General features: G+C 41.3%; 9 protein-coding genes and 1 pseudogene across 9 annotated transcripts; 8 read left to right on the forward strand and 2 right to left on the reverse strand.

Annotated features, from left to right (window-relative positions):
• The first annotated feature begins 4,430 nt into the window (after positions 1-4,430).
• On the forward strand, positions 4,431-9,293 carry LOC138607702 (diencephalon/mesencephalon homeobox protein 1-A-like). The gene is made up of 5 exons (XM_069680344.1): positions 4,431-4,621; positions 6,579-6,746; positions 6,928-7,106; positions 7,313-7,760; positions 7,926-9,293. The coding sequence occupies exons 2-5, from the start codon at positions 6,593-6,595 to the stop codon at positions 8,342-8,344; spliced, it is 1,200 nt and encodes a 399-aa protein (XP_069536445.1). The 5' UTR covers positions 4,431-4,621; positions 6,579-6,592; the 3' UTR covers positions 8,345-9,293.
• A 7,564-nt stretch (positions 9,294-16,857) lies between these two features.
• Positions 16,858-26,463, reverse strand: faah (fatty acid amide hydrolase). The gene is made up of 15 exons (XM_069680037.1): positions 26,099-26,463; positions 25,256-25,369; positions 24,947-25,087; positions 24,635-24,768; positions 24,285-24,491; positions 24,166-24,206; positions 23,957-24,081; positions 22,687-22,812; positions 22,477-22,574; positions 21,273-21,372; positions 21,069-21,112; positions 20,930-20,969; positions 20,005-20,113; positions 19,542-19,687; positions 16,858-17,712 (listed from the first exon to the last, which is right to left on the reverse strand). Exons 1-15 carry the CDS (start codon positions 26,309-26,311, stop codon positions 17,590-17,592), a joined length of 1,761 nt encoding a protein of 586 aa, XP_069536138.1. The 5' UTR covers positions 26,312-26,463; the 3' UTR covers positions 16,858-17,589.
• A 910-nt stretch (positions 26,464-27,373) lies between these two features.
• Positions 27,374-30,625, reverse strand: uqcrh (ubiquinol-cytochrome c reductase hinge protein). Its single transcript, XM_069679868.1, has 4 exons — positions 30,470-30,625; positions 30,127-30,168; positions 29,353-29,514; positions 27,374-27,620 (listed from the first exon to the last, which is right to left on the reverse strand). Exons 1-4 carry the CDS (start codon positions 30,512-30,514, stop codon positions 27,588-27,590), a joined length of 282 nt encoding a protein of 93 aa, XP_069535969.1. The 5' UTR covers positions 30,515-30,625; the 3' UTR covers positions 27,374-27,587.
• A 1,371-nt stretch (positions 30,626-31,996) lies between these two features.
• Positions 31,997-36,320, forward strand: LOC138606888 (cytochrome P450 2J6-like). Its single transcript, XM_069679369.1, has 9 exons — positions 31,997-32,200; positions 32,314-32,476; positions 32,650-32,799; positions 32,888-33,048; positions 34,227-34,403; positions 34,730-34,871; positions 35,192-35,379; positions 35,476-35,617; positions 36,145-36,320. The coding sequence occupies exons 1-9, from the start codon at positions 31,997-31,999 to the stop codon at positions 36,318-36,320; spliced, it is 1,503 nt and encodes a 500-aa protein (XP_069535470.1).
• Positions 36,321-42,970: 6,650 nt separating this feature from the next.
• LOC138606886 (cytochrome P450 2J2-like) lies at positions 42,971-47,802 on the forward strand (annotated as a pseudogene).
• An 11,867-nt stretch (positions 47,803-59,669) lies between these two features.
• LOC138606887 (cytochrome P450 2J2-like) lies at positions 59,670-63,619 on the forward strand. The gene is made up of 9 exons (XM_069679368.1): positions 59,670-59,873; positions 59,984-60,146; positions 60,322-60,471; positions 60,562-60,722; positions 60,888-61,064; positions 61,357-61,498; positions 61,847-62,034; positions 62,134-62,275; positions 63,444-63,619. Exons 1-9 carry the CDS (start codon positions 59,670-59,672, stop codon positions 63,617-63,619), a joined length of 1,503 nt encoding a protein of 500 aa, XP_069535469.1.
• Positions 63,620-66,006: 2,387 nt separating this feature from the next.
• On the forward strand, positions 66,007-83,630 carry LOC138606891 (cytochrome P450 2J2-like). Its single transcript, XM_069679371.1, has 9 exons — positions 66,007-66,210; positions 72,042-72,204; positions 72,449-72,598; positions 72,687-72,847; positions 73,096-73,272; positions 76,960-77,101; positions 77,394-77,581; positions 77,690-77,831; positions 83,455-83,630. The coding sequence occupies exons 1-9, from the start codon at positions 66,007-66,009 to the stop codon at positions 83,628-83,630; spliced, it is 1,503 nt and encodes a 500-aa protein (XP_069535472.1).
• Positions 83,631-89,364: 5,734 nt separating this feature from the next.
• LOC138606890 (cytochrome P450 2J2-like) lies at positions 89,365-102,579 on the forward strand. Its single transcript, XM_069679370.1, has 9 exons — positions 89,365-89,568; positions 91,000-91,162; positions 91,411-91,560; positions 91,649-91,809; positions 92,058-92,234; positions 95,909-96,050; positions 96,343-96,530; positions 96,639-96,780; positions 102,404-102,579. Exons 1-9 carry the CDS (start codon positions 89,365-89,367, stop codon positions 102,577-102,579), a joined length of 1,503 nt encoding a protein of 500 aa, XP_069535471.1.
• Positions 102,580-108,313: 5,734 nt separating this feature from the next.
• On the forward strand, positions 108,314-113,528 carry LOC138606892 (cytochrome P450 2J2-like). The gene is made up of 9 exons (XM_069679372.1): positions 108,314-108,517; positions 110,296-110,458; positions 110,596-110,745; positions 110,834-110,994; positions 111,552-111,728; positions 112,009-112,150; positions 112,464-112,651; positions 112,739-112,880; positions 113,353-113,528. Exons 1-9 carry the CDS (start codon positions 108,314-108,316, stop codon positions 113,526-113,528), a joined length of 1,503 nt encoding a protein of 500 aa, XP_069535473.1.
• Positions 113,529-119,087: 5,559 nt separating this feature from the next.
• On the forward strand, positions 119,088-122,822 carry LOC138606894 (cytochrome P450 2J6-like). Its single transcript, XM_069679374.1, has 9 exons — positions 119,088-119,294; positions 119,399-119,558; positions 120,142-120,291; positions 120,376-120,536; positions 120,705-120,881; positions 121,269-121,410; positions 121,736-121,923; positions 122,019-122,160; positions 122,647-122,822. The coding sequence occupies exons 1-9, from the start codon at positions 119,088-119,090 to the stop codon at positions 122,820-122,822; spliced, it is 1,503 nt and encodes a 500-aa protein (XP_069535475.1).
• The last annotated feature ends 703 nt before the right edge of the window (positions 122,823-123,525 follow it).

The raw sequence follows: 123,525 nt of genomic DNA on the forward strand, positions 1-123,525 counted from the left end.
TCTGAGGCTAGCGGCTCAAGGCTTGTTAGCCACACGGAGCATAACATACCTGAATCTCTAACCATACTGTAAGCAGAGATGGGCCTGCTGCATCGATTTTGATCTTTCTATCTCATGTTCAACATTGTTATAGGAGTTTATTACACGGCTGTGTTAAATACTTGATTCTGATTGGTTAAATACAGCATTCTGAGGTCTGCTATTTCTCGACACCAGACCGTTGTTATGAAGTACAGACCGTTGCTAGGGATGTGGCTCTAATCACACAATCCAGAGGACAAACTGTAATCATATCAATGCACCAAAAGAAGAAAAGTAAAGAAGTTAATTTGATTTCAGTCTGTTTACAGAGGGAAAAAAGAAAAGATTTTAATAAGGCTACAGAGTTAACTGTTGCTAAGGACGCAGCTCTCACTGCGAGTGTAACAGACTATTTCCCCCTAGCTTTACAGGGTGTCTTAGCATCTGTCAGCTAACTGTTTTGGTTATATGGTCAGCCACTTGGGCAACTTGTTTTGGTTTGTTCTCATTGTCGTTGTTTGGGGCTAAAAATCTCTGATACACCCTCTGTACACTGCCGGTTCAATATCTGCTAACAAACTGGAGCGTTAGGTGGCCAAAGAGATACTTACCTCAGGATTTGGAGGAGACCAAACCAGAGCAAACAGGAGAGCAAATATTGGACTTGTTTTGTCTTGTAGCCAGGGACACAACCTTTGCTGATGTTTCTCCCAAGAGGACCAAAAAGAATTACTAATAGTTACTCAAATGTACTATTTATTGTATATAATTGTGGTGATTTTAATAGATATAAAAAGATGTCAACATGGATGTGAGACTGAGAGCACAGTTGCAGTAGAAACTGTGTAATCTTGTCCTTTGACACAGTCGTAACTGATATGAAGCACAGGAAGTAGAATCTTCTGAAGGCAGAGATTTGACCATATAAATCAGGTCTCTAACACGTATAAGGAAAGCCTTAAAGGTGAGTGCCCGGCTAAAACACAGCCGCGGGATTGCTAATGGCAAGTTGCTTTGTTACTCCAGTCACACGAGTCCCAGGGAAGCAGTCAATTCTAAACCATACATCAAAATGATTAATTTCACCCAAATGAGCACAAGCTAACCTTGACTAAGAGCATGTGCAGGCCGGAGCAGCTGGATTGAAACCTAATATATTCATGAAGTTAAAGAAAACCTAATGATAAAAGTTAATGGGCTCTGAAGGCTGAAGGCATCAACTTTCTCCTCGACTTGATGTAAAATGCGACTTGGAAATACAGGGAGCCATTTGAGGGGTAAAATTACAAACGTTCATGCGTTATAAACCTGATTAAAAAGTGAACGTGATTTATAAATCGCTGCAGCTTCCTCGGCTGAGCTTTGATTCAAGCTGCCAAAGTCCTGATGCAGGGATAAAAGTTTTTGATATTCAGAAAGCAGGCGGGAGGATGATTGAGAGCAAAGACGATAACTCAGATCTGAGAGGAGGCTTTAACACGATAAAGCCTGAATGCAGCCGGAGCGCGGAGAACAATGAGTGCGTCGATGAAATCCACAGAAATCGGAGATGAATTCGGGGTTTAGAAAAGTTAGCCTGGAGCGAGCCATGCTGAGATCCTGAAGGTGATCGGGATGAGGGGCGGTGGGGAAATGCTAACTAAAGAGATGAGTAAAAAAATCATGATGACGCCTCAAATCCACCAGGACTGTTCTGCAATACAAAACAACTGAAAATTGAGCAAAGGAGCTTCATTAATTAGTCTCTTGGCTTATCAGAAATGTTTTATTAAATATTAAAGGTTTAAGACATTTTAACGCAAATTTACCAAAGATTTGTGGGTTGCATTTTCTTCAGGCTGATGATTTGCTGTGTTTTTATATCCTTGCATTGATTATATGTGGCCTGTTGGTCCAGGACATTTGCTGACATCACTGTGAGCTCTTGTTTTGGTGGATTTTTAAAATATTTTCTGGCAAATACAAGACAAAACAATTAATAATACGTTTTTTAAAAAGCCAAATAAGTCAAAAAAGTTGCTCGGCGCCATTATCAAAATCTTCAGCATAAAGTACCATCCTCTTAGGCCTCAACCAAACGTTTGTTAGGATACATTTTAAACATCACTTATTCTATTCAACCCTCTTTCCTTTATTCTGTAGGTCTAAACAAACAAAACATAGTTCAACTTTCAGAATAAAACACTTTAAATCGTCATTATTTTTTAAAATTACTTTGTTGACGACACTCTGGAGTTATTTGGAGAACATAAGAGAACATTAATCTGCAGGGTGCGAGATGACAAACTAATGGGCCTCCCAAACAATACGGACTACTTGTGTAATATGGTAAATGTTCACTTTACTATTGTTAGTCCTCAAAATTGTATACACAAGTTTAAGAATTCATGGAGAATTTGAGTGAAAATTTTAGTACAACTGTCTGAAAATGTGACCAGCTGCGTAGACTGTGTGTGACCCTGCATAGTCCGCAGAGGCTGCTGCTCCACTGGCCTAATATCTCTCTAATAGCAGCCCTCTGACACTTGCATTAAAGGCCTCGGCCATGCTGGACATCAGCCCGCATTAAGTTCCGTAAAAAAGCTGATTTGAGGAAGAGCGGCTGAGAGGAATTCCTTCTCGCTTTAATTGCTTTCGAAACGGTTCCCACAAAGAGACACTGGACAGATTTACCTCCAGTTTAAGTTCTTATTTCCATCGGTTCACAAGTTAATCCCATTTTTTCTCCCTCCTCTCTGCCCAAATGCTCTGCGGCGTTACTGTGGAAAAAGAAGAAAACAAAAGGTCAGAGTTATAAACAAACAATAGAAAATCATCATTATAATCATTATCCCATTAATCATCCATTTATTATGTATAACAACCACTTGTTGCTTGAAACATTAAACTTCTTTTTTTATATTGTTTCTTTTAACATTTTGGACTTTTTAATAAAATGAAAGTGAAAAAAGAGAGGCTGATATTTGAACACTACAAAGTGAACTTGTGGTGAACGTGCGGAGGTAAATATAAAGTCACATTTTCTTCCCATGCTTGTGCTGTTGTCAGGACTCTAAACTTCAGCGAATGAATGTGGCCAAAGATCAAATTGAGTTGAGGATTTTAACCCCCCCACCCCACCTCCCTTTTCTCTCTCACTCTCTCTGAGAAAATTCAACAAAATATGCAAGCTTTACATTAAAAGGCTACTTTCCGCTGCCCTTAATTCCAGCCTAAACGGTTTTTCTTCGGGAGAAGAAATCTTTTCTAAAAACCTTGAAGAAGAGAGGGGCATTATTGTTTTAATCCTCTTACCAGCAGTCATTTTAAGACATTTTTTTGGAGGGTGAAATGGCGTCTTGTCTACCCAATCCTAACCTAAATCCCTCGGGGCCGGGGAGCTGCTGGAGGCAGCAGAGGAGCCCAGCCTGCATCTCTCCATCTCAGCTGCATTCCCACCAAACACGCAGGCACAGCGAGGCAGGAGGAAAATAAAATTAAAGCACGGAATTAACCTGGGAGTCACTGTGCACGAGTCACTGCAGGAGAAGTAAAGGCCATTACTTTCCATTTGCATATCATTTAATTAAACCTGCGTTACACACCTTTTAAGGCTGAATTCAAGCATTTTGTGAGTTGGAGTTTACTTAGCCTAAAAGCTCACAGTTTTTTATTGATACTGGTGATCTGCTTAAATTTATGTTTTTATCTTTACTTTAGTTTTATGATATTATATAAACTTTATCAGTCCAAAAAATATTATCAAACATAAAAATGACCATTTTGGTGTTTATCTGCTATCTAATAGCAATTTTAACCTACGGCCATTAAAAGAAGGTAGGCTACACAGGTATCTATTAGTTAGTATTTTTTCTTACAAAGCAAGAAAGAAAAAAGAAAATACACATAAGTGCAGGGTGCTGTTTGAACTCAGCTTTAGCTCTTTTTTAGTAACACATTTTCAATTTAACCCTGAGATAAAAATAAGAAAAATATCATCATTAGTGTCACATAATGAAATATAAGCATACATCTATGCACAGTTTATGATATAAAGTATAAAAGCTTTTGCCATTCAGATTAAACTTCTTCAGCGTCAATCTACGTCCGCATTAAAAAGAAAAAATAGGCCCTATCAGTTCCAAAAATTCTAAAAGAAACAGAATAATAACTGTCAATTTTGGCCGGAAAAATATTATAAGGTAAAAAAGATACAAAAAAGGAGAGCAGTAAACTCGGCACCTCGGATGCAGAGAAACCCTGTATGAGGTGCAGAGTAATGTGGAGGAGGAGGGCAGAGGAGGAACGCGCCGTGATTGGCACAGAGAAGGAGCGTGTGCGCGGCCCGGTGACCCCACCCGGAGCGCTTTAAAGGCCGAGAGATGGCAGCTCAGCATCCTCCCACATCCACACACAGAGCGAGAGAGAGAGAGAGAGAGGAGAGCCGGAGGACGGAGCGGAGCACATCGGGATGTTTTCAGGATATCAAAATAAAAGAAAACAATTTAATTAAATGATAAAAATGAACATTCGCGTGGGGACTTTGGAGAAGAAGATTTAAAGGGACAATATTCGGCATTAAGTGGAGATATTGCGCTTCAGATACGCGGAGAGGAGAGAGGTAAGAAGTTTGGGAATACAAGTTGGACCACTTATGATAATCGCATTTCTGATATGTTGCCGCAAAAGTTGTCCTATTTAAAACTATAAAATTGCTTTACGGGTCTTTTTACGTGTTTTTTTTTGTGAGTTTTTTTATTATGGAATTTTGTTGTCTTTAAAACTCCTCGAAGTCTTGGAAAAAGTGTCAAGTGTTTCAAAAGCGTAGTCCGTCGAGCATCCGAGGACAAAACCAGAAAGCGAGCCTACAGAAAACAATGCGAACATTTTTTTGCTCAAGTTAATCGATTAAATGTTCAGCCCGAGTAATCAGTTTAAAGTAGACCTATCAGCTTTCACAGACTTTTACAAATAGCCTATTTTATTTTTTGTAGGCTGCATTTAAACACAATTTATTAACATGTTTAGGAAGTTCCTTTTTAGCTGTTTTTGTTTAACAAGACAGTTTTTAATTGACTAAAGGTTAATTATCCCAACATGTGACTGCTGCTGAACTGACGCCATGCATCCAGAGGCCCCGAGGCAGTCTTTAGTAACTGCTGTATAACTCATAAATTCACGGCAGTTAGCATAATGAGGCTTAAAGCAGAGCCCGAGGCTGCGGGACATTGTCCCAAACAGGAGCGTAATGTTGAATTTTTAAGCTGCAGATTTAAAAAAAGAACAGATTACATGAATGCAGCCAGAGGCTGATTTAGCGAAATAATGCAATGAAACAGACGCTTGAAAAAATAATGTTATTGCATTAGTCACACGATTTGAACACGCACAGTAATTCACACACTCTGGCCCATCTTTCACGTGTCAGGCCTGATGATAAATGAATAGCCTTGTAGCCTATAGTTGGAGCCTATTTGCACACACATTAGACAGGAGCCACGCGGGGATCCAGAGCATATTTCACCGGAGACCTGTCACACATCTCCGCGAGCCTGCAGGCGTCAGAATGTGACCTGCAGGGACCCGCAGAAGATTGAAATAAACGGCGAGTCAAACTCTGAGGGAGCAGAGTGAATGTGTTGTCGGACCTGCTGTCAGTCCAGCCTGCGGAGATTTAACAGCAAAATATATATAGGCTATATATTTTTCAATTAAAAACTCTACCAACTGTAAATGTTATTTGATTGTAAGTAGTGCACTGTTACTTTTAAAATGTTTCGACCTATTTTCTTACGTTTGAACGGCATATTTTCTGCTTTTTAATAGCCTGATCAATATATTATAATATTTTTATTAGGCATACATAGTATTATTATTTATTAATAGATTTACGGGCGGATTTATTTTCCCCTGATACGAGAATGTAAATGTTTTTACAACGAAGGGCCGCAAAATAACGTCATAATGGACAAAAAATAGACAGGAGAAAAATAAGTTTACTTTCAAGTGTTGTCGTAGACTGTTACATTTTATTTAAGTAAATAAATTGCTTGATATAGCCTACAGTTTATTTTACATAAATGAATAAGGCCTACTTGCAAATTATTTGAATCAGCTTACTTTCCTACAAATCTTTAATCACTAAAAATCATCTAAAAAAAAAACTCAACTAATTTCTAGAATAATTTACGTTTTTCTTAAAGTTTGAATTGATTGGCAACAACAAAAATTCCTTTTTTATACCAAGATATTTTATCTTTTCTTTAATATTGCTACAAGGAAAACCCTCCGTATGAAAAAAATAACAGATTATTAAAATGTTCACACTTGATCTAACAACACAGATTTTTTAAATGTAATTTCTTATCTGCTCGATTATTCTTCAATCAACGGAAGTAATTATTCACATTTGGGGCGCAGTCTTTGCCTGTGGGCTTTTTCACCTGTTGCCGTCCGGCTTAAACAAACACTGTAATAAAAAGCAGTAAAGTTTTTGCCCTTTTAAAAGCGATACAACAATAATCCAGACTTGTTTAGCGTTCAGGCCTTGAACTCACAGTATCTTCTCCTCTCTGCAGACAGCTCGACGGCCATGCAGCACTACGGGGTGAACGGCTACTCGCTGCACGCCATGAACTCACTGAGCGCCATGTACAACCTCCACCAGCAGGCGGCGCAGCAAGCCCAGCACGCGCCTGACTACAGGCCCTCAGTGCACGCGCTCACTCTAGCAGAGAGACTGGCTGGTAAGAATCTGTTGCCCATATTTTTGTTCAGTGCTTCACTTTCATCCCTCATCTTTGAAGACATTCATCTCTAATAAGCAACAACTATTTAAACTTTGTTTTCAACTCTGGGTGACCTTTGACCTGTTCTTTAATTAAACTGGTCCTGTTTTCTTGTTTCTCAACGGCTGTACATTTCAAGACATTATCCTTGAGGCCCGTTATGGCTCCCAGCACCGAAAGCAGCGGCGCAGTCGGACAGCCTTCACCGCCCAGCAGCTGGAGGCCCTGGAGAAAACTTTCCAGAAGACCCACTACCCCGATGTGGTGATGCGGGAACGTCTGGCCATGTGCACCAACCTGCCTGAAGCACGCGTTCAGGTAAATCACCTGTTGCACCCCAAGATGCTTCCTTTAAGGCCTCAAATGTTAACTTTAAGGCCATTGAGTGTCATTTAAAGTGACAAAGGACAGGCAAGGTGCTGAAAATTGTAGAGACAGGGTAGTCATACGCTGTAGCTTAAAGTTTTCCACCGTTAAATTACTCTGTACTGAAGCAATTATTCATCTATTTAACCATCAATCAGGTCTGGTTCAAGAACCGCCGGGCCAAGTTTCGTAAGAAGCAGCGCAGCCTGCAGAAGGAGCAGCTCCAGAAACAGAAAGAGGCATCCGGAGCTACAGAGGGCTCCACAGAGGAATCCAAGACTGACCTCACCTCTACCAACACCAACACCAACACCCAGGTTCCTGAGGTCCGCACTCCTCCCCCTCCCTCCTCCTCTTCCTCCTGTCACTCAGAGACAGAGAGGCTGGCAGCTGCACGTCCGCAGCCTGGAGAGATGAGCGTGGAAGTCAACGTCACCTCCCCTGAGCCATCGGACAGCGAGTCAGCAGCGGAGGATAACGCTGACAGGGAGGAGGACGAAATGAGAGGGGAGACGAGGGTGAAGATCAGAGAGGAGACGCAGGCGGAGGGGGGAGCGCAGCCGGGGAGCAGCTCCCCATCCTGCAAACGACTGAGCCCCACATCAGGTAAAAAATATCCCCGTCTTAAAAGGCTGCTACTTCTTTTATGTTTATGTTCCCACATTGAGTTTAATACTCAGGAATCTAATGACAGATAAACTTGATTGGTACCTAAATGCTAAAAAAAAGCAAACTATACTAAAGTCCACCTCCTCTCTTCCTGTCCCTCAGAATCTCCCCTGGGCTCGCCCACCTTGCCCTCCTCCAGCAGCGCGAGCAGTGGATTGGCCCAAAGCAACTCTTACGCTTCGTCCCCTCTCAGCCTCTTCCGCCTGCAGGAGCAGTTTCGGCAGCACATGGCCGCCACCAACAACCTGGTGCACTACCCGTCCTTTGAAATGAGCACGCCGCCCTCTCTGCCCTACCTGGGGATGAACGTCAACATGCCGTCCCCACTGAGCTCGCTGCCGTGTCAGTCGTACTACCAGACCCTGTCGCAGGCCCAGCAGGTGTGGAGCAGCCCGCTGCTGCAGACCGCGCCGGGCAGCCTCCCTGGAAGCCTCAACAGCAAGACCACCAGCATCGAGAACCTCCGTCTGAGGGCCAAACAGCATGCAGCCTCTCTGGGATTGGACACACTCCCCAACTGAAGCTCGGGCTGCTCTCTTCAAGTTCGTCCTCTTTTCAGGGCCGTATCATGACTTATGGGTCCTGTCGACAGGAGGTAGCTCTTGGGCCCCTCTCACTTTCCTCCTGTCCTCAATACTGTCAGCAAATATGTGTATCCAACCAAAGCTCTCTAAAAACTCCCAAACTATCCCAGATATAAATGTAAGCTTTGGTCTCCACCCAAGTGGCTGACAGGAAGATACTTCAGAAAGTCTCTAAGTCCTAAACTTTAAATCTAGAGCGACAAACAGAAGAAGTTTTTTGGCACACACGATGACCTCAAAATATGTTTTAGCTATAGGAACATTCCCTCAGTTTGGGTCGCTGGGTTCGCAACACCTTTCCTCGTTTTCCTTTCATTCATCATAAAAGCATGCTGCTCACCGTGAACATGAAGAACATCTCTGCTGGATGGACAAAAACAAAAAATACAACATCTTAAAAGGACTTGATGAAAAAAGTTACCACTGGACTGTAATTGTGGCTGAACAGTTTACCTTTTTGGCCGATGGATCTTCGTTTGTTCTCTCGCTATGATTTCAGCCTCCTGTGTGAAGTCCGGGCAGGAAGTCTTGAAAATCTGAGCTGGCAGTCATTCAAGCACAGATCCCATATTAAAACACTCTATATTAAACCCCTGAACGTGAACTATGCATGCAGGCACCCATCCGAAGCATGGCTTACAGCCGCACTACCAAGAGTAAAGTCGAGTCCGATCTGATTTAAGAAATAAAGCTCAGATGCCTCGTTATAATCCCTCGGCCAGATGTATTTCTTTGTAGATGACACATTACTCTATTTGTTTAAAGTAACGGCACTCAGCTCAGCTTTCAACAATCCATTGAGCGTTGTAAATACCCGTCAGTATTCACCTCCATCTGCCTGGCTAAAGAGTAACTCCATGTCTCCTTTTGTGTGAAGAAACTGAGAGGAAATTTATTTTGGAATTTCGGCTTTAAGCGAAAGGACCTACGGCAGAAGCGAGCCGCGGAGAAGGCACAGTGAAGAATACCATGAACCCAGGCGACACTTTGTTCAATCGGGTGCCGGACTGAACTCAGAGTCATCACTTTTTTTGAAGAAGAAGAAGAAAGACGCACAGGCCCATTCTCTATGTACTATATGACTGTAGATTGAAAAAGTGTATTTCTCAATTGTTTAAAATGTGAGTAATTTATCTGTTTAATGCAAAGGAATAAATTGCACATAAGAATGACTCGTGTTCTCAGTGTGGTCGGTTCAGAATACTCTCGTGCAGATTGCCTTATTTGGCCTTGAGCTCTGTTTTATGAACTTCACATTTCACACACATTTAGAACATTGGTGATGAAGGGTGAAGAAAGAAAGTCTTTTTCTAAATGGCAGTTTTGTTTTTCCAGTTTTTGGGGGGGGATTTTTGACTCTTTGGACCTTTGATAGCTAAAAGGTGAGCCCGAAGACCATACAAGCCATCAGTGTAGTAAATAGGGGTGGGAATGGCAGGGTAACTCACGATATGATACATGGCCCATGCTAACGATAACAGGGACTTTAAGCAGCGACGGTTGAAGGGACGGCTACAGCATAAAAGAAAAATAAAGTTCCACGTTGCGCACTTCCTGTCATTGTAGCCCAGCTGTCTACTACGGGAGAAAGACTGGTTTGCCGTAGTACAACGTCATAGTATTCTTTATCGTATTTGACACTGTCATTTCGTTTATATCCGAATTTACCTTTAGTTGTTGCATAGATTATTAAAGATACCTGCTAATTTGACCATTTTCCCTGTTTGTTATCCACGTCATCCATTGCCAGATCAAATTGTTGCTTAGTGACATTAGATTTCTACCACTATGGCAACAAGTTGGAATGCCGTCCCTCAACCGTCACTGCTTAAAGTCCCCAGTATCACGATACAGCGATTCTGCGATAATTGATACATTGCAAGACATTCATATAATGATACATCACGATGATTAGGGGCAATACAAAATGCCCCGAGATAGGCGAAGTGCAGAATTAATGTATTACTCACTGCAAGTGGGTGTCAGTTTCACAGATTTGGAAACAAATTGAGATAAACGATGCGTGAAAGTGGCAGGGACATCTGTTTAGAGTGCTTCATTTTTTTTAATTAAAATATCGACATTTGGCGGCAGCGATACGATAATTGTATCACACCCGTCGGGACGACAATATATTGCGATATCTATGTTTTTTCCCAACCTTACTAGTAAACTAGGAAAAATCAGAAGGCAGGATATCGAACACAAACAAACAACAAACTCCTAAGTTTCTCAAGTGAGATGAAGTTCGCAAGGAGACCGGGATTCTGTTCTGAATCTATCCTGCTCCTCTGTGGATCGCTATACTTCCCCGCAGAGTGACTGACAGACATCTGATCGTAATAAAACAGTTTTCACTTCCTTCAAATCTTTAGATTAAAAATCTAAGTTTGGTTAACATGCTCCACTGAAGACACCTTGATGAAGCGTACATAATGCAGACACAGGAGGTCTACCATCCTGGATGCTGAGGTTTACACGCCACATAGGGGAGAAGCTGCCACTTGTTCACCCAGTGCAGAATAACTAATCCTAAATGAAATGACTGAAGCACAGTGTCAGGCTCTAAAGAGCCTCCAATCCACATCCCACCCACCTACCCTTCACTCTCCCTCTGCACCCCCCCTCCCCCCACCCTGTCAGCCGAGGTTTGGCTGCACCGAAACAGAACGCTTTGCCATAAGAAGATTACCTTTGGTTGGGATATCGATGGATTAAGTAAGAATAGAATGAGATAAAATAGGACTGAAAGGGTTCCTGGAGTCAGCAAAGTTCAGACACCTGTTTTTTTCCTGGTCCGTTCCCACTTTCTCGCTCAATGACCGTAAAGATTATATCACTGTCGGACTGTAGAAAGGGAGGTGAGAGGGGTGGGTGGTTAAGGAGGGGGCAGGTTACAGTATATGGAAATAATTTAAGGGCAAATTCTTACGAACGCGCTTTTGCTTTTTTCAGGCCTGCTCTCTAAATTAGTGGTCAATTTGTCTGGGTTAAGTGTGTTCTTAAAGATCATGTTGGTATAAGTTAAAGGGAATGCTGTGTTTGTGTATGCGTGTGTGTGTGAGAGAGAGAGAGTGTGTGTGAGTGTGTCAATGGCAGCTAAGCCGCTGAAGGTTTCCAGGAGCTCTTTGATGTGTATCTGGGCAATGCGCTATTAGAGGGATTTTCCTAGTTGACAGCTCAGAGAATGTGTGGAGGAATTGCGATGCCAGCGGGCTAAAAGAATGCTGGAAACAGGATTAGGATCATATTCTGGCAGCTCCTGTCACTTCATCAATGGGCTAAGGTTTCCTCAGTGACAGCCCTCCTTCTCTGCCCAGCTAAAACCTTTAGTGGGACCATAAAAGGGGTGAGAGAGGGGAAAAAACAATGATTGAATGGTGTGCTATGATTTCTGTGCTGGGTTTGCACTGAGTGCTTTGTGTTGGGAGGTCTGAGGGGGGCGGCGTTGATTTGGAAGGAGGGGTAGGTCTTGGGGAAGAGAAAAAAGGGGGCTGTTTTTTTTGGAAGGGGGGGTGACTGTGGTCTTTCTTGGAAGTTTTACACCCAAATCCCCATGGCAGAGCATGTGGAGGGGTTTACACTGATGCTAGCGGACAGGGACAGCAGTTTGGTGTCCCTCAGGGGAGGACAGCAGCAGGTGGGGAGGGGAGGGAGAAAGCCACTTCCTACATCAGGATCCAGTTTGGTTCATATGAGCATCATCTAATTAGATATGCCTCGTTTGCCTGATACAATGTCGACTCTCTGTTGTCACAGATTTATTAAGTTGAATTATTCTCCTGTTAATCTATATATTGTCATTAATTGTCAACAAATCCCATTAAAAGAGCAAAAATCATAATTAATTGATCTTAAGTATTTGTTGCACAGCTAAAGCCTGGGTCAGTGTAGTTTTCTCTCTCACACACACACACACACACTGTAGTCCAATAACATATCAGCAAGCCTAACAGTAACAGAGATCCTACCATATAAACGGTCCTGCTGCCACATATACTCAGGACTTAAGATGTATTCGTCTGCTGTTGATAATAGTAAAAAACTTATTTAGCCTTTATTAAAAAATGAAATGTATCTCTTCTGTAGGAACAAGTGGTCCAGGACCTGATGGGGGGACGTAGGAAAGTGCTCAGAGAATGACAAAAATATAGAATATTGCTAGCATTATACTTTAAATATCTGGGTCCATGTAAAATAACTTTAATACTAAAAATAGATTCTTCATTCCACATATGGGAGCTAGCTATTTTCCATCTGCAGGCCATAGGCAGGTAATCCCAATGACAACCCAACAGTGTAATGTACATTAAAGGAGCAATTCGCCCCTGGAAAAAGCCACTGTCAGTCAAAGCTGGTGTTCTCTGTAATCGATAGAAGCAATAATATTTGAAATTGGCGCCACAGCTGTGGAGAAAGTTGTACAAACAGCTCGTGGTTTCGCCTATTCTACATTCCTACAACACCCAGCATGCATTGCGCCCCTCCCTCTGAAAGGAATGGCCCAGCGAGAGACGCTGGATTGAAATACTACCGTTTAGCTGCAGGAAATGGCTCAGAACGGTACAGAATCAGAAATAGTACATTTCAAACCTGACGATTTTGAACGAGACATGACATCGGAGGCGGGCGTCCTAGATTGAGGAAGTGTAGCGGATGCGGATAGCGTCCTCCAAAGGCACAGAGCGAAGTTGCATTTTTTCCTACCATAATGGCATTAGCTCCCCATAATCACATGATGGGACAGAGGTTGAAAATCGGCGAAGTGGCCCTTTAATGAATTACATGAATTCATGACATGTAAAAGATTTTCATTTTTTTCATTTCAAGGTTGAAGTTCAAATAAATATACAAATGATGGAAATGTTGTGTTAGTGAAACATTTCAGGTGATAAATTCACAAAATCAAATGTGAAGGAAAATTCTAAATGCAGTTAAAACTCATCTTTAATCAGCCGTCAAGCTGACCTGATCGTTGGGACTATATCTTTGTTCATACACGTACCGTCTTCTCCTGTAGCTCTTTGGATCAGCTTCTTTCAACATGTCACTCCATGTAGTCAGGTGAGTCATTTCTGCTCTAAGCCGAATACTTTGAGGGGATTTTGAGATGCACCTTCTGTAGCTGGGCCTGAGGTTGGTTTTCAGACTGGTTCTTGCCTGGGCTTATAGGGTGGTCTCTGCCATGCATCTTGGACCAGCTGTTTCCATGCTGCCACCAAAACCCCTTCCACAGAGAGTGTAACTCCACACTTTGCTCACCCATGTGAAACAATACTTTCACAATACCGCAGGAGTTTGATTGTTGGCGACAAGTTATATAATGCCAGGAATTACAGACTAGCATGCAAATGCTAAATCCTTCTCTCTTTCTCCTGAGAAGTGGATGAGACGGACTATATCTGCAGGCTTCACTCCGGCTCCCCAGCTTTGTGCAACAGAGACGCTCTCCTTTCTCCCCCTGACTTGGGTGATAATCCTGACACGCACTGTCTGCATTTTTTACTGTACGTGTTTAAGCGCATTTGCAGAGCATTTATCTCTCCAATGTAAACCAATTTGGCTATAAGGGCCTTGGGCCAAGCAAGGCGCTGGAGGGAAGAAAGGAAAACTCAAACCTAGCAGATGTGCAGAGAAGGGAGGATGGGAGAGCTGGCGAGGACGCGGGGGTTGATGAACAACTGAATGCAGCAAAAAGGGGGAAGCGGAACCGTACGGGAGAAAGAGTGTCCCTTGTCCGAAGGGTAAGCTTTTGAAACTTGGGATAGGGGCCTTTAAAGCCGATAGAACGTGGATCACTGAATTGTTGAGTCACAGAATCTGAGAAAATCATACGGAGCTCCCGGTTAATCCTGTCATAGTGAAATCGGTGGGCATATTTCGGGGATCCCAGCCCCTTCTGAAGAAATTTGGAGCCTGCTGTATTGACAGAGCTGCTGTTTGATACCGCCTATACACCTGTATCAGCTGTCTGTTAATCTGCCTTCCCCTCCTCCCTCTCGTCCTCCGCAGCACGTCGCCTCTGCTGGTAGTAACGGCTGATGAAATGGACCAAAGAACTAAAAGCTGCCAATCTTGCTGCTTCTTGATGTCTCCTGTAAGTGGCTCCGGCTGCAGTCTGAACTTGTCCCTTTGATCATCTGAAAGGCAGGAGCCCTGCTGTGTCAAACATTATTACCTGCAATACTGTGGAGCCATAAAGACTATGGGCTCCTTGGTCCCTGAAATGGGACATTAAGACAGAATCATCCGAGTTTAGTTGGGGCGATATCAAGGTGTTTTATTTGCTGGCACACAGGCAGGGTCTGAATGTGTTTGGATGGCTTTTAAAGTACCTGATCTTATAGCCTAAGGTTCCTGTAAATGAGGTGTTTGCTGCTCTTATCAATGAGACGTTACATGAGAAGCGCACCTTGGCCCGTCAGGGCTGTTGGACGCTTCGGTGGTTTGATTACAACGGGCTGAGCTTTGGCCTCGACATCAAACTTCTCAAACTCTTTCATTAAACTCACTTTTCATGAACTTCCTGATTTTTAATCCTGCATCAATATAATTTTTGGCATCATGACGACATTTAAAACATTTCCTTACAGATACTGATGACACTGGAAAGGCTTTAAATTGCTTTACAAAAGTCAGTGATGTTAATTATAGAGATCCACTAGCATACTTTCAAAAGAGGAAATCCATGTTGAATCCCAGATAGACATTCAATTCTTTAGTTAGCTTTAGCATTTTCGTAATTTAAGAAGATTTAATGTGGCTATAACAAATACGAAGAACATTCAACTGTGGTTAAATTGCTGCACCTTGCTAGACGTCCTTGCCACTGAAGCAGATGATGCAATGGGTTTAAAAAATCATTACCTATGCATGTTTATGCACAAATGCAACCAGCAAAAACACACAAAAATCTAAAAATCCAACTAGGAATTTAGACATTTTCGATATGGAAAATTGACACATTGTTTTCATTATCTTCTTAATGAGGTTTACTTAAAAGGCCTTGTTCTGAGGGAGATATAAAAAGCTCCTTAAAGTCCTACAAAAGGAGATTCTGGGTTCATTTTTTTACTGTACAACCATCAAGAAACTGTTTGAATAAGAAACTGTGTTAGCTTAAATTTCACAGAATGATTTTGCTTCCTGCAATTGGTTAATTATTCATATCTTGAGTAGCATTAGGATTTAAATATTTTTTATTAAATGGAAAACTCTTTGTGTTCCCATAGTGGACTTATCCTCATCTGCAGTCCTTTGCTGGAAAGCGGTCCAGAACTGCAGATTCTCACATTTCTTACAGTCTGACACATTCAATAATATTGGTTTAAAAAGTTTACGTCTATGTTGTTAATGATAGTTTTGACCTGATGAGATAATTTAGGGATTCAACTGCATTTGGAGTTGTTTTAAATCTGGGTATATTTTTACAGTTCTATATTTAGAAGAATAAACTTAAACACCATCATTTGTGCTTGAATCATCTTTGATTTTTGTGCCTCAATAAATGTTGAAATTGATTTTAATGTGTATTTTAAACACCACTGCCTAATAGTAATTGGTAAATGTATTTAAGTCCCACATTCAAAGGCTGACTTTGTGCGTGTGTATTTGTCATTGCTTCTGTTTCCGATCCTGAGGGATTTATGAACAATGTCAAGCTCCCTCTGAAGACCTGAGTCTCTTCACTGCCTCTTAAAGCTTAATGCTCCCTGACTGAGTGGCACAGCGAGACCCACACACTCTCTCTCTATGTGCCACAGATAATGCTAAGAACAACCTCTCAATTCAAGCTCTCCTCCTCGCCTAATGTGCCCTCCTTCCTCAACCGCACGCACGCGGCCATTTCCATTCAATGAGACCGCAGTGCAAACGTGGGAGATTGTAATGGAAAACGCTAACATTGTTCCTAATGGTTTCCCATCCCAGGAGAGTTTTAAAACATATGTAAATTTATGTAAACCCAACAGAAACACATATTTACAATAGCACAGGGTAATCACAATATGACGACATGGCGCGCTGGCCTTGTAGATGGAGGCGCCATGTGTCATTAGTCTCCTTTATCTCGTTTCGGTTTCCTGTTATGGCATCAGCGCAACAATCACTCACAATAGGAATAAAAAATGAACTGCGCTCATCTGAGGCCCCGTGATGGAGAGGGAGAGGTGGTGGATAACCAAGAAGGCAAAATTAGGTGGATGGCTTGAAGCTGCACCGCACGTTCCTAAACTTTACAAAGTCAGCTCATCAAATATTCAACAACAAGAAAGGCTGAACTGTACCGGGTGTAAAGCTGTAAATATTGAATTTAAAATTGTAAACCACGAAATGTATCACCATTATATTATATATACACAATATATATGACTCTTAACATTCGTAAAAAGTAATCATTTCAACTTTAAAAAGAAACACCAGCAGTTTGAGTTATCAGTTACTTTGTTTTATTCTTAGACAAGAAATCAGAGTAAGTTGTCGGATCTTTAAAGACACAAACGTGATCAAGGAAACAATATTCATTTTTAAAATTTTGGCAAGTCATAACTTTCAATATTTTTTGTACATGAGGTTATGGTGCCTCTTTGCCTGAGGAGTGAATTTAATTTCTTCTAGCCTTCCTGCCTTAGAAGAAACTGAAGAATTGAATTGATCATTAAAATTTTTCTCAGTGTCAGTTTGTTTGATGATCAATAAAAGCAGAAAATAATATTTAAGTGGAATACAAATAATTTAAATGTTTAAATCTTGGAGGTTTGTAAACTTACATGTTAAAATAAATACAAAAATGGAGTAAACCGTTTCAATCAGTAAATATGAAGATAACTGTTAAACACTAAATCTTTATTATGTCTTCAATATGGCTCTAAAAGGCCACTGCATTGCACAGAAAGTTCAAGTGTAAAATAATAAAACTCATATTAAATATTTTCAATTAATTACCTTTTCTAGAACAATATTCATCATATGATGTTAACTTCTCGTACCTCATGTAGTTATAATTTGATTTACAGTAGTTTTTTAATTTGCGCAGTAATATCACTGTATTAGAGCACTTTCATTATGTCAGGGGCTGGCTCAGTGTTTGTGCTTTTACATTCACTTTTGTTTTTTCTCGTTTAATCAAAGCAAATGAAACCTGAAACCCCTAACATAGCAGGCCCACCTGTGGCCTCCAGGCCTCACTGCCTGCTCTGTTTGACCAGCTGTTCCACCTCCTTCATGAAGCGCAGGCAGAGCTCATCCTGCCACGGCAGGGCGACACACTGCACCGCCACGGGCAGACCCTCGGCTCCAGACACAGCCTGCACAGAAACACAGCATCCAGTCACTCAACAGCTGTCAACCAGGACCACCACAGTCTTCTGCCTCCCCCTGCTGACCAACTGTGGAATTACTGTTTCATGAGAGAGTGTGGGTTGAATAAATGGAAGAAAAGTACAGGGGCAGCACACCCTACTAGAGTCAAGAAGGCGATAGGCTTGTTAGTACCAGGGATGGATTCCTGAACAGGCCTATTACTGTAAAACTCGGTGTATAAGACACACTTTAAATACTTCACTACATCACCGGTAACTAGCAGGATTGCAAACTTGACATGATGTAAACAAATGGTAGGCTGAAATTTGTGTGTGTTTTGAATGTGTCAAAATAAATTGTAATAGTGTTGAAATAACTTGTATACACATTTTTATCAATAAATAGCTACAGAAACCTTTTCCCCTCTGGGATAGCCCCAAAAAAAGACATCTAAGTCTTAAAATAAAAAGTCTTATATTCAGGTGCACCTTGAGCTGTTGTTGTAATTACAGGTTTAAAGCTCTGGACCAAAGCCTCTGTTTTAAGTGACTATAAAACTCTTGTTAGAAAGTCAATAATAAAAAATCTCAGGAGATGCTGAAGGACTTCAAAGTGACACAAAACAGCCACAAAGGCAAGTAAAGCGACCACACAGAGACACAGAGGGACTACAAAACAAGACAAAATGGTAAATGGATAACAAACTTTGATTCTTAAAACATTTTTACTCATTTAGCAAATGAGAATTCATAAGAATTCCCTTCCATGCATAAATGCACTCACTCGTCATACAGCTGACATGATTAATAATGAATGGTTTGTGTTGTGGGCGAGACAAAACAGGCTAAGTGAAGATGCCAGATGGACCAAAGAAGATTGTGATTTGCAGTTTTTGTTTTTACAATGTTAATTAAATAAATTAATCAAGAAATGAATCAGCTGATCAATTTAAATGATTATAAGCAGCAGCACTAAGCCAAAGAAAAGGGTGAATATAAATAAGTTGTTAGAAAAATTGCCTTCAATATGCAGTATAAGAATCAAACAGCAATGGCCAGTGGAGATGTGGAGATGCTTCATGCCCTTTGCTGCCCTCTTGTGGTCAACAAATGCTCTATACAAGTAGTTGTGTTTTATAATAATAAATTAAAAGTGAGTTTTATTTTGTACAGAAGCGTAAAATGCACTATGCTTTACGAGTCAGTCCAGTCCTCTGAATGTAGTGTGGTGTCCACTGACTGTACAGTCTATTGTTGTGTCTCAGTGATCAGCTCTTTGATCAGTACTGCACCAGAGGCATTCTGGTTCTACTTCCATCATCATGGAAAAAACCACGTGTTCAATTTTTTAAAACACTTAACGTGTTGTGGATGCAGTCTGATGAGTCCCCTACGCTAAATAAATCTGATGCATGAAAATATAATAAAGCTGTGTTCAATTATCAGTGAAATACCTAATGCAATAATTAAACGGTGCAATATTCTGGCATTTTTACTGCATCTATTCAAGACATTCAACTGGTATTTATACTATTCTTGCATTTTAATACATTTCTCAGTGTTGCTCTTATTTAAACCGTTATATATCGCAGTTTGATGCTAATATTTTTAATGATGATTGAGGCAGCCTAAGTGAGACACTACGCTTCCTTACATACATGCTTTGTTTCTTTTTTACTGGGTGGCAGCAATATGCTTCCCTTATTTTGCTCCCTGTAAATACAAATTAAAGGGAATTATGGACACAACCAATGGACACATATGAACCATTAGTCTTTATTTGGGCGGTATAGTTTAACATCTTTGGATTCACCTCTCTGTGACATGTTTCCTACCTCTTTGAAGCTCTTGTCCCAGTGGTCCTGATAAATGCCCTTGAAGTGCTTCAGTTCCTCCTCATCCTCAGCTGTCACCGTGGAAACGGGAACAGTCCCGGCAGGAAAGTTGAGGAGATTGAAGAGTATTGTGTAACTGCAAACGTCTGGAAGGACAGAAAACAGGGACAGGCTTTTTACTGTGTACATCAGTAATATCAGTGCTGTGCAGTAATACTCAATATGATGATGATGCTCTGATCAAACATAGATAAAAGGGTTTTTTTGGTAAGGAACAAAGTTGGACAATATATATAATATTAAGGCCAAAGTGCCATACTTTTAGCAACTATTTAGGGAGTCTGCAACAACTTCACAGGAGTAAGACATATGCCACATTCTGAACAGATGGCTATTATATCTCATTCCTCTCCATCATCCACTTTCAGACATTACATACACATAAGTGTTAAGGGTACCGTACGGGTATTCCGGCAGCAGTATAAGAAGTTGAAGGCTGGTCCAATCACAGGATACAGCAGCACGTCTATGTCGTATCGTCTCCAATCTTCTATGGCTTCACTCATGTAGTCCTAATGGGAAACACAAGAGAATTCACTGCACCCTGTGGCATTCATTCAAACATAAGCATCATTAGCTGACAGCTAAAGGCCAGTTCAGACCAAAGATTCCAAATGAGATGAGCTGGATCTTGCAAATACTTTCAAAGCGACTGTCTACATGCTCTAAAACCAGCCTGTTTACACCAATGCCTTGTTGCGACAGTGTCTGCTTCTGTATGTACCCTGGAATAAGCATATGTCATAGAGCTGCAGGTCTGCTCGTCTGTTTGACAAAATGGAAAGGCTGAGCAAGACAAATATCGGTACCTTTCCCCAGGCTTGTGTGGAGGTGTTTACATGTTTATCTTTGCTTTAGGATGTAACAGCTGTGAACAATCATAATCTAATTTTGGTGGGAAAGGGGTCTCGCTGCCTTCTACATTTAGTCCCCTGATTGCTTGACCATGGCTGCTCTCCATGGAGATAAGGGGCCAACTTTGATAGGTGCATTTACAAACACCAACAGACAATTCCAAATCATTTTACCTTAAAAAGGTTTGAGTCATGCAGTCACAGCTGTTACTAAAACAAACTGATGAGATGATCCTCTCTTTCCTTCATCCAAAACACTTCAATTTCAAAGGCAAAAGTCTCTTATTTGATGTTTCAACAGTTTGTACCTGACTTGACCATCTTTTGTTACAAGTTGTACCTTACATTCTACAACCACAAACTGGTGAATTGACAAGCTAATTCGCAGGCTAAGCTATCGGTCTGAGCGTTGAAACTCATCCCTGCAAGTTTCAGAAACATATTTGTTTGTTGAATCTTGGGCCTCGACAGTACCTCAACAGCTACATGCTGCTTCCACAGATTTTGAACAGATCTAAAAATAAGGCAGAGAAAGAGTCAAGTTAGTTTTGGCGATTGCATTCAATGTATGAGAAATTACATTGCAAGCTGTAAACTTGAAAATTACTCTCACCCAACGCCACAGAGACTATTGAGCATGGCAGAACTACGAGGAGACTGCAAAAGATAAGCAAGACATGAAACACACTTAAAGTATCAAATCACACACAGTAACAGTAATGTTAAATAAAGGTCATTTTCAAACCGATATGAGAGGACGATAACAATGTCATGAGTCTATCTTTATGCTTGTGTGTTATAGACAGACAGAACTCACCAGTGGCTTGAGGAGGAATGACAAGACTTTCCTCAACCACACAGGGGTATATATAGGGAAAGCCTGTGCTCTGATAGTAGGGTCCACAGGGCTCCCATCCCTACAACACAAACAATGAGGGATCATTGAAACACAACAGAACAATCTGTTTAAAGAAACTGCTTAATGATTTTTTTGTAATAGTTAGGGATAATTACGTTTCAGTGGGGCTGTGCTAAATGCTAAAGTCACCATGCATACATATCAGTGACTGTATATACAGATGGACGACACGTCTCCATCTGCTCTCATTGGGCCTCATTCACTAATATCTGCGCAGAAATGTTCTTACTCTCCGCAAAAAATAAGTACTTGCGCAAAATCACCGTCGGATTTATGAAACGTGCGTACCGGCCAATTTTGTTCTCACCACCGTGCGTATGTTAGTAAATCAGAACCATTCTAAATTGACAGGCGCGTGTCCGCGATCTGCAATCAGCATACTGCCACGCCTCTATTTCTCTATATAAGGACATCTGTTTGGTGCCACATGAAGAGAGCGGTGTTACGGAGAAGCTGAAAGAACGTGAAAGATGGCCTCAAAAGGAAAAAGGAAAATTTCACATCAGCAGAAATAGAAACAATTGTAACAAAAGTGTTACATTTCAATATGAACATTTTCATATGGTCTACTCTATTGTAAACTTAATAAACTAACTCAACTGCTATAATTGAAGATTTTAATTATATGACAATAAATTATGAGGATGACACGGCATTTACGTTTGGTCCATACATAAATAAAGTAAATTCAATTATTGTTGTCTATTAAAGATTTTTTTTTCAATTAATGAAGTTTTAATATAGAATGCATTTAGTTAAAAGGGTGTGTTAACATTTCCTAGGACATTTCTTTCATCATTTGTGCGTACGCATGGTCTGAGGGAGTTCTACATTTGTTCGCAGAGTACAAAGAAATTTAGTTAAGAACAAATTGATGAATCCCAGATTTGTGCGTCAAACGTGCGTACGCACAGTTCGAGCACAGATTCGTGCGTACGCACTGTTCGTAAATGAGGCCCATTGTATGTAACTGATGCCAAAATAGCCCCCGTGACGGGCGCTGCCATCTTGTTTAAATACACATTTGTTCAGATAAATTGGGTTATTGAGAATGACTACACTGATTGAATGATTGGCATCTTAAAAGGGAACTTCAACTCACAGTTTTTGCCTCATGCTGATAGTTCCGTCTGCTGCAACACCCTTCACAATCAGTTCATAGAAAATGTGGCTGATCTTCAGAGGACTGTAGGGCACCAACTGCAATGAGAGGGGGGAAAAAAGTATGGTCATTGAAAACATACAGCTCGTGTCACATATTAAGTGTATTACATAGTTTGTGTAAGTGTGCCTGTGAGTGGTGTGGTCTTACAGTGTGCCCTGCTTGCTCTAACAAGGCTTTGATCTCTCTGACACCACGGGCCATGCTTGGAGACGGTTGTGAAAAGCCATCGTTCTCTAGGTACCCAATCCTCAGTGGTTTGGAGCTCTGGTATATCTGAGGACAAGACAAATAGATTAGTTCGGTAAATTGTCCTGGTTACGGACAGTGTGTCCAAAACAATAGTGCTTACTTATCAGAGGGCCAGCTCCAGGATTCTTTAGAACCATCACAATAAATCCATACAAATATATTTATCATGGTCCCTTGCCTCACTCTTCTGGGATGGCTTTCTACAGCAACCTGTCATCAGGGATTTGTTCCCATTACCAACATAAGCATAAGTCAGAGTGTTTAATGAAGTTGGTTGATGATGTTACAGTATGTCTCAAAGTGTTTAAGAATTACTGAGACCAGCAAATGTTCCTTTACTCAAACTTGAATCATTTCTGCATGCACCTAGCTTTGTGCATACGGGCATGGTAATATTCTTCTATGCTGTAACAATACCCTCTGACAAAAGGGACATGCACTTATTTGCATGGGTACATGGGAAGATTGTGTTTTGTACAGAGGGTTAATATATACCTCGGGCTAACAGTCTGTTAGCTTAGCTTAGTAGACTTAAAGCATTTAGGCCTGCTCTATCCATAGGTAACAAAATCCACCTACCAGCAATCTAAAGCTTAGATGTTAAAAATTAACCGGTTTGTCTTGTTTGTGCAAAATCTGAATCTGAAACCCTTCACCCTTGAATGGCGTTAGGAAAGTAGTTTCAGCCACCTGCAAATGGTGGTAGAATTGAAAAGTGGCTGGTAGGTTTCACAATCAAAATAAAGATTCGCTTTTAAGAGGCAGATGAATTTGAATTTTTTCTGACACTGACAGGCGGTAGACAGTAGTAGTAGGGACTTGGCTTGGGAACCAGAGGGTGGCCGGTTCAAGTCCAGGTACAGTCCAAGCATGGACATTGGGGATGGTAGCTGGAGAGGTGCCGTGTCATTTCCTGGGTACTGTTGAGGTGCCCACTGCTCGGGGCGCATGTCCATGTGCAGCCACCTCACTCTAACATTATTTGTTACATGTTTGCAATAATACCCTCAGGATTAATAAAGAATATCTTCTTCTGCAAAGGCCCTTCCAGGCTATGAGCACAGACTCCAGGAACTGACAGCAATGTAATAGAGTGAAACATAAACCCAATCCCTATCCCCTTAAACTGTTGAATGTCACACTTCTTTTGGGGAGGGGGGGGGCACACCTGATCATTAAAAGGTACGGGTGGAACAGTGGGATCCAAGTGAAACATGTGGTCGCTCAGCAGTGCTTGCATACACAGAGCCAGACTGTCCACATCCCTGGCCATAGGTCCAGAAGTTGCCAGCACTTTAATAAGAAACATTGAAAAAGTTAGCAAATTTTTCATATGACACGTCACAAATCGGTGGTCATAAAACAAATGTAACTTACCTGATTTTTGCCCTCCATAAATGGGAGTTACACCCTGTGTACTAAGACACAACACACAAAGCAAAGAGTCATAACTGAACAATGATCATTCAAAACCTGAGCCAAGTGGAAACACTCACCTAAGCCGACCTGCTGTTGGCTTAAAGCCACAGATTCCACAGAACGAAGCAGGAACACGGATACTTCCCCCTATATCACTGCCTATACCAAGCACGGAGCCTCCTCCCCCGATGAGAGCCCCCTCCCCACCAGATGAACCTCCAGAGGTCTTCTGGAGGTTGTGGGGGTTCAAGGTCTGCCCATAGATGGGGTTACAGCAGTCATAACTGATGAGGCAATAAAAGAAAACGCAGATAAACAACGAGCTTGTGCTTTGTGTTGGACAAATACAATTACATGAGTGCACACAGTATTGTGCATTGTGTGACAACCGTGTTAAAGTTCAACTTTGTGATTGAGAATAATTTACTTTAACAAGCCTTGGGGCAAATTGGTTTTCACAAAGGGAATAGCTCCTTGTCTCTTCAGAACTTCAACAAGCACACTGTCCTTTGTGGCAGGCTGGTCCAAGTTAGAGACCACCCCACAGGAGGAGTCATAATTCTTGTGTTGTAAAATGAAAAAAGGCAAAGAGATCAGTGTTAGATAAAGCACATCAAAGACATAAACTGCTGTATTGAATGCCAGAATAGTTTTACAGGGTAATACAATATTGGAAACCGATTGTGTGCGATTGCCATCCTGTAATTATGATGTGGTAATACATAACTAAAAGACATACCTTGCAATCAATGTTTTCTTTGATGCTGACGGGAACGCCATACAAAAGACCTGTCTTGTTGGAGGCAACAGTTTTCAGCTGGTCAAAACTCTCCAATAAGACCCCAGTGCAGCAGTTCAGCTTTTTGTTTACATCCAGAGTCTGTGGGTAAAGAAAAAACAAGATAAACAGGTTCATATTTAAGCAAAGTCTTCTAAGACTTAGATGTAGATAAAAATGTTCTTGGTATTACACTGCTATGATGGACCGTGCTTATTTTCCTCTATTGGTATGTAATGTAAATGAGCTGTGTAGTATTGGGAATTTGACCTTTTCCATGTAAGAGTAAAACACGTCCTCAGGAGTCAGGGAGCCTTCCTGCAGTTGCTTTGTCAACTCAGACAGGGAGAGCGTCAAGATAAGTTCAGAGTCGGTCATGGGATGCTAGAAGACACACCCAAACACACACACTTAACATAATGTTGTTCATATAGGAGTTCAAACACTTATCAATCATCATCACTTTTCAAATGTAGCAAGACATTCTTTACAGATGACAAACAGAATCACTCTTGTGACAAACTATTATTTTGATTCTAAACTGATCTGCTGATTTCTCTACACTAATTAATTAATCATCTTGTCCATAAAAGGTCCAAAATAGTCTATAAATAACATGAACAATGAAAAAGTATTTTCATTTCAGTACTTCAGTAAGTATTTTTTCACACAATTGGTGTGTCAACATCTGATTGGTTTGGTCAGCAATTGTACCATAAGCTACTACCTAAGCCTTCATCCATTACTTTTAGTTACCCTAACTATTACAGATGTTTATAAATGACTCTCAGCTGACGTTAGTTATTTCAACCGTTTGTCCACTACTTATCCATGACTTTTAGCTAACTATTTCCACCATTTATCCATGACTTTTAGCTAACTACTTCAGCCATTTATCCATTACTTTAGCTAACCATTTCAAACATTAATCATCATTAGCTTTTAGCTAATCAAATAAACTGTAAACGTACGTCGTTAATATGGTTACTACGTAGCTAACATAAATCATTTAAGCCGCTTGATCCATCGGTTTGAGCCATAACACTAACTATTAGCTAACAACTGACTTTCTCTCCAAACAGCCAAGCCCTGCCCTCAGATCTCATCTCTCACCGACTCCTTGTACTGGAGCACAGCCTGTTCTGCCCGCTGCAGGCTCTCTTCCCTCCGTGCTCTTGCTCTCCGAATCTTTTCCTTCGTCTTCAAGTGGCTGCTGAACTTCCGCACCAGCACCACCAGAGCTCCCACACCACAGGCAGCACCGGTTACAAGTGCAGCTGTGCGGTATTGAGGCTCCACTTGCTGAAGTATCTGTTTAAAATCCATTGCTCCTCCGGTTGTCCTCTTGCTCACACAAGCACAAACGTGATAGGCTAAATCGGCAAACACAAGCAGACTGTTGTTAAAACTCCTTTGGCAATCCTTAAGTAGATTAGTGGGCGCGGTTAATTACATAAATGCAGATCAGCCGAGTAGCTCCTCCACAATGACACAGCCGGCTAGCATGCTTTTGCTGAGCAGTGCGATTTGCCAGCTAGAGGGCGCCACTGCTGCATCAGTTATTTTTCCCCGAATGATCAATTTTTTGACAAAAAAAATCAAACGAATATACTCCACTCTCCTCAGTTGCCTGACCAGTAAACGCAGGATGTTTATTTGTTTCATAAGTCACTTCTAAACATTTACGCCTAAGAACTTAAGTATATTATTTTTTCAATTGGTGGCTGTGTCAGTAAAGTGTCACATGCTGTTCGAGATAAGGTCACGTCATGTCAAGCGCACAACAGTGCTTGAGCTTGATGACTCAGTTAAATGTGAGTAACCGATGTTTCGGCTCTAGGACCGCCCAGCAAGAAGGAATGCGGGAGGTGTGTCCATACAAAGACAAAATAACATTTCACTTTCTTCAAAAAGCATGGACAGACTTTTTACATAGGCCAAATACATGGCAGAAAAACAAAATTACCCTACAGACAGAGTCAGTATATAAATAGGGGGTTACAACTGTCCATTAAATAGAATAAATTGGAAACATTTTTTATATATATACCACAGCGCGTATAATAATCTGTATTAACAAGTACAAGTAGCAAATGCTATATGCTCACTTATCTCACCTGGACATATAAATCATTTCCTTTGTTCTCCTCAGTATACTGAAGATGGCATAGTGCCGAAACGCGTTCGTTACCCAAATTAAACTGAGTCATCCATGATTCTGTGAGTGCCGGAGCTTTTGTTTTTCTTCAATCCTTCATTAAAGGCTTTAAAGAACAAAATGTTTTTGAGATGTACTCAATCAATTCAACTTTTCATGAATCATTTACCAACTTTCAGTTTTATTATTACGGTCATATAAAAAAAAAAAACTTGACACATGGCACATGATAAGGTTTTCAAGCCAATCACTTTAATGGAATTTTGACTCCGACTACCTTGTTAAATACTTAAGTTTCTTCACATGAGCAAATATAGCATAGTATACATTTAAAGTTACAACATACAGCAGATCCACATATGGATGTATTTAAAAGCATGTTTTCATCGCCATATAATGATTGTAGAATGCCATCAGCCAGCGGAGCAACAATCAGCTGGGAGTTCATTTGACTGAATGGAACAGTTTGTGTGCCACCTAGGAAGAAATAAGAGGATATGCATTAATGCAACCACACTACATACAGTGCAAGGAAAGGTTTCAAAAGGGCCATAAATTATAATCATATATTAAAATACAATCAAAGCAACAACAATTGAATATTACTTATAAGCTACACCACAGTCACCTCTTTCACTGTGTGGATGTACTGTCGTATTATAGGTACAGTGAACAGTAAGGAAGATGCTTGTAATCCAATAGAAGAAATAAGAGGACTTAGAAATTAGAGGAAAGGGTGCATGTGGCTGCCAGTTAACTTCTTACACACAAGACCAGCTGTCAGCACTGAAGCCCTACTTACAAATGTTAGGCAAAACTCTTTTGTGAGGACCATTCATAATTTCCTTGATACAATAACAGTCAGATTGCTTTATTAGTTAGATGTACAATGCACACCGGCATTGTACTTGATGATACAGCCCTTTGAAACAATGCATGTTCAAAGTAATAGTAAGGTTGAGGTTAAATTATTAAGGTAACATATTATGCGGAGAAGGGTGACTTTAACCAGATGGATACAAAAAGACGATTGTGATGCACACCTTCTGCACACAGCTGGTTGTAAATGTCTAAACCTAGTAATAGTTCAGTTAGTGTGACCTTTTTACCTCACAATGCATGCACATTTTACTCAAAGCAAACACATAAATGATGAAACATATCCCATATATTTATTATTGATGGCCATATATAAGTTTCTATTTGCAGTGTGCACATTTTGTTATATTCTGTAGAATTTGTCTTTGGTTAAGTTTGCCTCAAGTGTTTCTAAATTCTATGTTTTTGAGTAAGCAATGTTGAGTGCTGCTGTTGCTGGTTGCTGATGCTGGAGGGACATCCGTTCAGGTTTGAGCTTAAGATTTGTCCCACTGAAGAAGGGCAATTAAATAAAGGAAATCGCAAATTGGGCAATACAAAGTGCGGACTACATCATGGGGGGGGATTGTGTTTTTTCTAGTTGAGAGATTTTAGCATGTTTATTTTTTTACTTTATTATATACTTAGGCAAGGCTGCACGGTGATGCAGTGGTTAGCGCTGTTGCCTCACAGCTAGAAGGTCACGGGTTCAAACCCCGGTTTGGCCAAAGTGGGCCTTTGCATGTTCTCCCCGTGCATGCGTGGGTTCCTTTCGGGGTCTCCGGCTTCCTCCCACAGTCCAAAGACATGCTTGTAAGGTTAATTGGTGACTCTAAATTGCCCATAGGTGTGAGTGCGAAAGGTTGTCTGTCTCTAAGTGTCAGCCCTGTGATTGACTGCCGACCAGTCCAGGGTGCCTTTCGCCCAATGACAGCTGGGACAGGCTCCAGGCTCCAGCCCCCCCTGTGACCCTTAACAGGATGAGTGGTATAGATAATGGATAGATGGATACTTGACAATATAAGTTTATTGGTATTTGGTTTTGCTTCAATTCAATAATATTTATACTGATGGGCTAATAGAGCCCCTTTGTGTTTAAATCGTAGGTGTGTTTTGTCTTTGTTCTGTTTAGTTCAATACCACATATGCTAAGTAAGCATGGCCTGAGTTATGTTCTGTTTAGTTGACCTATTTGAATGGCCAAGAACGTCATCAAATCATTTGTAAATGATTCGTTTTATTTTTAGCATTCAAACTCACTATTTGAAATACACCTGTGACTTTTTATGCCTACCAGCTCGGTCCCTTATGTAAATCTTTCTGGAAAGAATTTGGCAAATATCACACTTACACAGTGGTCCCGAGCATGCAAGAAGTCAAAGAGTTCCTCAGTACAATCCTCCACCGTTGAAGACCGAGAGCCAACTCTGGTCTCACACTGCTCCAGACGCTCCCGTGTGTGAACGCAGTGCTCTGCCTCTTCACACTTCTGTCGCATCGAGTCAATGGGATCCTAAAACAGAACATACAAAACACGACCAAAATGTATAAGATGATTGGTACCAAACTCAGTTTCCCCATCTGTATCAACTGTTTGAGCTGAATGATCCGAACAACTCTACCACAAACTACTGCCTCCAAAAGTGTAACTTTCAGAGGTTGAGATAGAAAAACAACCCACACAAACCTCAAACTTCTTTTCTTGCAAGGTTTAGTAAACTGAACCATTGGTTGGAATCAATCAGTAAAAAGGTGTATAGATAAGTTTCCAAGGATTATTTTTTACAGTGAGGGAGAAAACGCCTCACATGTATTTATAGACATAGCTCCAGAGGGAGGGGGTGGCAGTGACACAGACCTAAAACGACCCCTCGTGGAATATCGTTTGTTATGTGATGATGACAAGAGGTATGAATATTGTCCACGACTTGTGTACACTTATTCTTGACATATCCTTATGTTTGTTATGGTTGTCAGTTCAATCTTGTGGTTTTCTTTTAGCTTCATCCTTTCACTAAAGGATAATATTATCACATTAAAGGGTGCGCAGGCTTGAGTGACCTCAGACAACTGTATTTGTAAATGTACATGTTTTGACTGTGATTTGGGTCACAAATAAACATACCACCAGGTCTTCCTCTTCCTCCTCCTCTTCTTCTTCCTCCTCCTGAAACAGACAAACACGACCACATCAAAAACATGACACACCTGATTCGTTTTCGTATAAATCAAAGTTACAAATTCAACAAATAGCAAGTCAACTTAAACGATGACAAACTAGTATGCTACTTGGATTCTGCTGCAGGAATGAGCTTTAACATGTTGCTGAAAGACGATGAATGTAAAGGTTGGCTAATGCTAACTGTGCGATGATGTAGCTTAGTTAGCCGTGGTTGTTAGCTAACAAGCTAAATAACTAAACGTTGCTGACATAACAGATTTGTGGTTGATATTTGAAAGGTACCTACATCCTCTGGCTCTCCGTTCATGATCATCTTCTCCTCAAAAACCATGGTTATGTTGATATTGTCCTTAAATGACCGGCTGTCAAATCTCGAGTGTTGGAGGACACGACAGGTCACACGAGCACAGCGGACTGCCGGGAGTCAGCGAAAGCAAACGCCTGCTTCCGGTCTTGTGACTTTCAAAACAAAACACCTGTCCACAGACTTTGATTCTGTCATACAACGTCGAACAGGCTGCAGATTACTCAGAACATTTTATGATTACACATGCCATGAGATTGAATATATACACAAACATTTACCCCTCTACTCAATGATTTTCATATGATAAGATACGGTGCTTTAAAAAAAACAAACATAAAAATGCAGTTTATTTTGAAGTGAGAGTCCACCATGCGGTGAGAGGTGGTACTACACCAGCAGGAATAACACTGCATTGGACAACATATGGTGGAAAGCATGGTTGTTTGTTTTTGATGGTTTAAATACTGTATTTGCTTCCACTTTATGGTAGCAGTTATGGGGAGGTTCTTTCCTGCTTTATCATGACAGTGATGTCATGTTGAAGTAGGAATGACCTTTTGGACAAACTAAAACGCAGACTGTTAGCCATGGTTTTACAGCAGCATATCAATGATCAGAGTCTTAGAGCTAGATATTCAAGCAGTCAAAAATTAGTGTGATGTAGCCCCAAACCTTTGGCCACATAGAGCTGTACAGTGAAGAACTGAACTTGGACAAAGTGGGAAGGAATTGCTCAAAAGTCTTGAACAGGATAGAAATTCAATAGAAGTTATAGCCTAATAATCACATCCTGATTATATGAGATAAAAAAAAAAGTATATTCAAATATCCTACAGGCTATTTCCACGCAGAAGATATCTGCAAATGTTTGATTTAATTTTTACAAAGCAGCCCATTTTATGCAAGAAACAACAATTCCAAACACAAGGTAATTGTTAAACTTAGTGCTCAAATCTTAAACTTGACCGTGATATTGGACTCAAGGCCCCAAAACTGAGGAACAGCCTTCCATCCTTCATTTGTGCCATGTACAGCACTTTGGTCAGTTGTTGCTGTTCATAAATGTGCTTTATGAATAAATCTGATTGATTGATTGAATGAAAATTCAATTTATTTAGTTAATTGTTGTAAGGTAAAAACAATAACACATAAAAGGTAAAAGGTAATTTCAATCTTGTTGTCTATTTGTAGTACCTCTTCTAAGAGTACACATCACCTATTCAACATAGAAAAAATGATACCCCTTACTGCTAAATTTTAGTAGTTGTTTTATTGTCACTTATTAACAGTACGTTATATCTCTACTCCCTAGGTCAGAGTCCAATGCAAACAGTACACATCTGGTTTGTACAAGAGTCAGTAACATCCAGGTTGTCCCTCACAGGAGAGAGAGAGAGACGGGTGATATTACTGACTCCAGGCAACACAACACATGCCTTTTGTTTCACAGAAGAAGCAAGGAAAGCACAGACTTCATTTAGACAGACTTGAGACCTTGTTTACAGAATGGATTCAATCTTTGCTGTATTTGGATTGTATGTTGACTGGGACGTCAAAAGTCTTCTGCTCTTTGCACTAGTTTTCATCCTCACTGCAGATTATATTAAGAACCGCCGTCCGGCCAGCTTCCCTCCAGGACCCCGGACATTTCCTGTTGTGGGCAACATGTTCTCTGTGGACCACAAAAGGACCCATGAGAGTATGACACAGGTGGATCAACAAAGGAATGCTAAGAAAATCAACAGTTCAACCTAGGACTCATCTTTCTGTTGACTTATTTACTGACCATTGTGTTCTTCCTCCTCTCTTGAATCCACTCACAGTTAGCAGGGAAATATGGAGATGTATACAGCCTGCTAATGGGCCAGGAGTGGATAGTAGTCTTAAATGGGTTTGAGGTTCTGAAAGAAGCTCTGGTAAATCAGGGAGACAGTCTGGCAGATCGGCCTCCCCTCCCTGTATTGCAGGACATAAGCCACGGACTAGGTGAGAGAATGCGAAAAACACACGCAAGCATACAAACATAAACCCAAAGCCTTTGTACACAACATTTTACTCACTATCATTTTGGCTCCTGTAATATTGATACAGGGAATCTTTGTTGAATGAACAAAGTAATCCACTTAATTTTGATCTACTCTTGTTGTATTTGCCATCAGGTCTAGCATTCAGTAGTGGGCACATATGGAAGCAGCAGAGGCGTTTTACCCTTTCAACCCTCAAATATTTTGGATTTGGCAAAAAGTCACTTGAACCTATCATCTTGGATGAATTCACACATTGTTCAAAAGACTTTCATAGCTACAAAGGTAAATATTGAATGCATTGTGACACATTTAGAAAGAGAAACCATCACAAACACAAAGATCATATCTACTTTTCTGTCTTATTTTGGAGGTAAGGCCTTCAATCCAAACCCCAGCATCAGCAACGCTGTCTCTAACATCATCTGTTCCCTGGTGTTTGGGCATCGCTTTGAGTACACTGATGAGAAGTTCAGGAAAATGATTAGCTGCTTTGAAAAAGCTCTACAGAGTCAAGCCACAATTTGGGCACAGGTATGGCATATTAATGCTATTAATGAAATTTGAATGTTGTGTGCCATCTATCCATCCATCCACGTTCATCCGTATATCTGGGGTCGTGTCGCGGTACCGCAGCCTAAGCAAGTTAGCCCAGACGTCCCTCTCCACAGAAACATTCCCAGCTCCTTCTGGGGGATTCTGAGGTGTTCCCATGCCAGGTGGGGCCAGTTGGATGTGATGTGAAAACCTCCAAAGGGAGGCAGCCCCGACCACCTCAACTGACTCTTTCCAATATGATGTAGCAGCGGCTCTAGTCCAAGTTCCCAGTTCCCATGTCACTGTCTTTCAGTCACTACCCAGAGCTCATGACCATAGGTGAGGGTTGAAATGTAGATCAACAGGTAAATTGAGAGCTCCGCCTTCCGGGTCAGCTCCCTCTTCATAGCGGTCCAGTACAACGGCAGCATTCCAGCTGACACTGCACGAACCCGGTTGTCAATCTCACAATCAATTTTACCCTCACTCATGAACAAGACCACGAGATACTCAAACTCCTTCACTTGAGTCTCGCTCACCATTTGGAGGGATTCATCCACAATTTTCAGTCAGAGAACCATGGACTCAGACTTGGAGGTGCTGATTGTCATCGCAACTGCAAGACTCAGCTTCAAACCGCCCCAGTGTCTACTAGAGGCACAGCTTGATGAAGCCAACAGAACCACATCATCTGCAAAAAGGAGAGATCAATTCAGTGGTCCCTAAACTGGACACTATCCTCCTGAGATCCTGTCCATGAAAGTCACAAACAGAATCGGTTACAAGGGTCAGCCCTGAAAAAGGCTGATAAAGGGACCGGATGGCTCATAGCAGCACCCCCAGTACCCCATGTTCCTGCAGTACCCCAGCTTCCCCCTCAGTTCTGGCTCCAGGGACTAGCCCTGGTGTCTCTGTTCGTGGTAAGGTAGCTCTACTCCATTTAGGCCCATTCATAGAGGTTGATAGAATCGCTCTTTGTCTGGATCCTTCTGTGCAATATATTTCTCAGTGTGAAACAGTTTATCATCCATGCATGTGGCTATATGTGGGTGGGGGTACATGCTACTTAGTAGACAGAGCTCAAGATGGAACGTTTTAACAGAATATAATATCAATTTTAAGTTATTTTTACAATGAAAATCTTTTGCTGATATGTGTCCTGCTCTAATATGCAGTTTTACAACTCATTCCCTCTGCTGATGAGACGTTTGCCAGGACCTCATCAGACAGTCTTCCATGTGTGGAATGATGTAAAGGACTTCATAAGAGAAGAGATCAAGGAGCACAAGCAAAACTGGGATCCCTCAGACCAAAAAGACTACATCGACTGCTACTTGAACGAAATACAGACGGTGACTTGCACAAGATAAGGCTTTGAATTGCTTATACTGGGCTGTTTATAAAGATGCTTGTATCTTACAGTTGTATGAGCTGTACTGACAAAACAAAGTGCAAAGACCTGATTTGTACTTTTCCCAGGGCCTCTGCCTACAGCACAATCTTTAAGGCCTTGTCTCTGACAGATACACCCATTTCTGGCTAACAAAGCACAACTTTTAAACTATTTTCATGGTACAAGGCCCAGATTAAAATAGTGGACATACATTTAGTCCTGAATTATTTTTTCTTTCTTTAGTTTTAACACATGTATTCGGATATTTATTTTTTATATTCTTAGAGTAAGGGGCAGCCTGACAACACTTTTGATGAGGAAAACCTTGTTAGTTGTGTCTTGGATCTGTTTGTGGCTGGCTCTGAGACCACATCCACTACCCTGTGCTGGGCTTTCCTCTACTTGGCCAAGTACCCTGAGATCCAAGGTAAGAACACTGACTATGCCAGTTCTCTGCACTTGATAATGTGCAAATGTGTAACATTTTTGACACCAAAATATAATTATTGGTGGTAATTTTATAGATATAAAGATTAACACTTGGATATTATGTATATTTTACTTCAGACAACAGACCTATAAAAATACTTAAGTCCTTATGACTGGTTCAAGGTTTTAATTCAAAATGAACACAAATCTATTTATACACTTTTTTGGCTAATCTACATTCTGTTTCATCCGTTTTGAAAGTTTTATTATTTACTGTGGCGTGTTGTGTTTTTTCTATTCCCCCTTCTTGTTGCACAGCAAAGGTCCAGGCTGAGATAGACAGAGTGATTGGACAGTCCAGACAGCCGTCAATGGAAGATCGTGCAAACATGCCCTATACTGATGCTGTCATCCACGAGGTCCAGAGAATGGGAAACATAGTTCCTCTCAGCGTGCCTCATATGACCAACAAGGATGTCCAGCTGGGAGGCTACACAGTCCCAAAGGTCAGTTATCACTTTTTATCACAATTTTATAACTATCTGTGATGGGATTTTAATTATATCATCATATTAATTACATTATAATATTCAAACCAACAGGGAGTTACAATCATTCCTAATTTGACCTCGGTGCTATACGACAAGAATGAGTGGGAGACGCCATTCACCTTCAACCCAAGACACTTTCTGAATGAGGAGGGCAAGTTTGTGAAACAAGCTGCCTTCATCCCGTTCTCTGCTGGTGAGGAGCAACACAACACCTTGTTTTATTAGTGTCTTTCCCAGTTGATACAGGAGCCTGGTGTCTGTCCCAGTTTACACTGGGACCCTATGGTAATTATTGCGGATAGGCCCAAAGCAAATTGTCAATACTGAGAAAGACCACAGAAAAGACAAAGACAAGGGTTTATCGCAGGCCTGGTGTGTTCAGGTCAGGCTGGTCAATTTTATTTTAGCTTTGCAGAGATGGTAATGTTTATTCTGTGTTTAGTATCAAGAGGGGAAGGTTAGAAAGAAAGATTAGTTGTTGGAATATAAATAGTTATTCACTTGCCTTCAGGGCAAAATTAAGTCCTATCTAAGTTGTTTTCTCTCCTTTGTTATGACTGCAGAGAACCTAAAAAAAGTTTTTACCAGAATAATCTTTGGACGTTCACATATTTTTTAACTTCACAATTTTTCCAAAATAATTTTATGTATTTAGATTTGAAGTAATTAGAAGTGATTGACATAGGAGAGAAAACAATTTAGTTTGTTTTCTTGTTTCAGGTAAGCGTCTGTGTCTTGGTGAGAACCTGGCAAGGATGGAGCTTTTCCTTTTCTTCACCTCCCTCATGCAGCATTTCACCTTCTCCATGCCTGTTGGGGTTGAGCCTGTGATGGACTCTGTCTTTGGCGTCACTCTAGCACCGTGTCACTATGAAATCTGTGCAACCTCACGCTAAGACAAGCTTAGACTGGCAATAATTAATCAATAACTAAAAAGCAATTATCCTTTTTTCCTTTGTCACTTCTTTAAACTGATATTTGGCATTGTTTATATTAACATAGCAAGAGGTTAACTGCTTCTTTCTCTTTCGGGCTGTAAAAATGTAATAAAGTTAGTGCGAGATGAAGTGTGTTTACAGTTAAGGTCCAAATTTAACATCTGTGTAAGAACTCTTCCTACCACCTCAGGAAAACTGCAAACCTCCTGGTAAAGGGGAACAATCTAGTACTGCACTACTGAGGTGTCTTATCCAGCAATGACTTGGCTGACACGCTTCGCTGTAATTTGTAATCAACATAGACAGATGATCGTCAGCCAGATCAGATTGCAGTTAAAACAATTTATTTATTCAGTCCTCAGTTCAACACGTGAATAAAGTAAACAAACAGCAACTCCCAAACTTGCAGTATAATCAAACCTGTGCTTTTGCGGTCAAAAACCTTTTGCCCTTCTGGCATCACACACCGGACCTTGCTGAAATTTAGTGAATCTGGGCAAGGATGGAGCTTTTCCTCTTTTTTACTTCCTTCATGCAGCGTTTCACCTTCTCCATGCCTGTTGGGGTTGAGCCTGTGATGGACTACTGCTTTGGCACAACTCTAGCACCGTGTCAGTATGACATATGCACAATCTCACGCTAAGAGAAACTCGCATTGGGAATAAATAATCAATAATTAAAAAGCAATCATTTTTTGTGTCTGATTTCACTTCTTATTATTCTGTTTTTCCTCTAAACTCCAGTTATTTAAAGGTGCGCACACACGCGAACACACACGAAACTGAGCATGCTCAATCTCGGAACTAACAGGCTCTGATAACTTTTCATTGACGAGACGTGTTCATTGATCAGTATCATGTTGACCGGCATCATGTTGTCTAAAATCAACACTTTGTCATTGTTTAAGGAGCTTAGTCTACTACAAGCTACTGAGGGGTTTGACCCAGGAGTGACTTATCTGACGCGCTTAATTGTCCAAATGTCCTTCTGTGTAAGGTTCAGGAACGAGTCCACACGTCTCCATTGATTGTTCCATCAACCAAGGTTTATTAGTTGCACAACAAAAATGTGAGTCCCTTCATCCAAACATTTGACATTCCAATCTTGTGCCTTAGCGGTCAAAAACCGTTTGCCCTTCCGGGGTCACACAACGCCTGCCTGCAACAGATTTCCCACTACCTTTATCGCTGTGATCTGAATGACCACAGCGCCACCTACTGTAACAACAAAAAATACAAATTCACCCTGCTTCCCCATAACATTGCATTTGGCTCCTACAGTCATAATACCTAAGTTAGTATCATGTTGGTGTGGCGAAGTTATTTGTCAAGCTAGACCGACAACACTGACAAACACACTCAGATAGTATTTTGGTCGTCACAACGTTAGCGAGCATGCTAAGATTAGCCAACTAGCTTTAACATAAATACACTGCGTGACTCCGGCATTGTGCTTTGTAACCTAACGGCAAATTATGCCGACGAACCAGCAAATCATCACTAGCATTAGCTAACATTAGCTGGGATGAAGCTCTTAAGTTGTGGGTCTGATTTGATCCCCAAAAGCAATCGAAGGTCTCCATGATTTGCATGCCCTTTGCCTTTGTTGACTAATGTTTTCCCCCTGACGTCGATCACATCCCTGTTTGGTCAGTCGGGCTTCACTAGATAAAACTTTTTTTTGTTTTTTATTCTTTTGTGTAGTTTGTATCGGTGTTGTTGTGGGTACCGGTCGTTTGTTGGTGTAATCCATCTCCATTTCACAGCTTGTGTTGCGCACTGTTGACTGTAGTGGCGTAGAATGAGCTCTCAGCAGAGGTACTCTTGAACGCGCAGATACATCACATCATCTTGTTTCCCGGAAAAACCGTCCCAAGTGCTTTACATAGAAATCAGCCCACAGGCTGTTAGGGCCAATGGAGGAAATTGGGGAAGGTCTCAATTTATCATGCTTTTAAATTCTTCGCACCGAATGCTTGGAACAAATTACAGTGCACCTTAAAGCTCGACACTCTGGTTCAAATGGGTCAATTCAGAAATCTTCTCAAAAGTCTGATTGATTTCAGTCATTGTTTTTAACTTCTTTAACTCGTTTTAATTGACCTTAATTATTTTTATGGCTTTCATTGTATTATACTTGCAGGAGATGCGCTGGCCAAAAAATGACTGGCAAAACGCAGCGAAGCACACACTAGAAAAAAACGAGAGGAAAAATGCTGGAGCAACTTACGCGGGTATCACACTGGAAATCAATACAGGAGTAAATCATAAGTTAAGTAACACTAATGAAGCACAACCGAGCAGGACAAAATTATCTGGCAAGTTGGTGGAGTGATGACCAGGCTTATATGGACAGGTTAATTGTCAATGAGAAACAGGTGTGCCTCAACTGCAGCCCGGGAGAGCAGAAAGTGGGTCAGCCACGGCTCCTGCCACAAACACACTGAAATACAAAGGGGAGGGGGAAAAGGAGGAGAACAGAGGACAAATGCAAAGACCACCAAAATACAAAATACAACCAACCAAAACACAAAAAACCCAAACCATGACAAGAGCGAAGCTACTGAAAAGCTATTTGATATAGAAAAAGGAACTCTACCACCAAGTTTCACAAACCACAATTCCAAAAAAGTTGGGACATTGTGTAAAATGTAAATAAAAACAGAATACACTGATTTGCAAATCCTTTTCAACCTACTGAATATAGCACAAAAACAAGATATTTAATGTTCAAACTGATCAACTTTATTGTTTTTTAGGAATTATACACACATTCTGAATTTGATGCCTGCAACACATTTTTAAAAAGTTGGGACTGGAGCATGTTGACCACTGTGTTACATCACCTTTTCTTCTAACAACACTCTGTAAGCGTCTGGTGACTGAAGACACTAATGGTTGAAGTATTGAAAGTTAATTTTTTTCCCCGTTCTTGCTTGATGTACATCTTAAGTTGCTCAACAGTGCGAGGTTTCCGTTGTCATATTTTGTGCTTCATAATGTGCCATACATTTTAAAAAGGAGACAGGTCTGGACTGCATGTACTAATACTAATACACAGCCATGCCATACCAGATGCTGGCTTTTGAACTTTGCGGTGATAACAATCTGGATGGTCCTTTCCCTCTTTAGCCCAGAGGACTCGACGGCCATTATTTCCAAAAACAATTCAAAATGTGGACTCGTCAGACCACAGCACACTTTTCCACTTTAGGTCAGTCCATCTCAGATGAGCTCAGGCCCAGAGAAGTCAGCGGTGCTTCTGGGTGTTGTTGATATATGGCTTTCGCTTTGCATGGTACACTGTAAACCCCAATCCATCCATGACACAAAATATTATTGTAAGGTCTACACAAATGTTCAGGACTGTCAGAATGACATAAAAACTTCATGTTCTATTGACACAAACACTCATCTGTCTTGGCAACTGAAAATCAGTCTTTGTCTAGGATTGGTGAGAGAGGATAACAAAATATCACCCAGCACAATATTTCAGTTTCTAAGTCGACTTTTATTGCTTGCAAGCAAGAGCCATTCTGTAATGACTGTAGAGTAACAGCGTTTGAGACAGTGGACTTTAGGCTTTGACGAAACAACAGGATACACATTATTAAACTCAGGATGTCATTTGAGTTAATTAAATAATCAATACTAACTTACTATGTCACACATTGTTCTTCTTTCATCATCCTGACAATGTCACATGCCTAATCTTCTTTTACACTCATCTCTTTGATACAGCAGACAATGTAACGTAAACACATACACTCATTGGAAGGGGTTTTACACTCCCATCCAGACTAAACTTCCTTACATTGAGTGGTCTTATTTATCATCAGAGCAATTCTTACCTTTCTGGCATGTCCCTCAGCACTTAGTTAAAATTTGAACAAGAACAACTCCGCCTCCCTTCAAAGTCCCACCCCTCTTCCCCCTGCCTGACCTCTGACGCTCCCCTCCCTCCCTCCCTCCCCCATGCATTTTTTTCTTTTAACTTTATGTTACATAGTCACAAAGTAAAAGGCTCTTTCTTTTTTTAAATTGCGGTGCTTCACAGAGTGTGGTTGGAGATCCAGATTACGTTCCAGATCTCCAGAGGCAGGGGCCGACAGCAGCAGCCTACTGCAGGAACCAGCACAGGAGGTGTAAGAGCCCCGAGAAGGGCAGGTCCTTCCAGGGGCTGCCAGGGTAGGAGCAGCAGGGCCGTGGGGTGATGCAGAGTGGGGAATCTGCTGAGGAGAGGCCCGGAACCAGCAGACATGCTGCCCCAAGATCCACAACAAGAGCCAGAGGTCGGAGGGCACGTGGACCTGCTGTACTCAGTCCTGACGATCTCATCCGAGTCCAGCAGTTCATATAGTTTTGTATTTTTTCTTATTTACGTTGTTCAATAAAACCTTGCATTGTATAATTGCCTTTGTCTGTTTACTCACATAAAGTAATGTTTATTATGCTTTACTTCCATTATGACCCTTTTTTCATATTCCCACTTCATCTGAATGAACTGCAGTGAATTACTAAAATCAATTTTTTAGAAAAACATTTCTTATTGTACACAGCTTATCTTTTTTTTTTTTTACAGCTGTCTTCTATAACAAATGAGTTATTTGGTCCCAATAAAAAAGCAAATAAATAACATAAGGCACTTGCAAGATTACTGTTTAGTAATGCAAACAAATCTTTTAGATGTAACATTCAGCTCTTCATGAGTTCCAGGGGTACCAAGTCTTGGCTGGTGCTGGATGTCCTCCATTACTGTGGGAGTGGTGTACCTTGACAAAGTGTAAAAAAAAAAATAGAAACGTGACACAGGATATAAATTGCATAAACTCAAACAGGCTAGATTTTATATAGATCTTAGGCTGCTTTGGCACAGAGTGATGTTATCACAATGTACAGTAAGTGGAGCAAGTGTATGTATCAACTTATTACAATTTAAAATTCCCTACTGGTAAATAGTACTTCTTCCCAAGGATGGAAAAAGTCACAAACATAGACAGATCGGTCTTATTTACACAGATGTCAGCTAGCCAGCATTATCTATTAGCCGGAGAAGTCCTCTAGCAATGTGCTGAACTAGCTCTGGTTACTGTACAACCAACCAAGTCAAACGCAACCCCGGAGTTATAATACTAGAACTGGGTTAATGACAACTTCACATAAACACTGAGGCTAACGCTGAAGCTAACGTCAGCGGTAGTGTAACGTTAAACAAACCAAGCTGTGGAGTCAGTTTGTTTACACTACCGGTGCTAACGCTAACGCTAGGCTAAATTTCCCTGCACAAATAACATAATATTACAGAACGATGGTAACTGATGTTATCACATGTAATGTTGTGTTCTAGGATTAGGCAAACTAAAAGTACCTGTCCAGCAGAAACTCCGCGACCATCTCATCTCTTTTTAGCTCCGGAGGAAGCTGCATTAGCCTCCTCCATTGCTGGAAAGCAGAGCCGATGTTGACTCCAGTCTTGTCTCTTGCCGCATCAAGCTCTTTCTTTATGGCAGCTTTTTGTGAAATAGTCTTCTTTGTCCTGATAATTTTCTCTGTGGGGGCAGCTGATGATGGAAGTGGCGGCTCGCCTTGGTCAGTCATTGTCAGTTCTCCATCATCTCCATCTTCATCGCTCTACTGCTCTGCCAGAGAGGCGCGCGACTTGCGAGCCGTGACAGCGGTGCAACTGGGAGGGACGTGGCGACGGATGATAGACAGGAAGCTCGGCAAATCAATTTATTCGGATCGAATAAAATGATTGGTTAGACTTTTATCAGAAATATATGAAACTTAAATATTGATGAGTTTCAACGCCTAGTGGATTTCTTTTACATTTTATTGTGCTATACGCTTATTAGGAGCATTTTATGATTACAAAAGAAAAGTGTAAAAATGCCAGAAAGGTATAGAATTGCTTTAACTTACAACATGAACAAAGTAATACAATGGTGAACACATGAGACACATTTCTTCAATGGTTAGGAATCAATTCTCACCAAAGGCATGATCATATTGACTAACACATGATCCTTGAGTTTCAGAGCTTGATGTTCAAACAATCAAAAATGAGTGTAATGTAGCACCAATACTTTTGGTCACATAGTTTAGCTGTACAGTGAAGGAGTACAACTCAGACAAAGTGTTTAAAGATAAGGTAAAAAAGTCCTCCAGGCTATTTTCATGCATAATATGTTTGCAAATGTGATATTGTAATATTTGCAAAGCAGAAATCAGTATCTTATTCTCACAAGAGACTGCAAGGAACAACAATTCCAAGTAGAAGGTAAATAGTTTCAATTGTTAATCTGGCTGTCTATTTGTTTTACATGTTATAAGAGTACACTTCACCTTTCCACCATAGAACATGATATTCCTTACTGCTAAATTCTAGAAGTTTATTCATGGTCACTGATTAACAGTGTGTTATACATCCCTTTTCCCTTTATAAAGAGGGCAATGTCCAAAAAGTGTCCAAGAGTCAATAACATCAGGATTGTCCCTCAGAGGAGAAAAAGAGTGACATTGTCTCAACACAACACGAGCCTTAGGTCTCATTAAGAAACAAGGAAAGCAAAGGCTTCAGTCAGACAGACTTGAGACCTTGTTGGCAAAATGGATTCATTCTTTGCTGTGTTTGGATTGTATGTTGACTGGGACATCAAAAGTCTTTTGCTTTTTGTGGCGATTTTTATCCTCACTGCAGATTATATTAAGAACCGTCGTCCGGCCAGCTTCCCTCCAGGACCCCGGACATTTCCTGTTGTGGGCAACACGTTCTCTGTGGACCACAAAAGGACCCATGAGAGTATGACACAGGTAGATCAACAAAATTAAAATGAGAAAATCTGAAGTTCAACCTATAGGATTCATTTTTCTCTTTGTTATACTGACCATTGTGTTCTTTTCCTCTTGAATCCGCTCACAGTTAGCAGGGAAACACGGAGATGTATACAGCCTGCGAATGGGCCAAGAGTGGATGGTAATTTTAAATGGGTTTGAGGTTCTGAAAGAAGCTCTGGTAAATCAGGGAGACAGTCTAGCAGATCGCCCTCCCCTCCCTCTATTTCAGGACATAAGCCACGGACTAGGTGAGAGGATGCGAAAAACACACACAAGCATACATACATGCAAAGCCTTTGTACACAACACTTAACTCACTATTATTTTGGCTCCTGTAATATTGATACAGGGAATCTTTGTTGAATGAACAAAGTAATCCACTTAATTTTAATCCACTCTTGTTGTATTTGCCATCAGGTGTAGTTTTAAGTTGTGGGCACATATGGAAGCAGCAGAGGCGTTTTACCCTTTCAACACTTAGATATTTTGGATTTGGCAAGAAGTCACTTGAACCTATCATCTTGGATGAATTCACACATTGTTCAAAAGACGTTAACAGCTATCGAGGTAAATATTGAATGCACAGTGAAACATTTAGAAAGAGAAACCATCACAAATGTTTAATCTACATTTCTGTTCAAATGTAAAGGTAAAGCCTTCAATCCACACCTCATCATCAACAACGCTGTCTCCAACATCATCTGTTCCCTGGTGTTTGGGCATCGCTTTGAGTACACTGATGAGAAGTTCAGGAACCTGATTGGCTGCTTTGAAAAAGCTCTACAGAGTCAAGCCACAATTTGGGCACAGGTATGGCATATTAATGCTGTTAATGAAATTTTAATGTTGTGCCACTTTTGGGCAATACATTTTTCAGTGTGAAACACTACAATCCATGCATGTCGCCATAAGTGGTTTGAGCTACATGGTACTTGGTACACACAGAGCTCAATATGGCAAACGTTTAAAATGCACAAGACTAGTTCTGTTTTATTCTTCCTGAAAGCCAGAGGTGGTGCGTTAGCCCAGTATACAATCCATCTTGCACAATAAGCCCACCTCATCACAAAAGATGTCCCTTTGAATGTTCTCGCAAGTAATCTGTGGATGAAGGTCGAGTGTAGTGACTTTTAAACAAACCAATATATCTCAATAAGCTACTGAGGTGTGACGTGGTGAACACGTTTTGGACGTGTGCTCTGGGATGAAGATAAATCAATGTCCATGCACTGGTCATCTTTCGATTCTATGATCCATTTATTCACCTTTCTTTGTCAGCTTTCAAACAATTTCATCAAAGCAGATGAGGGTTGCCTGAGGGTTCCCCTGTGTCAACAATATTGTGTTTTTTGCTGTCTTTATTGGACAAGAAGATCTCTGCTTCTGAAGAGGTTAGCTCCTGTCCACTCTAATCAGGTCATAGAGCTGGCAGTGTATGACCCCTTATACCTGCATGATTAGTCTAATTCAGCAAAACTGTTCTGCTTGGTAAGGGCCTTGAGCCTGTTTTCATTTATGAGGGCCATAGTAGAGGGGCATGCCCTGTCCAAGTACAGACTTTACAGCTGGATTTTATAGGTAAATAGGCAGGCAAAGGGTCTGACTTTGCCCCTCAATGTTATGGGCCACTAGAACATAGAACAGCTGAAGAGAGACAGAATAGGGGGGAGGAGAGAGTGGGGGACGACATGTACCAAATGGTCACAGACTGGGAGTCAAATCTGTGACCAGTGCAATGAAGACTGCCTCTGTATATGGGGCAACTGCTCTATCAACTGAGCTAAACCAACACCCCCACAGCATGCTTTTAGCAACCCACAGGTTGTTCCCATTGAGAGGGTTCCTGTGTGACTATGATGAATATAATCATCCAGTGTAAAAGTGTCACCTCTGGCGGTCAGGAAGAACTAAATAGAACGAGTTACGGATATAACCACGGTTCTATGAATTCTTGATGACCATTCATAACTCTTGATTTTTAAAACAGAATTAAATTGTAAAGTATTGATTGTTACAAGAAAATATTTTTGCTGAAATGTCTCCTCCATGTATTCAATCTGCTCTACTGTGCAGTTTTACAACTCATTCCCTCTGCTGATGAGACGTTTGCCAGGGCCTCATCAGACAGCCCTGCATGTGTGGAATTCTGTAAAGGACTTCATAAGAGAAGAGATCAAGGAAACAAGCACAAGCAAAACTGGGAACCCTCAGACCAAAGAGACTACATCGACTGCTACCTGAATGAAATACAGACGGTGACTGGCTCTAAATGAGGCTTTTCAATGCTTACACTGTGCTGTTTATGAAGATGATAAGGGCCTAATTTACAAATGGATTGCAGCGCTAACATGGCCGCTAAGCCTGTGCAAAGAAGACAGTAGGGCACTGCCTAATTCAAGTGAACTAGTAAAACACACCATTAATATGTGGATGCAGTTGGGCTTCATCAGTATGAAGCTTAATAAATCCATGACAGCGTGGCTCTGCTGTGCGCGGGTCCCATGTGCAGGGAATTATTTTGTTGCATGCTTTAACAAATGTATTTTGATATATTCTCAGAGTAAGGGGCAGCCTGACAACACTTTTGATGAGGAAAACCTTGTTAGTTGTGTCTTGGATCTGTTTGTGGCTGGCTCTGAGACCACATCCACTACCCTGCGCTGGGCTTTCCTCTACATGGCCAAGTACCCTGAGATCCAGGGTAAGAACACTGACCTTACTCAATAATGTGTAATTGGCAACACCAAAACACATTTATTGGTGGCAATTTTACTGGTTAAGAGAATTACACTCGACAATGATAAATATTGTGCAATCATGCATCACTTACTCTGTCCAGTTGTGTTCTCATGACTGGTTTAATGCACTTATTCACCTTAATGGCAATGCGGCATTGTGCTTGATCTCTTCAAAAGTCTGTAATATTTACTGTTGCAGATTATTAATGATATACTCTTAAACTCTTGTTCGTTTCTCCTCCTCACAGCAAAGGTCCAGGCTGAGATAGACAGAGTGATTGGACAGTCCAGACAGCTGTCAATGGAAGATCGTGCAAACCTGCCCTATACTGATGCTGTCATCCACGAGGTCCAGAGAATGGGAAACATAGTTCCTCTCAGCATGCCTCACATGACCAACAAGGATGTCCAGCTGGGAGGCTACACAGTCCCAAAGGTCAGTTATCATGGATGCAATTTCAATGACACAATCTCCACCATATGGCATTATTATTATATTAATCATAATTATTTTATTACTCTAATCAACAGGGAGTTACAGTCATTCCTAATTTAACCTCGGTGCTGTACGACAAGAATGAGTGGGAGACGCCATTAACCTTCAACCCAAAACACTTTATCAACAAGGAGGGCAAGTTTGTGAAGCCAGCTGCTTTCGTCCCGTTCTCTGCTGGTGAGGAGCAACACAACACCTTATGGAATAAGTTTCTTTCCCAGTTTTCCCAGGAAACACTCGAACAGCTCCAGATAGGCCCAAAGCAAATATGCAAACATGGATCAGCCTCTTACTCCTCTTACCCCTCTGTACACCTACATTACTTCATAAATATTCAATGCAAAGCACCTCATGGATGTTAATCAATCAAATGAGCCAGCTGATCAAAGGTTGTTAACAATGAATCAACGCAACAACTGAGTGGAAGGACACATATATCCAAGTACTTGTGATTAAGATGGAGGTTAGAAAGCACATATTGATAGGTGGACACAGCATGGAGTCTTACACAAATGAAAAATCAGCAAGAGGCAACACATTACTGCTGCAGTAGTATTCCGAACTCTCGGATATTTTATAATAGAAGTCTCTATTAAATCTAAACATTATACTTGGTGATATATGCGCAGTATTATAGGATATTAACATGAACTAGTGACACTCTGTTCTGGAATTATTTAACGCCTTTTTATGTTACTCTGGATATCTACACCCTACGATTCAATAGATGGACATGTCCTTTGCACTTCAGGGGGAATGTGAAGGTGAAAAGGTGAAAATTGAAATGTTCTAATGGGATACGGCTCACTACAGGCATAAGTACAAATATCACTGCTGGTACGAATGTTGATGATGACGTGGACTGGACAAAAACGGTTGATATTTAGTGAAATTAATCGTGAGAAGCATCAATATACAATCTGGCTTCAATTCACCACCTCACCATCTGCAACGCCAATTTCTCATCTCCATAATGTGTGTGCACATTGTTCAGTGTTTGCTTACAGGTGCACACATTTTCCCACCGTTTGCTTTTTCAATCTCATACGTTATTTTCAGGTCCCGTTTTGAGTGCACGTAATGGTTATAAATGTTGACGAAGCACAATTTTACGCACACTTTCTTCTCAAGGCTTCTGTACACATCCATGTCAATGAAATTTTCAGTTTGTTTTAGTGTGTTTTCCTCTCTCAGGTAAGCGGCTGTGTCTTGGTGAGAACCTGGCCAGGATGGAGCTTTTCCTTTTCTTCACCTCCTTCATGCAGCACTTCACCCTCTCCATGCCTGCTGGGGTTGAGCCTGTGATGGACTACTGCTTTGGCGTCACTCTGGCACCGTGTCAGTATGAAATCTGTGCAACCTCACGCTAAGAGAAGCTCACACTGACAATAAAACATTCAAAGAGCAATAGTCTCTTCTTTTCTGTTGTCACTTCTTATGATTATGTTTTTCTCTAAACTATAGAGAAATTTATAATAATAATACTAAATAAAATGATTGCTCAGATGAGACCGAAAACAGAATGTGAATGTGTAGCGAATCCAACCACAGAAACAACTGCTGCTATTAAGGAAACACAGAAACCTCTGGCTTACGGAAACCAGTCAGGGTAGAAACCAGTAAGCATATAACACTGGGACTATCGCTGTTTGCGATCTCTGTCTTTGCGTGTTTCTATTGATCAAAATGTTTAGTATTTCAGATGGGCTAGAGGAGCTTGAAATTCACTCAGATTTAAAAAAGCTAAGAGCTTTGTAATAAACAACTGAAGATTAAATGGGTGTCGAACAGCAGCCCACCCACCCGCAGACGAGCCACCTAGGGCCTAGTAACAGTAGCGAATTTCCCCTGAGGGTGATCACTTCAACCATGCAAAGAAACATCAATGGTAATGATGACAACATCTGTCTAATTCCTATGATGGAGTTACTTGAAACAGAAATGGGCACATTTTAAAGAACTAATGCTGCAACAAGAACGCAGATATACATACTACTATATATACTTAAAAGATTGATTGCTCATAATATTACTTTTTAAAACGATTGCATTTGCTTGACAACATATAATCTGTTTGGTGTGATATTAGACAAAGATAAGTATTCACTTTTGTTGAAGTTTTTCTCAGTTTGCATTTGTTATAATCAACATATTGTTATGCTTTGTTAAAAGCCTCTGTAACTGCTGTAAGAAAGTGTGCGTGTGTGTAAGCAGGGAGCAACTGTAGCTGCACAAGAAGTCAGACAGAAACATGCCAGTTGTGACGTAGACAGAGCAAGTGTTAAACTTTTGTGACCCAGACATAGCAGTTGTTTAAACTTTTTTTATTATTATTTCTTTTATTCATTTACTTTTATATTTATTTATACACCAGCAGGTGTTCACCCCAGGGACTTTCCAGCTAGAATACAGGTGCAAGATCTTGACACGTTCTTGACACGTGCATGTGTGCGAGAACGGACTGTTCAACTGTTTTGCATGGAGAAAAAGGTCCGTTCACGTGCATGTTGTACAAGGACGGAATGGTTTGGTACTTTCCCCTTGCAGTATAAAAGCAGCTATCTCTTGCTGTTCGCGAGTCTTCTCACAAGACTCAAACCAGATCTCAATTGGCTTGCGAAGTCATACAGCATGAGAGTTTCTTAAACAAACTCAAAATGTTGATATTATGACTGCAATTTTATCAGCTATAGGGATAGATAAATCACATGGTACGAGAGCCTCTTGGACAAGTGTTAGTTCTATGGCGTATAGCACACTGAGATCTTTTAAACAGATCAAGGTGTTAGTATAGAAGTGATTAGGGCAACAAGGAGAGAGAAGGACACTGAACCCGGAAGTGGAGCCACTTGCTGATCCGACAGCTGATCCGAGGATAGACACTTCTTATCCAAACTCATCTACTGTCGGGAGCGTTAAAGTTGACTTTTTCTTCAGTTTGTTGGATTTACTATCTTGTCCTGAGATTTTCGACTTCACTCTAACGTCATGTAAAAGCGGCATATTTTGGGAAAGAAGCTTGTCTCAAGCTTGCTACCCTCCTAGCTAATAGCACATTTGTGCTAATTTGGAAACTTTTAATCCAGTTTTTTCTTTTTTAAACAAACATATTCTGGATTTTGTGTCGCTCCGTTCATCTCTTCACAGAAGTTGTGGTCATCGGACGTGGAATTGCTATCTAATGCAATGGCTGTGTGTGAGTCTTGCTATCTTACCTTCTCAAAATTGAAGGACAACATCTCTCGTTTGGAGGCAAATCTCAAACAGAAAGACAAACTTGTCCTGGATTTCTCCGCTGTTGCTTCTGCTCAGGCCAGACACCTTCATGTCCTGCGCTCCAATAGTTGCAATGTCCGGGACAGGATCAGCACGACCCGCTGCCCCGACCGTTACAGAAGGATAACGACACCACTATCCCCTGGTCCTGCTCAGTCGCCACCGGAGCTCCAGGGGCTGCTACCGGGCATGCTGAAGAGACCTGGATCCTACACTGGTAAACTGAAAGCCCCGGCCAGTTCTACCCCCGGTGTTGAGCCCGCAGACGGCTGGATTGTCATCGGCGGAGGGAAACACAGGAGCAGCCGATTGTACCGGTCTCGACAGCCCCAGGAGATCCAGCTTGAAAACATTTTTTTGTTTAACATCTTGGACCAACAGGAATATCCCACACTGGCCTGTCCCTCTCCTGCCGCACCCATGCCTGCTGCGCATTGGCGCTCCGGATTAGCGTAGGGCTCGTCTTCGTCACCTCCACATCTGTCCCTGAGCTGCTCGCAGGCCATTCACCAAAGGGGCGCTGTAGCTCCACTGCCTGCTCTCTGCTGCCCTCAACCACATGTTGGTGCAGCGCACCCCGAACATGGCCCAGGGTCCAGCTCCGGGGGTGCAGCTCTGTCACGGCACATTGGAAAGTATCCAGTGGTTACTCACCAGAACACTGCTGCTTGTCGCCAGACTGCTGTTAACACAATCGGAAGGCACGCAGCACGGAGGAGCTCCAGGCGCAACTCTAACTCCCGGGGGGTGCACCGTCAACCACCGGCTACCCTGCTAAGACCTTCGTCCGTGCTCGTTGTCGGCACATCCATAGTGCGACACATCGCCTTGCCTGCAGCTAAAACCTTCTGCTACCCTGGTGTCTGTGTCCAGGAAATCGACTCCAAAGTCCCACAGTTGCTGGACCAAAAGACTTCTGCTTCAACCTTTGTCATTCACGTGGGAATAAACGACATCAGGAATAATCAATCGGAGAAACTTGAAGTTGACTTCATGAACCTTATAGACAGCTTTCTTCAATCAGACCACTGGCTCATCATCTCTGGCCCGTTGCCCTGTCCCAGCTTTGGAGACGTCAAATTCAGTCGTGTCCCTCAACTTCATACATGACTCAAGGGATACTGCTGCTCGCTCAGCATACCATTTGTGGACAATTTTACCACATTCTGGAACCGTCCATACCTCTTCAGACACGATGGAGTACATCCACATTTTCACGGATCACGTCTCCTCGCTATGAACATTGAACTGGCGTTAACCTCCACTAATGCACTGCGCAAATGATGTTTGGTGAGTCCGATCCATCAGACTAATGACTGTGACTCTGTCTTACATATTCCTGTTGTAATTAGCGGTAACCACAGACAAAGACCTTGTAATCCCCCTATAATATACAGGAATCTAAACAATTTAGTACCGGTTCGGACTTCAATCATTAGTCCTCCTCAAAGTCATGCACCTCGAGCAATAACAATGGCTTTATTAAACGTCAGGTCACTAACGAATAAGTCCTTTTTAATCAATGATCTCATAAGTACTCATAACCTAGACTTCACTCTACTGACTGAGACCTGGTTGGATAAAAGTAGCTCAGTTGCACTTATTGAGACTGCACCTCCCAATTAAAATTTCATCCATACAACAACATCTGATAAGAGAGGTGTTGGAATAGCTGCTGTCTTCTCCAACATCTAGACCTGCAAGGAAGTCCCCCTCGGTGATTTCAATTCCTTTGAATACCTTGCCTTATCTATACATTGTGTTCACACAATGTTAATAATTACTGTATATAGACCACCAAAATCTAAATGTGGATTTTTTGATCAATTCTCTGAGCTGTTATCCAAGGTATCCACTGAATAATTATCACAGGTGATACACCCCCCCCTCAGGAAAAGTGCTCTTACCACAACAATAACTGTTAAAACATGGCCTGAGGGTGCTTCCCATCAGCTGCAGGACTGCTGCCAAACAACAAACTGGGATATCTTTCAACATCAGGACCTGGAGGACTACACAGCAGCCGTCCTGGGCTACATAAAGTTCTGCATGGACACTGTTACTGTGGACAAGCGCATTCAGGTCCATCCTAACCAGAAGCCCTGGATGACAAAAGAGGTCAAGAGCCTGCTGATGGAGCGAAACACTGCTTTCAGGTCTGGTCATGGGTCACAGTACAGTGCTGCCAGAGCCAACCTAAAGAGAGGCATCAGACAGGCCAAGGCTGTTTACGGCAGAAAAATAGAGGACCAGCTCAGCAGCAACAACACAAGGCAGGTGTGGCAGGGGGTCCAGCACATCACCAGCTACAGGTCTGGCAACCTCTCAGCTGCTGACGGTGATGCCTTGCTGGAAGAGGAGCTGAACCTCTTCTTTACCTGCTTTGAGGAGGTGTCACCTGAGGCAGCGGCATCCCATCTGCCAGCCTACAGCAGCCACATCCTCACAGTGGAAGAGCACGAGGTGAGGCGTACGCTAAGGGCAGTGAACCCAAGGAAAGCTGCTGGACCCGACGGCGTTCCTGGACAAGTGTTGAAGGACTGTGCGGACCAGCTGGCGGGGGTCTTCACCAGTCCCTATCCCAGTCCACTGTCCCTCCCTGCCTGAAATCCTCCACTATAGTCCCACTGCCAAAGAAGACCACCATCACTAGCCTGAATGACTACCGTCCAGTGGCACTCACACCAATAGCCATGAAGTGCTTTGAAAGACTGGTGCGGAGTCACATCATGTCAAACCTGCCACCCACCTTGGACAAACACCAGTTTGCCTACAGAGCAAACAGGTCCACAGAGAATGCAGTAGCCACAACTCTTCACACTGCTCTGACCCACCTGGAGCAGTGAGGTAGCTATGCTAGGCTGCTCTTTGTGGACTTTAGCTCTGCATTTAAAACCATACTCCCCCTCAGACTGGTGTCCAAATTGGCAGATCTGGGACTTTCATAATCCATCTGCTGCTGGATCCTGGACTTCCTGACGGGCCGCTCCCACAGAGTCAGAGTCGGCCCCCACACCTCCTCAGCCCTCAGCCTCAGCACTGGCTCCCCACAGGGCTGTGTGCTGAGCCCACTACTCTACACCCTCTACACACATGACTGCACACCCGCCGACTCCAGCAAAACCATCATCAATTTTGCCGACGACACGACAGTGGTGGGACTCATCTCCGGGGGAGAAGAGGCAGCATACAGGGACGAGGTGAAGCGGCTGGCTGGGTGGTGCGGGGACAATAACCTGCTCCTGAACACTACCAAGACAAAGAAGCTGATCATTGACTACAGAAGGAATAAAACAGATATTCAGCCATTGAACATCAGCGGGAAGGAGGTGGAGAGGGTTGCAGTCTTCCGGTTTCTGGGCGTCCAGATTGAGGAGGACCTTAGACTTAGACTTAGACTCAACTTTATTGATCCCTTTGGGATGACTCCCTCTGGGAAATTCAGTCTCCAGCAGCTTATACAGTACAATACAATAGGAAAGAATCAGCACACAGAGGGTAAAAAATAAAGATCAAAATATATATATCTATCTATAGATATATATATATAAAAAAGTACAAAATTAGATGACAAAATATATAAAATATACACTCTTAGAAAATATACAAGTAAACAGTGGGTAATTGACCTGGTATTTAGTTTGATTAAACTAAATTAGGTTATTGCACTGTGGTATTAGGTTATTGCACTGTGGTGAGAGATTATTGCACATTGACAGATTTTTATTGCACATATGACCCTTTGAGAAATAAATAAATATTACTATTGAATAAAAGAAGATAACTACTATTAACTTTGTGAGGTGAATTAGTGGCTACCGCTGTTGAGAGAGTCTGTCCCTGTTACCTCCTCCCCGTAAGTGAGGAGTTGTACAGCCTGATGGCATGAGGGACAAAGGAGTTCTTCAGTCGGTTAGTCCTGCACTTTGGAAGGAGCAGTCTCTCACTGAACAGGCTCCTCTGGTTGCTGATGACGGTGTGCAGAGGGTGGCTGGCATTGTCCATAATGTCCAACAGTTTGTTCAGTGTCCTTGTCTCTGCCACCGTCACCAGAGGGTCCAGCTTCATGCCGATCACAGAGCCGGCTCGCCTGATCAGTTTATCCAGTCTGGATGTGTCCTTCTTGGATGTGCTGCCTCCCCAGCACACTACAGTGTAAAAGAGGACACTGGCAACCACAGACTGGTAAAACATCCGCAGCAGTTTGCTGCAGATGTTAAAAGACCGCAGTCTCCTTAGGAAGTACATCCTGCCTTGTGTCTTCCCGTACAGGTGGCTGGTGTGTGTTGACCAGTCCAGTTTGTTGTCCAGACACAGCCCGAGGTATTTGTAGGAGTCCACACTCTCCACCTCAGCTCCCTCTAGTAGGACTGGTCTCGGCTTCGGTCTGGACCTCCCAAAGTCTATGACCAGCTCCTTTGTCTTAGAGGTGTTGAGCTCTAGGTGGTTTGTGCGGCACCAAGCAGCAAAGTCCCCCACCAGACTCCGATACTCCTCCTCTCTGTCGTCCCTGATGCATCCAACGATGGCTGTGTCATCGGCGTACTTCTGTATGTGACACAGCTCTGAGTTGTGACAGAAGTCCGAGGTGTACAGGGTGAAGAGAAGAGGGGCCAGCACTGTGCCCTGGGGGGCTCCAGTGCTGCTGACCACAGTGTCAGACGTGGTGTCCTTCAGCCTGACGTACTGTGGCCTGTCGGTGAGGTAGTTGGATATCCAGGCCACCAGGTGGGGGTCCACTCCCATCCGGTTCAATTTATCTCGAAGCATAGGGGGGTGAATGGTATTGAAGGCGCTGGAGAAGTCCAAGAAGAGAATCCTCGCTGTGCCTCTCCCCTTATCCAGATGGGAGTGGACTCGGTGTAGTAGGTAGAGGATGGCATCCTCCACACCAACACCTGGCTGGTAGGCGAACTGCAGGCTGTCCTGGGCGTGCTGCACCTGGGGTCTGAGGAGGCTGAGGAAGAGCCGCTCCAACGTCTTCATCAGGTGTGAAGTGAGTGCCACCGGCCGGAAATCATTCAGCTCCCTGGGCCGGTTCTTTTTAGGAACCGGGACAATGCAGGATGTCTTCCAGAGGGTGGGCACTCTCCCTAGCTGCAGGCTGAGGTTGAAGATCCGTTGTAGTGGTTCCCCCAGTTCAGCAGCGCAGGTCTTCAGAAGTCTTGGACACACCTTGTCCGGGCCTGCTGCTTTCCTGGGTCGGAGCTTCCTCAGCTGTCCTCTGACCTGGTCTGTGGTGATGTGAGGTGGAGATTGTGTTGAGGTGGGGGGGGAGGGGGAGGAGGAGGGAGGTGCTGCAGCAAACACTGCAGCGATGATTAAGAAGGCCCAGCAGAGACTCCACTTCTTGAGACTCCTCAAGAAGAGCCACATCAAACAGAAACTGCTGGTGTCCGTCTACTGCTGCTCCATAGAGACTGTAATGACATACTGCATGTGTGTGTGGTTCTCCAGCTGCACAGCAGCTGACAGGAAAGCGCTCCAGAGGGTCGTCAACACGGCCCAGAACATCATCGGCTGCCCTCTTCCCTCCCTGGCTGAGCTGTACAGCTCTCGCAACCTCCGTAAAGACCACAACATCCTCAGAGACCCCTCACACACGGGTCACCACCTGTTTGAACTACTGCCTTCGGGCAGAGGATACGGGACAATTAAAACAAGAACAAACAGGTTAAAAAACAGTTTTTATCCAAAAGCAATAACGGCACTTAACTGCAAGTAATGCACTTTATTAGAACTGGAACATGCCCTGTGTGTGTGTGTGTTTTTATGTGATTTATATATATATTTTTTTACTGTTTTATGTGTTCTTATCTGCACTAATAAGGATTGCACTCAATTTCGTTGTACATGTACAATGACAATAAAGATATTCTATTCTATTCTATTCTATAACATACATGTTGACAATCAGACAGATCCAGATGCTAGAAACCTCATGAGCATACTGGAGGCATTTGGCCTCAATCAGCATGTCTCTGGACCCACCCAAAATAAGGGGCACACTTTGGACCTTGTCATATCATATCATGCATTAGTCCTGTTTTGACTTACTCAATCTTAAAAAAAACTAGAAAACATTGTTGAGCAGCTCAGGCCCACCACCTGCTGCTTGGATCCTGTCCCTACCACCCTTTTTAAAAATGTCTTCAACTGTCTAGCGCCTGAGGTGCTACAAATTATTAACTGCTCTCTTCAGTCAGGTATATTTCACTTCACTTTTATATATCACTTAAAACAGCCATCATTAAACCACTTTTGGAGAAGAGCAACCTTGATGCAACATTTATTGCCAACTACAGGCCCATCTCAAACTTACCATTCCTCAGTTAAATATTTACAGATAAATAATTATCTCACATCAAACAACGTTCTAGATATTTATCAATCAGGTTTCTGATCCCACCATAGCACAGAAACAGCACTTATCAAAGTTGTTAACGATTTGCATATAAACACAGACTGTAACAAAGTATCTGTTCTTGTGCTTCTGGACCTCAGTGCAGCCTTTGATACTGTAGACCACGATATACTTCTGCAGAGATTAGAGAAATGGGTGGGCTTGTCTGGACCAGTTCTAAACTGGTTCAGAACCTATCTACAGGACAGGCAGTTCTTTGTGTCCATCGGAGATTATGTCTCGAACAAATTAGAAGTTATGTGCGGTGTTCCCCAAGGTTCGATTCTCGGACCACTATTGTGTAATCTTTATATGTTGCAACATGATATTCAGATGTACAAAATTAATTACCACAATTACGCAGATGATTCACAACTTTACATATCATTATCTCCAGATGACCTAGATCCTATACATTCCCTTACTCAGTGTCGTGATGATATCAACCTATGGATGTCAGCCTTTCTACAATTAAACAAAGGCAAAACAGAAATTCTCATTCTCAAAAAGACAGACAAGCAAATAGAGTTAAGAAGAATGAGGTCAGGGGAATCAATAGACGCATTCAGGAATGAGTTACTGGCACAGAATTGGGAGGCAATATATCAAGAAAACAATGTGGACAATGCATATGAAATATTTTTGATGGTATTTAAGCAATTATATGACAAATGCTGTCCAATTAAAGAATATACAAGGAAACTGAAATATAGCAACTCTCCATGGATTACCAAGGGATTGCAAAACGACGCCTGCAAAAAGAAAAATACACTATACAGAGAATTCACAAGACTGAGAACTAAAGAGGCTGAAAATAAATATAAAAGATATAAAAATAAGTCAACTTATATTATAAGGACAAGCAAGAAAGATTATTATAAGAAAATATTAGACAATAACAAAATCAATATTAAAGGAATATGGGGTATATTAAACAGTTTTATAAGAAATAGTTTTAAACAAACAGAATATCCAGAGTATTTTATTGATAAGGATAATGTAATTTGTAATAGAAGTGATATGGCTGACAATCTAAATACATTTTTTGTAAATATAGGACTTATAGGACATTTGGAAAAAAACATGGATATATTGATAGAACGAAATCCCAACTCAATGTTTCTCAAAGCAGTGGAAGAGAAAGAAAGACATTGTTAAAAAATGTAAAAACAAAAAGTCAACTGATTATAATGACATTGAAATGACAATAGTGAAAGAGGTCATTGAAGGGATTTCAAAACCATTAACATAGTTTGTTGTGCTGGGTGATGCTTGTTCTTCATGTTGGATATTGTTTGTGGTATCCCCCAGGGGTCAGTGTTGGGCCCTAAACTATTTATTTTGTATATAAATTATATTTGTAGGTTGCCACAGGTATTGAAGCTGGTATTATTTGCTGATGATACAAACATTTTCTGTTCTGGGGAGAATTTAAAAGAAATACTGGAGGAAGTCACTAAAGAAATGAGTAAATTGAAAATATGGTTTGACAGAAACAAATTATCATAAAACTTAAATAAAACAAAAATAATGTTATTTGGGAATTGCAGAATTAACAAGTACAAATACAGATAGATGGGGTGCAGATTGAAAGGGTTCATGAAAATAAATTCCTTGGGGTGATAATAGATGAGAAAATTAGTTGGAAACCACACATCAAACATGTTCAAAGTAAACTATCAAGCATTTCAGTTCTAAATAAAGCAAAACAGGTTCTGGATCATAAATCACTACACATCCTGTACTGTTCCATTGTCTTCCCATATTTCAATTACTGTGTAGAGATCTAGGGCAATAATTACATGAGTTCAATCAATTCACTAACTATTCTACAAAAAAGGGCAATACGGGTCATTCATAATGTCGGCTATCAGGATCATATTCACTCACTCTTCATACCGTCAAAATTATTAAAATGTACAGACATAGTGAAATTCCAAACAACACAAATCATGTACAAAGCTAATAACTTTCTGCCACAAAATATACAAAAGTTGTTTAAGAATCGAGAGGGGGGATATCAATTAAGAGGAAAATTAATTATTAACTTTAATTATTGTTTTTAATACTTATTATTTATGTTCATTATTAGTTGGTTCTTTTCTTTTATGTTGTGTTTTTTTATTGTTAGGTCCTTTTGGGACTAGAGGTGGGATTAGATAAGTTTGGACTTACTCCTTTTTGAACAAACTTTCATTGTCTGTTGTTGTTTTTTCTTTTTTTTGTTCAAAAATAAACTTTCAAAATTCAAGATCTAAAGTAATAAGTTGTTATTGATTATCTGTTAGAGGTAAAGTTAAAATTAGTCTTTAAAGATAGAGACTAAAATTAAGATTTAAAGTAAAAATCTTATGAATCTTTTGATTGCCATTAATTTAATATTTTAAAATCTATACTGATGTTATTTAATATTCGTCATTGATTAAAATTGGGATCTTAAGTCAATCATTCCTCGAGGGCTAAGGGCCCGCTAGCACAGTCCCGTCGATCCGTGAGTGCCACAGGCGGAAGATTAATGAACGATCCGTCACGAGCAGGAAAGTCTCGGGATTGACACCAGGAGGGCAGCCTGTTTAATCTCTTCGTATTGTTGCAGCGGCGACCCTTGCTTCAGTGTCATAGGATTGTCCACAAACTACTGCCTCCAAAAAAAGCCAAAAAAAGTGAACCTCATTAACTGACAAAATGGTGCATGGGTGTAAACAGGATTTCAGAGGTTGTAATTTGGAGAGCGAAAAACATCCACAGAAACCTCCAACCTTTTCCGGCAAGGTATTCAACCCATGTAGAGTTGAAATGAATCAGTAAAAGTTGTACAGGTAAGTTACCAAGGATTCTTTTTTAAAGCCAGGGAGAAAATGCCTTGCATACATTTATAGATAAAGTTCCAGAGGGAGGGGGTGGCAGTGAGAATGACCTCAAACAACCCCTAAAATATTGTTGGTTATGTGTAGGGGAAGGAAAGGCAGTATAAATAATGTGGACGGCTTGTGTTAACTTATTGTTGATATATCCATATGTTTTTTTCTTTTCGTCCTTCATCATTAATACTTTACAATTTGGTACGTTTACTAAAAAGGGAAATTGAATCACACCAAAGGGCACGCAGGCTTGTAATTATATAGGTAACCTCAAAACTCATATGAAAGAGAAAACTGTATAATGGTAATGTTAAAGATAAACAACAATTCCAAGCAGAATGTAATGGTTTAACTGAACAAGTTAATGGTTATAGGAGAAGAACAGATGTCGAAGTAAAAGGTAATTTTTCATCTGATAACAGCAAACTTCCCCTATATAACATAAAGCAAATGATTTCCTAAATGCTAAATTATAATAATTCTTCACTGATTAACAGTATGTGATATCCCTTATCTTTATATGAAGAGGCTAAAGTCCAATACAGTGTCCAAGAGTCAATAACATCAGGCTTCTCCCCCGCAGGAGAGAGACAGGTGATATTATTCACTCCAGGCAACATAAAAAGCCTTTTATCTCACAGAACAAGCAAGGAAAGCACAGGCTTCATTTACACAGGCTCAAGCTCGTGTTTGCAAAATGGATTCAGTCTTTGCTGTATTTGGATCGTATGTTGACTGGGACGTCAAGAGTCTTCTGCTCTTTGCACTAGTTTTCATCCTCTCTGCAGTTTATATTAAGAACCGCCGTCCGGCCAGCTTCCCTCCAGGACCCCGGACATTTCCTATTGTGGGCAACATATTCTCTGTGGACCACAAGAGGGCTCATGAGAGTCTGATAAAGGTAGATCAACAAAAGTATGATTAGAAAACCAACAGTTCAACCAAGGACTCATGTTTCTGTTATCTGTCATACCAAGCATTGTGTTCTTTTCCTCTTGAATCCACTCACAGTTAGCAGGGAAATATGGAGATGTATACAGCCTGCGAATGGGCCAAGAGTGGATGATAGTCTTAAATGGGTTTGAGGTTCTGAAAGAAGCTCTGGTAAATCAGGGAGACAGCCTGGTGGACCGCCCTGCCCTCCCTTTAGTGCAGGATATAATGCACGGACTAGGTGAGAGGATGTAAAACACACACACACACACACACACACACACACACACACACACACACACACGCAAAGCCTTTGTACAAACAACACTCAGCCCACTACTGTTTTGGCAGTAATAGTGGTACAGGGAATCTTTGTTGAGTGAACAAACTAATGTACTGAATGTATTTGCCATCAGGTTTAATTTTCAGTAACGGGCACATGTGGAAGCAGCAGAGGCGTTTTACCCTTTCGACCCTCAGACATTTTGGATTTGGCAAGAAGTCACTTGAACCTATCATCTTGGATGAATTCACACACTGTTCAAAAGAAGTTCACAGTTATCGAGGTAAATCTTAAATGCATTGCACTGACACGTTTAGAAAGAGAAACCATCACAAATGCCGAGTTTAATCTACTTTTCTGTTCAATTGTGGAGGTAAGCCCTTCAATCCAAACCTCATCATCAGCAACGCTGTCTCCAACATCATCTGTTCCCTGGTTTTTGGACGTCGCTTTGAGTACACTGATGAGAAGTTCAGGAACCTGATTGGCTGCTTTGAAAAAACACTTCAGCTTGAAGCCTCAATTTGGGCACAGGTATGGCAAATTAAAGCGATTAATGGAATTTTAATGTTATGTGCCACATTTGCACACAGAGAGTTCAAGATGGAGAATGTATAGTATTGATTGTTATAATCAGAGGATATTTTTCTGAAATGTCTTGTCCATATGTTTTATGTTTCAATCTGCTCTAATATGCAGTTTTACAACTTATTCCCTCGGCTGATGAGACGTTTGCCAGGGCCTCATCAGACAGTCTTTCGTGTGTGGAATGCTGTAAAGGACTTCATAAGAGAAGAGCTTAAGGAGCACAAGCAAAACTGGGATCCCTCAGACCAAAGAGACTACATCGACTGCTACCTGAATGAAATACAGACGGTGACTGGCTCTAAATGAGGCTTTGAATTGCTTATGAAGATGCTAAGTGTTCAGTTCTGGTGAATGTCATCTCCTATTATTCAACTGATATAAGTACTATCAACTGTTAAATGTGTTTGCACTTAATTATTGCACCATTTCTTGCTGGTTGGTTAATAGTGCAATAGCACAGCCATCTGAAGCTTTTTCAAGGAACGAGGTTCAGTACACATTAATGTAGTGGTTCCTATGTGCAGATGTTCTGAAATATTTTGCCACACATTTTAACACATGTACTTGTATACATTCTCAGAGTAAGGGGCAGCAGGACAACACTTTTGATGAGGAAAACCTCGTTATGTGTGTCATGGATCTGTTTGTGGCTGGCTCTGAGACCACATCCACCACCCTGCGCTGGGCTTTCCTCTACATGGCCAAGTACCCTGAGATCCAGGGTAAGAGCACTGACCGTGTCAGTTCTTACTCAATAATGTGCAAATCGGCAACACCAAAACACATTATTGGTGGTAATTCTACTAGTGTAAAGGTTAACATTCATTAATGATAAATATGATTTGCAAATGTCAGTAGCCCTTCTATGTATCATTAACTCTGCAAAAACACCGAACTATGCAAATAGCTAGGTTCAGGGTTTTAAATAAAGATGAACACAAATCCATATATTCACTTTAGTGGCAATGCTACATTGGGCTTCAGCTCTTCAAAAGTCTTTATTATTTAATGTTGCAGATTATGAATTAAATACTTTTCCTCTCTTGTCCGCTCCCCTTCCTGTTGCACAGCAAAGGTCCAGGCTGAGATAGACAGAGTGATTGGACAGTCCAGACAGCCGTCAATGGGAGATCGTGCAAACCTGCCCTATACTGATGCTGTCATCCACGAGGTCCAGAGAATGGGAAACATAGTTCCTCTCAGCTTGCCTCATATGACCAACAAGGATGTCCAGCTGGGAGGCTACACAGTCCCAAAGGTCAGTTATCATTAATTTTAATGACACAAACTTGACCTGATTGTTTCTGAATTATAATTATTTTATTACCTTAATTAACTGTGTTACTCTAATCAACAGGGAGTTACAATCATTCCTAATTTGACCTCGGTGCTATACGACAAGAATGAGTGGGAGACGCCATACACCTTCAACCCAAGACACTTTCTGAACGAGGAGGGCAAGTTTGTGAAGCAAGCTGCCTTCATCCCGTTCTCTTCTGGTGAGGAGCAACACAACACCTTGTTTTATTAGTGTCTTTCTCTGTTAGTACAGGAGCCTGGAGCTTGTCCCAATATACACTAGGACCCTATGGTGGTCCTTACATATTTTTGTAAATAGGCCAAAAACAAATTCTCTCTATCAAGACAGACACACAGAATAGACAGAGGCAGGGGATCATAACAGGCTAGGGGTTTCATTTATAAAAAATAGTGCGTATAATCAATACAAATAGTGTATGTACACAAAAAACCTGAAATGGCGTGAATCAGAAATAATTCTGATTCATAAAACTGTGTGCACGCATACCTGAACGCGATGCCCCCTTTATAAATCAAGTCCACCTGGAAACGTGTGCACATGTCACAAATCAGAGAGAACCCATACGCAGAATCACAGGGCAGAGGCGGGAGTAAGGCAGCAACAGTTATTTTACTTTGTTTGTCAGGCAGAGCAAAGTACAGTCCTTTCCAGAGGTCAAAACCACAAATCCACAAAGTAAGGCAGAGGTACAGAGGCAACAGGTAAAAGTTCAACAACAGGTTGCAGGCACAGGTCAAAATCCAAAAGGCAAAACATAGAGAAATAGCAGGATGCCAAGCAGGCAGAAGCTAAAACTATGATCTGGCAATTGACAAAGGCAAGATGGCTTTTTTAAGTACTGAGGGGTTATTGAGCTAACAAGCCACAGGTGTGTGGCAGGATGAGCAGAATGGCAAACTATCGGCTGACAGACAAATGAGGGGGAGAGTCAGTGGCATGGAAAAAGCTTGCAGGTGCTGACTGGATAATGAGCAGAGGGGTGTGTGCACAGGAGAAGCAGCAGGAGGGTGGGGTGCTGGTAAATTTCGTGATATTCATTCTGCATAGTACATTTGTTCTGACTTCAGAGAAGCTAAAGAAAGGTTTTACTAAAATAAACTTTAAGTTTCCAGAATTTTAACATGTAAATGTTGTGTTCCTTTATATTTGTGACAAATAATAATAATTATTAATAATAATTTAAGGATTTTTTTTACCCACCTGTTCTCAAGTCATTGACATAGAAGAGAACTATTTACATCACAAGAAATGGATCAACATAAAAAAAAGATTTCACTTTCTTCACAAGGCTTCTGTACAAATCTGTGTCAGAAATGTGTTTGTTTTAGTGCGTTTTCTTGTTTCAGGTAAGCGTCTGTGTCTTGGTGAGAACCTGGCAAGGATGGAGCTTTTCCTTTTCTTCACCTCCTTCATGCAGCATTTCACGTTCTCAATGCCGGCTGGGGTTGAGCCTGTAATGGATTACGTCTTTGGTGTCACTCTGGCACCGAGTCAGTATGAAATCTGCGCAACCTCACGCTAAAAGAATCTTAAAGTTGATTTACCATTGTTTTAAAAAGTCTTGTTTTATTGATACTTTGATTTAGCATGGCTTAATTGTCAAATATGTTTAGCACTTTTTGTGATATGAAGCCAGGTTTGAATTTCAGAATACTCCCTATGAACCTAAATAAGGTCATACATCTCAAAATGTGTATGATGTTATATTTTGGATGTCCAAAACCTACCAATAAATATACCAACATTTGTGGAGTGTAAGGTTACTATCACTATCCTGATTATCCACATTATGTTTTTGGATGCTGTACTTTCATTGTAAAATGTAAAAGCACAAGAGTTTTGAGAAGAAATTCAAATTCAATTCTCTCATTAAATAGGTGGTACATTCATGATTAAGATTAGTTTAAAGTAATTGTAAATTACATTATTGGTTAGAAAGTGAACTGTACTGCCTTAAAACAGCATTTCTGCCAGGGACAGTGTCTCATGTCCTGCCTCACATAGAGTGATGTTGGCCTAATGTATGTTCTCGTATGCTTGCAGGGGGTCATCTTGACATATTTTACATAAAATAGCAAAACTGTAAGCTAAGCCTCATAGTCTCTTACTAATCAGAGACCAAATGTTCTGTCTGGTGAGGAGATCTCTCTACTCTGCTACATACTTCATATGAACAGGGTAACACTAGCCCTTTTTACACTGCCAGTTCAAGGCAGGATTATTACGCCTCTGTGACATTCCGTCCTCTCGTTCCGCCTCTGAGCCAGCATCGGAGGTAGTAACAGAGGCATAATAAAGGCGAAGCGGCGTTTGTGTAAACTGCAGAGCCGCCAGGGCGGAACAGCGCTGTGTGTGTGTGTATTTGAAGCACACGCTGTTTGTTTACACCTCGCGCACGTTTTGCTTCCGCCACGTCGGAACACTATGCAAGAACACACACTGGGGCGGCTTTACGCCGGCGTTGCGTGGTCCAATGTAGAATGACAAAGGTGGCATGAGGACAGGGCTTCGTTATGGCGGAACCGCAGTGTAAAAAAGGCTTTTTAAACTCACCCTGTCAGGAGACGTGCAATCCATATTCCCAATATAAAAAGATATACTAACAAGGCCAATGCCCGGCAAGATGCAAAGGATAAGCCTGAGAGGCAGATGGCCTGCTTGAATTACTCCACATGAAACAATACTAAACCAAGGAAACAATAAAGGCCCCAAAGAAAGCCCAAGTTTGTAAACAGAATAGGGTAACACTTTACATTAAGGGTACAATTTACATACCTAAGTAATGCTTAAATAATGCATGCCTCATGAGGATTTAATGCATGAATTAATGCAGGATGTATCATGAATTCCTGTTGCTCACCATTAAGAAATGATGAAGTCACTGTGACTTTATGTGATTAGTTTACAATTAATACATCATCAATTAATTAGTAATGTTAATTAAATTACCTCATACATTGATAGATATGCGACCATTTACAAATGAGCATTACGACGTCACTTTACTTGGGGGGGACTCAAGTCAAGGAAGTAATGGGGACCTTGTGTGAAGTGATGATTTAGTAATGATGAACTCAATTATCAAATGCTTCCTTTTAGTGAATGTTCATCAAGTAATCATTTACAAATGAGTATTATGACGTGAGCAATGCAACAGCATCCACCACAGACAGAACTCGGTAAGTTTGTTTTTTAACTCGCATGTTTTCATGCTATCCAATGTTAGCATTTAAAGCTAACGTTAACCTACTATAAGCTTTGATGGGTTAGCCTATGTATAGTGTCATTTGTGTCATATTTGCTGTAGAACAAGTTATATTATATTGTGTCTTAAGCATGATAGAGCTTAAACACGAGTAATCGTAATAACATTGTGTAATCATATGATAGAAACTGCATAAAGGTCATGTTAAAAAGTCATGCAGGCTATTTCCAAGCATAACTTATTAGTAAATGTTTGATTTATATATTTGCAAAGCAGGAATCAGCATCTCATTCTCATGACAGACTGCAAACAAAATAAACAATTCCAAGCAGAATGTAATGGCTTAAATTCACCAGTTAATTGCAATGAGGATGCAGAATGAAATAAGAACAGATGTCTAGGTAAAAGGTCATTTCAATCTTACTCTATTTGTCTTATATCTGATAAGACTACACTTCACCTTTCCACCAAAGAACAAAGATATTCCTAACTGCTAAATTGTAATAATTGTTTTATGGTCACTGATTAACATTGGGTTATGTAATCCCTGTATAAAGAGATTAAAGTCCAATAGAGTGTTTAAGAGTCAATAACATCAGGCTTCTCCCTCACAGGAGAAAGAGACAACAAAAGCCTTTCATCTCACAGAACAAGCAAGGAAAGCACAGGCATCATTTAGACAGACTTCAGCTCTTGTTTCCAAAATGGATTCAGTCTTTGCTGTATTTGGATCGTACTTTGACTGGGACGTCAAAAGTCTTCTGCTCTTTGCACTAGTTTTCATCCTCTCTGCAGATTATATCAAGAACCGCCGTCCGGCCAGCTTCCCTCCAGGACCCCGGACATTTCCTATTGTGGGCAACATGTTCTCTGTGGACCACAACAGGACCCATGAGAGTATGACACAGGTAGATCAACAAAAGATCAATAAGCAAACCAAGAGGAGCAACAAGTAGATTACTGCATATGCTTTATAACTGTGAGAAAACGACAGGAATGTGGGATGAAATTGTTGTTTTTCTAACTATGATCTTAAAAGTACAATTGATTAACACGCCAGCCCTGTCCATACTTGGTCTAATACCAGAGCCTAATAAACTGACTAAACTTGGCTTAGGGTGGGTTCACACCAGCCTTGTTTAGTCCGATTGAACCAAACCCTGGAGTGTTTTTCCCCTCTGTGCGGTTTGTTTAGGTTGGTGTGAACGCTGGAATCGAAAACGCACAAGAACACGGTAACAAGGTATTCAAACTGTTCAGTGAAAAACTAAAGGAGATTGGAACTGATCGAACTGTCAGTTAAAAGTAAAAAAAACTCTTGACAACAAAACATTAAAGATGCTATGTAACTTTCAGAAAATCCTAGCGACGCGGTCGGCCGTTGAGGGAACTGCAGTCAACCTTCTTGTACGAGCTTGCACGGACACTCACACGCATGAACGAGCATCTGGGGTTTTTGCCGAAGACACGAAAATGAGCATGCTCAATCTCGGAACTCACCGGCTCTGTTTACTTTTCACTGACGAGACGTGTTCATTGACCAGTATCATGTTGACCAGCATCATGTTGTCCAAAATCAACACTGGTGGTGAAGTTATTTGTCAAGCTAAACTGAGAACACTGACATACACACTCAGATAGTATTTTTGTTGTCATAACGTTAGCGAGCATGCTGAGGTTAGCCAACTAGCTCTAACATAACTTCACTGCATTAATCTGGCATTGTGCTTTGTAACCTAACGGCAAATTACTCAATTACATGCCAGATCAGCCCTGGGAGTCTGCATGAGTTAGCTGATGTTATCTACTCTGCGGTGTTTTGCTACGTTGCCTAACTTGCAAATCGTCGATAGTGTCATTTAGGTCGGTGTGAACGCCGGAATTGAACTCTGGTGCGGACTAAACAACCGGACCATGGTCCACTAGAAAAGACGGGTCTCGGTCCATTTCCAAACGAACCTCAGACCGGTTCTATTCTGGTGAGAACATAAACGGAGTTAAACCAGGACCTAAAATAGGACGCAAACCAAACCACTGTGTATTGTGGGTTGTTAACGGGTGCTTACATTTGCAGAGACAGGCAGCAAGATGAGTAGAGGACAGACGTTAGGGGAGCGACAAGGAATTAGAAATATGGGCTGACCAGAGAATTTCACAAATGCTTGTGGAAACGCATAAAAACATGGAGGTATTCAAAGTGTTAAGGGAGAAATGGAACTTATCAAATTTCCCCCCTCGGGATCAATAAAGGATTATCAATCAATCAATCAATCAAATTTTATTTGTATAGCGCCAAATCATAACCAGGGTTATCTCGAGACACTTTACAGAAAGAGCAGGTCTAGACCGACTCTTTGTTAAGTTATTCAAAGAGAGGCCCAACATCAATCCACCATGAGTAGCACTTAGCAATTCGGCACATTGGCAAGGAAAAACTTCCTTTTAACAGGCAGAAACCTCGAGCAGAACCAGACTCATGTTGAACAGCCATCTGCCTCGACTGGATGGGCCGAAAATGGGATAGAAGGAGATGCAGGATAGAGACAGGCAAAGAGAGCAACAACAACATATGTTCTTGTTACCACAACAACATATGTCCTTGTTACATGAACAACAACAGACACATACTTATGGTTGCAATGCCAATAATAGTGGTAGACTAGGGTGAAGATTGGCTAAATAAATAAATAAATAAATAAATTAGCGAGAGAAGCAGAGTAATGATAAAGGCTGAGGTAATCGTAATTGTAACAGTTGAAGTCAACAGGTCTACTATTAGCATTACCAGCAACAATAATGATACTATGGGGAAGGCTGATGTTAGTAGTTGTTGCAGTCGAGCAGGTCCACAGCAGCAGGTGGTCTGCAGCAACGATCCTCAGGAACCTTCAAGACAAGGGAGCACAAGAACTCCCGGGAAGATATGTGGTTAGTAATGTTAATGGGACCAGAAAATACAGAGTTAATGAGCTGCATTAATATGACAGATAGAGAGAGAGAGAGAGTCAGAGAGAGAGGAAGAGAGAGAGAGAGAGAGAGAGTCAGAGAGTCAGAGAGAGAGAGAGAGAGAGAGAAGCTTGGTGTGTCAGATCCCCCCGGCAGTCTAAACCTATAGCAGCATAACTATGGGCTAGTCCAAGCCTGAGCCAGCCCTAACTATAAGCTTTATCAAAGAGGAAAGTTTTAAGTCTACTCTTAAAAGAAGAGAGGGTGTCTGCCTCCCGGACCTTGACTGGTAGATTGTTCCAGAGGAGGGGGGCCTGGTAATTGAAGGCTCTACCTCCAACACTACTCTTAGAGACTTTAGGTACCACAAGCAGGCCTGCATCCTGGGAGCGCAATGTTCTAGAGGGGTAATATGGCACTATGAGCTCTTTAAGATATGTTGGTGCCTGACCATTAAGAGCTTTGTAAGTAAGAAGAAGGATTTTAAATTCTATTCTATATTTTACAGGAAGCCAGTGCAGAGAGGCTAATACAGGAGAGATGTGCTCTCTCTTCCTAGTTCTTGTCAGCACACGTGCTGCAGCATTTTGTACCAGCTGCAGAGTTTTTAGTGACTTATTAGGGCAGGAGTTACAATAATCCAACCTGGAAGTAACGAATGCATGGACTAGTTTTTCTGCATCGTGTTGAGACAGGATGTGTCTGATGTTTGTTGCGAAGATGAAAGAAGGCTGTCCTTGATATTTGTTTTATGTGGGAGATGAAGGACATATCCTGATCAAATAGAACTCCCAGATTCCTAACAGTAGTGCTGGATGCCAGGCTGATGCCATCTAGGGCAGCTATATCATTAGAGAAAGAGTCTCTAAGGTGTTTTGGGCCGAGCACAATAACTTCAGTTTTGTCTGAATTAAGTAGCAGAAAGTTTCTAGTCATCCAGATCTTTATGTCCTTAAGGCATGCTTCTAGTTTAGATAGCTGATTGGTTTCATCTGGCTTCATAGATAAGTATAATTGAGTATCATCTGCATAACAATGAAAATTAATGGAGTGTTTCCTCATGATATTACCCAGAGGAAGCATATATAAGGTAAAAAGAATCGGTCCGAGCACAGAACCTTGTGGAACTCCATGACTAACTTTGGTTTGCATAGAGGACACATCATGAACATTAACAAACTGAGATCGATCTGATAGATAAGATTTAAACCAACCAGTGCAGATCCTGTAATGCCAATTAAATGTTCTAATCTCTGTAACAGGATGTGATGGTCTATCGTGTCGAAAGCGGCACTAAGATCTAACAGGACGAGTACAGAGAGAAGTCCTCTGTCTGAAGCAGTAAGTAGATCATTTGAAACTCGCACAAGGGCTGTCTCAGTGCTATGGTGGACTCTAAATCCTGACTGAAAGTCCTCAAATAAACTGTTGTTATGAAGAAAGTCACATAATTGATTAGCGACTGCTTTCTCAAGGATCTTTGAGATAAAAGGAAGGTTAGATATAGGTCTATAGTTAGCTAAGGTGCCTGAATCTAGGGTAGGCTTTTTAAGAAGTGGCTTAATTACAGCTAGTTTAAAAGACTGGGGTACATAGCCCGTCGATAAAGACATATTGATCATATCTAGTAAAGAAGTGCTAATTGAGGGAAAGACTTCCTTAAGCAGCTTGGTTGGAATCGGGTCTAAAAGACAGGTTGATGGTTTAGACGAAACGACACATTATCTTATCTTAAAAGTAAAAAACACTCAAACAAAAAATTAAAGTCCACGATCGTGTTCAAAGTGATTGAGGAGTGTGCTCTCCCCTCTGTGTTTACTTCAGGGAGTTTTCCCACATGGAAATTGTGACCAATCAGAAAGCAGTTTCCTCGCGCATTAAAACTTTTAGTCGGCTGGTAAAAGCTGCAGTGTGAGTGTGAACCGAAACCAAACTAGAGGCAAAATGTAACATTGTAACATTTTGGTATTTGATTCGGATCAAACAAAAGGACTTTAGGTGTGACAGCAACATTGTTACCTTCAATGAATGGGTTGAACAATTATTCAAAATGGCATCATATGAGAGGTTGACATATAGAAAGAGGACGTGTTTAGAAGGTTTGGGGGGCATATTCAAGGGGGTCAGCTCCCTTAACCCTTAATCATCTTACAAGACTGGATACAATGGGATCACTATAAGAAACACTTGCCCCCTTTTTGTTCCCCTCTGTCTTTTTTCTTCGTGATTTTCTGTTCTGCTTGCTGTTATCTGTATTTATATATTAGTCTCTATTATTTTATTTATTAATGTTCTTTTCTTGTCTTATTTTGTTGTGTTCTTGACATGTTTCATGGCTATCTTTCGATCGTGTATACATGACACATGCTGTTCAAGTTACTGTATTTTGGACTTCGAGTGGGTCATGTTTCCTATATGTTTTAATAGCATAGAATAGAATACTTTATTGTCATTGCACAAATGTACAACTAAATTTCATTGCATCTCCTCTCAGAGGTAAAGTTTAAAACAAAACAAGAAACAAGTTAAAAAATGACAAACATTTACACAGAACAGCAGTAAGTAATGAATGGTAATAAGTAATCAGTTGATTAGCTCTTAGTCATGATTAATTGCACTTTGCCCAATATGTAGTCACAGTCCTACTTCTTAACAGAGTTCAGTTCCTTGATGGCACATGGGTAGAAACTGTTAAGAAATCTAGAAGTGCAGGTCTTCATAGACCTAAAGCGCCTCCCAGAGGGCCACAGGGTGAAAAGATGGTGTCCTGGGTGAGATGAGTCTTTGGTTATATTTGTGGCCTGACGTGGACATCGGGATCTGTATATGACTTGGATAGAGGGCAGCTGTGTTCCCGTGATGTTCTGTCCTGTCAGCCCCAGTACAGTTAGAAAACCACACCAGGATGCCACAAGAGAGGATGCTTTCAACAGAACAGTGATAGAAGGATACCAGCAGCTGCTGAGACAGGTTTGCTCTGCGTAGAGCTCTTAAGAAGCAGAGGCGTTGCTGTACCTTCTTCACTAGAGAGGTTGTGTTCACAGTCCATGAGAGGTCCTGGGAGATGTGTGTGCCCAGGAGTTTAAAGTCAGTGACTCTCTCCACTCTCTCCTCTGATGTGTAATGGACCAGGTTCCTCCTTTTTTTCTGAAATCAGTGATCAGTGATTTTTTTGTTTTTTGTTGGAGTGCCAGCTCATTGAGAGAGCACCATTTAGTCAGATTGTAGACCTCGTCCCTGTAGGCTGACTCATCAATGTTGCGTATGAGGCCTAGCACAGTAGTGTCTTCAGCAAACTTAATGAATGTGTTACTGCTGTGGGTTGGCATGCAGGCGCGAGTGTAGAGGGTGTAGAGAAGAGGACTTAGCAGGGGCTAAGTGCTGAGTGTCAGGGTAGATGATTGATGGTTCCCCAGCCTGCAGAACTGCGGTCGGTTTGTGAGGAAGTCTTTGATCCAACTGCATGTGTTCTGACTGACACCCAGTTCAAGCAGTTTGGTCACCATTCTGCTGGTGATGATTGTATTAAAGGCAGAACTGAAGTCCAAAAACAACATCCTCACATATGAGCCAGGGTGCTCCAGGTGAGTCAGTACAGTTTGGGGGGCTGTGTTAATGGCATCTTCTGTTGACCTGTTCGCTCTGTAGGCAAACTGATGTTGGTCCAGTGTGGCTGGAAAGGGAGGATTTGATGTGTTTTTGAAAGAAATTGCAAACCAACAGTTCAACTTATAGGATTTATACTGTTATACTGAGCATTGTGTTCTTCCTCCTCTCTTGAATCCACTCACAGTTAGCAGGGAAATATGGAGATGTATACAGCCTGCGAATGGGCCAGGAGTGGGTGGTGGTGCTGAACAGGTTTGAGGTTCTGAAAGAAGCTCTGGTAAATCAGGGAGACAGCCTGGTGGACCGCCCTGCCCTCCCTTTAATGCAGGATGTAAGCCATGGACTAGGTGAGAGGATGTAACACACACACACACACACACACACACACACACACACACACACACACAGAGACACACTCAAATACATACATACATACATACATGCATACATACATACAAACAGGCAAAGCCTTTGTACAAACAACACTCAGCTAACTATTATTTTTGCTCCTGTAATACTGATACAGGAAATCTTTCTTGAGTGAACACAATCCACCTAATTTGTATCTACTCTGAATGTATTTACAATCAGGTCTAGGTTTCAGTAATGGGCAAATATGGAAGCAGCAGAGGCGTTTTACCCTGTCAACCCTCAGACATTTTGGATTTGGCAAAAAGTCACTTGAACCTATCGTCTTGGATGAATTCACACATTGTTCAAAAGACTTTCATAGCTACAAAGGTAAATATTGAATGCACTGTGACACACTTAATTAGAGAACCCATCACAAATACAAAGTTCATAACTACTCTTCTGTTCTATTGTGGAGGTAAGGCCTTCAATCCACACCTCATCATGAGCAACGCTGTCTCCAACATCATCTGTTCCCTGGTTTTTGGACATCGCTTTGAGTACACTGATGAGAAGTTCAGGAAAATGATTAGCTGCTTTGCGAAAGCATTTCAGGTTGAAGCCTCAATTTGGGCACAGGTATGGCAAATTAAAGCTATTAATGAAATGTTAATGTTATGTGCCACTTCTGAGCAAATATTTCTCAGCGTGAAACACTCTTATCCATGAGGTACATGGTACTTAGTATAAATAGAGTTCAAGATGGAAAAAGTGTTAAATGCCCAAGAGTAGATTTGAACAGAATTTTAATATAAAGTGTTGATACAATCAGAAGATATTTTTCTGAAATGTCTTCATATGTTTCTGTTTCAATCTGCTCCATACAGCTTTACAACTCATTCCCTCTGCTGATGAGACGTTTGCCAGGGCCTCATCAGACAGTCTTGCATGTGTGGAATGCTGTAAAGGACTTCATAAGAGAAGAGATCAAGGAGCACAAGCAAAACTGGGATCCCTCAGACCAAAAAGACTACATCGACTGCTACCTGAATGAAATACAGACGGTGACTGGCTCTAAATGAGGCTTTGTATTGCTTATGAAGAGGCTATGTCAGTGATGTTGCTAGGTACGCGCCCTGCGTCTCTGACGCAATAAAATGTAAAAAGACATAGTAAACTCACTATCGATGCGCCCCAAGGACGCACCTCATCTTTCTCATGCAGAACGATTATGATCTAGATTTGTAGTGAAACTTGTGTTAAAATCAAAGTAATCCGCTAGGGAAACCTTGCTGTCAGAGCACTGCTGTTTCAACCCTCTGAGCATCTAATCAGTGCAGATGAGATCCCGTGTACACAGTCTTGCAGCGTGCTAGTTTTGCAGCGACAACAACCAGTCCGTCACTACGGGTTTCATTTCAACAATTAAGGAAACTAATTTTGTAGTGGTTAACACTGTAATGACATGAACAAAACAAACTCCAGTGGCTGTGAAAAACATACTTCCCAATGGCGGCCGCCGTTTTCTTATGCTCAGATGACGCCTGCGCATACATCCCGTTACCGCTCACTAAGTACAAGTAATCATTGACAAATATTATAAACTTGATTACCATTAAGGCTGCTCAGAATGCACCACAAATATATCTACATCATTTGATTTTTACTTCCCACTGTGTTAGTTAAGTTTCATATTTGTGCTAAAAGTTTCACAGTGATTGACTTAGTAAATGTTCAGACTAGAGGATTTTGGTTTATTTGTAGACTGTGTCAGGGTGATGAGAATGTTTTGTTCATGAGTTAAAATCAGCACTCCTATTGGTAATTTATTTTGGTGCTACAAAAACACTATTTTATTAGAACTTTGCATGTCACGCAAAAGATAGTTCAGTCAGACAACTCACGTTTGTATAGATTGACATGTTTATTTAGCAGCATAACATAGTTTGTGTTTGGTGTCTAGGCTCCGACCTCATCACTCCTTGCAGAATTATTTACCTGCCTCTTTTGAGGAGTGAGATAATCTCTTAAAGGTCCCATATTATGCAAAATTCACTCTGGAATGGTTTTCTAACAATAATATGCGCCCCCAGCCTGTCTACAAACCCCCTGAAATGAGAAAAGTCTATCCTCTCCTCTCTTGCTTGCTCCACTTTTCAGAAAATGTGTGCTGAAACAGCCCGATTGCAGCTTTTCCCTACATGACGTCATGAAGGGCAATAACGCCGGGAACACACCTGATGCCGAAACGCTGCGAAGCGCCGCGCAACGAAAAGCACTGGAGCACTTCCGTTCACACCAGACGCGCATTACTCCGCGCCGGTCGACAAGTGCCTCTGCTCCTCAGCTGTCGTTTACTCACATTTGGAGCTGTTTTTTCATCATGCTCTCTCTCTCTTGCTCTCTCTCTCTGTTTGCGTGTGTGTTTTGACACCCCGCCTGCACCCCCTATAGCCAGCCCACTTTGTGTCTCTCTCTTTCTTGTGTGTGTGTGTGTGTGTGTGTGTGTGTGTGTGTGTGTGTGTGCGTGTCTATGTCTGTGTGTCTTCATCTCTCTCGCGCTCTGTTTAGATACTGACAAATGTATAAAAGCACACAAATATAACCGCATTTGTCAATCGCGGTGTTTTATTTTGAAAATTGTTTAATTTTGAAAATTGACCGGATTCTCTCGTTGTTTCATGTGTGACTTCCTGCCAGGATTGACGCGATCGCAAAAAATAGACCAGACGCCGAAACGATCGCTGCAGGGCGCGAGCCGGCCACGAGCCGGCCATGGAGGTGCGTGCCGCGGCGCGTCTGGTCGGTTAACATGGGCGCCGAAAGGAAACTGGCTCCGCTTCTCGGCGCTTCGCGCCTTTTCGCAGCTTTTCACGGCGCTTCTGAGTCCGGTGTGTCCCCGGCGTAACACCTCCTCCAGGTTGGTGACCCCACCCCAGATAAATGTTTGGTCTGCCCCCTGAAACTTCCTCGCAGGCGCAATGTTTTTCCTCTCGCAAACGCTGCTCCGGTAATAAACATGGGGAAGGTACGGGCAAAGCACGGCAGTTGCTCTGTTGTTGGCTGCAGAAACGAGCACAGGAGTTATGTTGCTTTACTGGATAGGCCTACCGAGCGTGATAGCCTGTTGAATGTGGTTTTAGCATAGCAGCTAACGTAAGTTACTGTTGGTAACATAGTTTCTTTATACTACGTTAAAATCCATTACCACTCTACGGCCCGCCGGCGGCTGTCATCGCGATTACTACAACATTTGTCCTGCAGCTACGATGATAACGTTATGTTGCAACTCATGTGTCACATCTTTGGAAAGCTACGATCAAGCTCAAAATTCGATTGATATTAACCATTCAAAGATCCAATCACCACAGCGGGTGCAATCAACGGCAACAGAACATAAACAAACAATTACAAAACTGACGTAACTCACCAATGAAGGCTCACTGTATTCCACTGATGCATATTATTTTCATAAATTCCCTCCTGGTACATTGCTAAAGGTCCAGATGATATAATCCAGTAAAGTACTTAGTCCAAAAGCATTATTCCATCAATAAGTATCCATGGATCGCCGTTCGTCTTTACTAATCGGCCATCAGAAATGCCGCATTTCCCCGTGTATTTACTGTAATAACTTCATATTCCCTTTGAACCGCCGCTCCTTTCTAGGAGCTTCCATTACTGATTCTCAGCCTACAACAGCCAACCAGGGTCGGTTTTGAAGGAAGGTGCCTGTCCCTCTTTGACTGAAGGCAGAGCTGGCCAATAGCAACAGAATTGGCGCATGGTACCGGAGCGCAAGCCACAACCTCTTCATGAGAGGGCTGTGAACGGGGCGTGGACAGGCACAGCTCATTATCATTTAAAGCTACAGACACAGAAACAGCTTATTCTCAGTAGAGCTCAGCAGAGGGAGTTACAGGCTGGCTGAAGTCCAGGAACAAACTGGCTTTTTAGGCAACAGACTTCAAATTGACTGTTCTGGGACCTCTGAGACCTATGTGAACTTGCTGAAAAGGAGTGTAATATGGGACCTTTAAACCCCCAGCCAGAGCCTGCAGGTGGGGTGATGGTGGGGCTGAAGTCAGAGTGCAGACTGGTGCAGGGCAGCGATAGCAATGACAGAGCAGAGGGAGAGAGCGGAAATCTTGTAGCTTAAATAGACCACCAAATTGGTAGGAAGTGTTTGTCAGACGACTGTGGAGATGACGCATGTCAAGTGTGAATCAGTGCAGCTCGAGTTGTCTGCCTGAACTAGCATTTGTTTTGTAATTAACTTTTCAGATGTGCAATTTAATTATTTTAATTTTAGATACACTTTGAACATACGTGAATATATCTGTTAATTATAACTAAATTATACCATACCAACATCAAACATGAGTTTAACACTACAATTTCTCAAGAACAAAAAAAGGCTATTGGGGACCCATTGGATTTCCCAGGGACCACCTCAAACCACCACCCGTGGATTCTGGGGACTCACTACATTGAAAACCTGTCAACATCACTGACCATGCTCAGTTCCGATGAATGTCATATCTCTGAATTTTCCACCGATATAAGTACTATCAACTGTTATATGTGTGCTTCCACTTCTTGCTGGTGTTTGAAGAATAGCTCAATAACAGTCTTTTGAAGCTTTTTCAAGGAACAAGGTTCAGTACATGTTAATGTAGTGGTTCCTAAGTGCAGTTATTCTGAAATATTTTGCCACATACTTTAACACATGTACTTGTATATATTCTCAGAGTAAGGGGCAGCCTGACAACACTTTTGATGAGGAAAACCTTGTTAGTTGTGTCTTGGATCTGTTTGTGGCTGGCTCTGAGACCACATCCACTACCCTGCGCTGGGCTATCCTCTACATGGCAAAGTACCCTGAAATCCAGGGTAAGAGCACTGACCAGTAAACCACCAGTAAAATGACCACTAAAAAATGTGTTTTAGTGTTGATAATTTGCACAATATTAACAATCAATAATGATAAATATCCTGCATACGACAGTAGCCCTATACATGTATCAGTAAGTCTGTACAACAAACGTCGACCGATAAAATCTATTTCACTTTAATGGCAATGCTACATTGTGCTTCATCTCTTCAAATGTCTCTCATATTTATTTTTGCAGATTATTAATGAAATACTTTTCCTCTCTTGTCCGCTCCCCTTCCTGTTGCACAGCAAAGGTCCAGGCTGAGATAGACAATGTGATTGGACAGTCCAGACAGCCGTCAATGGAAGATCGTGCAAACCTGCCCTATACTGATGCTGTCATCCACGAGGTCCAGAGAATGGGAAACATAGTTCCTCTCAGCTTGCCTCATATGACCAACAAGGATGTCCAGCTGGGAGGCTACACTGTCCCAAAGGTCAGTTATCATTGCTGAATTTTAATGACAAAAAGTTGACCTGATTGTGTCTTTATGAATTACAATTATTTTATTACCTTAATTATACTTTATAACTTCAATCAACAGGGAGTTACAATCATTCCTAATTTGACCTCGGTGCTGTACGACAAGAATGAGTGGGAGACGCCATTAACCTTCAACCCAAGACACTTTCTGAACGAGGAGGGCAAGTTTGTGAAGAAAGCTGCTTTCATCCCATTCTCTTCTGGTGAGGAGCAACACAACACCTTGTTTTATTATTTTATTTTTATTTATTAAAGGTCGACCGATAGTGGATTTTTAAAGGCCGATATAATAACGATAGTTTGTAGCAGGAATAAGCCGATAGCCGATTAATCGGCCGATATCTCCCTCCCCCACAAAAACATTTGAAACTGATGTAAATGAACAATCTTTATCTTTATTACAAATCCTGTTGAACTGAAAGTCAAAGTCAAACAATTAACAAAATAAAAACATAAATCTGGAACAGAACATGAATACCTAAATAAATAAAGTAGGTAGTGAAGAAAATATATTCTGGAAATGAACATCAAACTCAAATTGTTAATACATACATTTGGAACTGAACCTCAATCTCAAAGTAATAAATACCTAAATAATTAAAATAAATGTATAAATCTGGAACTGAACATCAACTAACTGTAAAAAATCAAGGTGGGAGGGTTTTTTGTAGCTATTTTCCCTCCCTCAAGTCAGTAATCCCAGTTGAGAAGCCTGATATTGTAATGAAGGAAACAGAGCTTGTCCGCATTCTCTCCAGAAAGGCGGCTTCTCCGCTTGTCGTAGATGATCCCGACCTCGCTGAACACTCGCTCACTTGGGACGGTGGAGGGTGACGGGCAGAGATATTTTCTGGCCAGTGCAGCAAGTCTTTGAAATCTCCCCTCATTTCTCTTTCACCACTCCAAAGGCTTTGTGCTCCTATCCAACAATGGCTCTTTCATGTAACACACAAGCTCAGTTTCGAAGCTGGACTGGTCTTCTTCAACTGTGTGAGTTGCTCCAAGAAGTTTTGCATACAAGCTGTCTACAAGAGTTGGAGTGGGATTGGTCTCGACTCTCTGACTGGTTGCTGGATCCTCCGCTTCACCAGTCTCTTCCACTGTTTCTGCCATGTCATGTGCAGCTTCTTCTTTCAGCCATTCTTCTGCTTTCTCCAGTGTCTCTGCTGAAGTGAAGGCCTTGCCCTTGTAACGGGGATCAAGGACAGTTGCCAAAACCAAACACTTTGTGTCCTCTGCCTTGGTGAATCGCCTTGTCAGACTGTCCAGCATGGTCTTCCACAACGTTTTGATACCTGCTGAAGATGGACCCTGCTGTTGCAGCATCAGTTTCAACACAGATACACTGGGGATTACGCATGAAGCGGAAGACTCTGAGTGGCTCATTTCCAGTGTCACTTCCTCGAGTGGTTCCAGTGTCTCAATCAGGTTTGATACGATATCCCACTGTGCAGCAGATAGAGAGGTGATATGGCCATGGTCACTGGCATACACATTCAGTGCACGCCGTTGCTCATATACCCTCTGCATCATGTGCAGTGTAGAATTCCAGCGAGTCGGAACAGCTTGGATGATGCCATGTGTTGGCAGGCCAAGCTCCTCTTGAATTGCCCTCAACCTTTGTTTGGCCAGTACTGAGTGGCCAAAGTGACCCGCACAGCTCTTCAATGTGGCAATAATGTCAAGCACAGCTCTCTGACTGGAAAGGCCATCGTTGATCACAAGCTGTAGCGTGTGAGCAGTACAGCTTAAGTCTGGAAGCTCATCTAGCCTCAAGCCCTTCACCATGTTGGCTGCTCCATCCCTTAGAACAAGAATCACACGGTCTGTGTCAATTTTCCATGAGTCTAGCATTTCCAAAAATGTCTCCTGAATGTACTGTGCTGTATGTGATCCAGTCATAGTCTTCACATTTAACACAACCTGTTGTCTGTTCCAGTCCTTTTGGATAAAATGTCCAGTGAGGCTCATAAGTGATTCTGTAGTGCCTGACCAGCAGTCAGTTGTAAAGGCCATGTGTGGTGCCTCTTCTGGTGTGATCAGTCGTCACCTTTGTCACAACCTCAGCATATGTTTTGTCAAGCATCTGTGTACGGTAGAATTTCTCATCCTTGATATTGTATCGAGGCTCAGCAAGTCTCATAAGCCGCTGAAAACCAACAAACCACTGTGAATGGCTGGTTATCTGTAGCTATCATCTCTATGATTGCCTTGTCCATCTTCTTGGTCCTGTGGTCTGAAGCTGTTCATTTTGCCTGTTGATCGTAGAGTTGAGGGACTGTGACCTGTGGTTGAGACTTTTTTTGATGGTCCAACTTCTTCTTCATGGCATCAGAATGGGCCTCTGGATGGCAGTGCTTAAGATGAGCCCACAAATTGGAGGTATTTTTTGTTTTGGCTGTTGCTGATCCCATACTCAATACTTTATTCCACACATTACATTGTGCCTTTCCTGGGGCTATTTCTGTAAATTAGTCCCATACAGGGACTCTGTTTCCTCCAACTGCCATCTAATGTAAGAAACAAGAAAAATGTAAATCAATTCAATACAGCTATAAACTAAATATAAAGGCTATCAAATAGATAATGTATAGTACTTTATTATTTACAGCCGAATTGTAGCGAGCTTGCTAGCTAAAAAGAGACAGCAGCATGAGCTCGGCAGAAAAGCAGTGAAAGTTAACGATAGTCTAATTAATTAATAATGCAATACTATACACAAAAATCTTATCATGATCATAATTTGTTAATAAAGCTGTGTTATAAAGTTAACTTTAATTAATTATCCCAGGTACACATTACCTGTATGTCGTGTATGGAGATGCAAAAGGCGATGCACGTGATGCTCGTCCCCGCCTGAGGCTGCACAGCCATCGGCCACTATCGGAGCCCAGATCCGGAAATAAGAATAGTTTGTAATAAGTCCTATTGGAGCCGATTAATCGGCCAAAACAATCAATCGGTCGACCTCTATTATTTATTTAACCAGGTAGTCCCACTGAGATTAAGAATCTCCTTTTCAAGGGAGACCATGGGTCCGTTTCACAAAGCAGGTTTAGTGAAAACTCTGAGTCTGTTAACCCTGAAATGAGGGAAACTCTGAGTTTTCCGTTTCACAAAGGGAGGTAACTCAAACCAGAGAAAGAGGGGTAACCCTAGCCTGTTTCACAGAGAGAGGTAACTTAAGCTCTCGGTCAGTTACCGTAGTAACAGACTCTATGAACCTAACCTGGTTGCGAGCAGGTTTGCTTCAGGAAACTCAGAGTTTAGCTCTGTCTCCTCCCTCTAGAATATAAAACCCTCATTCGACTTCCTCATTCAGCCCGTCTCACGCGTGTGTTTGAGCGGTTACCGAATTAAAAGAAGAAACGTCGCGTCTCTGTGCTGCTCTGACCGCTTTGCAAAAGTCTTTTATATTTATGATAAAAAAAATAAATAGACAAATCTGTGTCAAGGTCATCATTTTTAGATTTTCCACCACCACTGCCGAGAGCACTCAAATAAGTAAAAATATTTTAAAAAATTTTAAACTAGCACATTCAGTCAATCAACATGAATTATAATGTATGTGAAGTCAGCATCATGTTAGGGATAAAGCTAATGCACATTAAAACAGCCACTGAATGATATTTAATTGGTTTAATATTTAAAATGTGATTGAAGTGCTTCCATGTATGTTTTTTTCTCCCGCTGGATTGCTCCTAAATTAATATACATTTTAGCTTCCGGTCATGATTAAGTATTAAATAAATAGACCAGTTCAAACTTGCAAATTTACTCTAGCAGCAGTTTCTTCCCATGCCGCTTCTCTCTCATTTGCAGCTGCAGCCGTGTTACTTTATTTTTATAAAAACATGCTCGTATTCGCTGAATGTCCGCATGAGGATGTCGAGCTCCACTGGTGTGACGTAGGAGGACCTCTTTTTGTCTACTGTTGCCATGGTGAATCGTGGTGTCGGGGCTCCATTAATGCTGGCTTTTTACAGTCAGCGTGCACGCACTTAACTCTGGCTGAACCTACTCAGAGTTGATTGAACTAACTCTGATCAGCTGTTCTGGAACCGAAAACTCAGTTTCCTATCTCAGAGTAGATCGACTCAGAGTTCGGGGTTAGGCTCAGAGTTTGTTGAACCTTCTTTGTGAAACGGACCCCTGGCCAAGACAGCAGCAAAAAACACAAAGTTGCAGACAGACGCACAAACAGGGACAAATTAAAAAAAGAAAAGAAAGTTGTACAAGCAGGCAATTTAAAGACATCGACATCTTATGGAATCCGCCTCTAAGTCTTTCATTTTAGATTTGAAAGCATTTAGCGAGAGTTGTTCCTTCAGTTTCAAGTCATTCTGCAACAAATTCCACGCTGAGGGTACAGAATATCCAAAAGCCCTTTTCCCAATTCCTGTCCGGGCATTTGGGACAGAGAGTAATAGTCCCGAGAATGCAGTAAATATTGTCCAGCACTTTTCTGCGTGATAAAAACACATAAGTAGTGTGGACGCAGACCAAGAATTGCCTTATATATAAAAGTGTGCCAATGTGTGAGCCTACGGGTCGCCAGAGGAGGCCAATCCTACCCAAGAGTATAATTCACAATGGTGAGTCAGAGCTTTACAGTTTGTAATGAACCTCAGGGATGCATGGTAAGCTGTATCAACCATATGAAGACACTGAGCAGAGGCGTGCATAAACAAAAGATCACCAAAGTCCAATACAGGCAAAAAAGTAGCAGCATTTTTTTTCATTAAAAAGGAAAAACACAACTTGTTCACGAAAATAGAAACCCAGTTTTAGCCTCAGCTTTCTCACCAGGTGCAGCACATGTGGTTTAAAATTAAGGCAGTCATCCTAAATAGCCAGGTATTTGTACAAGTGAACAACCTCTATCTGTTTTCCATCACGAGTGACCACAAAAGGCACAAATTGTGACACATTCTTTGAGTTGGAAAACATACACTGGGTCTTATCTGCATTTAAAACAAGTTTCAGCTCAAGCTGTGTATTTTGAACAATAATAAAAGCATTCTGCAATAATTCAATGGCCTGTGCAAGAGTTGCTGTACAGCAGTAAACAACAGTATCATCAGCATAAAAATGGAAATTTGCATTAGATACATTTTGACCTAGATTATTAACGTAAATTGTAAATAAGAGTGGACCTAATACAGAGCCCTGTGGCACACCCTTGTGGACAGTTACCATATCAGAGCACAGACCATCGTACCTAATGCAAGTGTCTAGTGTCTTTCTCTGTTAGTACAGGAGCCTGTCCCAATATACACTAGGACCCTATGTTGGTCAATGCATATTTTTGTAAATAGGACAAAAGCAAATTCTCACTATCAAGACAGACACACAGAACACAGAGGCAGGGCAAAAAACCTGAAATGGCGTGCATCAGAAATAATTCTGATTCATAAAACCGTGTGCATGCATATCTGAACGCAATGCCCCCTTTATAATTCAAGTCCACCTGGAAAAGTTTGTGGTGTATGTGTGATCATAACAGGTCAGGTGCTGGTAAATTTTGTGATATTCATTCTGCATAGTACATTTGTTCTGACTTCAGAGAAGCTAAAGAAAGGTTTTATTAAAATAAACTTAAAAATTTAGTAAATGGTGTTCATTTATAATTTTGACAAATAATAATTATTAATAATAATAATTTAAGGATTTTTCACCCACCTGTTCTGAAGTCATTGACATAGAAGAACTATTTACATCACAAGAAATAGATCAACATAAAAAAAAGATTTCACTTTCTTCACAAGGCTTCTGTACAAATCTGTGTCAGAAATGTGTTTGTTTTAGTGCGTTTTCTTGTTTCAGGTAAGCGTCTGTGTCTTGGTGAGAACCTGGCAAGGATGGAGCTTTTCCTTTTCTTCACCTCCTTCATGCAGTATTTCACGTTCTCAATGCCGGCTGGGGTTGAGCCTGTGATGGATTACATCTTTGGTGTCACTCTGGCACCGAGTCAGTATGAAATCTGTGCAACCTCACGCTAAGAGAATCTTAAAGTTGATTTACCATTGTTTTAAAAAGTCTTGTTTTTATTGATACTTTGATTAGCATGGCTTAATTGTCAAATATTTTTAGCACTTTTTGTGACATGAAGCCAGGTTTGAATTTCAGAATACTCCCTATGAACCTAAATAACACAGATGTGGACTTGAGACTTGGTGACTTGGACTCGAGTCGACTCGAGTTACTGTTTTGATGACTTGCGACTTGACTTGGCAAAAAATAAATGACTTGAGATTCAACTTGGATTTGCAAGTTAATGACTTGAGACTTGACTTGACTTGAGGCATGATGACTCGGATGACTTGTGTTCATAAGTTTGAATGTTAGCTGTTAAATATAAAATGATAAAATTCAATGACGACAAGTTCCTAACTATCAAGTATGTATGCAGCGCAAACTGGGAATCATGATTGGACGACTCAAAAAGCTCCCTGGTATGTGATTGATGGGTGTTGCCATAGTGAGGAGTTTGACTGATAGTCAGTCATCCAATCATGACAAAGACCCCCGCTACCCGAAGTTTTTCCCCAAAGAGAAGCCTCATCAGTTGCACTCATCACTACTCAATATGGTCTCAGACCAGACCATCATCATGTGTCTGTGCCAAGATAATACAGATACAATTCATTGTCATACTTTTTGAACAGGTTATATGAATTAGCCAAAAATATCATTATTAGACGGGCAACTAATACCTTGTCTTTTCTATTTATAAAGACCGGATACTACAGGTAAGAGAACAGTATCTTGAGTGGAAAAAAAGTGACTTGACTTGGGACTTGATTTGCCTTAACTAACGACTCGACTTGACTCGACTTGACTTGACTTGACTTGCCCAAGAAAAAAGGACCCGAGACTTGCTTGAGACTTGGACCAAATGACTTCAGACTTACGTGGGACTTGAGCCAAGATGACTTGGTCACAACACTGCTAAATAAGTACCTTCATTATTCAAATATTTCTTTTGCTTCCATTAATTAAGTCTAACAGCTATACATCTCAAAATGTGTATGATGTTATATTTTGGATTTCCAAAACATACCAATAAATATACCAACATTTGTGGAGTGTAAGGTTACTATCACTATCCAGATTAATCACATTATATTTTTGGATGCTGTACTTTCATTGTATAATGTAGAAGCACAAGAGTTTTGAGAGGAGATTCAAATTCAATTTTCTCATTTAATAGGTTGTATATTCATTATTAAGATTAGTTTAAGTAACTGTAAATTACTTTAGATTAGATTAGAAACATGATTGTCATCTTAGCAGCTCTCTTGGCAGCAAAAGCAAGTAAAAACATTCGTGTTAAAAAAAAATAGGACAGATATGTCAAATGTGTGTTCAAGCTGGTACCAATCCAGGTGACTGATACAATCCTACCACAAGACAGATTGTTCATCCGGCTGTTTCAATGGCGATGCAGATTCTGGATCACGGAAATCAAGCTGGGTGGCTCGCCATCAAGTGGAATCGCTGAATCTTTACTGGATCTTCTCACTCTCGCTATAAGACCTGACCTGCATTTTTACAAACAGGCTTATAGTGTTTGTTCTGCTCTCTTTATATTTCACTTATGTTCTCTTATGTTCATTTAAGTTATTATGTTGTACAACAATATACCAGATCATATCAATATCAAAATAAGCACCGACTGAATGAAAATACTTGATTGATTTGTTACTCTTAAGTTCAGCTTCAAATGATCAAATCATATTAGGAATATTTTGTTCTAATACAAAATACTAAGCATATATTAAAACAGTACAAATATCAAACGTGAAATGAGAAATTAACAGTTTTTCAGCTTAACCAATGCTTGAGTAAGCAATAAACCACATATATTTTACATATCAAACATCACAAACCTTACTTCTTGTGATTACACACAATACATTTCTCCAAATGCTCTTAGAAGTTAACAGTCACACTACGTTTTGTATTTAACTATTTTTTATGAAAATACTGCTTTACAAATCACTTCATCATCACTAGCAAAATAGGCTAAGTGATTAAGACCTTAACATTAACTTTGGAAGAAATTCCCGTTTTTTTAGTGAGAATAAATTGGTCAATATTACCATGAAAATGACACTTTAAGCATCAAATACATTGTCCTTCAAACACTTATTCACATATAACCACAGTAACATGCTAGATTTGGCGTAAAATGGAAATAAACTTCGTTGCTAACACAGAGAAATTAGCAAGACGTGAGCTAGCTTACCGCGGCTTGAAATGTGCGCGAATTACGATGAGACCGGCACTTCTGGTCGTCTCGTGGATCCGTTGGGAAACCAACATCGACGTAATCCAACAAATTCTCCAGTTCAATAACTGTTTTAACTCAGTTCTCACTGTTTCTCAACTTGTGTAAAGCTTATGTAAACTTATGTAACACGGGGCAACTATTTCAGCTCAACATGCCGACTCGGGGCTCTCTGTATCACAGACATCGTACATCGGTTTTGCAGTGCAGTCACATGCAGTGCATGTGACTGCACTGCAAAACCTCTGCAAGGAAAGTACACTGCAAAATTTTGTGCACTGCAAAACTTAAGTTAAATTAATTTAGGTAAAAATGGATGAAACAAAATATTTGACAAAGTTATCAAAACTGTAGTAGGCTGATCTGATAACTGTAAAAAACATTAACTTAAACTAACAGCTTAATACTTTAATCATTTTTATTTTAACTGTTATTCGGTTTGTGACTGATCTGCTTAGAAGTGCAGGAAGACGTGAACAAGCTCACCGCTGCCTCCACACACACCTGCTTCACCTCAGGGAGATTCCTGCTCCAGCCATGCACAGGCCAAAAACTACTGAGACCGACACAAAGCTCTCCAAAATGCACTCTCATTCTGATGCACGCTCTCTGTAATACAGCAGAAACCGACACACACGCAACTAAGAACTAAATTTATTATCATATTAATTCTCATTTTTGTTTCTGCTGGGCAGTGGGATCACTTCAGTGGCTTTAACATCAATGCTTCGACATGTATTGTACGTGTATGTACAGTAACCTGTGTTTTTTTTCTGCGTGTTCAAGGACACAGTGGAAAGAAATAAGTTGAATATGCTGGTTGGAGCCTGGTTTATGTAAGAAGAATGACTGAAATCCGCGGTGTAAATAGCAACATGCACCAGGCTCTTAAAGGGAATGAGAGCTGACACTCTGATTGGTTTAATTCATGCCATGCCAAAAACACGCCTATGAATAATCCAGGGACTTAAGCCCACCTCTTTGTGCCTTGCGCCTCTGTTTACACCCAGATTGTGCGCCGTCTAACTAGCAAAAGTGCGTCAGACACGCCCTAAATCACTTAGCACTATGCGCTTTACACTGTGCGCCTTCCACCGTCTAGATAGGGCCCAGTATTTCTGCCAGGGACAGTGCCTCAGTTCCTGCCTCACACAGAGTGATGTTGGCCTAATGCATGTTCTCGTAGGCTTGCAGGGGGTCATCTTGAGTAGTGGCATCATTTGAACCGTGACTAGACTTCCCTAAAGATTTTAAAAGACTTTGCAGAAGGCCTAATGATTATGAGTTTAGGCCCTAAGTCTAACCAAATAGTTTTGCTCCGAGGCTGTGGAACACCCTCCCCGACCACCTGAGGGCCCCACAGACTGCAGATGTTTTTAAACGGGATCTAAAAACTTATCTTTTTAAGAAAGCTTTTTGCTAAGTGCCTTTTATAGGCTCTCCTTTTCACACATATAATTTGTCTTGTTTTATCTTTCTTCTCTGTAGCACTTTGAGATTCCCTAAATATAAAGTGCAATACAAATAAAATTTATTATTATTATTATTATTATGAATGGCACAACAATGGGCCTCAGGATCTTGTCATGGTATCTCTGTGCATTCAAAATGCCATCAGTAAAATGCACCTGTGTTCGTTGTCCATAACATACGCCTGCCCATACCATAACCCCACCGCCACCATGGGCCACTCGATTCACGACGTTGACATCAGCAAACCGCTCACCCACACGACGCCATACACACTGTCTGCCATCTGCCCTGTACAGAGAAAACCGGGATTCATCCGTGAAGAGAACACCTCTCCAAAGTGCCAGACGCCATCGAATGTGAGCATTTGCCCACTCAAGTCGGTTACGACGGCGAACTGCAGTCAGGTCGAGACCCCGATGAGGACGACGAGCATGCAGATGAGCTTCCCTGAGATGGTTTCTGACAGTTTGTGCAGAAATTCTTTGGTTATGTAAACCGATTGTTGCAGCAGCTGTCTGGGTGGCTGGTCTCAGATGATCTTGGAGGTGAAGATGCTGGATGTGGAGGTCCTGGGCTGGTGTGGTAACTCGTGGTTTGCGGTTGTGAGGCCGGTTGGATGTATGCCAAATTCTCTGAAACGCCTTTGGAGACGGCTTATGGTAGAGAAATTAATATTCAATTCACGGGCAGCTCTGGTGGACATTCCTGCAGTCAGCATGCCAATTGCACGCTCCCTCAAAACTTGCGACATCTGTGGCATTGTGCTGTGTGATAAAACTGCACATTTTAGAGTAGCCTTTTATTGTGGCAAGCCTAAGGCACACCTGTGCAATAATCATGCTGTCTAATCAGCATCTTGATATGCCACACCTGTGAGGTGGATGGATTACCTCGGCAAAGGAGAAGTGCTCACTAACACAGATTTAGACAAATTTGTGAACAACATTTCAGAGGAACAGGCCTTTTGTGTACATAGAAAAAGTCTTAGATCTTTGAGTTCAGCTCATGAAAAATGGGAGCAAAAACAAAAGTGTTATATTTAGTATTTAGTTATGTTTATAGAAAAGATAGGAACTTGCATGGAGGAGGGGTTGCCATTCAGATTAAGCAAAATCAAGACACGACAACCTGTTGGTGGAGGTTTGGTAGGAATGATCTCATTGCATATGATCCCTACCAAACACCTTTTGGATGAACTGTAACGCAGACTGTGAGCCATGGCTTTATATCAGCATATTATTGGCCAGAGTTTTAGAACTAGATGTTCAAAGAATCAAATATTGGTGTAATTTAGCATGACTACTTTTGGCCACGTTGTTCAGCTGTACAGTTAAGAACTGCAACTTGGATAAGAGGGATGAAATTTGTGTCTTGAGCAGAATAGAGCTTAAACACAAGTAATCATTATCACATTATGTAATCATATGATAGAAACTGCATAAAGGTCATGTTAAAAAGTCCTGCAGGCTATTTCCAAGCATAACTTACTAGTAAATGTTTGAATTTCATATTTGCAAAGCAGAAATCAGCATCTCATTCTCACAGACTGCAAACAAAAGAAACAATTCCAAGAATGTAATAGTTTAAATTCACCAGTTAATTGCAATGAGGGAAAAATAAGAACAGATATCTAGGTTAAAGGTCATTTCAATCTTACTCTATTTGTTTTATATCTGATAAGACAACACTTCACCTTTCCACCAAAGAACAAATGATATTCATAACTGCTAAATTACTGTATAATAATTGCTTTATGGTCACTGCTTTACAGTGGGTAATATATTCCCTGTATAAAGGGATTGAAGTCCAATAGAGTGTCCAAGAGTGAATAACATCAGGCCTCGCCCTCACAGGAGAAAGAGACAGGTGATATTATTCACTCCAGGCAGGCAACACAAGCCTTTTGTTTCACAGAACAAGCAAGGAAAGCACAGCCTTCATTTAGACAGACTTCAGCTCTTGTTTCCAAAATGGATTCATTCTTTGCTGTATTTGGATCGTACGTTGACTGGGACGTCAAAAGTCTTCTGCTCTTTGCACTAGTTTTCATCCTCTCTGCAGATTATATTAAGAACCGCCGTCCGGCAAGCTTCCCTCCAGGACCCCGGACATTTCCTATTGTGGGCAACATGTTCTCTGTGGACCACAACAAGGCTCATGAGAGTATGACACAGGTACAATTCAATTAGCAAACCAACAGAGGCGACAGGTACTTTTTTTAAAGTATGATCTTACAGTACAATCGATTAATACATCAGCCCTGTGTATACTTGGTCTTATACCAGAGCCGAATAACCTGACTAAACATCAGAGACTTTGGCTTTTGGCCACAATCACAGGTTGCAAAATGACTTTGAGACACTGGAAATTGACCAACATCGTTACCTTCAATGAATGGGTTGAACAGTTATTCAATATGGCATCATATAAGAGGTTGATAATAAGAGGAAGTGTTTAAGAAGGTTTGGGGGGCATATTCAAGGGGATCAACTCCTTTAGCACCATGTTACAAGACTGGATACAATGGTAGACACTATAAAGGGTCTTAATAGACCTATAGCGCCCAGCAGGGTGAAAAGATGGTGTCCTGGGTGAGATGAGTCTTTGGTTTTATTTGTGGCCTGACGTGGACATCGGGATCTGTATATGACTTGGATAGAGGGCAGCTGCGTTCCTGTGATGTTCTGTCCTGTCAGCCTCAGTACAGCTAGAAAACCACACCAGGATGCCACAAGAGAGGATGCTTTCGACAGAACAGTGATAGAAGGATACCAGCAGCTGCTGAGACAGGTTTGCTCTGCGTAGAGCTCTTAAGAAGTAGAGGCGTTGCTGTACCTTCTTCACTAGAGAGGTTGTGTTCACAGTCCATGAGAGGTCCTGGGAGATGTGTGTGCCCAGGAGTTTAAAGTCAGTGACTCTCTCCACTCTCTCCTCTGATGTGTAATGGACCAGGTTCCTCCTTTTTTTGCTGAAATCAGTGATCAATTATTTTGTTTTGAAGGTGTCGAGTGCCAGCTCATTGAGAGAGCACCATTTAGTCAGATTGTAGACCTCGTCCCTGTAGGCTGACTCATCAATGTTGCGTATGAGGCCTAGCACAGTAGTGTCTTCAGCAAACTTAATGAATGTGTTACTGCTGTGGGTTGGCATGCAGGCGCGAGTGTAGAGGGTGTAGAGAAGAGGACTTAGCAGGGGATAAGTGCTGAGTGTCAGGGTAGATGATTGATGGTTCCCCAGCCTGCAGAACTGCGGTCGGTTTGTGAGGAAGTCTTTGATCCAACTGCATGTGTTCTGACTGACACCCAGTTCAAGCAGTTTGGTCACCATTCTGCTGGTGATGATTGTATTAAAGGCAGAACTGAAGTCCAAAAACAACATCCTCACATATGAGCCAGGGTGCGTCAGTACAGTGTGGGGGGCTGTGTTAATGGCATCTTCTGTTGACCTGTTCGCTCTGTAGGCAAACTGATGTTGGTCCAGTGTGGCTGGAAAGGGAGGATTTGATGTGTTTTTGAAAGAAATTGCAAACCAACAGTTCAACTTATAGGATTTATACTGTTATACTGAGCATTGTGTTCTTCCTCCTCTCTTGAATCCACTCACAGTTAGCAGGGAAATATGGAGATGTATACAGCCTGCGAATGGGCCAGGAGTGGGTGGTGGTGCTGAACAGGTTTGAGGTTCTGAAAGAAGCTCTGGTAAATCAGGGAGACAGCCTGGTGGACCGCCCTGCCCTCCCTTTAATGCAGGATGTAAGCCATGGACTAGGTGAGAGGATGTAACACACACACACACACACACACACACACACACACACACACACACACACACAGAGACACACTCAAATACATACATACATACATACATGCATACATACATACAAACAGGCAAAGCCTTTGTACAAACAACACTCAGCTAACTATTATTTTTGCTCCTGTAATACTGATACAGGAAATCTTTCTTGAGTGAACACAATCCACCTAATTTGTATCTACTCTGAATGTATTTACAATCAGGTCTAGGTTTCAGTAATGGGCAAATATGGAAGCAGCAGAGGCGTTTTACCCTGTCAACCCTCAGACATTTTGGATTTGGCAAAAAGTCACTTGAACCTATCGTCTTGGATGAATTCACACATTGTTCAAAAGACTTTCATAGCTACAAAGGTAAATATTGAATGCACTGTGACACACTTAATTAGAGAACCCATCACAAATACAAAGTTCATAACTACTCTTCTGTTCTATTGTGGAGGTAAGGCCTTCAATCCACACCTCATCATGAGCAACGCTGTCTCCAACATCATCTGTTCCCTGGTTTTTGGACATCGCTTTGAGTACACTGATGAGAAGTTCAGGAAAATGATTAGCTGCTTTGCGAAAGCATTTCAGGTTGAAGCCTCAATTTGGGCACAGGTATGGCAAATTAAAGCTATTAATGAAATGTTAATGTTATGTGCCACTTCTGAGCAAATATTTCTCAGCGTGAAACACTCTTATCCATGAGGTACATGGTACTTAGTATAAATAGAGTTCAAGATGGAAAAAGTGTTAAATGCCCAAGAGTAGATTAGAACAGAATTTTAATATAAAGTGTTGATACAATCAGAAGATATTTTTCTGAAATGTCTTCATATGTTTCTGTTTCAATCTGCTCCATACAGCTTTACAACTCATTCCCTCTGCTGATGAGACGTTTGCCAGGGCCTCATCAGACAGTCTTGCATGTGTGGAATGCTGTAAAGGACTTCATAAGAGAAGAGATCAAGGAGCACAAGCAAAACTGGGATCCCTCAGACCAAAAAGACTACATCGACTGCTACCTGAATGAAATACAGACGGTGACTGGCTCTAAATGAGGCTTTGTATTGCTTATGAAGAGGCTATGTCAGTGATGTTGCTAGGTACGCGCCCTGCGTCTCTGACGCAATAAAATGTAAAAAGACATAGTAAACTCACTATCGATGCGCCCCAAGGACGCACCTCATCTTTCTCATGCAGAACGATTATGATCTAGATTTGTAGTGAAACTTGTGTTAAAATCAAAGTTATCCGCTAGGGAAACCTTGCTGTCAGAGCACTGCTGTTTCAACCCTCTGAGCATCTAATCAGTGCAGATGAGATCCCGTGTACACAGTCTCTCAGCGTGCTAGTTTTGCAGCGACAACAACCAGTCCGTCACTACGGGTTTCATTTCAACAATTAAGGAAACTAATTTTGTAGTGGTTAACAAACTGTATGACATGAACAAAACAAACTCCAGTGGCTGTGAAAAACATACTTCCCAATGGCGGCCGCCGTTTTCTTATGCTCAGATGACGCCTGCGCATACATCCCGTTACCGCTCACTAAGTACAAGTAATCATTGACAAATATTATAAACTTGATTACCATTAAGGCTGCTCAGAATGCACCACAAATATATCTACATCATTTGATTTTTACTTCCCACTGTGTTAGTTAAGTTTCATATTTGTGCTAAAAGTTTCACAGTGATTGACTTAGTAAATGTTCAGACTAGAGGATTTTGGTTTATTTGTAGACTGTGTCAGGGTGATGAGAATGTTTTGTTCATGAGTTAAAATCAGCACTCCTATTGGTAATTTATTTTGGTGCTACAAAAACACTATTTTATTAGAACTTTGCATGTCACGCAAAAGATAGTTCAGTCAGACAACTCACGTTTGTATAGATTGACATGTTTATTTAGCAGCATAACATAGTTTGTGTTTGGTGTCTAGGCTCCGACCTCATCACTCCTTGCAGAATTATTTACCTGCCTCTTTTGAGGAGTGAGATAATCTCTTAAAGGTCCCATATTATGCAAAATTCACTCTGGAATGGTTTTCTAACAATAATATGCGCCCCCAGCCTGTCTACAAACCCCCTGAAATGAGAAAAGTCTATCCTCTCCTCTCTTGCTTGATCCACTTTTCAGAAAATGTGTGCTGAAACAGCCCGATTGCAGCTTTTCCCTACATGACGTCATGAAGGGCAATAACGCCGGGAACACACCTGATGCCGAAACGCTGCGAAGCGCCGCGCAACGAAAAGCACTGGAGCACTTCCGTTCACACCAGACGCGCATTACTCCGCGCCGGTCGACAAGTGCCTCTGCTCCTCAGCTGTCGTTTACTCACATTTGGAGCTGTTTTTTCATCATGCTCTCTCTCTCTTGCTCTCTCTCTCTGTTTGCGTGTGTGTTTTGACACCCCGCCTGCACCCCCTATAGCCAGCCCACTTTGTGTCTCTCTCTTTCTTGTGTGTGTGTGTGTGTGTGTGTGTGTGTGTGTGTGTGTGCGTGTCTATGTCTGTGTGTCTTCATCTCTCTCGCGCTCTGTTTAGATACTGACAAATGTATAAAAGCACACAAATATAACCGCATTTGTCAATCGCGGTGTTTTATTTTGAAAATTGTTTTAATTTTGAAAATTGACCGGATTCTCTCGTTGTTTCATGTGTGACTTCCTGCCAGGATTGACGCGATCGCAAAAAATAGACCAGACGCCGAAACGATCGCTGCAGGGCGCGAGCCGGCCACGGAGGTGCGTGCCGCGGCGCGTCTGGTCGGTTAACATGGGCGCCGAAAGGAAACTGGCTCCGCTTCTCGGCGCTTCACGCCTTTTCGCAGCTTTTCACGGCGCTTCTGAGTCCGGTGTGTCCCCGGCGTAACACCTCCTCCAGGTTGGTGACCCCACCCCAGATAAATGTTTGGTCTGCCCCCTGAAACTTCCTCGCAGGCGCAATGTTTTTCCTCTCGCAAACGCTGCTCCGGTAATAAACATGGGGAAGGTACGGGCAAAGCACGGCAGTTGCTCTGTTGTTGGCTGCAGAAACGAGCACAGGAGTTATGTTGCTTTACTGGATAGGCCTACCGAGCGTGATAGCCTGTTGAATGTGGTTTTAGCATAGCAGCTAACGTAAGTTACTGTTGGTAACATAGTTTCTTTATACTACGTTAAAATCCATTACCACTCTACGGCCCGCCAGCGGCTGTCATCGCGATTACTACAACATTTGTCCTGCAGCTACGATGATAACGTTATGTTGCAACTCATGTGTCACATCTTTGGAAAGCTACGATCAAGCTCAAAATTCGATTGATATTAACCATTCAAAGATCCAATCACCACAGCGGGTGCAATCAACGGCAACAGAACATAAACAAACAATTACAAAACTGACGTAACTCACCAATGAAGGCTCACTGTATTCCACTGATGCATATTATTTTCATAAATTCCCTCCTGGTACATTGCTAAAGGTCCAGATGATATAATCCAGTAAAGTACTTAGTCCAAAAGCATTATTCCATCAATAAGTATCCATGGATCGCCGTTCGTCTTTACTAATCGGCCATCAGAAATGCCGCATTTCCCCGTGTATTTACTGTAATAACTTCATATTCCCTTTGAACCGCCGCTCCTTTCTAGGAGCTTCCATTACTGATTCTCAGCCTACAACAGCCAACCAGGGTCGGTTTTGAAGGAAGGTGCCTGTCCCTCTTTGACTGAAGGCAGAGCTGGCCAATAGCAACAGAATTGGCGCATGGTACCGGAGCGCAAGCCACAACCTCTTCATGAGAGGGCTGTGAACGGGGCGTGGACAGGCACAGCTCATTATCATTTAAAGCTACAGACACAGAAACAGTTTATTCTCAGTAGAGCTCAGCAGAGGGAGTTACAGGCTGGCTGAAGTCCAGGAACAAACTGGCTTTTTAGGCAACAGACTTCAAATTGACTGTTCTGGGACCTCTGAGACCTATGTGAACTTGCTGAAAAGGAGTGTAATATGGGACCTTTAAACCCCCAGCCAGAGCCTGCAGGTGGGGTGATGGTGGGGCTGAAGTCAGAGTGCAGACTGGTGCAGGGCAGCGATAGCAATGACAGAGCAGAGGGAGAGAGCGGAAATTTTGTAGCTTAAATAGACCACCAAATTGGTAGGAAGTGTTTGTCAGACGACTGTGGAGATGACGCATGTCAAGTGTGAATCAGTGCAGCTCGAGTTGTCTGCCTGAACTAGCATTTGTTTTGTAATTAACTTTTCAGATGTGCAATTTAATTATTTTAATTTTAGATACACTTTGAACATACGTGAATATATCTGTTAATTATAACTAAATTATACCATACCAACATCAAACATGAGTTTAACACTACAATTTCTCAAGAACAAAAAAAGGCTATTGGGGACCCATTGGATTTCCCAGGGACCACCTCAAACCACCACCCGTGGATTCTGGGGACTCACTACATTGAAAACCTGTCAACATCACTGACCATGCTCAGTTCCGATGAATGTCATATCTCTGAATTTTCCACCGATATAAGTACTATCAACTGTTATATGTGTGCTTCCACTTCTTGCTGGTGTTTGAAGAATAGCTCAATAACAGTCTTTTGAAGCTTTTTCAAGGAACAAGGTTCAGTACATGTTAATGTAGTGGTTCCTAAGTGCAGTTATTCTGAAATATTTTGCCACATACTTTAACACATGTACTTGTATATATTCTCAGAGTAAGGGGCAGCCTGACAACACTTTTGATGAGGAAAACCTTGTTAGTTGTGTCTTGGATCTGTTTGTGGCTGGCTCTGAGACCACATCCACTACCCTGCGCTGGGCTTTCCTCTACATGGCAAAGTACCCTGAAATCCAGGGTAAGAGCACTGACCAGTAAACCACCAGTAAAATGACCACTAAAAAATGTGTTTTAGTGTTGATAATTTGCACAATATTAACAATCAATAATGATAAATATCCTGCATACGACAGTAGCCCTATACATGTATCAGTAAGTCTGTACAACAAACGTCGACCGATAAAATCTATTTCACTTTAATGGCAATGCTACATTGTGCTTCATCTCTTCAAATGTCTCTCATATTTATTTTTGCAGATTATTAATGAAATACTTTTCCTCTCTTGTCCGCTCCCCTTCCTGTTGCACAGCAAAGGTCCAGGCTGAGATAGACAATGTGATTGGACAGTCCAGACAGCCGTCAATGGAAGATCGTGCAAACCTGCCCTATACTGATGCTGTCATCCACGAGGTCCAGAGAATGGGAAACATAGTTCCTCTCAGCTTGCCTCATATGACCAACAAGGATGTCCAGCTGGGAGGCTACACTGTCCCAAAGGTCAGTTATCATTGCTGAATTTTAATGACAAAAAGTTGACCTGATTGTGTCTTTATGAATTACAATTATTTTATTACCTTAATTATACTTTATAACTTCAATCAACAGGGAGTTACAATCATTCCTAATTTGACCTCGGTGCTGTACGACAAGAATGAGTGGGAGACGCCATTAACCTTCAACCCAAGACACTTTCTGAACGAGGAGGGCAAGTTTGTGAAGAAAGCTGCTTTCATCCCATTCTCTTCTGGTGAGGAGCAACACAACACCTTGTTTTATTATTTTATTTTTATTTATTAAAGGTCGACCGATAGTGGATTTTTAAAGGCCGATATAATAACGATAGTTTGTAGCAGGAATAAGCCGATAGCCGATTAATCGGCCGATATCTCCCTCCCCCACAAAAACATTTGAAACTGATGTAAATGAACAATCTTTATCTTTATTACAAATCCTGTTGAACTGAAAGTCAAAGTCAAACAATTAACAAAATAAAAACATAAATCTGGAACAGAACATGAATACCTAAATAAATAAAGTAGGTAGTGAAGAAAATATATTCTGGAAATGAACATCAAACTCAAATTGTTAATACATACATTTGGAACTGAACCTCAATCTCAAAGTAATAAATACCTAAATAATTAAAATAAATGTATAAATCTGGAACTGAACATCAACTAACTGTAAAAAATCAAGGTGGGAGGGTTTTTTGTAGCTATTTTCCCTCCCTCAAGTCAGTAATCCCAGTTGAGAAGCCTGATATTGTAATGAAGGAAACAGAGCTTGTCCGCATTCTCTCCAGAAAGGCGGCTTCTCCGCTTGTCGTAGATGATCCCGACCTCGCTGAACACTCGCTCACTTGGGACGGTGGAGGGTGACGGGCAGAGATATTTTCTGGCCAGTGCAGCAAGTCTTTGAAATCTCCCCTCATTTCTCTTTCACCACTCCAAAGGCTTTGTGCTCCTATCCAACAATGGCTCTTTCATGTAACACACAAGCTCAGTTTCGAAGCTGGACTGGTCTTCTTCAACTGTGTGAGTTGCTCCAAGAAGTTTTGCATACAAGCTGTCTACAAGAGTTGGAGTGGGATTGGTCTCGACTCTCTGACTGGTTGCTGGATCCTCCGCTTCACCAGTCTCTTCCACTGTTTCTGCCATGTCATGTGCAGCTTCTTCTTTCAGCCATTCTTCTGCTTTCTCCAGTGTCTCTGCTGAAGTGAAGGCCTTGCCCTTGTAACGGGGATCAAGGACAGTTGCCAAAACCAAACACTTTGTGTCCTCTGCCTTGGTGAATCGCCTTGTCAGACTGTCCAGCATGGTCTTCCACAACGTTTTGATACCTGCTGAAGATGGACCCTGCTGTTGCAGCATCAGTTTCAACACAGATACACTGGGGATTACGCATGAAGCGGAAGACTCTGAGTGGCTCATTTCCAGTGTCACTTCCTCGAGTGGTTCCAGTGTCTCAATCAGGTTTGATACGATATCCCACTGTGCAGCAGATAGAGAGGTGATATGGCCATGGTCACTGGCATACACATTCAGTGCACGCCGTTGCTCATATACCCTCTGCATCATGTGCAGTGTAGAATTCCAGCGAGTCGGAACAGCTTGGATGATGCCATGTGTTGGCAGGCCAAGCTCCTCTTGAATTGCCCTCAACCTTTGTTTGGCCAGTACTGAGTGGCCAAAGTGACCCGCACAGCTCTTCAATGTGGCAATAATGTCAAGCACAGCTCTCTGACTGGAAAGGCCATCGTTGATCACAAGCTGTAGAGTGTGAGCAGTACAGCTTAAGTCTGGAAGCTCATCTAGCCTCAAGCCCTTCACCATGTTGGCTGCTCCATCCCTTAGAACAAGAATCACACGGTCTGTGTCAATTTTCCATGAGTCTAGCATTTCCAAAAATGTCTCCTGAATGTACTGTGCTGTATGTGATCCAGTCATAGTCTTCACATTTAACACAACCTGTTGTCTGTTCCAGTCCTTTTGGATAAAATGTCCAGTGAGGCTCATAAGTGATTCTGTAGTGCCTGACCAGCAGTCAGTTGTAAAGGCCATGTGTGGTGCCTCTTCTGGTGTGATCAGTCGTCACCTTTGTCACAACCTCAGCATATGTTTTGTCAAGCATCTGTGTACGGTAGAATTTCTCATCCTTGATATTGTATCGAGGCTCAGCAAGTCTCATAAGCCGCTGAAAACCAACAAACCACTGTGAATGGCTGGTTATCTGTAGCTATCATCTCTATGATTGCCTTGTCCATCTTCTTGGTCCTGTGGTCTGAAGCTGTTCATTTTGCCTGTTGATCGTAGAGTTGAGGGACTGTGACCTGTGGTTGAGACTTTTTTTGATGGTCCAACTTCTTCTTCATGGCATCAGAATGGGCCTCTGGATGGCAGTGCTTAAGATGAGCCCACAAATTGGAGGTATTTTTTGTTTTGGCTGTTGCTGATCCCATACTCAATACTTTATTCCACACATTACATTGTGCCTTTCCTGGGGCTATTTCTGTAAATTAGTCCCATACAGGGACTCTGTTTCCTCCAACTGCCATCTAATGTAAGAAACAAGAAAAATGTAAATCAATTCAATACAGCTATAAACTAAATATAAAGGCTATCAAATAGATAATGTATAGTACTTTATTATTTACAGCCGAATTGTAGCGAGCTTGCTAGCTAAAAAGAGACAGCAGCATGAGCTCGGCAGAAAAGCAGTGAAAGTTAACGATAGTCTAATTAATTAATAATGCAATACTATACACAAAAATCTTATCATGATCATAATTTGTTAATAAAGCTGTGTTATAAAGTTAACTTTAATTAATTATCCCAGGTACACATTACCTGTATGTCGTGTATGGAGATGCAAAAGGCGATGCACGTGATGCTCGTCCCCGCCTGAGGCTGCACAGCCATCGGCCACTATCGGAGCCCAGATCCGGAAATAAGAATAGTTTGTAATAAGTCCTATTGGAGCCGATTAATCGGCCAAAACAATCAATCGGTCGACCTCTATTATTTATTTAACCAGGTAGTCCCACTGAGATTAAGAATCTCCTTTTCAAGGGAGACCATGGGTCCGTTTCACAAAGCAGGTTTAGTGAAAACTCTGAGTCTGTTAACCCTGAAATGAGGGAAACTCTGAGTTTTCCGTTTCACAAAGGGAGGTAACTCAAACCAGAGAAAGAGGGGTAACCCTAGCCTGTTTCACAGAGAGAGGTAACTTAAGCTCTCGGTCAGTTACCGTAGTAACAGACTCTATGAACCTAACCTGGTTGCGAGCAGGTTTGCTTCAGGAAACTCAGAGTTTAGCTCTGTCTCCTCCCTCTAGAATATAAAACCCTCATTCGACTTCCTCATTCAGCCCGTCTCACGCGTGTGTTTGAGCGGTTACCGAATTAAAAGAAGAAACGTCGCGTCTCTGTGCTGCTCTGACCGCTTTGCAAAAGTCTTTTATATTTATGATAAAAAAAATAAATAGACAAATCTGTGTCAAGGTCATCATTTTTAGATTTTCCACCACCACTGCCGAGAGCACTCAAATAAGTAAAAATATTTTAAAAAATTTTAAACTAGCACATTCAGTCAATCAACATGAATTATAATGTATGTGAAGTCAGCATCATGTTAGGGATAAAGCTAATGCACATTAAAACAGCCACTGAATGATATTTAATTGGTTTAATATTTAAAATGTGATTGAAGTGCTTCCATGTATGTTTTTTTCTCCCGCTGGATTGCTCCTAAATTAATATACATTTTAGCTTCCGGTCATGATTAAGTATTAAATAAATAGACCAGTTCAAACTTGCAAATTTACTCTAGCAGCAGTTTCTTCCCATGCCGCTTCTCTCTCATTTGCAGCTGCAGCCGTGTTACTTTATTTTTATAAAAACATGCTCGTATTCGCTGAATGTCCGCATGAGGATGTCGAGCTCCACTGGTGTGACGTAGGAGGACCTCTTTTTGTCTACTGTTGCCATGGTGAATCGTGGTGTCGGGGCTCCATTAATGCTGGCTTTTTACAGTCAGCGTGCACGCACTTAACTCTGGCTGAACCTACTCAGAGTTGATTGAACTAACTCTGATCAGCTGTTCTGGAACCGAAAACTCAGTTTCCTATCTCAGAGTAGATCGACTCAGAGTTCGGGGTTAGGCTCAGAGTTTGTTGAACCTTCTTTGTGAAACGGACCCCTGGCCAAGACAGCAGCAAAAAACACAAAGTTGCAGACAGACGCACAAACAGGGACAAATTAAAAAAAGAAAAGAAAGTTGTACAAGCAGGCAATTTAAAGACATCGACATCTTATGGAATCCGCCTCTAAGTCTTTCATTTTAGATTTGAAAGCATTTAGCGAGAGTTGTTCCTTCAGTTTCAAGTCATTCTGCAACAAATTCCACGCTGAGGGTGCAGAATATCCAAAAGCCCTTTTCCCAATTCCTGTCCGGGCATTTGGGACAGAGAGTAATAGTCCCGAGAATGCAGTAAATATTGTCCAGCACTTTTCTGCGTGATAAAAACACATAAGTAGTGTGGACGCAGACCAAGAATTGCCTTATATATAAAAGTGTGCCAATGTGTGAGCCTACGGGTCGCCAGAGGAGGCCAATCCTACCCAAGAGTATAATTCACAATGGTGAGTCAGAGCTTTACAGTTTGTAATGAACCTCAGGGATGCATGGTAAGCTGTATCAACCATATGAAGACACTGAGCAGAGGCGTGCATAAACAAAAGATCACCAAAGTCCAATACAGGCAAAAAAGTAGCAGCATTTTTTTTCATTAAAAAGGAAAAACACAACTTGTTCACGAAAATAGAAACCCAGTTTTAGCCTCAGCTTTCTCACCAGGTGCAGCACATGTGGTTTAAAATTAAGGCAGTCATCCTAAATAGCCAGGTATTTGTACAAGTGAACAACCTCTATCTGTTTTCCATCACGAGTGACCACAAAAGGCACAAATTGTGACACATTCTTTGAGTTGGAAAACATACACTGGGTCTTATCTGCATTTAAAACAAGTTTCAGCTCAAGCTGTGTATTTTGAACAATAATAAAAGCATTCTGCAATAATTCAATGGCCTGTGCAAGAGTTGCTGTACAGCAGTAAACAACAGTATCATCAGCATAAAAATGGAAATTTGCATTAGATACATTTTGACCTAGATTATTAACGTAAATTGTAAATAAGAGTGGACCTAATACAGAGCCCTGTGGCACACCCTTGTGGACAGTTACCATATCAGAGCACAGACCATCGTACCTAATGCAAGTGTCTAGTGTCTTTCTCTGTTAGTACAGGAGCCTGTCCCAATATACACTAGGACCCTATGTTGGTCAATGCATATTTTTGTAAATAGGACAAAAGCAAATTCTCACTATCAAGACAGACACACAGAACACAGAGGCAGGGCAAAAAACCTGAAATGGCGTGCATCAGAAATAATTCTGATTCATAAAACCGTGTGCATGCATATCTGAACGCAATGCCCCCTTTATAATTCAAGTCCACCTGGAAAAGTTTGTGGTGTATGTGTGATCATAACAGGTCAGGTGCTGGTAAATTTTGTGATATTCATTCTGCATAGTACATTTGTTCTGACTTCAGAGAAGCTAAAGAAAGGTTTTATTAAAATAAACTTAAAAATTTAGTAAATGGTGTTCATTTATAATTTTGACAAATAATAATTATTAATAATAATAATTTAAGGATTTTTCACCCACCTGTTCTGAAGTCATTGACATAGAAGAACTATTTACATCACAAGAAATAGATCAACATAAAAAAAAGATTTCACTTTCTTCACAAGGCTTCTGTACAAATCTGTGTCAGAAATGTGTTTGTTTTAGTGCGTTTTCTTGTTTCAGGTAAGCGTCTGTGTCTTGGTGAGAACCTGGCAAGGATGGAGCTTTTCCTTTTCTTCACCTCCTTCATGCAGTATTTCACGTTCTCAATGCCGGCTGGGGTTGAGCCTGTGATGGATTACATCTTTGGTGTCACTCTGGCACCGAGTCAGTATGAAATCTGTGCAACCTCACGCTAAGAGAATCTTAAAGTTGATTTACCATTGTTTTAAAAAGTCTTGTTTTTATTGATACTTTGATTAGCATGGCTTAATTGTCAAATATTTTTAGCACTTTTTGTGACATGAAGCCAGGTTTGAATTTCAGAATACTCCCTATGAACCTAAATAACACAGATGTGGACTTGAGACTTGGTGACTTGGACTCGAGTCGACTCGAGTTACTGTTTTAATGACTTGCGACTTGACTTGGCAAAAAATAAATGACTTGAGATTCAACTTGGATTTGCAAGTTAATGACTTGAGACTTGACTTGACTTGAGGCATGATGACTCGGATGACTTGTGTTCATAAGTTTGAATGTTAGCTGTTAAATATAAAATGATAAAATTCAATGACGACAAGTTCCTAACTATCAAGTATGTATGCAGCGCAAACTGGGAATCATGATTGGACGACTCAAAAAGCTCCCTGGTATGTGATTGATGGGTGTTGCCATAGTGAGGAGTTTGACTGATAGTCAGTCATCCAATCATGACAAAGACCCCCGCTACCCGAAGTTTTTCCCCAAAGAGAAGCCTCATCAGTTGCACTCATCACTACTCAATATGGTCTCAGACCAGACCATCATCATGTGTCTGTGCCAAGATAATACAGATACAATTCATTGTCATACTTTTTGAACAGGTTATATGAATTAGCCAAAAATATCATTATTAGACGGGCAACTAATACCTTGTCTTTTCTATTTATAAAGACCGGATACTACAGGTAAGAGAACAGTATCTTGAGTGGAAAAAAAGTGACTTGACTTGGGACTTGATTTGCCTTAACTAACGACTCGACTTGACTCGACTTGACTTGACTTGACTTGCCCAAGAAAAAAGGACCCGAGACTTGCTTGAGACTTGGACCAAATGACTTCAGACTTACGTGGGACTTGAGCCAAGATGACTTGGTCACAACACTGCTAAATAAGTACCTTCATTATTCAAATATTTCTTTTGCTTCCATTAATTAAGTCTAACAGCTATACATCTCAAAATGTGTATGATGTTATATTTTGGATTTCCAAAACATACCAATAAATATACCAACATTTGTGGAGTGTAAGGTTACTATCACTATCCAGATTAATCACATTATATTTTTGGATGCTGTACTTTCATTGTATAATGTAGAAGCACAAGAGTTTTGAGAGGAGATTCAAATTCAATTTTCTCATTTAATAGGTTGTATATTCATTATTAAGATTAGTTTAAGTAACTGTAAATTACTTTAGATTAGATTAGAAACATGATTGTCATCTTAGCAGCTCTCTTGGCAGCAAAAGCAAGTAAAAACATTCGTGTTAAAAAAAAATAGGACAGATATGTCAAATGTGTGTTCAAGCTGGTACCAATCCAGGTGACTGATACAATCCTACCACAAGACAGATTGTTCATCCGGCTGTTTCAATGGCGATGCAGATTCTGGATCACGGAAATCAAGCTGGGTGGCTCGCCATCAAGTGGAATCGCTGAATCTTTACTGGATCTTCTCACTCTCGCTATAAGACCTGACCTGCATTTTTACAAACAGGCTTATAGTGTTTGTTCTGCTCTCTTTATATTTCACTTATGTTCTCTTATGTTCATTTAAGTTATTATGTTGTACAACAATATACCAGATCATATCAATATCAAAATAAGCACCGACTGAATGAAAATACTTGATTGATTTGTTACTCTTAAGTTCAGCTTCAAATGATCAAATCATATTAGGAATATTTTGTTCTAATACAAAATACTAAGCATATATTAAAACAGTACAAATATCAAACGTGAAATGAGAAATTAACAGTTTTTCAGCTTAACCAATGCTTGAGTAAGCAATAAACCACATATATTTTACATATCAAACATCACAAACCTTACTTCTTGTGATTACACACAATACATTTCTCCAAATGCTCTTAGAAGTTAACAGTCACACTACGTTTTGTATTTAACTATTTTTTATGAAAATACTGCTTTACAAATCACTTCATCATCACTAGCAAAATAGGCTAAGTGATTAAGACCTTAACATTAACTTTGGAAGAAATTCCCGTTTTTTTAGTGAGAATAAATTGGTCAATATTACCATGAAAATGACACTTTAAGCATCAAATACATTGTCCTTCAAACACTTATTCACATATAACCACAGTAACATGCTAGATTTGGCGTAAAATGGAAATAAACTTCGTTGCTAACACAGAGAAATTAGCAAGACGTGAGCTAGCTTACCGCGGCTTGAAATGTGCGCGAATTACGATGAGACCGGCACTTCTGGTCGTCTCGTGGATCCGTTGGGAAACCAACATCGACGTAATCCAACAAATTCTCCAGTTCAATAACTGTTTTAACTCAGTTCTCACTGTTTCTCAACTTGTGTAAAGCTTATGTAAACTTATGTAACACGGGGCAACTATTTCAGCTCAACATGCCGACTCGGGGCTCTCTGTATCACAGACATCGTACATCGGTTTTGCAGTGCAGTCACATGCAGTGTATGTGACTGCACTGCAAAACCTCTGCAAGGAAAGTACACTGCAAAATTTTGTGCACTGCAAAACTTAAGTTAAATTAATTTAGGTAAAAATGGATGAAACAAAATATTTGACAAAGTTATCAAAACTGTAGTAGGCTGATCTGATAACTGTAAAAAACATTAACTTAAACTAACAGCTTAATACTTTAATCATTTTTATTTTAACTGTTATTCGGTTTGTGACTGATCTGCTTAGAAGTGCAGGAAGACGTGAACAAGCTCACCGCTGCCTCCACACACACCTGCTTCACCTCAGGGAGATTCCTGCTCCAGCCATGCACAGGCCAAAAACTACTGAGACCGACACAAAGCTCTCCAAAATGCACTCTCATTCTGATGCACGCTCTCTGTAATACAGCAGAAACCGACACACACGCAACTAAGAACTAAATTTATTATCATATTAATTCTCATTTTTGTTTCTGCTGGGCAGTGGGATCACTTCAGTGGCTTTAACATCAATGCTTCGACATGTATTGTACGTGTATGTACAGTAACCTGTGTTTTTTTTCTGCGTGTTCAAGGACACAGTGGAAAGAAATAAGTTGAATATGCTGGTTGGAGCCTGGTTTATGTAAGAAGAATGACTGAAATCCGCGGTGTAAATAGCAACATGCACCAGGCTCTTAAAGGGAATGAGAGCTGACACTCTGATTGGTTTAATTCATGCCATGCCAAAAACACGCCTATGAATAATCCAGGGACTTAAGCCCACCTCTTTGTGCCTTGCGCCTCTGTTTACACCCAGATTGTGCGCCGTCTAACTAGCAAAAGTGCGTCAGACACGCCCTAAATCACTTAGCACTATGCGCTTTACACTGTGCGCCTTCCACCGTCTAGATAGGGCCCAGTATTTCTGCCAGGGACAGTGCCTCAGTTCCTGCCTCACACAGAGTGATGTTGGCCTAATGCATGTTCTCGTAGGCTTGCAGGGGGTCATCTTGAGTAGTGGCATCATTTGAACCGTGACTAGACTTCCCTAAAGATTTTAAAAGACTTTGCAGAAGGCCTAATGATTATGAGTTTAGGCCCTAAGTCTAACCAAATAGTTTTGCTCCGAGGCTGTGGAACACCCTCCCCGACCACCTGAGGGCCCCACAGACTGCAGATGTTTTTAAACGGGATCTAAAAACTTATCTTTTTAAGAAAGCTTTTTGCTAAGTGCCTTTTATAGGCTCTCCTTTTCACACATATAATTTGTCTTGTTTTATCTTTCTTCTCTGTAGCACTTTGAGATTCCCTAAATATAAAGTGCAATACAAATAAAATTTATTATTATTATTATTATTATGAATGGCACAACAATGGGCCTCAGGATCTTGTCATGGTATCTCTGTGCATTCAAAATGCCATCAGTAAAATGCACCTGTGTTCGTTGTCCATAACATACGCCTGCCCATACCATAACCCCACCGCCACCATGGGCCACTCGATTCACGACGTTGACATCAGCAAACCGCTCACCCACACGACGCCATACACACTGTCTGCCATCTGCCCTGTACAGAGAAAACCGGGATTCATCCGTGAAGAGAACACCTCTCCAAAGTGCCAGACGCCATCGAATGTGAGCATTTGCCCACTCAAGTCGGTTACGACGGCGAACTGCAGTCAGGTCGAGACCCCGATGAGGACGACGAGCATGCAGATGAGCTTCCCTGAGATGGTTTCTGACAGTTTGTGCAGAAATTCTTTGGTTATGTAAACCGATTGTTGCAGCAGCTGTCTGGGTGGCTGGTCTCAGATGATCTTGGAGGTGAAGATGCTGGATGTGGAGGTCCTGGGCTGGTGTGGTAACTCGTGGTTTGCGGTTGTGAGGCCGGTTGGATGTATGCCAAATTCTCTGAAACGCCTTTGGAGACGGCTTATGGTAGAGAAATTAATATTCAATTCACGGGCAGCTCTGGTGGACATTCCTGCAGTCAGCATGCCAATTGCACGCTCCCTCAAAACTTGCGACATCTGTGGCATTGTGCTGTGTGATAAAACTGCACATTTTAGAGTAGCCTTTTATTGTGGCAAGCCTAAGGCACACCTGTGCAATAATCATGCTGTCTAATCAGCATCTTGATATGCCACACCTGTGAGGTGGATGGATTACCTCGGCAAAGGAGAAGTGCTCACTAACACAGATTTAGACAAATTTGTGAACAACATTTCAGAGGAACAGGCCTTTTGTGTACATAGAAAAAGTCTTAGATCTTTGAGTTCAGCTCATGAAAAATGGGAGCAAAAACAAAAGTGTTATATTTAGTATTTAGTTATGTTTATAGAAAAGATAGGAACTTGCATGGAGGAGGGGTTGCCATTCAGATTAAGCAAAATCAAGACACGACAACCTGTTGGTGGAGGTTTGGTAGGAATGATCTCATTGCATATGATCCCTACCAAACACCTTTTGGATGAACTGTAACGCAGACTGTGAGCCATGGCTTTATATCAGCATATTATTGGCCAGAGTTTTAGAACTAGATGTTCAAAGAATCAAATATTGGTGTAATTTAGCATGACTACTTTTGGCCACGTTGTTCAGCTGTACAGTTAAGAACTGCAACTTGGATAAGAGGGATGAAATTTGTGTCTTGAGCAGAATAGAGCTTAAACACAAGTAATCATTATCACATTATGTAATCATATGATAGAAACTGCATAAAGGTCATGTTAAAAAGTCCTGCAGGCTATTTCCAAGCATAACTTACTAGTAAATGTTTGAATTTCATATTTGCAAAGCAGAAATCAGCATCTCATTCTCACAGACTGCAAACAAAAGAAACAATTCCAAGAATGTAATAGTTTAAATTCACCAGTTAATTGCAATGAGGGAAAAATAAGAACAGATATCTAGGTTAAAGGTCATTTCAATCTTACTCTATTTGTTTTATATCTGATAAGACAACACTTCACCTTTCCACCAAAGAACAAATGATATTCATAACTGCTAAATTACTGTATAATAATTGCTTTATGGTCACTGCTTTACAGTGGGTAATATATTCCCTGTATAAAGGGATTGAAGTCCAATAGAGTGTCCAAGAGTGAATAACATCAGGCCTCGCCCTCACAGGAGAAAGAGACAGGTGATATTATTCACTCCAGGCAGGCAACACAAGCCTTTTGTTTCACAGAACAAGCAAGGAAAGCACAGCCTTCATTTAGACAGACTTCAGCTCTTGTTTCCAAAATGGATTCATTCTTTGCTGTATTTGGATCGTACGTTGACTGGGACGTCAAAAGTCTTCTGCTCTTTGCACTAGTTTTCATCCTCTCTGCAGATTATATTAAGAACCGCCGTCCGGCAAGCTTCCCTCCAGGACCCCGGACATTTCCTATTGTGGGCAACATGTTCTCTGTGGACCACAACAAGGCTCATGAGAGTATGACACAGGTACAATTCAATTAGCAAACCAACAGAGGCGACAGGTACTTTTTTTAAAGTATGATCTTACAGTACAATCGATTAATACATCAGCCCTGTGTATACTTGGTCTTATACCAGAGCCGAATAACCTGACTAAACATCAGAGACTTTGGCTTTTGGCCACAATCACAGGTTGCAAAATGACTTTGAGACACTGGAAATTGACCAACATCGTTACCTTCAATGAATGGGTTGAACAGTTATTCAATATGGCATCATATAAGAGGTTGATAATAAGAGGAAGTGTTTAAGAAGGTTTGGGGGGCATATTCAAGGGGATCAACTCCTTTAGCACCATGTTACAAGACTGGATACAATGGTAGACACTATAAAGGGTCTTAATAGACCTATAGCGCCCAGCAGGGTGAAAAGATGGTGTCCTGGGTGAGATGAGTCTTTGGTTTTATTTGTGGCCTGACGTGGACATCGGGATCTGTATATGACTTGGATAGAGGGCAGCTGCGTTCCTGTGATGTTCTGTCCTGTCAGCCTCAGTACAGCTAGAAAACCACACCAGGATGCCACAAGAGAGGATGCTTTCGACAGAACAGTGATAGAAGGATACCAGCAGCTGCTGAGACAGGTTTGCTCTGCGTAGAGCTCTTAAGAAGTAGAGGCGTTGCTGTACCTTCTTCACTAGAGAGGTTGTGTTCACAGTCCATGAGAGGTCCTGGGAGATGTGTGTGCCCAGGAGTTTAAAGTCAGTGACTCTCTCCACTCTCTCCTCTGATGTGTAATGGACCAGGTTCCTCCTTTTTTTGCTGAAATCAGTGATCAATTATTTTGTTTTGAAGGTGTCGAGTGCCAGCTCATTGAGAGAGCACCATTTAGTCAGATTGTAGACCTCGTCCCTGTAGGCTGACTCATCAATGTTGCGTATGAGGCCTAGCACAGTAGTGTCTTCAGCAAACTTAATGAATGTGTTACTGCTGTGGGTTGGCATGCAGGCGCGAGTGTAGAGGGTGTAGAGAAGAGGACTTAGCAGGGGATAAGTGCTGAGTGTCAGGGTAGATGATTGATGGTTCCCCAGCCTGCAGAACTGCGGTCGGTTTGTGAGGAAGTCTTTGATCACACTGCATGTGTTCTGACTGACACCCAGTTCAAGCAGTTTGGTCACCATTCTGCTGGTGATGATTGTATTAAAGGCAGAACTGAAGTCCAAAAACAACATCCTCACCTATGAGCCAGGGTGCGTCAGTACAGTGTGGGGGGCTGTGTTAATGGCATCTTCTGTTGACCTGTTCGCTCTGTAGGCAAACTGATGTTGGTCCAGTGTGGCTGGAAGGGATTTGATGTGTTTTTGGACCAGCCCCTCAAAGCACTTACATGTCTGTAGTCATTTAGGCTGCTGGTAGCTGTTTTCTTGGGGACAGGCCCTATGGTGGCAGACTTAAAGCATTTGGGGACAGCGCATGTCGACAGGGATTGGTTAGAGATGTTGCTGAATACCTCTGCCAGCTGATCTGTACAGTCACAAAGTCCCCAGCCTTTCTGGGATTGACACCACAGAACACTCTCCTCACATCCACAACTTTGTTGAGTTGATGTACATGGAAAACAAAAGTTATCGATACAAATACTGATAAGTTGTAGATACAATGTGGTAAAATGCGCCTCCTTCTTTGTACAAATTAAAGATTTAAAAAAAAAGAAGCAAGACAGCAGTTCGACCTCTGGGATGTATCTCTCTGTTATCTGTTATACTGAGCATTGTGTTCTTCCTCCTCTCTTGAATCCACTCACAGTTAGCAGGGAAATATGGAGATGTATACAGCCTGCGAATGGGCCAGGAGTGGGTGGTGGTGCTGAACAGGTTTGAGGTTCTGAAAGAAGCTCTGGTAAATCAGGGAGACAGCCTGGTGGACCGCCCTGTCCTCCCTTTAATGCAGGATATAATACATGGACTAGGTGAGAGGATGTAAAACACACACACACACATGCACGCGCACACACACACACACACACACACATACTGATACAGGAAATCTTTGTTGAGTGAACACTTGATCTCTTGATTTGATTACTCTTAACTTATGTCCAATCAGGTGTCGTTTTCAGTAGTGGGCACATATGGAAGCAGCAGAGGCGTTTCACCCTGTCAGCCCTCAGACACTTTGGATTTGGCAAAAAGTCACTTGAACCAATCATCTTGGATGAATTCACACACTGTTCAAAAGGCTTTCATAGCTACAAAGGTAAATATTGAATGCATTGTGACACACTTAATTAGAGAACCCATCACAAATACAAAGTTCATAACTACTCTTCTGTTCTATTGTGGAGGTAAGCCCTTCAATCCAAACCTCATCATCAGCAACGCTGTCTCCAACATCATCTGTTCCCTGGTTTTTGGACGTCGCTTTGAGTACACTGATGAGAATTTCAGGAAACTGATTGGCTGCTTTGAAAAAACACTTCAGGTTGAAGCCTCAATTTGGGCACAGGTATGGCAAATTAAAGCTATTAGTCAGCTGTCAGCTGTGGCTCAGTGGTAGAGTCGGTCGTCTCTCAATTGGAAGGTTGGGGGTTCGATCCCTGACTGCTACAGTCACATGTTGAAGTGTCCTGACCCCCAAATTGCTCCCAGTGGCATAGCCATCGGGTATGAATGGGCATAGATATGATTGGCACTTAGGCCTTTACCATCAGGTCGTGAATGTGTGTGTGAATGGGTGAATGTGACATGTAGTGTAAAAGCAGCTCTGAGTGGTAACAAGAGTAGAAAAGCACTATCTAAGTATTGTTTATTTATCATTTCCATTTAATGTTATGTGCCGCTTCTGAGCAATATATTTCTCAGTGTGAAACACTATCATCCATGCATGTGGCCCTAAGTGGGTGGCGGTACATGGTACTGAGTACATATAGAGAGGAAAATGTGTAAAATGACCAAGAGTAGATTTGAACTGAATTTTGATTTAAAGTACTGATTGTTACAAACGGAAAATAATGTTCTCAAATGTCTTATCCATATGTTTTTGTTTCAATCTGCTCCATGCAGTTTTACAACTTATTCCCTCGGCTGATGAGACGTTTGCCAGGACCTCATCAGACAGTCTTTCGTGTGTCGAATGATGTAAAGGACTTCATAAGAGAAGAGATCAAGGAGCACAAGCAAAACTGGGATCCCTCAGACCAAAGAGACTACATCGACTGCTACCTGAATGAAATACAGACGGTGACTGGCTCTAAATGAGGCTTTGTATTGCTTATGAAGATGCTAATTGTTCAGTTATGGTGAATGTCATATCTCCTAACTTTCACCCGATATACAGTCAGTAAGTACTATCAGCTGTTATATGTATGTTTCCACTTCTTGCTGGTGTTTGGTGAATAGCGCAATAGCACAGCCCTTTGAAGCTTTTTCAAGGAACAAGTTTCAGTACACGTTAATGTAGTGGTTCCTAAGTGCAGTTGTTCACACATACTTTAACACATGTACTTGTATATATTCTCAGAGTAAGGGGCAGCCTGACAACACTTTTGATGAGGAAAACCTTGTTATTTGTGCCATGGATTTGTTTGTGGCTGGCTCTGAGACCACATCCACCACCCTGCGCTGGGCTTTCCTCTACATGGCCAAGTACCCTGAGATCCAGGGTAAGAGTTTCAATTCTTACTCAATTATGTGCAAATGATTGACACCAAAACACGTTTATTGGTGGTAATTTTATTGGTGAAAAGGTTTACACTCAATAGTGGCCTTTGTATGTATCAGTAACTGTGCAACAAACATCGACCTATGAAATAAGTTACATTCAGGGTTTCAAATCAAGATGAACACATCCATATATTTACTTTCATGGCAATGCTACATTGTGCTTCATCTCTTCAAATGTCTCTCATATATATTTTTGCAAATAATTAATGAAATACTTTTCCTCTCTTGTCCGCTCCCCTTCCTGTTGCACAGCAAAGGTCCAGGCTGAGATAGACGATGTGATTGGACAGTCCAGACAGCCGTCAATGGAAGATCGTGCAAACCTGCCCTATACTGATGCTGTCATCCACGAGGTCCAGAGGATGGGAAACATAGTTCCTCTCAGCTTGCCTCATATGACCAACAGGGATGTCCAGCTGGGAGGCTACACTGTCCCAAAGGTCAATGATTATATTTGACTTGATTGTTTCTTTGTGAAATACAATTATTTTACTACCTTAATTATACTTTATAACTTCAATCAACAGGGAGTTACAATCATTCCTAATTTGACCTCGGTGCTATACGACAAGAATGAGTGGGAGACGCCTTTAACCTTCAACCCAAGACACTTTCTGAACGAGGAGGGCAAGTTTGTGAAGAAAGCTGCCTTCATCCCGTTCTCTTCTGGTGAGGAGCAACACAACACCTCGTTCATTCATGTCTTTCTCTGTTAGTACAGGAGCCTGGAGCCTGTCCCAATATACACTAGGAGCGTAGGGTGGTCCTTACATATTTTTGCACATAGGCCAAAAGCAAATTTGGAAACACAGAATAGACAGAGGCAGGGGATCATAACAGGCCAGGGGTCTCATTTATAAAACAGTGCGTGGAACCCACACAAATAGTTGTAATGACTTAAGGTACAAAAAGTTTTTACCAACAAGTTTTTACAAGGTTCCCGAATTTTAACTTGGAAATACTGTTTTCATTTTTTTTCCCACAAATAATAATTAGTACTTTTTTCCACCTGTTCTTAAGTCATTGATGTAGAAGAGAACTATTTACATCACAAGAAATGGTTCAACATAAAAAAAAGACTTCTGCACAAATCTGTGTCAGAAATGTTTTGAGGTTGTTTTAGTGCGTTTTCTTGTTTCAGGTAAGCGTCTGTGTCTTGGTGAGAACCTGGCAAGGATGGAGCTTTTCCTTTTCTTCACCTCCTTCATGCAGCATTTCACGCTGTCAGTGCCGGCTGGGGTTGAGCCTGTGATGGATTACGTCTTTGGCGTCACTCTGGCACCGTGTCAGTATGAAATCTGCGCAACCTCACGCTGAGAGAATCTTAAAGTTGATTTACCACTGCTGTAAAAAGTTTTGTTTGTATTGACACTTTGATTTAGCATGGCTTAATTGTCAAATGTTTTAGCACTTTTTGTGATATGATCTTTTGCTTTCATTAATTAAAGTCTAACAGTTATACATCTCAAAATGTGAATGATGTTATATTTTGGATTTCCAAAACATACCAATAAATATATAAAATTTTATGGAGTCTAAGGTTATCAATACTATCCTGATTTGGATTAGAGCCCTGCGTGGGAGACTTTTCTTGATCCCGCTCCTGTTGGATTGAATGTGTGATTTCCGCTCGCTCCCACAAAGATTCTCACCATTTTCGCCTGCACAATAGAGTTCTATTGATTTTGTGTCTTCTCCCGTCGCGCAGGGAATAAACGTTATTGTATTGTTTAGTATTAATAAAGAGAAGTGCAATGCGCATTTGCTGGTGATGCCAGAAGACGAGGAAAAGCACACGGATCAAAAACAGCCAGAGACCGACACAAAGATAAGATAAGCTTAATAGATCCACCAAAGGGAAGATTTAGTAAGCACTCCATCATGCGCGTTCTTTCTGATGCGCTCTCTCTAAGACACACACACGGAACTGAGAGGTCCCTTTCTTTGATGGTCAGCACACAGAATTTTAATAAACATAAGATCCTGTCCGTCTGGAGATTTTAATAATGAATCAAGTTACGCTGCTGTGCCTCGTGCGGAAAAGTACACAGCGTCTCGCTTGCTTGATAAAATTGTATAATTCCATGTTGTCAAGTTTCTCTCTGTCAAGTATGTATTTGTCTGTTTGACGTTGTAGTCTAGCTGTCAGTATTTCGCTGTTCAAAAGGGATGGGGAGGGAATATTAAATATTTGTCTATTTGTCTATTGTCCCCAAGAAAACAGCTACAGTCATGGCCAAAAATATTGGCACCCCTGCACTTCTGTCTGATAATGCACCACTTCTCCCAGAAAATATTTTCAATTACAAATGCTTTGGTATTCACATGTTTATTTATTTTGTTTGCATTGGAACAACGCAAACAAAGCAGAGAAAAAAAGTCAAATCTGATATAATTCTACACAGAACTCCAAAAATGGATTGGACAAAATTATTGGCAATAATTGTATTTCAAGCATGTGATGCTCCTTTAATTTGCATGTAAACTCACCTGTGGCAAGTAACAGGTGCTGGCAATATAGAAATCCCATTTGCAGCCAGTTAAAATGGAGAAAAGTTGACTAAACCTTTGTGTTGTGTGTCTGTGTGTACCACACTGAGCATGGAGAAAAGAGAGAGCAAAGAATTGTCCGAAGATTTGAGAACCAGAATTGTGGAAAAGCATGGACAATCTCAAGGCTACAAGTCCATCTCCAGAGATCTTAATGTTCCTGTGTCCACTGTGCGCAATGTCATCAAGAAGTTTACAGCCCATGGTACTGTAGCTAACGTCCCTGGACGTGGACGGAAGAGAAAAATTAATAAAAGATTGCAACGAAGGATTGTTTGAATGGTGGATAAAGAACCTCAGTCAACTTCCAAACAAATTCAAGCTGACCTGCAGACACAGGGTACAACAGTGTCAGCTTGCACTATCAGTCGCCATCTGAATGAAATGGGACGCTATGGCAGGAGGCCCAGGAGGACCCCACTGCTGACACAGAGACATAAAAAAGCCAGACTGGAGTTTGCCTAAACTTACCCGAGGAAGCCAAAATCCTTCTGGGAGAACGTTCTGTGGACAGATGAGACCAAAGTAGAGCTTTTTGGTAAAGTCCATCATTGTACTGTTTACAGAAAACGAAATGAGGCCTTCAAAGAAAAGAACACGATCCCTACGGTCAAACATGGTGGAGGTTCACAGATGTTTTGGGGTTGCTTTGCTGCTTCTGGCACCGGATGCCTTGACTGTGTGTATGGCATCATGAAATCTAAAGACTACCAAAGAATTTTGGGGCGCAATATAGGGCTCAGTGTCAGAAAGCTGGGTCTCCGTCAGAGGTCATGGGTCTTCCAGCAGGACAATGACCCAAAGCATACTTCAAAAAGCACCCAGAAATGGTTTAAGACAAAGCGCTGGAGAGTTCTGAAGTGGCCAGCAATGAGTCCAGATCTAAATCCCATAGAACACCTGTGGAGAGATCTCAAAACAGCAGCTGGGAGAAGGCACCCTTCAAATCTGAGAGACCTGGAGCAATTGGCAAAAGAAGAGTGGTCCAAAATTCCAGTAGAGAGGTGTAAGAAACTCATTGATGGTTATAGGAAGCGATTGATTTCAGTTATTTTTTCCAAAGGGTGTGCTACCAAATATTAGGTTGAGGGTGCCAATAATTTTGTCCAGTCCATTTTTGGAGTTCTGTGTAGAATTATGTCAGATTTGACTTTTTTTCTCTGCTTTTTTGTGTTGTTCCAATGCAAATAAAAGAAATAAACCTGTGAATACCAAAGCATTTGTAATTGCAACAATTTTCTGGGAGAAGTGGTGCATTATCTGACAGAAGTGCAGGGGTGCCAATATTTTTGGCCATGACTGTACCAGCAGCCTAAATGACTACAGACATGTGGCTCTCACTTCCACTGTGATGAAGTGCTTTGAGGGGCTGGTCCAAAAACACATCAAATCAAATCAAATCCTCCCTTCTAGCAGTTCAAAAAACCCCTATGAAGAGGCAAATAGATATAATAATACTGGTTAGTGATTTCTTAAACCTCATTGAATCTTTTAATCTTGTTCAATGTGTTTAAGACCCAACTCACAAGAAAGGGCACATTTTAGATTTGGTTTTATCAAATGACTTATCTGTGTGTGTAAATGAAATCTGTGAATCAGCGTGTATCTCTGACCATCTGCCTGTGCTTTTCGCTGTTTCAATCCCTTGTTTGAGGGCTAAATCCTGTGCTTCTACGCGCCGTCTGCGCACAATTAACCCTCAAACTGCATCACAGTTTTCAGCCATGTATAATGACTCTATCATTTCTGGTGATATAGTTAGCACTTTGGATGATAATTACGCTTTCAACGCTAAAGAACTTTTAAGCAATTTTAACTCTACATGCGCGGATATCCTTGATTCTGTCGCACCTTTTAGAATAAGGCACCCAAAATCACTCTCAGAACCGTGGCTTAATGACTCCACACGCGCTCTCAGGCGCTCATGTTGGCGCGCTGAGAGAAAGTGGAAAAAAGATAAGCTCCATGTCTCTAAAGAAGCTCTTCGTGGAAGCCTAGTCATAGTAAGAAGCCATAGTTTCCCTCTCAGGACGGGACAGATTGTACAGGCAACTGGAAGGCAAGGGGACGCCAGGGAGCAGATCAATGGCACAATCATATGGACGGTGAGGAGTCAAGGAAAGTGCTGTCTTTACTAAAGACTTCACACAAATCATGGTACTCAGGAGGCACTTTAGTAAGGTCCACCGGCTTTGGGAAAACAGGTTGTTTCTCAGGGGTTTTACCTGGAAACAAAGCAAAATCCAATTAATAATTTTGTCCCTAGCCCAATCTATGTGAGGATTATGCCTAGCTAACCAGGGATATCCAAGAATGAGTGGTGTAGAGGGCGCAGAAATTATGTTAAAACTGATTCGTTCACTGTGATTGCCAGAGAGGAGCAGAGAGACAGGGGTAGTGTGGTGAGTTAACTTAGCCAGAAGTCGTCCATCCAGGGCTTTAGCTATCAGCGGGGTCCTCCAAGGGTTCCAGATAGCAAACAACTTGTTAAGCCAACTCCTGATCTAAAAAATTGTCCTCTCCGCCAGAAACAAATAAAGCCCCAAGAGGAATACTGACAGAGTTGACACTTAATATGGAGTGAATTTGCAATCGATTAGGTGAGGGATTCTCACTACTTTCAGCAATTTGACCCGTCAGTACCCCCACTTCTACTGACGGGCCTGATCTTTTGGCCGAACAGGGCAGGCAGCAATAAAGTGTCCAGTCTTTCCACAATACATGCACTCATCCTGCCGAGCCATTTTTCGGCGCTTAATTTAGCCCGGCCCAACTGCATAGGTTCCTCTTCCACAGACGAGGGAGAAACACTGGAACAAGGAACAGAGGCACAGAAACAGACGGGGTCCAACAGACTTGAGCTGGTTCGACTGAAGTGCAACCCATGTCACCCCTTTTCTCCGCATTACGCTACCGCATGCGGTGGTCAATTTTAATAGACAAGGAAACAAGGGAGTTCAAATTAGGGGGAGCATCCCGCACAGCCAGTTCATCCTTAATTGTTTCATTTAGCCCCTTGCGAAAAACCTCCTGCAGAGCCTCATCATTACAGCGTGCATAGGCAGCCAGAGTCCAAAAATCAACAGAGTAATCCGCTGATCTAGTGCCTTGTTTTAACTTTAACAGCCTGTCAGCTCTGTTGCCAGAATAGTTTGGGTGGTCAAAAACAGACTTGAATTTGGTCAAAAAAACTGAGAAAGTGACTGAACTGAATTCAGAACCAGAAAACACCTCCTTGGCCCAAACTAAAGCTCTCCCACGTAACAAGCCAGTGACATAGTGTACCTGAGAGTGGTCCGAGGGAAATGTCTGCGGTCGTTGTAGAAAAACCAGGTTGCATTGAAGAAGGAAACCTCTGCTCTTGTCCAAATCCCCGTAGTAAGGCTCCGGATCGGTAGTGTACGAATCCCGGGCTGGCGTAGATGAGACCGGAGGTCCGGCCTGACCGGTGGTTTCACTTCTGTAGGTGGAGGAAGCAGAAACAGAGGTAGAGGCAAATGCCTCGGTGGAGACCGGAGCAGAGGCAGAGGTAGAAAGAGCAGCTACTTGACGTGTTAGCTCGGAGACCTGACCCAATAAAGCTTGGTTGCTATCCAGTAACGAGTGGAGTAATTGTTCATGTTGTCCGCAGCCTCAGGTTGTGTCTGCAGGATCCATATGGCCAGTTCGTTCTGTTAAGCTTAATAGTAGAACTGAATCCCAAAAGCAGACACACTCACAGGAGGCGGAATATAGGAAATCCGGTTTAATAAGAACTTAGAATCTGCGTTGGCCGTGTCGAGTTACCACTTGGAGAAGACGGAACTAACTGGTGAAGGGTAGAGGGCTTGACCAGGCTTAAGTATTGCAGCAGGCGGAGAATGGCTTGAGGAGAATGAACTGCAGGTGTGAGAGTGGAGCAACAGTAAAGTGAAAGTAGGTCAACCACGTCCAGCCTGAAAACAGGGACAAGACAGACAACACACACAAGGTAGGGGAAAAACACAGGGAAAACACAAGGAACTGGCAAATCTTAACATTTTCTTGGTGTGGCCACCTTCGTTGTCCATCATAAGTCTAAAATCCAGGCCCTCGCAAGCTTCTACCTGTTGGAGACCCCTGATCTACAGCTTACATGACTTGTTGACTTGATGACGTGTTGGATATTCGATTTTTATAAATAAATAGGTCATGGTCAACCATAGGGAGTTGCCGTGAGTCAACAATATAAGGCTCTCCCTCATAGACCTGCTATTATTAGATTTGGCAAAAGAACTCTAACCAATCTAGCAGGAAAAGCAGGGAAAGCACAGACTTCAGTTAATCAGACTTGAAACCTTTGGTTGCATGATGGATTTCATCTATTCTTTAATTGGAACTTTTGTGGACTGGAATGTCAAAAGTCTGCTGCTCTTCACAGCAGTTTTCATCCTCACTGCAGATTATATCAAGAACCGCAAGTCAGCCAGCTTCCCTCCAGGACCAAGGGGATTTCCTTTTGTGGGCAACATCTTCACTGTAGACCACAACAGGACCCATGAGAGCATGACACAGGTAAATCAAGAAGTTGTATGTAGCAGGTCAACTTATACCACTCATCATTCAGTTACCTGTTGTAATAGTCATTGTGTTCTTCCCCGTCTTGTATCCACACACAGTTAGCTAGGGAATACGGAGATGTGTACAGCCTGCGAATGTGCAAGGTGTGGATTGTGGTCATAAACGGGTTTAAGGTTTACAAAGAAGCTCTGGTAAATCAGCCATACAGCATGGAACGCCCAATCCTCCCTTTATCTAACGAACTTAACAATGGACATGGTGAGAGAATGTAAAATACAGACAAACACAAAGCATTTGTATTCACATTTCTAAACTCATTTTTATTGTTACTCCTGAGATTCTCTTGCAGGAAACCATTGTTGAATGAATAAGCTGTGTAATATGTTGCTTTACTCTTTGAATTATTATAATTTGTGTTTGTTCAAAGTTTGAAATCATTTAAAATTAATGTTCCAAACCTTTCAGGAGCATGCTTGTAGATTCATGTATTTGCTAGTACTGTACTGTTTCTAACCCCTGTTGCACAATATTTTTATCTCAGTTTTATGAAATCTTAAAGATCACTGTGTCTGCTTCCTTTTATCTACATCTCCTGTGTAATTGTCATATTTTTAATATATAATATAATAATAATAAAAATAATAATTACAAAGGCTAATACTAAAATATTTTTGCCTTTCATAATAAAAGAATAATAATAGATTATCTTTGCTTGAAAAGATAAAATTTTTTATTTAAATTATTATTATAATTTGAAATATTGAACATGTAAGAACATGTCATCATCTTTCTGATTTATTTTTTACTTAATTTTAACTACTTGTGATGTATATACCATTAGGTCTACTTTTAAGCAATGGAAACATATGGAAGCAGCAAAGGCGTTTTGCACTTTCAACCCTCAGAAATTTTGGACTTGGCAAGAAGTCACTTGAACCTGTTATCTTGGATGAATTTACACATTGTTTAAAAGACTTTCAAAGCTATCAAGGTAAAGTGAGTGCATGGTGACAAATTTGGAAAGAGAAACAATCACCTATGGAAAATTAACATCACATTTTTTGTTTAACTGAAGGTAAGCCATTTAATCCACGCCTGGTTGTCAACAACGCTGTCTCCAACATCATCTGTTCCATGGTTTTTGGGCATCGCTTTGAATACAGTGATGAGAAGTTCAGGAAACTGATTGGCTGCTTTGAAACAACACTCCAGATTCAAGTCTCAATGTGGTCATGGGTATGGCATTTTTGTTGTTTTGATATTTTTCTGAGTATAAGACAGTTGTCCAAAATGCATCATTCACAAATGGGATTTGAGTATAAAGTATTGATTGTTACAAAGAAAAAATATTTTACTGAATTGTCTCCTCCTTATGTTGTGGTTTCAATATGTCCTACTTTGCAGTTTTACAATTCATTCCCTCTGCTGGCAAGACATTTGCCAGGGCCACATAAGACAGTGTGGCACATCTTCAACAGTGTAAAGGACTTCATAAAAGAAGAGATTAAGGAGCACAAACAAAACTGGGATCCCTCAGACCAAAGAGACTACATCGACAGCTACCTTAATGAAATACAGATGGTGAGTGGCACAAGATTATGCTTTATATTGCTTACACTGTGGTGTATGAAGATGCACAATTTTCAGTTCCTCATATCTGCTGGTTTTGCACTGATGTCAGTATCTTCAAATGTTGTGTGAGCTGTACTGATAAAACATGTCATTATTACAACACTTACCCCTGGTGTTTGGTGAAAAGTGCAAAGACCTCATTTGTACCAATGCCATGGCCTCTGCCTTACAGCACTATCTTTTCAGGCCTTATCTGTGACAGAGTACACTTATTTTATTACAGCTTTTAAGCTTTCTTCAAAGTACAAGTCCATTACAGATAAAAAATGGACAAACATTTAGTCCTGAAATATATTGAAGCATGCTTTAACACATGCATTTGTGTATAATTCTCAGAGTAAGGGGCAGCCTCACAACACTTTTGATGAGGAAGACCTTGTTATGTGTGTCATGGATCTGTTTGTGGCTGGCACTGAGACCTCATCCACCACCCTGCGCTGGGCTTTCCTCTACATGGCCAAGTACCCTGAGATCCAGGGTAAGAGAAGTGATTGTGCCAGTTCGAACTCAAAAATGTGCAAATGATTGACAAAACATCACTTAGTGGTCAATTTACTTTAGGTATAAAGATCAACATCTAGATACATCATGTAACGCTATGCAATAAAATCGACCAAAAACTAAAACTAGTTCATATGTTCTTTGTTATTTAAATGAACAGAAAAAGAAATCTACTCATTCTCTAATGTGACAATGCCACAATGTGCTTTGTCTATCCTGGAGTCTTTTATATGCACTCTTGTAGCCTGTTAATGAAATACATTTTTAACCCTTCTGTCGTTCCCGCCCTTCCTGTTGCACAGCAAAGGTCCAGGCTGAGATAGACAGCGTGATTGGACAGTCCAGACAGCTGTCAACGGGAGATCGTGCAAACCTTCCCTATACTGATGCTGTCATCCACGAGGTCCAGAGAATAAGCAACGTAGTTCCTCTCAGCTTGCCTTATGCGATCACCAAAGATATCCAGCTGGGAGGCTACACAGTCCCAAAGGTCAATCATCAAGGATGCAATTTTTATGTCACATACACCTCCATGTGAAATCTTTATTCAAACTTTTTTTAATATAACATTATTGTAATCAACAGGGAGTTGCAGTCATTCCCAATTTGACCTCGGTGCTATATGATAAGAATGAGTGGGAGACGCCATTAACCTTCAACCCAAAACACTTTCTGAATGAAGAGGGCAAGTTTGTGAAGCCAGCTGCTTTTCTCCCCTTCTCTGTTGGTGAGGAGTAACAATCACTTGTTTTATTAGTGTCTTTCCCTGTTTTTACAGGTACCTCTGGTGGTTCTGACATAATCATTTCAGAGAAGCTCAGAGGAAACTCATATGGTCAAAAAGAAAACAGAAAAAGAAAGAGGCCAAGCATAATAACTACACCAATAACGCCACTGATTACTGCAATGCCTTTACAGTAATAATTGACTGGCAGTGTTAACACATTCAGCATTTTTATTGAAGACGCCAGACAAGGCCAAACTCAGTAGAGATGTTTTTTGTCTGTATTAAATATTTCAACACTACACAAAGAGGTAGATGTTAAAAAGATCAGGAGTGGGAAGTGTTAATATTGAAAAAAAAATATCTTGGCAATGTTTTTAACATGGAATTTGATGTTTGTTTTTTTCCCCCTTGCATTCCTCTTAGGCCTTTTGTATAATTTCCGTCAAAGAAATTTTCAGGTTGTTTTAGTTGTGTTTTCTGTTTCAGGTAAGCGGCTGTGTCCAGGGGAGGGCCTGGCCAGGATGGAGCTTTTTCTTTTCTTCACCTCCTTCATGCAGCACTTCACCTTCTCCATGCCTGCTGGGGTGAAGCCTGTGATGGATTCCAACTTTGGCATCACTTTGACACCGTGTCAGTATGAAATCTGTGCAACCTCACGCTGAGAAGCTCTGATCGACGAAGAATACTTCAAAAAGCAATAATCTTTATTTTTTGTTTGTTTTAGAAATACTTTCCAACTGCTGATATCTCTTTGAAACTCTAAAACTTTGATCAAGTTAAAATCTTGCACTTTTGGTTTTATTCTACTGTGTAACCTTTCCATCGGGATTTTAACTATGGTTAAAGTTCATCAGTTCAAAAAGCAATAATCTTTATTTTTTGCTGTCCTTACTTATGATTATGTGCTTTAAGATTTAGATAATATTTCAAACTGATATTTGGCTTTAATTATATATAACATTGCAAGACATTCACTGTTGATGTCTCTCATAGGCTGTAAGATGAATGTCTTAAGTCCCAGCAATGAAGCATGTCTTGAATTTCAGAACTCTCACTCACCTACATTATTCAAATATTTCTCTTGCTTTTATTAATATAAGTGTAAGATGTGTGGTACATCTCAAAATTAGTACTCATTTTTAAGATAAGCTTACTATAACTTTTAAACACATTTTTTGGGTATTTTTAAGAGTTGGTCAACTGTACTCCCTAAAAACATGGTATTTCAGGCTACCTCTCCTCTCCTCTCCTACCCCTTTCCGGCGTGATGCTATGCTCGATCAGTAACTTCTGCGACTGCTTATCATCTCACCTACAAATTCTGCCTTTTCTCCATCCAAGCAGCGCTCGAACATCGTTCCAAAT

This window comes from Semicossyphus pulcher, unplaced genomic scaffold (assembly GCF_022749685.1).
Source record: "Semicossyphus pulcher isolate SPU_LCO1_2020_fin unplaced genomic scaffold, fSemPul1.0.p SCAF_4, whole genome shotgun sequence".
Classification (NCBI taxonomy): Eukaryota; Metazoa; Chordata; class Actinopteri; order Labriformes; family Labridae; genus Semicossyphus; species Semicossyphus pulcher.

Bases quoted from the DNA above. Each gene is read 5' to 3' on its own strand.
- LOC138606890 (XM_069679370.1), top strand. From the start codon at position 89,365: ATGGATTCATTCTTTGCTGTATTTGGATCGTACGTTGACTGGGACGTC. The intron at 91,561-91,648 runs GTAAATATTGAA...TCTATTGTGGAG, and splicing joins AGACTTTCATAGCTACAAAG to GTAAGGCCTTCAATCCACAC. The intron at 96,781-102,403 runs GTGAGGAGCAAC...TTCTTGTTTCAG, and splicing joins TTTCATCCCATTCTCTTCTG to GTAAGCGTCTGTGTCTTGGT.
- LOC138606894 (XM_069679374.1), top strand. From the start codon at position 119,088: ATGATGGATTTCATCTATTCTTTAATTGGAACTTTTGTGGACTGGAAT. The intron at 120,292-120,375 runs GTAAAGTGAGTG...GTTTAACTGAAG, and splicing joins AGACTTTCAAAGCTATCAAG to GTAAGCCATTTAATCCACGC. The intron at 121,411-121,735 runs GTAAGAGAAGTG...CCTGTTGCACAG, and splicing joins CAAGTACCCTGAGATCCAGG to CAAAGGTCCAGGCTGAGATA.
- uqcrh (XM_069679868.1), bottom strand. From the start codon at position 30,514: ATGGTTTTTGAGGAGAAGATGATCATGAACGGAGAGCCAGAGGAT. The intron at 30,169-30,469 runs GTAGGTACCTTT...TGTCTGTTTCAG, and splicing joins TGAACGGAGAGCCAGAGGAT to GAGGAGGAAGAAGAAGAGGA. The intron at 29,515-30,126 runs GTATGTTTATTT...GTTCTGTTTTAG, and splicing joins AGGAAGAGGAAGACCTGGTG to GATCCCATTGACTCGATGCG.
- faah (XM_069680037.1), bottom strand. From the start codon at position 26,311: ATGGATTTTAAACAGATACTTCAGCAAGTGGAGCCTCAATACCGCACA. The intron at 22,813-23,956 runs GTGTGCCCCCCC...TCTTGTCCTCAG, and splicing joins CCGTACCTTTTAATGATCAG to ATATACCAGAGCTCCAAACC. The intron at 21,373-22,476 runs GTGAGTTGAAGT...TTTGTGTTGTAG, and splicing joins ATCAGCATGAGGCAAAAACT to GGATGGGAGCCCTGTGGACC.
- LOC138606887 (XM_069679368.1), top strand. From the start codon at position 59,670: ATGGATTCAGTCTTTGCTGTATTTGGATCGTATGTTGACTGGGACGTC. The intron at 60,472-60,561 runs GTAAATCTTAAA...TCAATTGTGGAG, and splicing joins AGAAGTTCACAGTTATCGAG to GTAAGCCCTTCAATCCAAAC. The intron at 61,065-61,356 runs GTGACTGGCTCT...ATACATTCTCAG, and splicing joins ACCTGAATGAAATACAGACG to AGTAAGGGGCAGCAGGACAA.
- LOC138606891 (XM_069679371.1), top strand. From the start codon at position 66,007: ATGGATTCAGTCTTTGCTGTATTTGGATCGTACTTTGACTGGGACGTC. The intron at 72,599-72,686 runs GTAAATATTGAA...TCTATTGTGGAG, and splicing joins AGACTTTCATAGCTACAAAG to GTAAGGCCTTCAATCCACAC. The intron at 77,102-77,393 runs GTAAGAGCACTG...CCTGTTGCACAG, and splicing joins AAAGTACCCTGAAATCCAGG to CAAAGGTCCAGGCTGAGATA.
- LOC138606888 (XM_069679369.1), top strand. From the start codon at position 31,997: ATGGATTCAATCTTTGCTGTATTTGGATTGTATGTTGACTGGGACGTC. The intron at 32,800-32,887 runs GTAAATATTGAA...CTTATTTTGGAG, and splicing joins AGACTTTCATAGCTACAAAG to GTAAGGCCTTCAATCCAAAC. The intron at 35,380-35,475 runs GTCAGTTATCAC...TCAAACCAACAG, and splicing joins GAGGCTACACAGTCCCAAAG to GGAGTTACAATCATTCCTAA.
- LOC138606892 (XM_069679372.1), top strand. From the start codon at position 108,314: ATGGATTCATTCTTTGCTGTATTTGGATCGTACGTTGACTGGGACGTC. The intron at 111,729-112,008 runs GTGACTGGCTCT...ATATATTCTCAG, and splicing joins ACCTGAATGAAATACAGACG to AGTAAGGGGCAGCCTGACAA. The intron at 112,881-113,352 runs GTGAGGAGCAAC...TTCTTGTTTCAG, and splicing joins CTTCATCCCGTTCTCTTCTG to GTAAGCGTCTGTGTCTTGGT.
- LOC138607702 (XM_069680344.1), top strand. From the start codon at position 6,593: ATGCAGCACTACGGGGTGAACGGCTACTCGCTGCACGCCATGAACTCA. The intron at 6,747-6,927 runs GTAAGAATCTGT...GTACATTTCAAG, and splicing joins TCTAGCAGAGAGACTGGCTG to ACATTATCCTTGAGGCCCGT. The intron at 7,107-7,312 runs GTAAATCACCTG...ACCATCAATCAG, and splicing joins TGCCTGAAGCACGCGTTCAG to GTCTGGTTCAAGAACCGCCG.